The sequence below is a fragment of the Notothenia rossii genome (assembly GCF_949606895.1).
Source record: "Notothenia rossii genome assembly, chromosome: 4".
NCBI lineage: Eukaryota > Metazoa > Chordata > Actinopteri > Perciformes > Nototheniidae > Notothenia > Notothenia rossii.
This window is the reverse complement of record NC_136902.1, coordinates 17,551,424-17,695,602: the sequence shown is the minus strand read 5'-3', so window position 1 is coordinate 17,695,602 and position 144,179 is coordinate 17,551,424. Positions and strand designations below refer to the sequence as shown.

The 144,179-nt window shown below is 40.3% G+C and overlaps 2 protein-coding genes and 1 long non-coding RNA gene across 6 annotated transcripts in view; 2 read left to right on the top strand and 1 right to left on the bottom strand.

The window, feature by feature from the left end:
- spata2 (spermatogenesis associated 2) overlaps positions 1 to 1,948 on the top strand; it is a 7,331-nt gene extending 5,383 nt beyond the window's left edge. For all 3 annotated transcript variants that reach the window (XM_079676661.1, XM_079676663.1, XM_079676662.1), the window contains exon 3: positions 1 to 1,948. This exon is cut by the window's left edge and continues 3,091 nt beyond it. The gene's annotated coding sequence lies outside the window, so the exon portion shown is untranslated.
- A 30,905-nt stretch (positions 1,949 to 32,853) lies between these two features.
- On the bottom strand, positions 32,854 to 130,738 carry opn7b (opsin 7, group member b). 2 transcript variants are annotated; one of them, XM_079675804.1, is made up of 6 exons: positions 130,678 to 130,738; positions 47,019 to 47,106; positions 46,695 to 46,857; positions 45,917 to 46,044; positions 39,244 to 39,578; positions 32,854 to 38,374 (listed from the first exon to the last, which is right to left on the bottom strand). In XM_079675804.1, exons 2-6 carry the CDS (start codon positions 47,104 to 47,106, stop codon positions 37,877 to 37,879), a joined length of 1,212 nt encoding a protein of 403 aa, XP_079531930.1. In that variant the 5' UTR covers positions 130,678 to 130,738; the 3' UTR covers positions 32,854 to 37,876. The 2 variants fall into 2 exon arrangements, with proteins under 2 accessions (XP_079531930.1, XP_079531929.1); XM_079675803.1 differs by lacking the exon at positions 130,678 to 130,738 and adding an exon at positions 111,862 to 112,166.
- A 753-nt stretch (positions 130,739 to 131,491) lies between these two features.
- LOC307037271 lies at positions 131,492 to 132,444 on the top strand. The gene is made up of 2 exons (XR_013807646.1): positions 131,492 to 131,609; positions 132,132 to 132,444. It is a non-coding gene; the product is annotated as an uncharacterized lncRNA (long non-coding RNA).
- Positions 132,445 to 144,179: the final 11,735 nt, after the last annotated feature.

Below are 144,179 nucleotides of genomic sequence, written 5' to 3'. Positions count from 1 at the left end.
CTATTGAACTCAATCATTACAGGGATTTATGTTGTTGTGTCTTCCAGCCTGTACAGCATAGTGATGCCAACTTTTCTTATTTGAAGACCTTGAAAGCCCTCTCTTAGTACCTTGATTCGGTGAGTTTCCTTAAGCATGCTACTGCCATTTGCTGTGGACATTTACACAAAACTATTGACATAAGGGCTGGGGTCCTCAAGGCTGAACAAAACTGTGCTGACATGTAAACTGAGTGTCATACATGTATAAAGTCTAAATAGTGATGAGGTTTTGATTGTTAATGTAAAGGGATACTTTATGATGTATGTGGCAGAGGATAGTCATCCAAGGGCTAATTTTAAATCACATTTCTTTAAAAAAATGTAGGTTATCTTGACAGATCTTGTTCTGTCAGAAATAACCTTTAAACGCCTTAAAGCTCATTCAGCTGTCTTATCGAGTATTTGAAGTGTTATTGACATTTTGTTTTACCAGCTTGTAGGTTAAACATTAACATGGTTTTGCAAGGCTACATGAAGTTAATATAAAGCTTGATTTATGACAGCTACTGTAGGAATTCAGAGTTATTACAAAACACACAAGTATGGATTCACTACCATGCTTATACTGAACAATGCATTTTAACAGGAGCAACTTACAACTTGTAACCCAATATATGAACTATGTGCTTACAAGGGTTATTGCCCGTAATAATAACCATGTTTTGCCTGGAAGACATTTTGTTTTGCGTGAACACTGGTGTGGTTACAGGGAGTGATGTCTGATCTCTTCTGTTCATTCCTTCCCTTTAAAACTCAGTTGTTTTTCTTTATCATGTTAAACAACTTAAAGAAGGGAACTTTTGATACTGTTTGGATGTAGCTGAAGGGTTCTTTGAGAGATGCTTTTGGGTCAACGTTGGCTAACCTAGGTGTGACAAAAGTCTTCAGTGATCTGAGGGGAGGTGTGCAATCGTTTGCTTTTCATGTAAGGAAAGCCTTTCTACATATTTTAAAATATTTAGCATAGATATATTTTAGTTGCGCTTGTCCATTTATCGCAAATCATACCAGCAACAAAGCGACTTCAAGAAGTGTTGAGCCATGTTGAAAGAATGATCATATTGCCAAATGAAGAACAAATATATGGAGTGGAAAGTGAATTCCTGTTGCATGCCCAGATGTACAGTTATTGTTACATGAATCTGTGGTTTTGCTCAAGTTTAGCCTTGTGTCTTCAGATGTTGGCCTTTGTAAGATAAGAAGCTAGAAAGAGAATCACCAACAACTTACTTGCACACCATGGGACGAGGAGCGGACCCCAATCAGTGGACTGACACTTTGTGTAGGTCACTACAAAGGGCTTAACAGTCTTCAGCGCTGCTGCTAAGTTTGTGGGCACTGTTTTAATCTTTTAGTGGACAACTTGTCATTGGTGAATCTCTAATGTGGGGCTTACTTTACATGTTTCAGTGGATGTGAATTACTGATTTTGGAAAAAACAAGAGCTTTTTTTAATTTTATGTCATGGAATACATTGAGCCATTTGAACATAATTGGTTTTAACCCACACCGGACACACTCATTGTGGAAGTCAATACTCCCTTTACCTCCCTGTGTGGTTATCTTACTGATGTTAACAGTGGTGGTGTAGCTAGGCAGTCTCTTGAACCTTCCCTATTTCCCAACCCTCTCTTGGCATGCTCTGAACAAGGCCCAGACCCATACCTCTTTCCTCTCACCCTACATGGACCCTCACCCTCTGTCTCCCCTCTGTTCTCCCCTCCACCTTGGCACTGAAGATCATTGCACAATGTCTATATGAAGGGGTATGGACCTTACGATCAATATGTGGGCACGGGGGTGGAAAGGGAAAATAGCCAAAATTGTTAATCGGTGAAAATATATAAATGAGATTTTATAAAATAATTTAAAGAATAAAATTCTGAGAAAAAAGAAAAATGTTGCTTTGAGTTTTTGATGATTAACATTTTATATGTTACTGAACTGTTCAATGCATTGTGCACAAAGTTGGGTTTATTAATCACTAAAGGTAAGTGTTTACTCTACAGGATTAAAAATGCCTGTTTCAAATTAGGTTCAAGGTTATTAAAATATGACTGTTAAAACTGTTATCCTATCTGATATGTCTATGTAGTCAGTCACACAGATTTGCAACTCTTACTGTAACTTGTAAAGATAATTAACCATTTACTTCCTGTGGCTGGTATTTAATTTATCACCAGCCTGTTTCCCCTCGATGAAAGCGTTTAGTGTTTGTTGAAAATGTGTATCTCCCTTCTCACCCTGGCTCTGGTCTGCATGGGATGGCTTTTTCCTATACGACCAGAAGATGGCAATAAATACATTGAAAGAATCATGAGGCTGCAGCAAGTACACCAATCCTTTAAAAAAATACCAAACATTTTATGGAAAATATGTTTCATGGTAGGATTGAACTCTATTCAATTTATACATTAAAACTATCTCATTTTTGTTTTATAACAGCTGTTTGAGTTTGCTGCAACATCAATTAACCTTTGTGTTCATTTATTCCCTAATCAAGACGAACATGGACATCTAGACGAAGGCAACCTCCAATTAGAAAAGGCAAGAAGGAGATGAACGTGCAAAGGCCTTACTATATTTCTGTAAAGCAGAAAACCAGCTAAGGTTAGCCTTTATTTGACATGTATTATGTTCTATAACTTCTATGTGGAGAGGAAAAAATACCTCAAAATGTACTCCAATTGAACAGATAGCAGTCAGAGGAAATAGACTGATTGTATAATAAGTTATTAAAGAATCATCTCTGTTATTAAAAAAAATACAATGCAATGTAAGAGCCTTTTTAATCCAGACATTTTGACTTGTCACAGTAGGAAAAGTACAGCTGTTACTTAAAATACTAGCTCTGTTATGTTCATGTGTTCCAAGTGAAAGTGACAGAGAGCAAGCATGTAGTGCCTAGAAGCTGAAATCAAAGCAGCTTAATGCAATTCAGCCGTAATTGATTTGATTATACACCTGTGCTTACACAAAAAAAGGCCAATTACATAGAGAAGAACCAGAGTGCGAATGACATGGAACAATATCGGTAAATATATTCTAGAAGGGGTTATTTTAAACTTGAGCTGAATTTTAAATAACCAACCGGCATTGGTTTCGTCGTGATATTTTACAAAGAGGTGTGTGTGTGACTGTGTGTGTGAGACTGTGTGTGTGCATTTTTTCTTGCAGGTTGGCATGCTGCAGGGATCCCAAATTTAGTAGCATTTCTCATTTACACCTAGATAATCTAAGGTGGAATTACTAGAGAATGCAATTCCTGAAGAAATTGTTAGTGGGAATGAATTTGATGACATCCCATAATACGCTTAGATGCGTTGATGGCTGCATCGTTACCAATAAAGCACGATATCGCTGTAACTCCAATGGACACAGTCTGATCGTCCCCCAATCTTCACCTGTATATCACACCTCCATGCCTCAACAGCTCTACGTCAAATCTGACATCTCACCATATGCATCGTATGGAGCATTTTCACTGAAGTTATGAGAAAACCGTGTTTCATGGCGAGCATTGTGTTTTAACAACAACATTTAAAGAAATCTTCACGGCTGGACTGTTGGCACACATGTGAAGTTTGAGCACTAGCGACATAATCTTTTATGGCGAGGGATGCGTTTCCATGGAAACGGCATATGATGAAGCCCCATAATTGATGTAGAGCTGTTGAGGGCTGGACCGTTGACCATTATCTTAAGTGTGGTGCTGTTTTGACCCTTTTCATAGGCGTTACGACAACATCGTGTTTTATGGCGAGGGATGCGTTTCCATGGAAACGGCATATGGTGAGATGTCAGATTTGACGTAGAGCTGTTGAGGTATGGAGATGTGATATACAGGTGAAGATTGTGGGACGACCGGACCGTGTCCATTGGAGCTACAGCGACATCATGTTTTATGGTGAGGAGCCTATGGTGAGATCTCAGATTTGGCGTAAAGCTGTTGAGGCATGGACCGGTGATATACAAGCGGAGTTTGGGGGACGATCTGACCGTTTCCGTTGGAGTTACAGCGACATCATGTTTTATGGCGAGGGATGCGTTTCCATGGCAACGGCATATGATGACACCCCATAATTGACAGAGCTGTTGAGGGCAGGACCATTAACCATTATCTGAAGCCTGCTGCTCTGAGCATGTCAGTTGGAGTTATGACATCATCGTGTTCCATGACACAGGTGTTTATATTTGAGCTAACGATGTGTCCAGAGATCAAAGGTTTCCATGGTGATGTGCAGTAATCAGTGAGAGGAGAGCATTTTCATTGTTTGTTCATTTTTTCAAGCTACGAGATGTTTTCCTACGTTTCTCATGACAAATTATGTCTCAGGAATGTAGGGTTTGGGAATTATGGCAGGTTTAAAAGAAAATATGAAGGCAAAATTAAATCTGTCCTCCACTCTAGCTGTGACATCACGCACTCTAAAATCTGAAGAAGGCCTCTTTACCAAGGTCTGAACAATGTTTAATATCTCTAAAAGTACGAATCAGATTCAAAAGTTGTGTTACACGAATAATGTCAGAAAGATGTGTAACATTTTAAAGTTGGTATGAAGGAGCAGTTAGCAGTTGAAGTCGCATGAAGATTGTTCAAGTCTGAAGAGTTTCTCCATTGACTTCCATGTTTAAAATGTGATGAATTATGGGATGTATCTCTGGAATTATGAAAGTTATGAATAAGAAAAGTAATAGCCATCTATTCTTGACCGAGCTGAACTTTTTGATGTTTGAACGGAGTTTCTGCGATGTGGGAGAAGAAGAGGTGCAGAATAATAAAGAATTTTGTGCGTAGCATAACAGATAGCTGGAATGCTGTATCAGCTTTCCCACTAAATGAGAGCTTAGATGAAAAAACAATGCCAAAATTACAATCATTTTTTTTAAATGAACTCCTGCTTAGGATAAACTTGACTATTATCTCTGGGGCTTTAATCAATGAGATCTGGAGGCTGCCGCCTGTTACTATTCTAAATAAGCTTCCACATTTTGTTCTGTGTCTGGACCCGTCCCTGTCTCCAACAAATGAATGTTAGATATGGAATAGGTGTAACTGAGAGTACTCACAAAAGGAACAGGAGAGATGAACATCTGAAGGGACTGTGCAGTGGCCAAAATATTGAGTGAGAGTCCCTGTCCCCTGAACCATCCTCTTCTCTGGGACATGTCACCACTGTGCTGCTGACTGCAGCCTTTCACAGCCTTCAGGGGAGCCCATGACAAACCGAGTTCCGCACATTAATTTCTATCCAGAGAGAGATAATTACTGATGGCACACTGCCTAGCCTTTGATTACATCTACTTGCAGCCTTAGCATTTAAACCATCTCAGTTAATGGTCTCAATGAAGAGAGCAGAAAAACAGTTCTAGCAGAAGAAATAATAAAACTCTTCTCTAAACAGTTTAAATCCCACAGAGAATTTGCATGGGTGTTTTCAAAGGACAAAATACAACAAGAATGGTGCTTTTTAAATGTGTTGTATTCTCCAATGTATTAGTCCGGTTAGTTCCCCTAATAACCTCCAATATACAACTATTTTTGCCATTTCCATAGAGGCGTTCAACAATTACTGCTGGAGAAAGTCGAGAAATCTGAACCTTGTGGTTCAAGCAGCAGAGAATAAGTCAGAGGTAAGCACAAATCATTTTTTTTCTACATTTACCGAAAACATATCACGCCTAATCACAGATGCACACTGCATTATATTATTTACACTTTCTACCCACATATTGTGGCATGTTACCTAACACTGCATCAACACCCTGTTTAATTCATACATTGATGCATTCACACTTGCACAAACATGCAATTGTGGCAAGACACACATATTGTGTGAATGAGGTTACAATAGCTGGAGAACCGATTCATATAAAAGGAAGAAAGAGAGCGTGCATCAGAGAAGAGATTTTGTCTTGTGTAAGGCTTGGTTAACGGGTAATTACGTGTCAGAGGAGGGGCACAATGTGATGGTGTCTCTCCTGACATTTCACTTAAAGGGCTTCTCTCTCTCTCTCTCTCCCACTTTATATTCTGATGGAATTTATAGAAATGTCTTTCTCACACGGATGGAAAGTCACAATACATAAATACTCTCACTCTATTCAGTTGCTAAGATGCAAAGGCAAGAGATAAAAGAAAAGTGCAGGTTGCAACAAAAGGAGTGATTACAAGCAAATATCGAGTACATTCAGCTACCAAGTGCATACAACATAAACGTAGGCTCCAGTCTTTGAATTGACCCTCAAAAGAACAAGGAGAGCAGAAGTACTGTAGATTACCTGAGTTCTGGATCATAGTTTTGATCATAGCTTGCTTCGCTACGGGCAGTCTATTCAAATATAATCTTAGCAGAACATTTTGTTTAGTTGAACTGGTAGAACGCAACTTATATAAGCATCAATGCCTCCGGTAAAGTAAATGTTGCAAGTTCAGGTAATAGAAAACAGTTTATATATGATTTAAGATGTGTACATGAGAATTAAGCTCATATAAAGCTGTAGATTTAAGGATTAACAAAATATATAAACAAGATATACGATTCCAACATACAGTAAAAGGGCAGTTTCAATGTAAAACCGATGAAAGTGCAAACTATATGGAAGTGCATAAGAAAAAGAAGCAATTTTAATATATCAATGTATATACTGTAATGACAATGAAATTAAAAGGAAACACAACAAAATAACACTATAAAGAGGAAATAGTGATGCAATAGTGAGAAAAGAAAAACATCCTTAGTTTCGGGAGGTCTTTAAAAGCCGTTCCAGAGCCAAGGGGTCAAAGCAGAAAACATACGGTCAAAATTGGTTTTCAGTCTGGTCGATTTAAGGTTAAAAGGTTTCTATCAGCTGATCCTAGGGCCCCAGCTGGCCTGATTCAGGTTAAAGTTCCTTAATATAATCTGGATGCAGACCACAGAGGCCTTCTAGGTAGTTAATACATTTTTTAAATGTATTTGTAATGGAAAACCTGTGCAGCGAGGCTTACATTTCAGTCATATGACAAGACCTCATTGATTTAGGTAATAATCTGATGCTGAGTTCTGGATAAATTGCTTTTGTGCTACTGAGTGGGAATTAGGTACTGCATCTCTAGTTATTGAATGTCTTGGCCAAAGATGAAACCAATCAATTTGTAGGGTCGTAAACCAGCGCCTCTTAGATGTCTAGTCCTTGACTTTGTATAGACAGATTTATTTTCTGTTCAAGGGTAGAATTCCTTCTTCGCCCACATAAAGGATACCAAATTAAGTTAGAGCAATTTCTGAGAAATGTATTTCTTAACGTCAAACCCTTGATTGAATGAAACCTTATTAACTTGATTATTAAGTAAATCAAGTGACCTTGAACCATGGAAACGATGCCTTTCATTAATAACTTCTGGTAATTGGATTTAAAGTGTGCTTCTAAATACTTTCTTTTCCTGTCCGCACTCTGCTTATTCTTCTCCTTACACTGCCTTTCGAGGAAATTGTTTCAACTGTGTCATCCAATCAGCCGTGGCACTCCTCTTACCTTCCTACACTCCAACCGTCCCCATACCTTGGAAACAGCCTTGGGCCATTGTTACTGCAAATAAAGAGACTCCAATTTCAATCATCCATAGAGCAGAAAGAATTTTCCAACAATCGTCACATGCTCAATTGCCATGAGTTGTGTTAATTCAAATTCAAAGCATACACAGCATTAAAACACCTTTTGCTGATACATTTCACACAACCTTCACTCACTTAAAGCTAAGGAAAATATAAGAACAAATTCCTTTTTTTCCAAGCAATCCTACTTTGACAGCTACACATAAAACACTGTTAATTCTGTTAGTGTGCGGCTCTGAAAGGCAAGAATACAAATATGCCATGTGATTTGAATTGAAAAAATGTGCCAACACACATTATAGTGATGTATGAAACGGGGGGGATTTGAATTCAAACTGCTGACATTGCCGTCACCGCAGGATTTTGAGAAGAGATGCGGCTGCTAGAATAAAATGTCTGCAACACCATCTGATCTATGTAAACCCTATTTTCTCCCATAACTGTAAAGATGATTTCATCTAGTGGGAGTGGGAGAAGGAAAAAACCCTTCCACAACAACAATCTTTACATATGCGCTCTGTCATATTTCTTTGTGCTGTCAATACCTTTTATTGACATACTTAATGCTCTATGTGTGATTTGATATCAAAAGAGGAGTGCATTGTGCTAACAGTGGATTGTTTGAAAAGGATCAACTATTTACCATAATTACAGCCACAAATGAATCCTCCAAGTTTTTGGTAAATAACATTCTCATTTAAATGTTTTCTCAATCAGAAACTTTTCCTGATAATCTCTTATACATTCATTTGGACGCAACTAGTTTACCTCTCTATTGGCGGCGGTCCAGGGTCCTTCCTTGAGATGCTGTGGCTGCATGTGTTGTGATTTATTGTTGCTGTGTATACCTTCGTCCTCACCATTACCTTTTTCATATCACCATCATCCTTGGCTGCCTGTAGCATCTTGTACTGTATTCCAAACTCTGGCTGCATTTTCTCCCCTGCAATGACTGTGACGCTGTCATTAGATTGCGTCCAACTAAAGTAGAAGTTACATTTCATAAATTATTAATATTGGCTTAAATATAGTTAAATATGCATAGCGGTTTGCATTATGCCAATTATAATATTTGCATAAGATAATTAGTAAGATTGGTTTTTGATTTCTAAAACTAATATAATTAATTGTTTTCACTTTAAGGGTCATTACTTATTGAAAATACATTAGGGAGAAAATAATCAGGTTCACGTTGTATCAATAACATTTGTACTGCCATTCTCAGCTCTAGCCGGTGTGTTACTACTGTAGCCTACTTCAGAGAAAAACAGCTTGTTCAACTTATGTACAGTGTGTGCGCTATCAATAAAGAACATAAAAAACCTAGTTGCTTACATTGACAAATACCACTGTATAGGTGGCCCCTTTTAGTGTCATGTATAATGTCGAATCAATTTTTTCTTTCCTTTAGTATATTCATACGGAGCGTTTTGCCTGCCGGCTCGCGGTTTTTGTTGATTTGTGCATATTTCCTAGACAGGTTACTTTGTACTGACAAAGTTAATAATACTTGTAATATTCCAGTTATAAACGACATGAATCAAAGATGTTTTGCTGTATTTTAGTGGTAAAAAAATGCATTCATCATCATCATTATTCTATATATATAATTTACACAGTGCCTGTAAACCGGAGGAGAACGTTGGGATTTATTCTCCTACTTGAAAGACTACAGAGGGATAGGGTCTGCAAATTAGTTTATTTGGGGGATGGGCCGGATGCTGTCACCGGTCCACTTCCTGCCCGCCACCTTTGCAACGCGTCAGACTTATACTTAGAGTGTATTTTAAATTGCACATTAACCTATGAACTCTGGCAGAATGAGAATGAAATCCTCCTTGGATGTCAACTGTTGTAAAATCAATGTAAAGCAGCTCATTTACCTTTCCCCACATTGTTGCCTTCATGTCAGTGTCCACTTGAAGGCAGCATAACAAGCATGGGGACCTGAGGCTTGAACTGACAAAAGTTTTGGGATAAAAAGCTGCTTTAAAAGACAAAAAAACAAGGCCCTTTAAAAATAGGAAAAGTAGAACAGAACTTCAAACTTTTTTTATTTATGCTGCCACAACAAAAATACGTGCAAACCTGCAAAAGCGAACAGAAACAAGCACACAGGCACCTTCTTCTTTCCTCTTTTTATAATTCTTGCTGACATATTGATCTCCTGTTCTGTTTGACAGGCTGTGTCATCAGCTCATCTCCCTTAATGTACTTCAGCACCCCAAAGCTCACTGCTCAGAAAGAGAAAAGGCAACACATTTTCTGTATCAAGGTGCAGTGGGTCGTTTAGTTCCAGGAGGTTGAATCTGATTACATTTTTAGATTTGTTGCACTGGTATAAAAAAACATGTGCCCATGTGTCTGCCTATGTGCGCAAACACAATGTATACATATTATGTTATATTCCTGTTATGACAGGAAGATCAATATCTATACAATTCCTGTTCAATTCCCCCTTTTCCTCAGCTCAGTTAGGGGCCTTTCCACCAATGATCTAGGGAAGAAGTCACACAGCATATATCATGAAAAAAACCTTATAGAATATGGAATCAGCCATATTGTCAATACATTCATTTTGGCACTCTCTTAGTTGCACACAGTGGCACAGGCAGATAGAGGTTTTGATCTTTTGAACACTATACTAATTACGGTGACAGTTTTTTCTAAAGAAAAAATAAATGTTTGTAATTGGTTATATAAGATGTATGTTACATGTAAGTGCTGGGAGAAGTATGTGCTATGTTAGTTCTCTCCCCTCTGGGACACACCAGAGTGTAAAGCCTTGAAGTGTTAGGGGATCAGTGTGTGTGTGTGTGTGTGTGTGTGTGTGTGTGTGTGTGTGTGTGTGTGTGTGTGTGTGTGTGTGTGTGTGTGTGTGTGTGTGTGTGTGTGTGTGTGTGTGTGTGTGTGTGTGTGTGTGTGTGTGTGTGTGTGTGTGTGTGTGTGTGTGTGTGTGTGTGTGTGTGTGTGTGTGTGTGTGTGTGTGTGTGTGTGTGTGTGTGTGTGTGTGTGTGTGTGTGTGTGTGTGTGTGTGTGTGTGTGTGACTATAGGGAGAGCAAGACTAGTGGTTTGGTTTTGAGAAGTGCGAGAGATAGATTGATGAAATGAACTGAGGAAAAATGATGAGAAGGATGACATGCAGAGTGGAAATGCGATTTAAGGAAAATGGTGGGTAAGACGGGACAACGGGGGAACTGGGAGGAGTTGAAGATCAATGGAAGCAGTCAGCAATAGACCTAAGAAAGGCTGAGAGGACAGATGTGTGGACAGAGAGAGGGACATGCTGTGACAGCGAAAGGGGCCGAGATGGGAATAGAATGAGATAAGGGAGAGTCAGCTAAAGAGTAAGGGTAGCCAGGAAACAGTTTGGTTGGGTGAGCAAATCATGAAAGGTATAGGCAGGAGGAGGAGGGATAGGCCAGAATGTGGGACTCCAGTCTGTATCTGGAGTCATGGAGCATGAAAACAGATCAATGGTCGCCTGGATCTCTTACATCAGAAGCATTTCTTACATATTCTACAATGATTCCTTCTTGGACAAGATGTTAATCTAAAGTTTAAGATCAAGAATCAATATATTATTAGAAATCGCTTCAGCTGAAATCTTCCAAAGAATAACAGTATCTTATTCCATCAACAACTGACATTTAGGAGGATAGAATCACCCACAGTCAGATAACTTGGTTATTATTCATTTCAATTGTGTAGAATGTTTAATACAAAGATGTAGTGTTGCTTAACTTAACAAATGTTATCTGTGTTTGTGTATTTCCTCACCATCCAGAATTGCTTAAATGTGTGCCAACCAGTGCTTACTAGAAATTAAAATAGAAAGAACATGAGCAAAATAAATGTAGTGAAACAAATAACTAACACTTAATTTAACCCATCAAACATGATCATCAAGTAAAGGAGGAATAAGTAAAGACCAACGTTTTGCCTTTCAATGTACTGTATGTATGAAGGTATATTCATGGATTTTACATTTATAATTGGCTTATTGTGACCAAACCCGTTACTGAGAAACTAAATGTTGTTTTATCCTTTAATTCATCAAGCATATGTAAGTTATAACTTCACAATTCATTCTGTTGGGATATAACTAACTTTTTCTAACAAACAAACTGTACCAAACACCTGGGATATAGCAGATGAATATTTTACATCTCACCTTTATTTTTGATTGAACCATTTAATAGATGCAGATGAGACTTGTCAAACAGTCATGCAGTTTTAAATGTAGTAGTTTGCAGCTGTCTTGATTAACCTTTCTAAAAGGTGAGATAACAGATGGTGTCGCATCAGGCTTTGTTTGTTTTTAACTCTTTACATCTCCGCTCCCTTGGTGGGTTTTGAACATTTTACCAGCTTGGTGTTTAACCCAGCAACTTGGTTTGAGCTGAGGAATTGCAGTCTTGTGTGAACATGAAACTGCATTCAGAAGCTTACACCCATATGCAAACACTGTAGTGAACACAGGAGAATAACATCTATAAATTAGACATGGCTGTTCTAGTTCTGGCAATAATAAACAGTCCGGACCAGTGCTTGAATTGGAATAAAAAAGGTGCCAGTACTCTAAATCAGCAACAAGTATTTGGCACAAAGTCATAGTATATCATATAATGCTGGTGGGTTTGTCTCTTTACTGTATATTTTAGAAAGGCTCACTGTACTTAAACAAAATGACTCAGGGTGCATCTGAGATTAGAGGGGGTGCAGTGGTAAAGTGCTATTTTTATAAGTGGGGAGTGGACCTGACACCCTCTAGTCTAGGGGGGTCCGGGGGCATGCTCCCCCGGGAACATTTTTTTTTAAATATTGAAGTTAGATGCATCAATCTGGTGCACTTTGAGAGCAAAATGAAGAGATATATGGATACCTCTCAACATCCATAATGAAACAAGTGTAAACAGATTTACTTTTTCTTTATGGATATAAAAGAAAGTAAAGCTTGACTCCTACTGGCTGGTTAAGTGACTCCTCGTCCCTGAGGTCACTACCAGTTTTTTGTGCCATTTTGCTGGATTTATTTGTCAATAGCGTTGCTGCACAAAGTGATAGCCCTCTAGTTTAAATCTACTACCCAAAAAGAAACGTATGGAGATGGGTTACTATTTAAAAAAAATTGCAAATCTATTTGGGAACAGTGGGGCCGGGCCTCAAATCCTATAGGGTGGTCCGGGGGCATGCTCCCCCGGTAAGATTTTTTTTTAAATGTTGGACTTAAATGCATCAATCTGGTGCATTTTGAGGGGGAAATAAAGAGACTACACCCATATGAAACAAAAATGTATACATTTAAATAATCATAAAATCATAAGTACATGGCCATAACCAATAACATACAATATCCAATATGAAAAAACATTGAAACTTGTTTATTTATTTGTTTTTGGTTCATTTATAGTTGTGAGTGTCTGGGCTCCTGAATCGGCCTCTCCTGTCTCCCTCCTCTCCCCCCTGCTCCTCTTTGAGGCAACAGCAAAGACTAGTTTTAGCTCTCAACAAGTTTATCTTACCTTTTTTCACCTAGTTAACATTTTGTTTGTATTATTCATGCATATTTTACTAATCACTACCCCCTCAAATGGAAATATGTGTTTACATAAATGGTGACCGAACCGTTTGAGACCCACTGAGATAACTTAAACTAAGTGAACTATCTAAAGACTCAGAGAGTAATTTACCTCACCAGAGCTATAGTTATCAGCCTCTCAGTCTGACAGCAAAGGACTCTCCCTCCACCTTGTTGTTGAAACAGCTCCTTATATCCGTTAGCGCAGCTAGCTAGCACCAGATGCTAACAACAATACACGTAACCGGTGCGCGCGCTTTCTCGCTCGCTCGCGCCACACATACACCAACACACACCCTCCCGCGCTTGAATGACACACAGAGACCAATGGAGGGCATTAGTATGATCTGTATGAAAGTGGCAATGTCGGCAGGCCACGTCATGTAGACAGCCAGTCACCCTCTGTGAGGCAGAGTCAGACCCACATTTGCGCTACGTTGCGTTTACAATATATACGTATATTGCCGGCGGCTGAGTACCGGTGTTACAGTACAAGTTGAGTCATGACAACTGGCGACATTCTCTTATTTTCGTCATAGGAATCCGGGGCGTGTACATTGAGGACCCATTGTTGACTTACCAGAAAAGAAACATGCCGATCGCCTCGTTTGTCGTTTACGTTCATCTTTTGCTATATCCTCCTCCATAGGATCACTTTGATGCACATTCAGTATTCGTATGTGAGGTTGTGGGGGAGAGGTCGATATCGTGACGCTTACAGGGAGGTATCGAACATTACAAAGTAGGTGACTGTGTAGATGCCTGTTCAAAATATTGCAAACTTGAATAAATCATTTAAATTATATTATTTGTTTCCGACTTTCATTTGTACATCGTTCTTAATGTGATGTATAGTAGCTTTGATAGCTGTCCATACCTTCAGACAGCCTAAAAGTAAAACACAAGTTGTTTATTCACAAACGCTCATCGACATGACTGGATCACTCATGACAAGTTGTGATCAGCTCCGATTAAATTGTGATATCAATTCTTTAGCTATTCTCCAGGGAGCACGTTTTTTTGATGAAATACCTGTACAGTATCCCTCTCATCACAACAAGACTCTACACTGTGCAGGAAAAACAATTACATACATGAAAATAACCTTGATGCATGGGAATGAAACACACAAACTATCTTCCGTGGCTATGCTGATATGTCACAGTAACAGTCAACCACATAAAAGTAAGTCCAGCGGGGCACACGTTGAATACATATAAAACATTTGTACATCATTCTTAATGTGATGTATAGTAGCTTTGATAGCCTAAAAGTAAAACACAAGTTGTTTATTCACAGCCCGAAAGCAGCATCGAGATGACTGGATCATCTGCAGTGTTGGGCAAGTTACTTCCAAAATGTAAGACAGTACATTACTTATTAATGTCTTTTTTAAGTAATAGGCTACGTTACATTACAATATTACTGTCTCTGAAATGTAATGACTAACACTACTTTTATATTAGCCTATTTTTGAGTTACTCTACCAAAATAACCTTAAAAGAATGGCTAAGTATTTTAAATGCTAAAATGTAGTTAAGTGCAGCTCATTATACATCCAGTGAAGGACAATGTGGTATAGCATAACAACTGTGTAGGCCATTAAGGCTACTCACAACTTTTATTACACGGCTAAGTTGAATACTCGATTCTGATTCATTGAACATGTGACACGTTGTTAATACAGTAGTACAGACCACTGTTGATGACTACAATGAAGGTTGCTAAGGAGGATCAAGGAAGAGAAAGCAAAAGAGGTTAAAAGACGGAGCGCTGAACGTCAGATAAATCACCAGAAGAAGGCAGAGAGGAAGTAAATACTAGCAGGAACACGGAATGGGCTCTGTAGTGTGTTTAGTATGTAATAAGCGGGATATTTGTGCAGCGAGGCAGTCATTGGGAAAAGAACATCCGACAGCCTGGATCTTGATGAGCCTGAAGGGTAAACAATTTTTCTCTGGTGTCAGAATGTCTTGCGATGTTGGTAAATGGTTCAAAAACATAAAACCATTTAATTTCGGGTTAAAATGTGTTGTTACTGCGTTACTGAGAATTGTAATGGGCAATATATTACCCACATTTTATTAGTAATGCATTACATTACTTCGTTACAGCTAACAGTTATACATTACTGTAACTCCGTTACTTTTGTAACGCATTACACCCAACACTGTAACTGAAGCACGTGTTCATCACAGGATCGATCACAGCTGGCCACAGCTGACCATCTGGGACAAGCTGTGATCTGCTCCTTGATTGTCTCTAGTGCTATATAAACTGGTGGAAATGACACAAATGTATGACGATAGCGAGAGAGATATAGCGAGAGACATAGCGAGAGAGACATTTAGAGCGAGAGAGACATTTAGAGAGAGACATTTAGAGCGAGAGAGACATTTAGAGTTAGAGCGAGAGAGACATTTAGAGCGAGAGAGACATTTAGAGTTAGAGCGAGAGAGACATTTAGAGCGAGAGACAGATACATAGCGATAGAATAGTGAGATTCGACAGAGAAAGATCGATTGTGCGTGAGTACTGAATGTGATTGTTTGTTTGTCCTTGTGTGTTGTGTGGTAATTTAGTGAGTAGTTGTTTGCCTGTGTGTGTGTTGGAGGGACAGCATTTGTGTAGGGCTTAATATTAGAGAGGGCCAGCAAACCATGGATGCAAACATGGTGAAAGAACTGTTGGATTTCCATATCCGCCATATAAATCCTGAAGGCTTGACTAACAAACAGAGGTTTGCTCAGTGCTTGAATTGGAATAAAAAAGGTGCCAGTACTCTAAATCAGCAACAAGTATTTGGCACAAAGTCATAGTATATCATATAATGCTGGTGGGTTTGTCTCTTTACTGTATATTTTAGAAAGGCTCACTGTACTTAAACAAAATGACTCAGGGTGCATCTGAGATTAGAGGGGGTGCAGTGGTAAAGTGCTATTTTTATAAGTGGGGAGTGGACCTGACACCCTCTAGTCTAGGGGGGTCCGGGGGCATGCTCCCCCGGGAACATTTTTTTTTAAATATTGAAGTTAGATGCATCAATCTGGTGCAATTTGAGAGAAAAATGAAGAGATATATGGATACCTCTCAATATCCATAAGGAAACAACTGTAAACAGATTTACTTTTTCTTTATGGATATAAAAGAAAGTAAAGCTTGACTCCTACTGGCTGGTAAAATGACTCCTCGTCCCTGAGGCCACTACCAGTTTTTTGTGCCATTTTGTTGGATTTATTTGTCAATAGCATTGCTGCACAAAGTGATAGCCCTCTAGTTTAAATCTACTACCCAAAAAGAAACATATGGAGATGGGTTACTATTTAAAAAAAATTGCAAATCTATTTGGGAACAGTGGGGCCGGGCCTCAAATCCTATAGGGGGGTCCGGGGGCATGCTCCCCCGGTAAGATTTTTTTTTAAATGTTGGACTTAAATGCATCAATCTGGTGCATTTTGAGGGGGAAATAAAGACACTACACCCATATGAAACAAAAATTTATACATTTAAATAATCATAAAATCATAAGTACATGGCCATAACCAATAACATACAATATCCAATATGAAAAAACATTGAAACTTGTTTATTTATTTGTTTTTGGTTCATTTATAGTTGTGAGTGTGTCTGGGCTCCTGCATCAGCCTCTCCTGTCTCCCTCCTCTCCCCCCTGCTCCTCTTTGAGGCAACAGCAAAGACTAGTTTTAGCTCTCAACAAGTTTCTCTTACCTTTTTTCACCTAGTTAACATTTTGTTTGTATTATTCATGCATATTTTACTAATCACTACCCCCTCAAATGGAAATATGTGTTTACATAAATGGTGACCGAACCGTTTGAGACCCACTGAGATAACTTAAACTAAGTTAACTATCTAAAGACTCAGAGAGTAATTTACCTCACCAGAGCTATAGTTATCAGCCTCTCAATCTGACAGCAAGGGACTCTCCCTCCACCTTGTTGTTGAAAAAGCTCCTTATATCCGTTAGCGCAGCTAGCTAGCACCAGATGCTAACAACAATACACGTAACCGGTGCGCGCGCTTTCTCGCTCGCTCGCGCCACACATACACCAACACACATCCTCCCGAGCTTGAATGACACACAGAGACCAATCGAGGGCATTAGTATGATCTGTATGAAAGTGGCAATGTCGGCAGGCCACGTCATGTAGACAGCCAGTCACCCTCAGTGAGGCAGAGTCAGACCCACATTTGCGCTACGTTGCGTTAACAATATATACGTATATTGCCGGCGGCTGAGTACCGGCATTTTACTGAGTACCGGCAAGGTGCCGGGTAAAAATCAGAAGTGCCGGTACTGCGTACCGGTGAGTACCGGCCCAATTCAAGCACTGTCGTTTGCTATCAAAAGAAGAGCTGAGTCCTTCAGGATTAAAGGTAACCATTTCAGACATGTGGTCTTCAGAACATCATCTGCTTTGATAACACTGTTGATACATGTATAATTATGACATTTCAATACCAGACGGAGACCTGCACTATGCAGGCGGAAAAAAAACAGGACTGAGCACCTTGCAAAAGTGGTCTTATCAAGTGAAGAAGCCAACGAGCTCTTCATAGAGTTCCACTGCAGCCTAATTGGTGGACACGCTGGAATGGAGAAAACTCATCTGGCCATCATTCAGCGGTTCTATTGGCCTGGCATGACGGAGGACATCCGCAAGTGGGTGAGTTCAAAATAATGAGGTAAATTACACATTATGGTACAAAAGTGCAACACATAAAGGTTTATAGTGTGTTTTTTTGTTCAGATTGCTGCGTGTCCCCAGTGCCAACCCAAGAGGGCCACTATCAAGGAGAAGAAAGAGTACACTCCTATTGAAGTACAGGACACATTTGCAGACAGTTTCAGCTTTCAAACATGCCAACAGTAATGTACTGCAATGCTCATGTGTATTTTTTTCATCTCAGGTAACAGAGCCTCTGGAGCTTGTCGGCATGGACCTAGTGGGTAAACTCACAGTAACCGATGGTGGCAATCAGTACATTTGTGTAATGGTTGATTATTTCACCAAATGGGCAGAGGCATACCCACTTAAAAATAAAACAGCAGATGAGGTGACCAAGTGTATTCTTGATTTCTTTTACAAATTTGGTGCACCTAAAAGACTGCTAACAGATCAAGGCAGGGAATTTTGCAATAAGGTACTACTGTGAAGAATTATGACTCCCCATTATGTAACTGCTGTGCTAACAAATGTATTTCCTGTTTGTCCCAATGTTCACTTCAAGGTCAACTATAACCTTTGTGAGAAGCTGGCCATCAAAAGAAGCCTGTGCTCGCCGTACCACCCACAAACAAATGGTTTGGTGGAAAAACTAAATGGCACAATACAAAGGTATATTTGTTCATAGAATAACAAAGATTACTGTTCCTATATGAACTAATCAGAATTGATAGCTAAAAATACAACAAAAGTAAATAAATCAGCTGCTTTATCATATATTAGAAACCAATTTCTGTTCTACCTTCTTGTGTTTGTACTTGACCTGAATTTAGGTCCCTGAACAAACTGTTGGAGGGTGAGCCCAAACGGTGGGACCAACTCCTCCAAGGGTCGATGTTTGGTCTGAGAACGAAAACCCAGCTGACCACCAAGTTCAGTCCTTATTTTCTGATGTTTGGGAGGGAGGCGAGGTACCCGTCAGAGGTGCCCAAGGAGTATGAGGTAAGATCTGATAATGTCCTCATCCTTTTTAATTATTCATACTATTTCAAACATCAATGTTTTCTCAACATTCTGACGCTTTTCTGTGGCAGATAACGGAAGAGAAAGTGAGCAACTTGTTGCAAATGGAGGAGGTCTTCGAGGGACTCAAAAAACAGGAGGCAGTTTTCGCGAGGGTGAAAGGTAACATAGCAAAAAGCCAAGATAAGATCCGCAAGAGGAAAGAAGGTGGGCAAGTGGACAATTTTCAAGTGAGGGATTTCGTTTTAAAACGCAACAAAAGGTCGGAACAGAGGAAAGGAGGAAAGCTAGAGGCAGACATGTTGGGACCATTCAGGATCCTAAAAATTGAGGGGAAGGTAGCGGACCTTGCTACAAAAAAAGGAAAAAAGACAATGAGAGTGAACATTGATCATTTGAAACACTATGTCCAGCCAGAGGAGAGGATCCCTGCTAAATTACAAAAAGTGTTGGATCCTTCTCCTCTGGCTGCTCCACTGCCCTCCACACCCACACCCACCTCCACAACCACACCCACCTCCACCTCCACAACAGAGTGCCAGGCACGAGGAGCATCCTCTGATGTAGAGACTTGTAAGTAAACTGAAAAAAAGTACACCTTAAAGTATGCATTTCATTAATAACTAACATGCCTTTTTTTATAGTAATCCGAGACATATGGGCAGGGAGGAGACAAGAGACACTGTGGGCCAAGTATGGCCCATACAAAATATACAGTCAAAATCTGTTGGTCTTGGCCCCGGGAGAGGAGTTGGAGGGAGAGGTAAGCCTACTGTATATGAAAAATGTAAGTAGGCAAACTGATCATTCTGAAAATGGGTTCAAAAGATACTGGTGTATTCATAGATTGTGAATGCCTATCTGGCATGGGTTGGGGCCAAAGCTGGGGTCTTCATTGTGGACTCCTACCTAATGACTTCCTTCTGGCAGGGAACCCACAAGGGAAGCTTAAGAAAGGTGAGTAGAGTACTATAAATAAGTGTATATATGAACATATGTATGTACTGATGTATGTACAAATATTTTTCAGTTGGATTTGTCAAAACATGAGGTGGCAGCCGGAGCTGTCTGTGACGGGGCACTCTGGACCCTCATTGTAAGTAATCTAAAATGTTAATGGGTCAAGACATTTTTATTTATTCAACACTCAACACTTTAATAATTTCTTTGCACTTCCATAGATCATGTATCTGAATGAGAACAGGTCCCTGTTCTTGAACCCATTGGGGGCCACGGAAGAGCAATTAATCAGATGCAAAGATGTAACAAGGTGAATAAAATATAAGCTCTAATGTGTTTACTAGACATATTCAGGATTTTTGATTATATTAAGAGGGAGCAACACAAAGCCACATAAATCATGTTCCTGATTACTACTGTTTTACTTGAATACCATTAGATTGTCCTGTGTGAACATGCAGCTCTTCTTGACTTAAAAAAGGATCTGAATTGGGCTTATATACAAAACCCAATCTATCTGTTTCCTATGTAGATCACTGGTCCGGAAACACAGACCTTCAGTTGGGAGATGGGCCTGCACAACAATCGATCATCCCAAACAGATGGATTCTACGTCCTGCGGTGTGTTGGTTCTGAAGGTAACATTTAGTAATGTGTGTGTATATATAACCATCTGTAATTAACAAAAATTATGAAGATACTTATGACAGACCTTTTAAGCTTGCAGAGCAAATACTGCAAAAACAACAGGTCCAGTACCCAGTGGACCAGGAAGGAGTGGCCTCAATGAGGTTAAAGATGGCAATGGCTCTGGTGAACAACTCAGGTATACAGGACTAGACAGGGGAAACATAAATATTGTGTCTTATTTGGCATTTCAATACCTTAATGCCTGTATTTCTTAATATTTTTTTTACAGATGACCTATCCGAGCTGTGTCGGGCCTGTGGGGAACATAGCATAGGGCCTAAGGTTGATCTACACAGTCACCTACTTTGTAATGTTCGATACCTCCCTGTAAGCGTCACGATATCGACCTCTCCCCCACAACCTCACATACGAATACTAAATGTGCATCAAAGTGATCCTATGGAGGAGGATATAGCAAAAGATGAACGTAAACGACAAACGAGGCGATCGGCATGTTTCTTTCCTGGTAAGTCAACAATGGGTCCTCAATGTACACGCCCCGGATTCCTATGACGAAAATAATAGAAAGTCGCCAGTTGTCATGACTCAACTTGTACTGTAACACCGGTACCACATGGGTAAAAATCAGAACTGCCGGTACTGCGTACCGGTGAGTACCGGCCCAATTCAAGCACTGGTCCTGACACAAACACACAATCAGTTAATGTAAGCACTACACACACACACACACAGACATAGCTGCAGGCAAACTGTAAATTGAATGCCCTGATCAATAAGTCATTTTTAATTATAGTTCTAGTTGTTATTGTTGTTATGACTGTTTACAAATCAATAGGCCAGAGGCCTGGGGGGTATACTACGAAGCAGGATTTTCGTTTAGCAAGATAACTTCTGGGATTTCCTGATGCTGGTTCACTTTTTAGCAGGCTAGATCTCCATGGTGACTTATCCCGGAACCTAGTCTGTGCTCCGATAGGTTCCAGGATAAGAGATCAACTCAGCGAAAGCACCACGCCTGCTGACCAATCAGAGCTCAGTGTGCGGAGGAAATACAGTTTAAACTTCCGTTGCAGGAAAGACGGCCGGCCAAAATCACCGACTGTGTGAACGTGAAAATGAATAGAACATCACCTCCCATCTTCGGAGCAATCTGACTATTATAACTATTATACTATTATGTTAAGAAAGCTTAATTAAATATCTGCCACAACATAAGTAAACGGATCAAAGTAACATTACGTTGCCTACAGTCCGCAGCACTGTGAGTGCAGACACTTTGATGTGTCCCATTATCATTCATATCACATCATAATGTATCATATATCTCCTTATCTGAGTCAGCTGAGCCGTATCTGGCCGTGCAACACTCACAGTGTCACATACTTTAGAAGTATTATATTAAGGAACACATTAAGTTGACGAAACACTCGAGTCAAATGTAATTAAAGTCAGATCCACTCGTGTCTTATAGTGATATCATAAACCTGTTAATGTACGCATTCAAACACTTTTTCTTTTACCAGCTGTATTCACCTTGCAGGTGCAACTATGTTGCTTTTATCCTGGATAAAGTGTTTAAGTCAAGGATGTTTAAAGTTGAACTGATTCATATTTGTCTAATATTATAGTTGACTTTTCATTCAGGAAGTATAACGCTGCGCTGTCAGTACGCTTCTCCATGTTTGTGATTGGTCGAATTCTCCAAATACCACCCCTTTCATGTGAACGCGCACCTAACTAGATAGGACACGGCTGGCTTGAGCGAACGAGTTGATCGCCAGCGTTGTTGGACAGTTTAGCGAGAGCGGCTTTGTTTTGGATTAGGCCAACCGGCTAACTCAAACATATCCAGGTTAGGAAAATCCAGCTTCGTAGTACAGGCCTCTGTTCAAACTATGACTGATTGACTGCATTAAGTGTTAATATTATTATTATTGTTTTGCAATATGACTTTATTGGAATCTCTGGCCCATTCCCAAACCGCCCCCTACACCCTACCCCTACTCCCTACCCCTCCGTTTGCGCGTTCACCCGGAGGGTCCGCCATATTGAGGGCTGTTCCAAACTAACGAGTGTGGAGCGGTGTGGAGGGGGAGTGGGCTATCAAGCCCTCAAACAGCGAGTCTGCAGTGGTGCTGATTTCAGACCGGTCTCTACCTGACCGGAGTCAAGCTGTGTGTGTCCGTCAGGAAACACGCTGTTTACAAGTAGTTCCAGAAAACATCCACTGATAAACTGCGATGTTAACAACCTCATGATAACCTCATATATGTTTTAACTTAGGATCATTTCTGTGTTTAGTCTAGAAAAAGGTGAATGTGTGCATTTTATTATAAAGTTGTGTATATTTACAGAATGTTGCAAAAACTAAGAAGCTTATAAACATCAGGTTTAAAACTAAAAGAGCTTTACAAAAAAGTAATACAATGAAATATGTTTGGAGTTTTATTTGAGTTATTCATTTACATTTTTTGTCTAAGAGATGCTGATTTGAAACCGTTGTTACATACAGTTACGGCATTTCCTGTTTCTGCCTCGTTGAGCTGCAAGTGTGGCTACAGACGGAGTTCACTCCGTCACGGAGGGGTAGGGTCGAGGGAGTGGTTTGGGATTGGGCCTCTATGTTCTGTCCCTGCTGGTCTGCTTCACTCAACCCGGTATCACGGCAAGACGTGAACATTGGCCGATTTACCATGCTGGGAGACGTGAAGATGTCACGATTTCGTCCCTTCAAACGTGACAGTTACACAGTATTCTTAACCCATGTTGACCATGTTAACCAGTGGAGAAATACCCGGAAATGCCAAGCAAATGCCTTTGTACAACTTAATCTTCCTAGATTAATGTGTACATTTTGCATGTTTGTTCTACTGCTTTACTTTTTGAGTATAAAGGTTCATTATATTTATTGAACTTAACATTGATCTACAATTTCCTTTGTTTGCACCTTTTGTTCACTCCTCAGTCTGTACAGATGTAATCTATCACCATGATCACATGAACCAGCTGTCATGATGTTTATGCCTAATGAATATTAGAGGATCCCCATATCTATGACGTTATTTTATAGGAATGTATTGTTCTTATTGAATTGGACTCCTTTCTAATTAACAGGTCCAGTTGCATGGGGAATTATTTCCTCAAAGCAACGTTTTAACCTGGCCATGTAAGTGGTCACAAAAGCTTTTAGTAGAACATTAGACCTACAAAATAGCAGACAACACCAATTAATTGTATAAATCTAAATGGGGTTTCATAATAAGTAGGTACAACATATATTTATCCTATAGATCTAATGTCAAGGAGGAGGTCACAGCTCTTGAATCAGAAAGGAATATAATGTACCTTTCACATTTCCATTACATTACTTTACAGTTGCCAGATGGGGGAAACTGTAAAGCAAGGCAAAATTACATTATTTAATGTATGGCTTAATCCTTGCTATTTCAATACCAAATATGGTTAAGGAAACAAATGTAGTACAATTTTTAATTAAAATGTTTTTGTTCAATACTCACCAGGTTGAGTAAAAATTGTACAGAAGAAATTGAAAATGTTTATTTACAATGAGTACATATTCTATTCAGCAAGCAAAAGACAAAATGTATAGCCTATTCAGTGCTTCAGTCATGTGTGCACATTCTGCTAAATTAGACTGGATGTGTTTTTGTTGCGAAAAAGATTGCTCAACATGAGACATCTGTCTCTAGTGACCGGTGGACAATAAATCACTGAATAGGATTATAATATCTTCCAGTGTCTGCAGAATAGATGTGAGGTTATGATGCAAAACACGCTCTTCCTGGTTTTGTTCAGTCCTCTTGGTAGCTCGTCGCATTATTTAAAAATATTTCTGGTGCAATTGAAATTGAGTTAAAGGAATTTACATCAAAGATCAAGGGCTCACTATTTGGAAAATTAACATTAACAGTCACAAGAGTTGGAAGATGTAGCATTTTGAGTTTGAGGCCATGTTGTTTTCATCTTGACTGGAAAAATATGCCCTCTCGCTGGGACTGTTGTTATTGTCTCTCTGCACAGGATGCAGCAAATCCAGGCACATTCTTGAGGGAATATAAAAGGACATTTTGGGAAACACTGCTGCCAAAGTAGACAGTAATGAGATCCCTTGCCTAGAGGAACATAACAGTGCAAACTATAATAAAGGTACTTGCTTTTCAGATCACATACAATATTTCATTATAGTGTCAGGCGAATGCAGTTAGTGATGAGAGTCCTAAGTAACACAATCCGTAGATATCGACGTATGGCCACGTAAAACTAAATAAATCAAGCAATAGAAACAAAGTTGGTAACACATACAGTAGGTTACTGCCTGGCTGTTAGTGTTACCCCTTTTTCCTGCACATCATGTTTTGTTGTATCCTACCTACAGCTATTGGTACAAATGTACTGCTGTACATTTGAAAGTGTTTGATCTTTAATTGTTTAATGTAATCTAAAGTTTTATTAAGAAATAGAAGGCAGTCAATTTCAATGAAACAAAGTGAATGCAAAGTAGATATGTCGAGGAAATTTGGCTTATAACTGGATTAGGTTCAATTGAAACAAAACACGCATCTTTGAAAGTATGGGTCATAGAGAAAAATAACTACAAGTGCTCCATGCACGCACACACACAGTTACTGTCTGCTAAAGTCTCCAAAAGATGTTCCTGAGACTTACACATTTTATCCAGTTAAATGTGTACTTTACAAAGGATTAAATCCACCAAGAGGAATGTCAGCTGAGTCTACAAGGTCAGCTAAACTTATCATGTGATTTCTGGATGACAGTCACACAATTGTGCTCTTACTAACCTCAAGAAATTTATCAAAGCACAGACTTCTGTAACCAGTTTATTCTACTATCCCTTTGTGCATATCGTATTGAACAAAAACAGGATTGTTCAATCTTGATTTCCAAAAATAAAATGAGGCCAAACCACTAACTTGATGGTAAAATGCCAACACACTGCTGTGTTCTTTATTTGACATTGACAACATTGTATTACAAAAAATGTTTAGGTTCTTACAAATATATGTGAGAATAATTTGCCCGATCATTCAATTATATAGAGTGATGACTCAATATCCATGTGAATATTAATTCAGGAATACATTTAAAGTACAGGGTACATTTCTTACAGCTAAACATTATAAGAAAGCTTTACCTCCGGTGCAAAAATCTGAATATATTGACGCAGAGTAAAAAATTATAGCTGCACCCAGAAATGAAATATGGTTATGTGCTAAGGTCCCAATGAATTGAACCCACCTCTGCAAAGTGTCTTTGTTTATTTGAATATGTGTGATGCAGAAGTTGCACCAGCATTCATATGACATGTAGAGAAAATAATTGATCATTCTAATACAAACAATACCACTAAAGACATACCAGTGTGGAACATTTTCAAACCATGCTAGTTGCTCTTATTATGACAAAGTTGGTTGGTTGATTTACCACTATCGTCCAGACTGACTACTGTATTGACAGCGATTCATATTTGGTACAGATGTATTGGATTCAGATCATGGTACTCACTGGAAGTAGTGATGGGAATTACGGCTCTTTGGAGGGAGCCGGATCTTATGGCTCCGTTTCTTTCAGAGAGCCGTTCAAAAGAGCAGTTTTTTTTAAGGCGGTTACTAGGTTTATCTGCGAAATAATCACCAGAATAATGATTGACTGTATTGCCAGAAATCTACTTTTACTCACAGAAAAATGTATAACTTGCTACACCTCTCAGCCAGCCAAGTTACTACTCAAGCAGCATGTGTTATGCCATCATCTATGGCAAATTTGCCTTCTGGAAAGCAAGTTCCCGTAAAGGCGAGTGGATTTATGGAAGGCAGTGAACCAACGATAAAAATAATCGGATTGTTCTTCATTGAGTCTTTATGATGTTGGTGATATCTTTTTTCGGCCACCATGACGTAGATATGGAGCCACACTGGCTCCATATCAGATTACACATTCTAACAAATTTATCCCCAATTATCCAATACTTAAGTTACATCTCTAAATACCTTCAAAACGAATGGCTTACTTATCGAGATCTCAATATTAATCGCAATAATCATGATTTGGATTTTTGCCACAATCAAGCTGCCCTTTTATTTGGTTTAGACTAGAGCACCACATGGCATATAACAGCCTCACAAATTCACTATTACATCAACAGCATTTGTAACACACTCAGGTTACATCAGATCATTGATTGACCTGTATTTACTCTTTTTAAACAAAACAATGTTCTTTGTCTTGCTCAAACTCCCAATACTGAAGCCTTTGTAAAAAAAAGAATTAGAAAAAGCAGAATAATAAATCCAACCTGAGCCTTCACATCTAATACCGGTTTGCAGTAAAGCAATGATATGTTTAACAAAGCCTGTGTGGGTATTTTAATTGATTTGTTCTACAATAATCATATCAAATAACTTTTATTATTGGACAATGACGATCTAGAAGTATCTAACTTTGATATTCAAGAAACAACTTTCGTTCCAGCTACTCAGATAACCTTCTGTTTTGCACGCACTGTTCTTCATCAGAGTGATTTAAAATTAATTTGAAATCTACTCGGTGCTAATATTATTCCCTGCAGTTCTCCAGTCTGAAAGGCAACATTGTTTTTGCTCTGAAACCGCGAAAAGAAAACACAGCTTGTCTTTTCACAGCCTGAATAGGTATACTAAATTCCATTTGTCATGTGGCCACACTTATCAAAGTTTGTTTACTTTTTTCCCTTTAATCATTGAAATCACATGGTACAACAGTGTCATGTTCATTATGGTTACTGGGTTGTGGGGGGAAAAAAGTTCAAAAACAACAGTCACAGAAGTCATATTCGACCAAATTACACAGACTGTCAGGAAATTATAATATGTCTGTAAGTTGTAAAGAAACATAGGATATGATTACAGCCAAGAGAATAAAGAGAAGCTGTGCTCGAGGCCACATTAGAGACACAAAGGGCCGGCTTTGGCTCAGGGGATACAGCGGTCTTTGGGAAAGCTTGGCCAACAGTGTGTGAGTGTGTGTGAATGTTAGTTTCCCCTGAGCAGGCGGCACCTTTTATGGATTTATGTGAATGTGTAAATGGTGAGTTAGGAAATGTAATAATGCTTTGTGTGGTTGCGAAGACTTGAAAGGCTCTATACAAATGCAGTTCATTTACACAGACTTGAGAGAGGATGCCCAGGATTATAAACATTACGAGTAAACTGTTAGTGTTGGCTGAATAATAGACAAACCATTTATACAAGTGAGATTTCGAGTTGTTTTGAATGTATATTGCTATGGTGGTGGTTTTCAATGGCTTCTGTGTTCTTAATGTTGATCCATGAATAACTCTGTGTGTTATGTAATGTAAAAGGTCACAATAAAACACTCTGTTTCCCCCATTCACAATATCTATTATGAAAAGGCAATATTCAATATAGGCTCTATTTACCTACACAAATATACTATGAGCTGTGCTTGTCTTGTAATGTTACTCTTTGAATGTAATGTGCTTTGGTTCAATCTGCTTTTAATTTGAAAAGGAAGCCACTTTATTATACTTATAAGGCCTGTAATTAATCATCTTTATCATAAAATCGTAATGATTTTCTTCCAAGAGTTGAAACAGGGGCCTGCCGCTCTCATAGACAACAATTCAGCTCTTCTCAAGGTTCACTTATTATTTTACTTAACTGCCTTAAGCACTGGGTTGTTATAACAGCTGTATAGCTCTAGATCCACTTATCTGCAACATATTATCACATTTATGCTGGCAATGCATATTTGAACCCATTTAGTATAAATCACACACACTTAACATTACAACTGAACATATTTATAGCATACCATAATAACATATTTGACTCATCACTCAGTCCTCATTCCATCTTAAGTTATCATTTTTAAAGCAAGTGATTTAAAAAAGCTTGCTGCACTCACCGTCTACTGTGTCTTGCAAACAGAGCCGTAATTGAACACTTCAGGCAGAAATTAGGCCCTTATAACGCTGTGCTTATTGCATTTTGAGTTATCTATATGGTTCCCTTACATTTTCATCAAAACTTTCGGTTACCTGTGAAAACCGGATTTAATTTCCAATCATAATTTGTATGAACAGAGAGTATGTAGAGTTCAGTAAGAATTAGGTTTGGAGGTCATGCTGCTCTTTGTTCGGTGTGATTTTTAGTAAAAGCACAGCCAGGGATTTTAAAATGGGAGCAAATTATTCTTGGTCTCCTTATGTCAAGTGTGATAAGAGAGATACAAAAAAAAAAAGAAGAGAAATAATAGTGTCAAAGCTTTTGACTGGCAGTGTAAATATCAACTTGCTATCTCCAACATACCTTTCACAGGCTTCACACTTAATATGTTGTCCTAATGTCATGCAAAAGCATTCCAAGTGGTCCATTGCTGCGATGGTTTCCACGCCAGTCCACTCAATTACATCCAAATTATCTTTCAACATACTTTGTGTCCGATTTCCTCTAAGTCCGCAGATAGTTGCATTGCAAATACCCCAACACATATTCTTAGATATAAATACATAATTGTTTGTTATTTAGACACAATTAACACTTATAGTTTCATGTCTTGTTCCATAAGAATAGATCACATTTGTTAAGTGTTATTAGGGGAGAATTACTATTCTTGTGGTACTACTGCCTTATTAGGCCCATATTGGGCAGCGCATATTAAGACCAAAACTCATGTACAATAAGTTCCTTACTTGAAACAAATAAGCACTAATTAGAGGGTTATTGAGGAAAAAATCCACTAATGGCTTATTACTTGTAGAATATGGTCATGTAGAATAAGGCATTAATAAGTGTTTTATAATGGGAATAATAAAGAGCCAATATACTGCTAATATGCAGGTTAATGAACAACTAGTTGATGGTTAATTTGTGTACCTTAATATAAAGTGTTACCAAAAGAATAAATAGATTTGAACATGTTTAAGATATGGATGGTATCAGTTAGCTTACCCATAGTTTTCTGAAGAGGGGTTGTGAAGCTCACATTTATTGCCGTCGCCATCTTGGTAGGGAAAACTGCCTAATATTCCTGAATAACTTAAAAATGGGCTCTCTGCACGTACCATTTTCATGAATAGGAAGATTAAGAATAGAGCTCGATACCGTTTTTTATGCACCAGGCTGTAAACATGTATATTTTGATATTTTTGTTGTAAGTTGGGTATTTTAATTTGTGTTATGAGATGGACCCCACTTTGGAGTCAGCCTTGACTGGCCATTTAATGAACTGCAGTTTTTGCCACAAAACAGAGGCTTCCTTTCTCAGCCGCTTGGTTTTCACTTTTTTTTAGAAGTGCATTTTCATTGAAGATCCAGCAGTTGAAGCTTTTTCTTTCTTTTGCATTCTGGAAATAGTTGTAGCGTTGTTTAGTAATATGGTTGCATATTTAATTTCAGCCTGATCTAATTCATTACTCTTCTGCCAGACAAAGAATCAAATTAGACTATTTCTCTTGGTTGGTGGTTTGCACATTCAAATATGGGAGATAGGAACCCTGCTAACCTTGTTTTCTTAACCAGATTCTCTTATTCACGGACATACAAAACAGTCTCAAGTAAATATTTAACTATCTTTGTTATGAATACGATTTTAAAAAACTGGTTAAACAGCTTTTGCGGAAATCAGTTTTCATCATAGCATACTTTATTTAGTCTTCCGGCTTATTAGAATACTGTTTCTGCTATGTATATTGATATATTCATGAAGAAAAACAATAGTCCTAAGATTAACTAAATGTAGTATGATAACAAATGGCTGTATCTCTGAAACCACTAGTAGTTCCCAGGGTTGTGAAATGAATCTTGGTTCTGCTTATGGATTCCTACACAACTTCATGCCACTCTTTCTGGAATGGATCGCAGCTTAAAAAGAGGCACATGCTTTCTTATGTGCGTTTGCAACTGACCTAATTAGCCCCCCCCCCACCCCCCCCCCCCCCCCATTTTCTACCAGCTCTGACATCCCTACACGCTGTATGTTGTTATGTAAAACCTGTTAACATATGAACTGTAGTACTATGTAATGGAGACGAAATATGGTCACAAGTAGCAAATGCTCCACATCCCCTTTCTGGTTTTGACTTTAAAATACAAAAATAATAGTCGCAGCAATTACTAGTTGAACAACTAGGTAAAATACCCCTCATAATTACAATAATTTCTTGTTTTAATAAATCATATCTTATGCTTGGTCACAGTTTTAATTTTGGTTTTCCTTTAAAAACTGGCAATAAATGGTTACAAAATCAAGCCCCTTGTATAATTACCATATTTTCAAAGTTAAAAGACCAGTAATGCTTTATGTTAATCACACAAATCATGTGTGACATAAACTAATGCTTCACTGCTGCAGTGTAACCACAGGCATCCTCATCCTGAAATCCTGCTCTACTGCAGATCAGACAGAGCGTAGTAATTGAGGCAGATGGTGTTACACCCAACTCTGCAGGGTTGATGTGCTTGGCCAGGTGTGACAGAAAAGGTGTTGTGACAAAACAGAAACCATGCAGATAATTTTTCAGACATGATGTTGAATTGAGGATTCAAGAATTCAAAAATAAATCGTTTTATTTTTTTATTAAGGTCATATTGTTGCACTAAAACCTGTTATGGTTTAGCCTCATGGGAAATTATTAATTCAACCACCCAGGCACTAAACTGAAAACATTTGTGAGTAAACGTTACTCAATATGTCACACAGAACATAGTTGTGAGGTATATAGTAAAAGAAGCAGTCGAGTAACTTTATTTACAGGCATTTGGCTTCTCTAGCCATAGGAAACGCATACATATGATTTTAAATCAATAATCTTGTTTTTGAGATGGAAAAGAACGTGACGTCACAAATTAAAACTGAAATTCCTAAAGCCAAGCCTGTTAAGAGATTGCAGCGGGACTATCCGTGATGAGTGGAAAGAGGGTGTTGCTCACATGACATCCACAACAGCTGACGTGTGATTAACTGACCCCCACCCCAAGTCATACTCCCCTTCATGGCTTAATATACTTAAAGGACTTTTTTCAAATTGATTGAAAAAGGTTTTGCTGGGTGTAAACATTCCTCCTGTTCATACTGCCCAGTAAAATATACCTCTCTAGTAATGTTCAATGGAGCAATTGAGAACAAAATCTAACAGCCTTGTTAATGATAAAACAGTAACAGATTAAATAATTGATCAAAATCTAATTTGGATTCAGCTGTTAAAGTTAGATTTATTATATTCCTAAATAGGTTAAAATAGTCCAAAAATACTACTGCAAGGGAATACAAAAACTGTTTAATAGGAAACTTTAACTATTTTTCCCCCTACAATGAAAGCATATTAGGGGGATCTCTTAATACCAAGTATAAACAGGAGGATATTATTACACTTTTTTTGTGGTATTTGACAGTAGATGGTGGCTTATTGAGAAAAGGGGTGTATACTTTCCTCACAAAGTCCCTTCTCTGAAAAGAGGGAAAACTCTTTCAATATATGAATCCTTAATAAAGGAAATCATATGAATGATAGAATACGGGCCTTAAGGGATGGGCCGTGCAGGCCAAGTTTATTTAACGCTGTGACCATACTTTTATAGTTTGAAGAATTACTGGGTTATCAGCCTGCAGGCTGGATATTAGAGCTAGATCAGAAGTGGATTGAGAATATATAGGGCCATCTGAGACTCTGTCCTCCTCACTGAGATGCAAGCTGAAAGGTTTAAATGATTCTTAACCCACTCAATCAGCCTTTGAATATCACTGTCCATAGAAGTGGGATTGGTTGTGAAGAGCCGATCCCCAGCAATATTGAGCTTTTTCATAAATGTTTAATGAGTGTGTGCTCGTTGCTTATCATTCAAAATGAAAATGGAGCAACTTTTATCAAGTCGGGAGAAAACCCTCGAAGGGATAACAATTGGGACCTTCTAAAAACATATTATGATTAGGACAAATAATCCCAAAGACGGTTAAATCCAACACATTGGTTGAATAAATGTAATCCCCTGCCCCAGGTGTAACACACACACACACACACACACACACATACACACACACACACACACACACACACACACACACACACACACACACACACACACACACACACACACAAACATAAAACACACACACACACACACACACACACACACACACACACACACACACGCACACGCACACGCACACACAGAAATACACACGATGCACTGCACACTCCGACATTTAGCTACCACTATCTGCAATTGAAGTTTGCAAACAAAAGGGAAAACAAAGTGAGTTGTATTCTCACTCATGGATTCATGAGTTATATTTATTTATCATTCTAGTTTTCTCCAGAATATTTTTTATACAATCCTCAATATATTTTAGACAAAATATGTAAACATGTTTCACAATGCATCTGAAACGTCACTGACAACAGTAATAATGTCAATCATTATAATGTTATGATAATATTTCAAAATCTATATTGATCCATTATTTTCAATATATCATCATACACATACAGTAGGTACAGCACATCACATTCAGCCTTGTTTGTGACCTAGAAACCAGTTGGCTGCAAAACCTCTGCCATCTTTCTATTTGCATTAATACAGTATATACCAGCGTAATACAGTACAGCCTGAGATGCTAATCTCTGAGGACAGTGTTTGCTTTGCAGAAGACAAAGGGGAAATTGGGGTTTCCTACAAAGACTTTGTTGTCCAGCTGCAGTTGGCTGATTCAGATTCTTGTAGCATCCTCCTGATCACATTCAGCTTTATTTACAGCGGATTAGCACAGACATATAAAGAGTAAGTATAGGATATCACATCGTTCAGACCCAGCGTAGGCTTGGAGAATTCAAGAAGTGCATTATAAACACTTCCTACATAATATTCCTGCTGATGCAGTCTCATGATAGAATTCTTGTTTCAAGGACGCTCCTTGCCATGGTAGATTAACAAAGTAAAGAGAGCTCCGATAAACATGTTTATTTTTTTAAAGTGTTGATTCTTGACACTGTTATAATGACAACAAGGATTTCTTTGTGCCAGGGCAAATGATAATTGCATCCAGCTAAAGCCGTTTCATGCACAATTCCAACATATCAGCACTTTCATTTCTCTGTAATTATGCATGCTTGCGGTAAACTACTTATCCAAGTGGCTGTAATCACATCAAACACTTCTTGTACTTGGATTTCTCAAAATAAAGTGTCAAGCATATTAAGTTCTGCATATCTCTAATTCAAATTCAGAGAGCCACAAATACATTCCATGATTATTTGGGAGGTAGATACAGTCACCTTCGTAGAGGCTGCATATGCAATGTATACCAATATACAGTATATATGTAATGGCTCCGTTGTACATATAAATAACAGATTATAATTCCCACTTGGATCATTGTGTCCCAACACGCCATGGTGGTGAAAAAGAGCCTAACTTATAGTGGTCAAATACAATGGCCATTATGGCTGTGTTATATAAGTCTACAGCTAACCTGTTCTCAGCAGCCTATTAAAGGAGCTAAAGGAACTAGATCTCACACACCTGGAAGCTGTTTTTCACTAAATCTTTATAATATGAAAGATTTATGGAAACGCTTTAAAGTCAGTCAGAAGCTGAAATAACAGAACATTTAAACGAAGCCCTCGCAGCCTTCTCAAAGATAAGCCGGTATAGCTGATGGAAGAATTGATGGGCCCCAATTTCAAAACACTGCAAGGGATTTCTTCATCCCATATTCAAACATTTAGGCTTGTATTCATGATAATATATTAATTCAATGCATCTGTACATACACATATTTTATACATACATGTAAACGGATATCTACATGCAATCCCTGACATCTGATATGCACATTGTTTCATAAGAGTAAAACCAGTGGAGATGACAAAGGTGGGAATGGTTAGTGAATCAGAATATACACTGAGGTACTTAAAGTGTTTGTACTCGAGTAGAACAGAATAGAAAAAAGAGACATCAGTTTTAGATTTTCACAGTTATGTTTCCTGGTTTGTTCCACTATGTTTGCCCCAGAGTGTGAAGCACAGTCTTTGATATGTATGTTCCTAAAATGGTTACCTGCATATTGATAGAAAAATACAATTGAGCACAACAACATTTTGGCTTTGACAGTAAGTGTACTGTAAAGGTGACTGTTACATTTGGTTGTAGTGATCCTTCAGCTTTGACACCATTGTCTCCTAAATCCTGTAAAGCCAACATGAAACTTTCAAAGGTCAGAGTAGTAAGTACAATCCTGGGAAAGAATTGTACCGTGCACAGTTAGTAATCTATTTTTCACTTATGTGTTGATCCTGGAGATTATATAGTAAGAACTAGAAATAAGCTGATACCCTGTACGTCCATGCATTTGTATACAATAGACCAGGGGTTCTCAAACTTTTTGTTTATGCGGACCACGATTTAGTATCAAGGATTTTCGCGGACCACATATGCAAACCGTAAAAAGAAGTACATATATAAACGTAGTGTTAAAACGCAGATATCTGCCTTGTAGATTCCTCCGACTCACTCTCATTATCTTCATTAACGGTAACGGTGGCCTCTTTTCTCTTCAGAGAACCTGATGCTAGCCTCCAATCCATGTTTGTGGTTTTGCACACGCACACGTAACCATGGGTAACCTGTGGTGAAATGAAGTGTTGTCCATAATTAACAATAACAAATATCTGTGTTTTTAACACTACGTTTATGTATGTACTCATTTTTACAGTTTGCATATATGAGGTGGTCCGCAAAAATCCTTGATAATAAAAAGTGAATTTTATTTAGCTTTTTTCCACGGACCACAGTTTGAGAACCGCTGCAATAGACAATAGTTGTTAGTCACATAGAATGAAAATTAATATTGTGTGTATCATCCTGACTCTATAACTTATATTGCCTATGCTAGAGCTTTCACAGCATATGATTTGTTTGATAAGACAATGAACACAAATAAATCTTCCTGTCCAGTGCCAAGACTGGAGATAGTGTGCATGTTTTTTTTTATTGTTTACTACCCATAACATAAGCTTATCTTATTGTTTACTTTGCCTCAATCTATATACTGTATAGCTTAACCACTATTGATTTGCTATAATAATGATCTTTCTATAACTTTACCAGCTATCTTGAAATTAAAACATGGCCATTGAACAGATACAATGTCTAGGATTTGGCAGAATTGTTCAATATTGCAAAATTCCTTGATATACGGCGTTGAAATAATATCTAGCAAGGCTGGTTTGAGTAATAAATCCATGAGTTCACAGATGGAAAAGTGCACAGAAATGTAAGAATGAGAAAGGAAATATATCACAGCAGAAATATTTTCTTTCTTCTATCTCAACATGATATGAACTTGTTAATATAGTGTTTTGTACATATTAAAACAAAAAAGGATTGACTTTTTTTTTTTTTTAAAGCTCTTCGTGTCAATGCTCTGAGCTCATTGTTATTTATAAAAAAGATTTAAAGTCAATTATTATTTCATAACAGAAAAAATAAACGCAATGGGAGCTGCTTTTATACTCAGGTATTCTGTAAAAACTGTAAGTCCTGCAGTTATCCAATTAGTTAAGAAAGACATGGTATGAAAGTCACGGCCGTCGATAGCTACATGCACCCCAGCAGATCTAATGAATCCTTTCCATGGCAGGTCTTTTTGTTCTTCCATTTGATGACGTACACTGCCAGGGAAAAAGAACAACATCGCTCGTTGATCAAACCCTGCTGTTAAGATGAACTCTGCGCGCTGAGCATTTTATTTATTGGAATACTGTTGAAAGGTGCAGAAGTATAGTTTAGTTTCTCTTGTTAACAATCCTTTTTATAGAACAACCTGCCCCCCTTTCCATGAGACAACATAACACTGAACACTAAAGGCAAGTGGCCCATATCCTTGCATGGACCTAAAGTTAGTATCGGTCTATGTTGTAATGGCTTGTGGAACATGTTTAATATGCCCATTTGAGTGTTCTTTTGTGTTATGTTTTCAGCCTCAGAGCCAAAGGAGTTATTTTCTTCTCTCAGGAAATGAACCCACACCCTCAGAGGCACATTATAAAAATACACTCCCACTCACACAAACACATATTATACATATCCACACACACAATATAATAAACCACTTTCATACACACGGATACATACACGCTTGCTTTACTAAGAGTGACTACTTTGTAGAGTTGAACTCAACCCAGTTTTGAACAAAGGCCCAGGTTTGCTACGAAGCATCATCACAGTTTACGCTTTCTCCTTGCAAATTGACCTGCGATATTTGCAGTAATTGTGCGAACACACAGTTTTCCTTTTGCAAATAAGGATTTGAACTTAAATCATTCTTGAACTTTAAGTTTCACAACAAGTGACTCAGATAATCTGGGTAAATTGTTGGCTTGTTGACAATCTGTCTGATCATTGAACTGCTAATGTCTTGCCCTGTCGGACTTTGTATTGGTAATCATTCAAAGTATTTACATATAGCTTATTTCAGATGATTGTCTTCAGAAACTACATTTTGTATAATCGATAATGCAGATAAGATCTTTCCTATCTTTTGTAACGTAGAGTATATTGAAGAAAATAGCGTTTATTGAGCGTTTTAAGATTTGGTTATTTTAAGTCCTTCGCCCAATTCTTCTGCGTTTATTATTCAGTCCTTTCTTCTGACATGGACAAAGCTGATTAGACTGAATTGACATTTTCAACATTATAGGACGTCCATGGTAATTTTCTACACATGTTAAAGTAGGCCATTTAGACTTTAATGTTTACTTCGAAAAGAGGAAACTGATTTTTTTTTAAATATATATATCACCAGCAACCCTTTTGTATTTTTCAATATTAGGCATGCGCTGATAAATACTTATCAAATCAAACACATGAAATACAGTACTCGTAATATATACATGAAAGTAGGAAGTAGACATTTTAATGTCCCACTAAATCCAGCTTGAATTGATTTGTAATGTGAGTCCATAGGTTCTCAGTTTGTTAGCTTAATGTTGATCAAAGTGATCAAATAGACATGCGTTGATTTGAACAGATAACAAATTGTGATGTACACATTTGTGGTTGCATGTTGGCTGTCTGGCCTCCTATAGCTTCTCAGTTTTGGCAGTATCACATATTTGAGGCATGAGAAAAGTCCTTTGTTTTCATACTTTGGCATTTATAAATCATAATGTGTTTTGCTTCCATCAATTGTTATGTTGTTGTCTTCCCTCACTGTTTCCTTACTGCAGTTAGTGTCTTTCAACCTTCATTCTTGCTGTCTTTTTTTCAGCTTTTTTCCTATGTTGCTTTTTTTCTCTAAAGGAAGTCACTCTGCATGTCAATGGAAAGCTGACTCTCTGCCACCTCACTATGTATTGATCCTTTAAGTATCCTGAAAGTCTGCTGGGGGATGTATTCTGTTAAGTTTTCTCTGGCGCCAGTGACTGCTTCAGGGCAAGCACAGTGTCTGCAGGTGGTCCCGTGGTTCTCCGGTAGTCCATTGGAGAACTGTGTGGAGTTGCATTCTTCTTTGTGAGTGAATTGACTGCACGTTCCTTTTGATGGGGAGCTGTGCTGACATCCACAGAGTGTGCTTCTGCACAGCTCCACATCTCGACAAAGGGACCTGCGGAAGTTGGGCTTGAAGACCAGATAAACAATAGGGTTGTAAAGAGTTGAGGACTTGGCAAAGATAGCTGCCCAAGCGAAAGCAATGGCTGGAACCTCGAGTGCGTCACCGAATGCAGCCCACATGGCCACAATGGCATATGGACTCCATGCTGTCAGGAAACCGATGCAAACGGCCACTGAGAGCTGAAAAGAGACACAATAAACAACATAAATGGGTCGTGTGGATATTAGGGGTGTAACAGTATACATATTCGTACCGAAAATATTCGGTATGGGCCCTAAAGTGTACCGAACGAATATAACGCTAAACGTAAAACATTGAGAACGTGAAAAACTTTCTGGAAGTAATCTCAGGTGCTGCGTCGCAGCGTTCAGTGTAATTTGCTCAGATTGGGTTCAAAGCGTCATAGAGCGACCAAGTCATTTCATTGGACGAGAGGCATACTAAGAGAGCTGGTCACAGGGATGCGTTTCAATTTAGTCAGTAGTTTGGGGAACTGTCGAAATGGCGAACGCAGATAAAATTGAGCTAGAAAATCCTCCAGCATCACTGAAGTCTCCGGTTTGGGAACATTTTGGTTTTGGAGTTACGTACAAGGATGACGGACAAAGACAGGTGGACCGAACCAAAGCTTTTTGTCGGCTTTGTGTTGTCAACTAAAATTGGTTACGCGGCTGGCAATACTTCAAACTTGCACTCATTTGAAAAGGCATCACCAACGTGAATATCACCGGTACCAAAATAAAAAAGACTGAAGTGCAAACCCAACTCCCACTAGCATTTAAGCCTCCACCACTCGCAAAAAGTTCAGTGCCATGTTAGCAAAGCGCTACCTGGCTGTATCTGCTACCTCTGTCCCTAGCGAGAGGGTGTTCTCCACAGCAGGAGACATTGTTAGTGCCAGCAGATCTGCCCTTTCTTTTGTACCGAAAACGTAATGAACCGTGACCTAAAAACCGAGGTACGTACCGAACCGAAATGTTTGTGAACCGTTACACCCCTAGTGGATATGTATTTAAATAAGTTGAAGTATGTTGGAAATTGTACTTACCTTGATTATAAGTGTTTGTGCATTGCTGATCTTATTCTGCGGGGGCATGTGCTGCTGCACAGCCTGGCGGGAGCCCCGGACGGTCATTAGTATGAATGTGTATGATAGGAAAATGACAGTGCTGGGCACAATGTAGCAGAAGAAGAAAAGGCATATGATGTAGCTCATAGCTGCAGAGCTTCTGCCTGGAGCTTCCCAGTTGATGCAGCATGCTGTACCGTAAGGCTCGGGCCCGTATTCTCCCCAGCCCGACAGGGGACCGACAGCAAACACTCCAGCGTAGCACCAGACCCCAGCAACCAGCATGGAGGCATGGCAGTAGGAGAACTTATTACCTGAGGAATACAATAGCAGGGTAGAGATAGAGGTATAGGAGGGAGAGTTTGGGGAGTGATTACTGACAGATGAGGACATAAAGGAAGGATACAGAAACAACAGCATAGCAACCATATGCTATTAAAGCATATTAGGCCTGGTTACCTGATGCTGACAACAGGCAATGAGCGAGGAGGAAAAGGGGAAGAGGAAATGGGATCATATTGTACAAAAGTTGATAGGGATTTCCTAGAATGGATATTATTCATTTATTCATTCATTATTAATATTAAGTTAATTTGACAAGACAAATTAACTACTGTTTTATACTGTAGACAACATGGATAACAGTTGAGATACATTAATTGAATCCTGTTCAGATAAGATATCACATGGCCAACAGGAATGCACATGTGAGGTTGGCAATTTCCATAATGCCAGAGGGGGACCCAAACACAGACGGTTCTGTGTGTATGGATAGTTGCGAGACAGCATATTTATTAAGAGGCCAAAGAAAAGACATTTGAAAATTTAGACTGTATTTCCCTATGCACGCTATAACTCGTATATATTAGCAAACGTTGTCAGAACTTGCTGATTTATTCTCATGCATACAGAGATCTCGCGAGATTTTGACTAGTGGTTGAGCACCTGATTGCCTTTTCTCTCGTGCCAGAATGTGTACAAGCGATCCATGGAAAACACTAAACTGTCTACTTTGATTGAGTCAGACAAGGATTTCTTCAGTGTGGAATCAATAAGGAGAACACAGAAAGCCTTATCTACGGTACCACACAGCCTCTTCAGTTGGATGTCAGCCCTTCTTACCCTTCAAGCTAAGGGTGAGGGCTGGTGATTAAGCCTTGTGGCTCTCACTGAACAGTATGGCTCTAGGGAAGGTGGCTGGTTAGCCATTACAGACAGCTTGTATCTAATGTGAAGCATCCATTCATTGATCAGACTCTCCAGTTATTCGGGTGAAACAAGTTGTATTCAACTTTTGAGTCTTTTCATGTACTGTATGGCTGAACTCAATATCGAACAAAAGCCTTCAAACTAGTGTGAGTAGGTTTTCACAAGGGATGTAACAGGTATCAGTATCAGGAGGTTTTTCAAACGACACCAATGTATGTGATGATACAACTACTGACCCGACACCAGCTGTCCTATTTTCCCCAAACTTGTAATGCCTTTAGGTGTGAATTCACATGAGGTCAGGGTTCGCTGTGGCACAACACATGTGGAGTTTGGAGCCAACTGTAAACTAGTGAACTAGTGAACTAGTAAACTAGATTACTAGTGAAACGTAATCCTATTTTTGGAACAATTTTACTTGGAATTATCCCTGCATTACCCATGTTGAAATAAATTCATAGTTTTGTACTTTTATGTTATTTTTATGGTTAGTGCCAGATAATGCCATTTCTGCACTGGTTTGAGAACTCAGACAATTATACATGAGTGTTATTCAGTTTTTATCTCATCGATGGCTCGCTCTCTTTTCACTGTAAAAGGGCAGAGTTATGTAACTGCTAATGCAGATGGAAATATTTAATGTTCATGCTTTACAACTGAATTGTTTAACTGACAAAACAATTTTTTTTAAATTATAAAATGGATTTAGCCAAGTCAACCGGGACTGAAATGTTTAGATTACAACTTTACAGTAATAAGGTCAATTTCAAACCTGATAAAAACCCAGTATATAGGATTTGTGTGTCCTCGAAGATGTATTTGGAGATAGTTACTGTATACATGTTTTATAGCTCCCCCCCCCTCCTCTTTTGGGCTGTATTGAGTATTCATTGATTAATCCTGTTTCTATTGCACAAGGAGAAACCGGTCAGTCTATGAATTTGAATTAAATGGAATTGCTGACACCGGCTTTTACCTTTTTAGTGAACCATGCTCACTTTCACTGTATGTACCATTTCATATTCTTCCTTCATTTTGTGAGAGATGTCAGTTTTGATAGTGATTTGAAATTGAATTAAACTAAAATGTCAATGTTCACAGGCAACATCACTTAAGGTCAGAACAGGTGACACACATTGCTGCCAGTTAACTCTTTGTCAGTCCTTTTTAACTGCGCATTTTCCCAGATACCCTCTTCATTCTTCACCTCTCTTTTGTCATTAGACCCACTTATTTTGAGTACGAGAATGTGTCAGTCACATCCTTAGCTCTTTGTGTGATGGACTTCGATCCAGTGCTGACAAGTTCATTAGCATTCATTGGTGGCTTCAATTTAAACCCAATACCTTAATATTGCTGTTGGATCCCCAAGTGGGGGCTTAATTGTTTGTCTTCAGGAGCTCTAAAGGAATAGTAATACTCATAAAAGGTAAGCCGTGACAACAAATTATACAAGATAGGACCCTTCTACTGAATGCTTAATCTCTTCTGCCAAGTGTTTGTTTCTTCAGCTGCACCTTGGAGCATGTTCTTTAGTGCTTTGGTAAAAAATATTTCCGCAATATCACATACGGTTTTAGTTGCACGACTATTTCATTTTTCCAAAAATGTCAGCGTTTCTACATACAAAATTCAGAAGACCCAAACATTCAATCCAAGTTAACCACAGTTTATTGTCCTTTGACAACTGATACGGTTGCCCGTGTTGAATTTGACGGAATAAGCTCGACATAATAACTCCAGATGTGGAAACTGAACCTTGTGTCAACAGCCCATAACGGTTATCATGATTTTTACTCTCCTCACCCTCAGTAACTCAATCTTCTAACATACTTTTTTGTTCTCCAAAAACACAGTCCCTCCACCACATGTTTATTATCTTATAATTATTAAGATAGTAAACACTACAATACCGGTGTTGTCCTCATGAACCAACTCTTTTAATTTTGGAAGATTATGCTTTGACTTTGTTGCGCTCCTAACTTGATAGTTTTTTTTGTTCAAGGCTTTACACTTTACACATGATTCAGCTTTTGCTTCAAAAGCAATACAAATTAATTTATTCTAGTTTTCAAGAGAGTATACGCTAATTTAGAAACATGAGGACGGAATGTTTTATTGGTGTGTATGTAATGTTCATACATTACTGCAAGGGAAGCCTCATGAAGGCTTAATTATGTATTCTACTTTGCATATCAAACACTTTTATTTGTGAGGCTTATAGTCCCTTGGGTTTTATGCTTCGTATCTGGAAAAAAGAGAAGAGAAGCACTTTAAAAACAAAACCTTAACTTCAATTGTATTGGTCCTATTACCAGCATTTGTTAAAACCTCTGGAATAAACCTCTTGTTCTAGTCAGAAGCGGCTGGGTGGTGGGTTACATTCTCGAGCATCAGATCTGTTTAATATCCAGCTAAGTTTGACTAGTACCACAGCGCCAATGTTGTATTTATTATGCCTTCAGCGCATTCAATTAAAGTGAATCAATTATCATAATAGCATTGTAATTTCCCTACTTCTAGCTTGCACTAATTTGGTCAAATTCAATAATACCATTTTAGACAAGAGAGATAAACAGTGCTACTTCCTGACAATAAATAGATCCAGCCTACGTTCTGAAAATTACTTTCATGTTGTTAGAACTCGATGAATGCATTTTCCAAACTGTCATTAAGTCAGACTGACGCTGTGAAAATATAAAAATGTAACTGTGATTGGGTGCCTCTTTTCTTTTAATATACCCCTTTGCAATCTAATGGCTCTTTTTGTTGTTTTTTGTGTACTCCACAGTTTGTGCCCTGGTCAAATATTACATAACATTTATGGTGGATAAGTTAGGTCGATATCATGTAGATGAGCCTTTTTAAATAAACAACAGTTGTCATGGCATAACATCAAATGTCTTCTGTTGATCTTGAGGAATGAAGACTTTAAGGGTATAGCTTTCGGTGCAGGGATTATAAAGAAAAAAAGAAAATAAATCAAACAAAAAATTCAATTGAAAGTCAATTCAACACCCCTACAGTTTTAATGATGCTTTGTTCATGCATCTTTTATCGTCTCAGGCATTATAAATCCGATTGAAACAGTATGTGTCAGATTGACTCCAGTCTTTGTAGCCTACCCCTGCAGTGTGTATGGGCGAGTGTGAATGTGTGAAGCATATAAATGGGAACATCCCTGGATTTCTGCACTCCAGGTGGAAGATTTCTGGAGTGAAGCATCTGTAGTTCAGCAGCGCATCCATTCCCAGAACATGGTCATAAAGAGAATTAATTATGTTGTTTCTGTGTGAAATGTAATTATATTATATACAGTCTACTGTTGATAATAATTTGGTTATACTGCATTTTCCATGTTCTTTAATTCATTTTTAATTAGGAATAGGAATTGTGGCCAAATGTGAGAAATGATCACATTTCCACAGAAAGAAAACAATGGAATTCTGCTTTAATTTGCAAATAGTAAAAAAAAAAAGAATTACATTTAAATGTTTATAGCAACCAATAGTAAATGGTAAAGATTCCATTGCAAATCAGAGGTTTTATATATTTTCAAAAACGGTATAAAAAAAGATAAGGATCCTTAATCAACTGTCTCAATGAAAGTTAAATAGATTTAGACACAGGCAATCATGTGAATAAATGCTCAATGGCTTGAGCGGAAACATATTAATTATGTCCATTACCAATGAGCTGCTTGAGAATGTTGCAATCATCTGTATATTCAGTTGAAGAAATTCACAGTACAGTATCCATGTGACAATTAGCAAGCGCAGTATGCGTCATCAAGCTAAACACTAATTCGCTGCCTGCTTAATCAATTCTGTATAGCATAAATTATAATTCAAGTCACACACAATGTTGCTTGCTACTGAATGTAAATCTCCCCTTCACTTAGTCTATCATTCACCCACTAACCAGGGGTGGCAAGATTATCCAAATCGACTGTTGGATTTCACTTTCTATTTTAAGGTCATTATTGGATTAGATTTTCAATTTGAACATTATTTCCTAGCACCGACGGCTCTGCTGTTCAAACTGCACTGCATTGTCTTTGAGCTCCCACCTCCAGTAAGATACATTGTGTGGTTGTAGTTTTTGTTGGATGTGAGCGAGTATGCAAAGATGTAGTGAACAAATATACTTGGTAAAATTGCTTAAGCTTCTTTTGATTTCAATGATCAACTTGAAAGCTTAAAACGGAGATTGTGACATGCAGACCTTTTTCTGACTTTCATTAGATAAAGTAAAGAGAAATTATGAACTCACAAATTCTAATGAATAAACACTGACCAAATGGGCATAGCCAAAACATGCAGCCAGGAATTCATGCAAGACCAATAATTGGAAGATAAGACTCAGTAGTGGAATACATTAAAAGGGGAAGGGGAAACATTAGTAGGCCTTGTACACATCCCTATCTACATAATGCCGCTGTTTCAAGAGTTTAAGCAATGGCCTTGAACATTAACATTATTGCAGCATGGACACTTTACTTAACAACAAACAAGCCCTTGAGTCTCCTGCCTCTCTATATTAACATTTCCCTCTTAAAGGTCTCCTATTATGATATTTCTATGCATATATTATGGGATATATAAAAATATATAAAAACATGTCTTTGATGTGTTTTGTTCAAAATACAAACAGATCATGCATTTTAGACATCCCTCATATCCCTCTATTTCAGCCCTGTTAGAGAAACTCTGATTTTGGGTCCTTAGCTTGAAAAAAAAAAGAAGAAAAATGGAGGAGAAGGAGGGGGAGCTAATGCCCGGCAAATACAGTTAAATTCTGCCGTGATTAAACGTCATCATGTTCCAAACCACATCAATGATTATTTCTGAAACAGTATGGAGCTCAAATGTTTTTTCTCTGGCGGGTTAATCACAAGGTGAGTTCCTTTTTTTATTTCCTGCTTTTTTACACATACTCTCTCCAGTACAGGTTAGCTCTGAATGTTAGCGATGCTTGCTAATGTAAACAAAGACCATATTACGTCCAAAACACGTTGTGCATTGTTTCTGATAGCAACTTTCTGATAGTGCCGTGGGTCTGCATGTCTAATATGATTAATTTACATCATCAAATCATATGGGACGCAAATCTGGATCAGCTCCGTTGTAGCCCTGTTTTTAGAGATTTGGGTACGAGGAAAAGAGAGAGGGTTTTATTTTCTGACACTTTGTGAGTTCCCTGACACACCGGGGACACATATTTATGTATGAAAGACATCAAAAAGTGCATTTTGCACGATAGGTCCCCTTTAAGATTCAATATGTTTGGCTTCAGTGGAGAACTAGAATCAACTCATGACAGTATGTCTAAAGTACTTTTAGCACATTCCTCTGCTTTGAAATGGTATGTTGTTTTTACTAAATTAAGGATTCTACTTTTTACATAGAATAATGAATTAAAGCAAAAAGAGTGGTGGTCTTACCATAGTTTGGGCAGCAGACCTTGAGCCAGCAGACGCTGGAGAGCACTGTGAGGTTGGTCAGACTGCACAGGCCAAACAAAACGCCACAGAAGGCATAGCCAGTGCAGATCGTCTTATTGAACAGCCACCTGGATGGAGAGAACAGTTGTTACTGAAGGATCTTTTTTTAGCAACATTCTTATTGTGAAGAGAAAAAGCAGGTGCTCCATTTTCTTCATAGTGTATTTAATCTCACTGTGTTTTTAGCTGTTTTCAGTCAAACAAATTAAAGTCAAAACTCAATGTGTGAACTTGATAGTAAACGGATACAGTTTGCGACTACCTTGTAAATAGGTTGTTGTGAATTAACGGTAACATGTCATCCAACTCTTTGAAGTTTTAACCTTTTATATAATTATTTATTTTATCTCCATGAGTGAAAGTGTTACATATTTTGCAAATACCTCCACCTGCTCCCCACATTTTTTATTTAAATAAAAAACAAGAATCTTTTATAGATGTACTAGTTATTTCCCCCGTATAATATTAAAATCTAGATTGAATACAGATATATTCAGTGTAAACAAAATCAACCTTAAGAAATCTGTAATTAAAATGTGCATATTGCAAATGTAGATTTCTGCAGTTCTTCAGATACAAAGAGGCACAACACATCAGTGTCCTCGAAGGCAGCTCAAGCATCTGCTGGTCCCTCGAGGAAACATTTAACTGTGAAGATTACAGAGTCACATGATATATGAAAGGATAGAAGGTGGTGGAAACTTGAATGGCCACTCACATGTGAGTGAATGCAGAGGGGATGGAGAGTGGGAACAGGGATATTGTCATGCCGAGGTCACTAATGGCCAGGTTAACCACAAAGAACTCTGCAGGCTTCAGGGTGGACTTCTTTCTATAGGCCACAAACAGCAGGATCCCATTTCCTAGCATCGACAGTACACCTAGGAGACAGAGTGTAGGATGTGTTGGTGCTGTTGCATATAAATCATCATCAGCTTTATTGAAGAGACTCAAGGTCCATTCTTAAAAGACATACAACACTCAAATATATATATAAACACACACATTTACACAAATGAAGGCTTTATGGAATATCACTTACCCATAATGATGTATATAGTTCCCATGAGGATGTCACTGTCTTTCGATATTTTCGAAATGAGCAGAAATGTTTCAGAGGCATTTCCCATCTTGACCAAACATCAACACAGAGAAAAAGGGAGGGGGGAAAACAATTGTTAGTTTGTTTGTTTCCACTTTAAGGCAATTTAAAAACAAACAAAAGCAAACCTCAGAGAGGACAGACCACAAAGTCATTTTGTAGATCATCAGCCAAAAGCTATTGTTACAGTGCCTGAAAACCAATTAGCAACAATAAACACTGTGAAGCGTCATTAGCACAGTTTTTAATAAGACAACTGAAAAGCACACTTTGGCTGTTTGCCTTTCCATCTCTGATTGTATTATTTTTCTGGTGCACTCTTACAATCAAATGTATTTCTCACTACCAGTTAATTTGTGAGAACATGCATATATCCTTATTCGTCTGTTATTTGGTAATTTTTTCAACATCTTGTTCAGTGATGGCAAAACAAACCATACTGTTAACAACATGTCTCCATGTTTTATAATTTGGAAGCTTTACACAGTCTCCAAGATCACACGCTGCTTCCATGAACAAATTAAATACCATCTTTCACTTCAAAATGTATTTACATACACAGCATGAACCGCTGCCAAAACATATTCATTGCAGTTCAGGCAAGTCGCTGAGGCAATCTTTTTTAAAGGAATTTGTGAGAAGATATCGAGAAAATGTATTCATAGCCTTTCTATTTCCTCAACGACTTCACCTACTTACATATTGAAGGGAGCCAACAAAGGGAAGAAACATGTTTAATCACCCTGGGTTAAGAGTGATGCTGCTTGTATAGAAATCCTTATTACCGTAAACCCAGGAGATTATTTTGAAAGAGAACTAGAGGTGAGGAAGACACTTTGTTATGCTTTTCGTCATGGACTTTCTATTAGAAATTAAATGTGGCTGAGGAGCCTGTAACACAGCTTGTTAGAGAATACAGCCCTGCACAGGTTTGTGTGCAAATGTACTTGCTTCATTTGCATAAGTGTATACAGTATAGGGACTTGTATAAGAATGTGTGTGACTGTGTTGTGTTTACGGGTGTGGAGGTTTCAGATGTACTACAATCATCTGTGACAGTGGAGTCTTAAAGTGCATGAGTGATCTTGTTTTGTAATATTACAATATGCTAATTCTGTTACCTTTTTGAATGTTCCCACATATACTCATTGACTGTGGAGAAAACGAAATGTCGATGCTTTATGAGGCCCAGAGGGGGGCTTAAGACGTCCTACCACCAGATGAGTACACAGTGTACATACGTGTAAGTAGTAGTGCTGTATGTGTGAATTTGATGAAGAATGCAGACATTTTGTGCAAGTGTAACCTAAATACACATTTGTACCACTGAATTAATTTATACACTAATGGTGTGCAATTTTGGTCAATACACATGTGTAACAGAATATTTTATAACTACATGGTGTAATGTGAATTGTATACACTTAAATGTATACAATTATCGAAAGGTCCGGGCAGTAAATCATGCCACATTCTGAAATCGAGTCACCAGAAGCTGTATGTGTGAAATTGATGTATAGTGCAGGACAACATACATTTGCATCTGAAATGAAGTGCATTAGATGTTTAAATTAGCATAACATGGAAATACTCTATTCAAATACAAGTACTTCTAGATTAGACTCAAGTACAGTATTCGTGTTATTTCCCCCACAGCTGGGACCATAGCTGCCATCAAATAAACAAACACTAATATATTACACAAGAGTTATTACGTTACATTGATAGTGGTCTCCATTAGCTGAAAATAACCGTAATCAGCAAGTCCTTCTGATGCTGTACACAATACAATTTCCACAATTATTATGTACTTGTAGAATAACACATATTGCAAATACGAATGCACAAACGGCATTATACTTCTCCCTCCTGTGCTTTGTGTGGATGCCTCCGGTCTTTACCTTCTTACTGCTCTTATGACTACAGAAAATTCCCCTTACTTCCATATTTCCATAATAATATTTTCACTTATTATCCAGTCTGTGTCTGAAAGACACATTCATTCAATTCCCTAATATGGAAAATTGTCATTTGTTGTGGTGCATTTATGCAGTTTGGCACAAGCACAGGGTCAAACTGATCCAAGATAAATGACCTTGAGGGTTTTTATACGCCTTAATGAGACTAAACATTTTCATTCACTTCACATCACAGTTTGACTTTCAGCTATTTCTGCATCTTCTTTCTACAAATGCTTGAACCACTTACCAACAACAGTTCTCAGACCTGCAGCATGTCTCTAATGTGTCTTTGGACACACATGTATTGTCATGCAACAGGAGGTGCTGTAAAGTTCCATAATAGCATATTTTGTATTGCATTCAGAGACTCATCTTACTTGAGCATCATGGTATTACATCTGTTTTCCCTTCACATCCCAGTTCTTAACTTGAAACTTAGTCAGACACAGGGTATTTTACACTCTGTTTGATTCTCGAAACACATTACCTTCTGGGCTTATGAAACTATTTTAAATCAATATCACTGACTTAAAATGGATGGTCACAAATTGTGAAAACTAGATTGTACCGCTCAAATAATCCTAAATAAAGTATCTGTCTAAAGCGGAGAGATTTATACTGCACCTACAAAGCCTACCTGCCTGGCTATTTATTTATATTATTGCCCATTTTCCCTTGTCCTCCGTGCTCTCCTCTCAGCAGTGTCAGGGTTACAAGGGGAAAGTCTAGATTAACAGCCCCGCTGAGAGGATGAAGTGAAGAGAGAGACATTGAAAGTGAGCGACTGGCAGTTTAGGGAGGAACCCTTGCTCACCCCCATCAGTGTGAGAGTGGGAGAAAAGAAAGGGCGAGTAGAGGAAAGCCATAAAGTGACTGTCAGTAGCTGAATGCTGGAATTGAGGGTAATCATTCTAAAGGACATCTTTGACAATTTAAGCCTTGCTGTCATACAAAATGAATTTACAGCCTACACACAGAAACACATACCAAACAGAAAAAGAGGGAAAGATTGTCAAGGACAGCGAGGACAAGTAAAGAATGAGAAAAATCCCGTTTTGATTGGGTCGCCAGTTAAATACATTGCTACACACACACAGCGTCAGAGATCTGATGGCTGCGTTGCAAATACATTTTTTAAAATAATTTTTGTATTTTATTTTTTATTTTGAAAATGAAATTATGCAATATAGCATTGTATATTGAATGATTTAATTTTCTAAATACAAATAAACTAAAAATAAAAGATTGTATTTGTATCAGCTCTGACGCGTCCCCTGTGAAAGTTTTCGCGCTGTCTGTTTATTGTTTATTGTCTGTTGATTAATCCCGATCGTACATGATGGCAAAAAGACGATACAAAGAGGAGTTTTTAAACGTTGGCTTCACAAAAGCTGTTAGAAATGGAGAGGAGCGGCCTCAGTGTGTTCTATGTGGAGAGGTGCTCAGTAACGAAAGCTTGAAAATGATTAAATTGGACCGGCATCTCCAAACAAAATATCCTCTGCATCGGGACAAATCGAATGATTTTTTCATCTGCAAAGAAGAGTCTTTCAAGAAGCAGTGTTTTGACGGCGGAAAAGTAAGTCACTAATTTTAATCATTTGATTTGTGTGTTTGTGAGTTTGTCAGGGTCTGTTGTGAAATTGTTTCGTTAATGCAAAGTTGAATGAAATGCAGACTGAGCCCCGGAGCGGACCGCCAGCTGCGCGCTCTCACGCGTCCTCTACTCGCTCCCGCGAGTCCACTACATTCTGCAGCGGCACAGAGCGGTGTTTCAACTTTTACTAGCCTGAAATATTTTTAAAACGGCCGGGAGAAAAACAGAGAAACAATAACCACAGGAAGATTAGAGGGAAAGTGACAGGCAGTATGAAAAGGAAAGTATCAGCCACACGGACGTGACTGCTGCAGTGTGATGCACATAGGAATACATATGGGGGTTATTCCTTATCTTTATTCAAGAGCGTGGTCTTTAAATTTGAGAGCATACTTTATTGATTTCACTTAATATGTATTTATTTCCCTCAAACCCTGTCCTCACACTCAAATAGTGCCTGCTTGCGATTAGATTTGCTCTGCTTCTGCTCAAACTGTACGCTTGCAGTCAGATATATTTCTGCTTACAGATTTCCTGTGTTCCAGCCAAAACCTTCTCCTCGCACTCAGGCTGTTTCTGTGCGCTCGTGAAATGTCTGCTCTCAGATTTCTTCTGTGCGCGCTTGGATCTTTTGTGAAACAACCCTGTCAAAATCCCTCTGTGGGGATTCCCCACAGTATTGAGTATGTAAATCGCTTTGGATAAAAGCGTATAACAAGTAACATGTAATGTAATGCGCTATAAATGCGGTTGCCAGGTCCACATTGGGTATACAGCGTATGCCGGCTGGTATTAAAAATCACCCAATAACCCAGCAATGTTAATGATAATATCTTCTCTGTTATTTTCAGGCATTCAAAGGGAACAGAGGGGCACTGAGGGCATCCTATCAAGTCAGCCTCCACAAAAAAAAAGTTAATCAGTTGCCAAGTGTTGGAGTTTATTTGTCTCTCAGGGTGTTTTAAAACAGCTCTGTTCTTTTAAAAGTGTTTAAAAAATGTGTGTGCATAGTTTTTGATCTAGTGACAAACTTAATGTTGCACTTCTGATAATTTAAATGTGGTTTCACCTGTGATGTACTGTATACACTTGACTGCACTTCCTAGTTAGTGTTTTGTCCATTTCTGTTGGCAACATTTTTGTTCTTTGTTCATTTAAAATAGTTTAAAATGGTGTACTGTGTACATAGTTTTTGAGCTAGTGACAAACTTAATATTGCACTTTTGATAATTGTATAATTGAAATTTGATTTTTACTGTATATACTTGACTGCACGTCCCATGTTTCGTCTTTCTGCTTTGATCCTTATTTTTTCTGGGCAAGCTCAAAGGGAAGGTTGTTATGGTGAGAAACCTAATTGCTGCAATGCACTTTTAAAATTAAATAAATATTTTCATTTACATTTTAAATTCATGGTGTTTTGCATTCTTTGTTTATAACTGTAGATATTATGGAAAATCATGACATTTTTTGAGCTTGGGTCCCTTAGGACCACAACATTTCTGTTTTGGGTCTCATGCTGAAAAAGTTTGGGAACCCCTGATGTAGATTATTCACAAAATGAATGAGAAAGAGGGACACAATTCAGTGAGCCTGATTACATCCACTCTGTAAACAGTAATCATTGCATACTCTGCTTATGAGTAATGGGATTCACTGAGCAGAATACAGTGAAGAGTCGGTTTAGCTTTTCCTTAACATACAATATAAGGTATGGGAAGTAGGCTAGTGTATTGTTAATAACACACACATGCACTGATCCCTTGACTGTCCAATACTGCGGTACATGTGTTTAAATATGAATTATTACAACTAGACACCAACGTAGGTGTCAGGCTGATCTTATTTAACAACAAATGCAGTTTCCTTCTTATTTTCACATCCTCCTCCTCCTCTTTTCCTTATATTATAAGTCTCCAGTTTCAGTGTTTAGCAGCAGTGTTTGACTGAATAATTGAGGAAAAGATAATGATTTGGGTAGCTTGTAAGACCATTTGATATCTGATATCAATGACTCCTCGTAAAGTCCGATTCACTTCAAAACATTACATCATATCGGATGTTTATTTTTATTACAATTGGGATCCTTAAGAAATCACATTTAGTCTAAGCTAAATACAACGTTAACAAAGAACAGAGGGTCACACCAATATTAAACTAAACCACTAATTTGTTTCTCAAGTGCCTTATTTAGCTAAGTATATTATAAATGCATACATCATGTGGAATCCCTTTTATAGATAATGACATTTCCTGTCGTAAAGATCTGGTCAAAGATCAAGCGCTATTTTCATAGCACACACGCAACATGCAACCCTGTTTCCTTTAAAATACATTGACAGTTACTACTAGTAAAAAGCACAGGGCTTTATGCCCTCATGAGGACTTTTTCAATATATAACAAACAACATCGTCTTTTCTTAACTCGATTTCCAAAACAAAACGTCTCAGTTGAGATGAGCAGATATTATAAGGAAAAAATGAAACGATTTGCCAGTTGAGGATTGTTCAGTAATAACATTTTTTGATTGGAATTTGAAGATACTGTATGTATATGAAAGGCTCAGGATCACTACCATATTTAGACCTGTTCATTTTTTAGGCACATGGCACATTTTCAACAAAAACATAAAAAATATGTGTAGCATACTGTGTGTTGTTATCAGGCAAGTAGCAAATGTCTGAGTTCAGTCAGGAGTAACCATACATTATTATTTCCATTATATAGACCCTCCAGAAAAACGCGATCCTGCGATCGCAGAATCTACCGCATAATCAGCAAAATGGCAGATTTTTAAAAGGCCGCATATTTATCAAAAGTCCGCATAATCCCCGCATTTTTCCACACAAAGTTGAGAAGCGTGCGTGCGTGCGTGCGTGCGTGCGTGGCCCCATTGCTTTTACAATAAATAAACATTGAATGTGTTTAATTGAATAGGAAAGGGGTTTAACGTTAGTGGCAGGTTGTGTGTGAAAGAGAATAAATAAGACAGCCCAATATTAAAAAAAAAATCTATTCTTTTTCGCAACTTTCCGCATATTTTGCAACTTACTGCAATTTCACCGCATAAAATCACATAAAACCCCCGCATGTTTAATCGCATAATCAAGGATTTTAGCCCACATAATCAAGGATTTTTGCCCGCGTTTTTCTGGAGGGTCTAATTATCACTTGGAATAAGGAGGAGGGCAAACCCCTTTAACTTCTGTTTGCCCACTCATCTGTGGAATAGCGTTTACTCTTGTCTTCACGCTGTAATACATCTGTAATGCATAGTTTCTATTGCACATTTCAGTGGCGAGCCGTGACTTTTATACCTAGGCCCTAGAGTTATTACGTCACAGCGTATACTTCAGCGGAATATCAAAACAACGGCCCGGGGTGCAAAACGCATCAATGAAAACGACCACAAAACAACACCTGTAAATAACCCAATTTGTGTTCTTTGAAATTTAAAAGGATATTGTATTGTGTTTCGTTGCAGTTGTATGTCTTAAGTGTGATTTTGGCATGCTTTTATTTTGAAGGTGAGTTTACGCTGTTGATAGGAAGTTGTTGTTGCTATGGAAACAAAAAAAGTTTCACAGCGGGCGGAACTTGTCATAAAGTCCGCGATAATAAAACCCACCCATTTAGAGGGAAGATATGATTGGTCAATTGTACTGTCATTTGACATTACTCTCTCATTGAGTTACTATAGCGGGCCCTCTGTGAATTTATAGCTGGACGTCCAACAGCTCCTGTTTTCACAGTACCTCGCAGAGACGAGCTTCTTCTTCTTCATTTAACCCTTCATAGAAACTGAATAGGCAGATTTCGAAGGATTTATTTATTTGGAAATGTTATTTTAAATACAATTAAATCAAGTTATTTTGGTAAAACTATTGAAAAATATAACTAAAAACATAAATAAATAAAAACGTTTTAAATATTATTTTGTAAAATATCTTAGGCCCTCAGAGAGAGGCTAGAGGGCCCTGACGGCTCGCCACTGTCACATTTAAATAAGTCATCTGTAAAATGTAGGTTACAGTACATGAATATATTGTCTTCCATTGTGTTATGGAAAAAACAACAACATATTTTCACATCAATACACTACTTTTGTTTTGGACTATGACGGGAAATTGCAGTGAGAGACACAGACAGTAAAGACTTATCAATGGAATTATAAAGTCTGTTTTAGGAACAACCAGTAGGGTCTAACCAGAGGCTCTAATGCTTATTAAAAAAAATAACAAATCCAAATCTTTACCTGACCTCCAAATGCTTTGAAATCCTTAAATCTATTTAGGCATAAGAGGAATGGATTATGACACAATTATGACTGTTGGATCTTGTTGGATTTTCATATTGTATCCGAAATGGTTTTCTAAATCCTGAGTTAAGGTGTTTTATTATTCCAGCTGGGATGAAATAAAGACCTGGATTAACTTTCCAAGGTCGAGAAAAGATAGAAAAGACAGAGTTTTGTCTTACTAGACGGAAACATGACTGCAAAACTCTAGTCAACCGAATGAAAAGTGTTACATATTAACACAAGCACATACATACTGTGCAATCTAATGTAGCTGTGTGAAGTTGTCATCCTATTTACTCGGAGCTTGGAGCTTAGTGAGCCATTACCAGCCTTGTTAGACTCATGAATAACGGCCCGTGCACACGGCGGTGTGCGTTGAAGCTTCAACGCTTCTGCCCGTTCACTTTCAATGGGGTGATGTCACGCTTCGCCGAACTGCATTGTGGGAGCGTCGGTACGCGTTGCTCGCTGCAAAAGTTGAGCAATATTCAACTTTTGAAGCTTTGACGGAAGCGTCAGGCAATCGAATCATATGCCAGTACAAGCTCTAGCCAATCAAACCGCGTGCTTGTGTGTCCGGGGCGGGAGGTTCATGTGATTGGTTGTTGGTCGAGTTTCAGACACGCCCACCGGCAAGCTTCAACGCACGCCGCCGTGTGGACGCTGCGTAATGACTAAAAAATCTCGCAGCAGTGACCTAAACTGTGCATGGTATAAAATCTAGCCCTCTGGAGGGGTGGTGCATACATATTAACCCCCAAATCACCCGGTCCACCCAGGCAAAAAAAGCAAACAAAGAGCTAGAAAAGCAGGCATCTGAAAGAGCTGAGATCATAATAGAGTGAGCCACTTATAATAAATATGCATGATTATGTAAACAGGACATGAGTGATTATCCTGTCCCCCCCAGATTTTTCTGATGAGAGGGATTCAGGAAAGGAACATCTCTCTTTTTCTCACCCTTTTTTATTCTTCTCCTCAATCTTGTGAGTCTTAGCCTTCTACGACCTGAACCCATCACTCATCCTTTACTGCGTGATCAAATTATAAACGAGGATGCATGTTTTTGCCGTCCTGTAACAGAAACACGTTTCCACATCTTAGCACACCTAACCAGTAGAACATAAATATAGTACCCTTCCCAGGAAGTCCCCTGAGTTTTGAAGGGTGACCTGAGATCACGTTTACAATGTAACCCTAAAGGCACAGACACACCAGGCCGATTATCGGCGTTGGTGGGCGTCAGGCCGACGATGAGCGTCAACACGCCCTACTCAGATTTATTTTCAGCCGGGCCGACGCCTTTTCGGCCAAAGGGAGTCGGCAAAATGAATCACTCTGATTGGCTGTTCAGCTAGTGAATCAGTGCATGAGAAGCGAAAGGGAATTGAGGAACCCAAACAAACTATTAAGAAGGCAAATCTGAGATTTCATTTAACTCCAGCTCTCGACACAGGTTCGGGAAAGCCCCATGAGCTTCTCGCTGTAGAGAGAAAGTGGAACGCACACACTATTTGTTGTTTGTTTATATCACGTAGTCTGTTCTTCTTCTCTCGGTTATCACGCAGTCTGTCTTCCGGTTGTTGCCTCTTTTGAATGCCGACTACACACTACCGCCGGCTGCTGGTAAGGAGAGTTATTGCCACTCACGCATGCGCAGTTCGTACGTGCTTCTTGGCCGTCGGCCGAAGTCTTTGCGGTGTGTTCCAGTGTGACACATGGCCAAAACGCAGAGACTCGACGCGACGCAACAGTCGGGGTCCGTCTGTGTCAGTTCTTTGTTGTCAGATTGGTGTGTCCGGGCCTTAAGGTTGATAGCAGAAAATGTTGCCGATCAATCTTCCTTAACTATTAGTGATCAATTCCCAACCTTATTTATTCAAAATCAATACCTAACCCATTAACATGTGTGGTGGGTGCCTTACTTTAATCAGTTCCTTGTATTACCTTATAGACACGACTTTACAGCACATCACGGAAATAATCAAGAAAGCAGTTGAGTCAGAAACTCCAGCAGTATGTCAAATATCATAACTCACAGGGTTATAGTCACAAACACTTGCCAGTAAGCGTCAGCAGGTGTTCATGGATTCTGCATTAGCCACAATTTCACTTTCACTTCATCAGAAACACATATCCATTTTTAATGATGGAACGGAATATAAATTGCTCCAAATGGCCTTCATAATCGCTCGCTCATTTCATCCTCAACTCTGATCCTTATGTCACTTCCAGTGATTTGTTATTTGGTTAGCGAGGGAACGACACCAGGAAAAGTAAAAAATGCTTTTACATCCACCCCATATCTCTACTTGCCTTTGACCGTCTCATATTTCATTGTTTTTGTGTTCCCTGTAAAGGTATTCATTCATCTAGCCCCCTCATAAAACCTTGCCTCTCTGTTTTCATTTCCCTCGTATCATTTGTTTGGCTGTGAAAGCATAGTACCTCTTTTTGCTTCTTCCAAAGATGTACATGTCGATCCATCTGCCTTTTCCTAAAGGAGGCCAACTGTTAACATTCACTCACAGATGGTAAAACCGAACAAACACAGACGCTTAACTACCGTTCCCCAGACGACTGAGTGTGAGAGTATTTTAGGGATTGCGAATCTGTTCACAGGCCACGCAAAAGCATCAGCGATTTGGAGCCATGTGTTAATATTTGCTTTCGTAAAGCATTGATTAACACACATATCACGTACAACCTTGGTTCCATGAACATTTTAATTTATAAATCAATGTATAATATAATATAAACACATAATTTTTTCAAGGCTTAAAAGACTTCGGCCAAAGATACAGGATTAAGACATTCCTCATCTATAAGCTACTAAAAAGAATCTTCCATTAAGCAACGTTTTTCAAAAGGGCCAATCGACATGTCTCTTGAATCAATTTAAAGATGACTCTCCTTCTAATTTACCTCAAGAGAATGAAAGAGGGGGCAATACCCTGCAACTCAACCTCATGAATGCTAATGAAGGGAAATAAATCATTACAAGAGAGGTTCAAGGTAGAAAATGACGGGACTAAATGGGCCATTCATTATTGAAGAGCATGGTGTCACTGTGTTTTCTCTCATTTGACATACATAGAGATGGAGATGATAGAGATTATATAACAAGCTTTTAACTGTGTGTGATTTCAAGGCCAGGACATTATGGATAGTGCTGTTTATTGACATGCACTCAATTTCAAGCCTTAAATAACTATGCTACAGCATATAAATGTTGCATAATATAAAAAACAAATATACACAAGAATCATCCCGTCATATAAAATGACACAAGCCACCGAAAGGTGCATTTTGTGCATGTCCTGCAACCAAACATCATTTTTTAGCACGCAAAGTGTTTGTGCATAACAGCTATCTGTCGGTGTGTGACTTGAACTTCTTATCAGCCAGATAGAAGATTGTTTTGGCTCCTATTCTTAAACTGTGTATCTTCCCTTCATGTATCCCTCCTGCAAACACTCTTCTCTATCCTTCAGTCATCTATCCATTTAGCCAACAGCTCTTCTTTGAATTTCAACCCAAGTTTATGCAAATGACATGTGTTGCAGTTGTCTCTTGCACTTGAAATGCCCTGTCCATTCATAATTTTCACCCATCTGTCCACAAATGGCTCTCAAACTGCACAATTCTCAAACATTGAAATTCTCCCATTAGTCTAGCAGGAAGGGCCCTCAGAGTTTGAGATACCCCTACCCGAGGTAGAACAAATGACAACAATTATTTTTCTTATCTTTAGGGTCTCCCATTAATGAAATTGATTGTTGTCAAATTTTATTTTGGGGGAAAAAATGTTTTTTGGGTTGTTCTTTAGAACTACCCAAATCCCTGAAAAAGAGCCAAATTAGACTAGGCTGAATGTGGGAAAGGTGACAAAAAAGGCCATAACTTCAGAATGACCTCTCTTATCCTCTTTAGATTTGCTGAGGTATGAACCAGGTGGCTGTCCTACATCACCAAATAGTCAGACAATTATTTAACAAAAAAAATACTGAATTATAGTCCTGTAAACTTAGCTTTAGTTTAGACGGAAATTGTACTTTTTGGTGATAGGAACATAGGACTCCATCACTTTTCTCTCATTTATCAGAAAAACTGAAATCCCTAAACAATATGCCATTACTGAATTGTCTAGGGTGCTATTGAACACTAACTAGTAGTTGTATGGAAATATCTGGAACAGTTCTATTGCAAATGAGATTTCTTTAGACATAGGCCTACCTCTTCTCTGATACAGTCAAACTCAGAATGGGGGATAAGTGGCATAATAGCCTACAAGTTAAGAATGCTCACTCTGATGGTCATCATATTTGGAGAGGGAAATACCAGGAGGCTGAACTACATCACCAAATAGTCAGAATAAGAGTAACCCAATACAATAAAGTGTATTAGTTCTAAATGGCAAGCCTCTAAAACAGACCTGGGCACTGTACGGCCCCCGGGCCACATACGGCCCTTTGGTTGACTCTGAACGGCCCGTGTAAGGTTAATTGGAAATTACAAAATAAACATTTTCTAATTTTACCTCATGCATGGACTAAAGCTGCAATGCTTTTATTTTGAAGTTGTTTTTTATTCACGTACATAATGACGCAATACGTCAAATCAAGACGTGCGCGTTATTGGATAATTGTCACAAGACGACTTTAGCGCTCAAAAATGTCAGCTGATGCTAAAAAAAGAAAGGTAGATGCCGAATGTAGGGTTTTCAACAAAAATTGGACTTCTAAGTATTTATTTACTGAAGTCGGAGGTAAAGCCGTGTGTTTAGTTTGCGGGGAGCAGATCACCGTGTTCAAGGACTACAATTTGAGTCGGCATTACGAGACGAAACACACGGAGAAATACAAAAACTTGACTGATGCTGAAAGGGCGCGCACATCGAACGCTTTGCTAGCTAAGCTGCAAAAGCAGCAAGGCTTTTTTACCAAGCTTCACACATCCAAGGATGCAGCAACCAAGACCAGCTTCGTGATATCCCACAAAATAGCTAAACACAGTAAGCCATTCTCAGAGGGGGAGTTTGTCAAAGAGTGCTTAGTGGACTCTGCAGCACTAATATGCCCTGAAAAAAAAGAAGCCTTTGAGCAAGTCCCGCTGTCCAGGCGAACCGTGACGAGAAGGATCGAGGACATTGCGGGGAATCTGGAGCTTCAGCTGCAACATGAAGTGGCAAGTTTTGACTTTATCTCCTTGGCTTTGGACGAGAGCTGTGATGTCCGCGACACAGCGCAGTTACTCGTATTTGTCCGTGGGATAACGCCGGACTTCAAGATTACGGAGGAGCTGGCAGCAATGCGGCCGATGAAAGGGACGACGACAGGGAGCGATCTGTTCACGGAGGTAAATGCGTGCATGGACACGCTGGGACTGAAATGGGACAGACTGGCAGGTGTCACAACAGACGGTTGTCCAAATCTTACAGGTAAAAATGTTGGGACTTTTGAAACGTATGCAAGATAAAGTGACTGAAATCGACGCAGATCAGAAATTGGTATTTTTGCATTGTATTATACACCAACATGTGTTGTGCAAGTCAGTGCTAAAAATTCACCATGTTATTGATGTTGTTACTAAAATAGTAAACTTCATCAGGGCACGGGCATTGAATCACAGACAGTTTGTTGCACTTTTGGAGGAGCATGAGACTGAGCATAGTGACATCGGCTACCACACAGCTGTCAGATGGCTCAGCCTGGGCAAAGTGCTAAAAAGAGTTTGGGACCTGAAAGCAGAGATTCAAGAGTTTTGTGAGAAGAAAGGCAAAGACATCCCAGAGCTCTCAGACGAGGACTGGATGGCAGATTTTGCATTTGCTGTTGATGTGACTGCACTGATGAATGAACTGAACACCAAACTGCAAGGCAAGGGCCTTTTTGTTCATGAAATGCACAGCCTGGTGAAGGCTTTCATGAGAAAGATGCAGTTTCTTTCAAGCCAACTGGAGAGCAACACTCTCACTCACATGCAAACCCTGAAAGAAGTCACACCATCAGCTGATCACCTCCGCAGGTACTCATCCATGTTAGGAGCATTGCATGGTGAGTTTTCAATGCGATTTGAAGATCTCCGAACAATCGAGGATGAAATGCTCATGATTTCCTCTCCCTTTACCTGCAGTATGGATAATGCACCCAGTGATGTTCAGCTGGAACTCATTGACCTGCAGTCTGATGCAGTACTGGCAGAGCGCTTTAAGTCAGGATCTCTGCTGGATTTCTACTCTTCTCTCGAGGAGGAGAACTTTCCAAACATGAGGAGACATGCTCAGAAGATGTTGGTTCTCTTTGGCTCTACCTACATATGTGAACAAACATTTTCAAAGATGAAGTTTATGAAATCCAGGTATAGATCCTCTCTCACTGATGATCATCTGTCAGCTGTGCTTCGCATCTCCACCTCAGACATTCAACCTGACTTCGATGCACTCGTTAAAGCCCAGCAGAGACTAGATTTCTCTCACTGAACAAGAAAAAAGAACTTAAAAACACCAAATGAGGTGGTTAGACTACAAATGTAGGCATGTAAAGGAACCAACTAGCAGTGAACTGGGACACTTTCTTTGGAAGCCTTTTCTCAAAATCACAGTTCAGTGATGTTCAGTGACAGTTCAATATGATGTATCTTGCTGAATGTTTGGAGCACAAAGACAATGTTGTGATGTCTTAAGAATGCTAAGAACCTTTACACAACTTTCCAACAGTATATGAAACTCAAAATGTGTTTTGTAGTGAATGCGACTGAAAATGTTCACTAATATGAGTCAGAAATGGTGAAAAACGTTCACATTTTGTTTACCATTGTTTTGGGAAATTTGATTGAATAAATTACATTTTTTGTAAGGCAACCTCACTTTTTCATTGCTCAACTATAACATATACTCTTACCAGCTTGTCAAAACAATGCTATTTACTGCTTTTTATAAAGAAATACAATTAATATTATGCAGAATTGAGTTCAGCCTTTTGGCCCGGCCCTCCACAATATTTTTTGTTTCTCATGTGGCCCCATGGAAAAAATAATTGCCCACCCCTGCTCTAAAACATAGGTGTAAATAGTACATGTTGTATTGAAACTGGAACCTTAATTCAAAGTACAATATACAATTCATCAAATAATTCTGTGAGATGTCAAGTATATAGATACTAGAATATAATGTTAAATGTCAGGTTCCTCAGAAACGTTGAATGGCCCCATCTCCGACAATCCACCCCCTGCCAACAGGAATCCATAACAAGGGTTTGGGTTCGGCTGTGACACCATCGCTGTCTGAAACATTGCTCTTTACATGTTGTTGAAATGCATCCTCTGTTGGTGGCAGATTTTCCGAGGCTGCATCTGTTGTTGATGCAATTATGAACCTCAGTTCATCCAAGTTTGTGCACATCAGTCCAATTTCCTTTTATTCATATAGCAGAAGCGCAAAATGGGCCAGATCTTTGAGCTCGCTGAGATGGGTCTTGAGTTTGGTGACTGCTGTTGTCTTTCCTATTCTGTACAAACTACTTGTTGTGCCACAGCCAGTGAGTGCATGACATGCTGGTAGACATCATTGTAGTTGCCGCCCATCTTCAGGACCATCTCCAACTAAACGGTCTCTTTGAGAAATTCCAGTCCAGTTTCCGTTCCGCCCACAGCACTGAAACAGCTCTGGTCAGGATCACAAACGACCTGCTGATGGCATCTGAACCTGGTTCCCCATCTCTCCTCATCCTCCTAGATCTGACAGCAGCATTCGACACTGTCGGCCATAACATCCTCCTTCAGCGCCTCCAATACACCATCGGACTCTGTGACTCCGCCCTGAGCTGGTTCCAGTCCTACCTGTCTGGAAGAATAGAGTACGTCTCCTTGGGAGTTGCGAGGTCCCAGACACACCCTGTCACCCGTGGTGTCCCTCAAGGGTCTGTCCTCGGGCCCACTCTGTTCACCCTGTACATTCTGCCCCTTGGCCGTGTCATCAGCCAGCATGGAATATCATTCCATGCTGGCTGATGACATGCAGCTATAAATAAAGACAGACCCTATCCCACATGCTTCCTCACTGTCACCATCATCATCACCGTTCCCATCAACATCCTTTAACACCTGCATTGAGGAGATAAAGGCTTGGATGCAACAAAACTTCCTGCAGCTAAATAGCTCCAAAACAGAAGCTATTTTAGTTGGCACACCAAACCAGGTCCAGTCATCCCCCATAACCAACATCACCTTTTCTGGCCAAAACATACCCCTCTCCACATCAGTTACCAACCTGGGTGTAAGATTTGACCGACATCTGACCTTTGACACCCACATCAAACACCTGTGCAAATCCTCCTACTACCACCTCAGGAACATTGCAAAACTCCTGTCAGATGCTGAACAACTAGTCCATGCCTTCGTTTCCTCAAGGCTTGACTATTGTAACGCTCTCCTCATCGGGACTCCTAGGGGGAGCCTTCAGAAGCTCCAATACGTACAGAACAGTGCCGCTAGGATCCTGATGAGGGTGAGAAAGTACAACCACATCACACCCGTCCTTCATTCCCTCCACTGGCTTCCTGTCTCATTCATGATTGAATACAAGATCTCACTGCTCGCCCATCAGTGCATCCACAGGAACGCTCCTTCATACCTGAAGGAACTTATCACAACACAAACCTCCACACGCAACCTCCGCTTCACAACAAACCATCTGCTTCGCCCCCCCAGGACCAAACTCCGCACAATGGGGGATCGGGTTTTCTGTGCAGCTGCTCCTCACCTGTGGAGTTCCCTCCCAGACCACTTGAGGACTCGACAGACCACTGAAGCCTTTAAGAAAGGCCTAAAAACAAATGTTTTGGCAAAAGTGCAGATCTGTAATGAGGAACCATCTCTGAAGAATAACACAAGTGTTATAACCTAAAGCAAAAGAAATGTCTCAAACTACAGGAAGTACTTGAGGAGTAGTGGAAACAAGACTGCACTCTGCATGTTTGTGAGCAACTACATTGCCACTGCTGCCCCACAGAGACTACACTCAGGATTTGACGAAGGGGAGGAGGTGAAGAGCATCAGGAGTCAGCAGTTTGACATCAGATCAGGAGGAGGCAGACACAAGGATGGTGCTCCATGCCATACATCTTGCAGAGTCATATTCCAGCATCATTGTGAGGTCTGATGACACAGGTGTGGAAGTACTGCTCATATATTATGCAAGCAAAGAAATGTTTGGTTCATCTCTAGTGTACATGCATGCAGGCAATGGAATGAGAGAGAGATATGTCCCCATCAACATCATATGTGAGAAAATTGGAAAAGACATGTCTAACTGTCTACCAGCATGTCTTGCACTCACTGGCTGTGGCACAACAAGTACTACAGAATAGGAAAGACAACAGCATCAGCAGGTCGTTTGTGACCCTGACCAGAGCTGTTTCAGTGCTGTGGGCGGAACGGAAACCGGACTGGAATTTCTCAAAGAGACCGTTTAGTTGGAGATGGTCCTGAAGCTGGGCGGCAACTACAATGATGTCTACCAGCATGTCATGCACTCACTGGCTGTGGCACAACAAGTAGTTTGTACAGAATAGGAAAGACAACGGCATTCACCAAACTCAAGACCCATCTCAGCGAGCTCAAAGATCTGGCCCATTGTGGACTCTCTGCCAGCTTGGAAGAGTCTTTGCCAGTCGCTAGAGAATTTGGGAAAAAAGGAAATTGGACTCATGTGCACAAACTTAGATGAACTGAGGTTCATAATTGCATCAACAACAGATGCAGCCTCGGAAAATCTGCCGCCAACAGAGGATGCATTTCAACAACATGTAAAGAGCAATGTTTCAGACAGCGATATGGTGTCACAGCCCGAACCCAAACCCTTGTTATGGAGTCCTATTGGCAAGGTGTGGATTGTCAGAGATGGGGCCATTCAACCACTGCTATTTACAAAAACCCCAGCACCTACAGAAGTGAGAGACATTACTCACTTGTATTGCAAAGATGCAAAGTGTGGAGAGAGTGGAAAGTGCCAGTGCCTCTCTGTTGGCCTTCCCTGTACGGAGTTCTAAATCTGCTGTGCAGAAAGTCAAAATGTGTCCGCTAACGTTTCTGAGGAACCTGACATTTAACATTATGTTCTAGTATCTATATACTTGACCTCTCACAGAATTATTTGATGATTTATATACTGTACTTTGAATTAAGGTCCCAGTTTCAACAAAAGCTGTACTATTTGCACCTATGTTTTAGAGGCTTGCAATTTAGAACTAATACACTTGATTGTATTGGGTTACTCTTATTCTGACTATTTGGTGATGTAGTTCAGCCACCTGGTATTTCCCTCTCCAAATATAATGACCATCAGAGTGAGCATTCTTAACTTATAGGCCATTGTGCCACTTATACCCCATTCGAAATGTGACTGTCTCAGAGAAGAGGTAGGCCTATGTCTAAAGAAACCTCATTTGCAATAGAACTGTACCAGAAACATTTCCATACAACCACTGGTTAGTGTTGTGAGATATTTATTTTAATGCCACCTTATATATTCGGGTGTGTTAAATTTGAAGGCACAAAGTATATTTTTCCTCCCCAATATAGAGAGGTGAAGTCTTTGTGTTTAGATTGGGATGTGAGCAGGGGACATCCTTATTTGGGCAGAGCTCCAAATCCATGGAATGTTCCCATCGTAAAAAAGAGGGTGCGTTACACATGGTTAGGGCAGATGTGTGTGTGTTTTCATTGCAGTAAATATATGTGCTGCGTGATTACTGTTCAACTATACCTCTGTTTTTATTCTTTCATGTGTGGGTACTAAATGGCTACAAAAATTGTGGAGAAATTAGCTTAAACATGTTTTATTACTCTACATGAAATGGAAGCAGCTTTTATGACAGGGACGAGAGAGCTGGGGGAGGGGACATTCTTCTTAAGATTTTCAGCATGTCAATTATCAGGGAAATCTACTTGTTTTAAATAGATGTGTGTAGTTAATTACTTTGTATTAATAATAACAGTATGTGTAAAGGAAGCTGGAAATATGCAATGTGAGACTTTTTATTTGAAGTAAAGATGTGAAAAATAGCTCAAATGGCTGGAAAGGCTGCAGGACAAATGAGTGTGTTCTCTATATTGGGCCTGTGTGAAGTTTGACTATTTGAAAAGCATCTCTAATACTGCTTAAGAGCATAGGTAATGTGTTCCTCGTTATTATTGATATGAAAGTGATTTACATGTATTACGTATATTTAGCCAACTATAACAACTATATCTTAAAACATATTTTTAACTTGTGTGTGGTAACCTGAGGGGGGGGGGGGAAGATGGCCACAGAGACAAAGAGCCATAAAGGGGATGTGTGTGTGCTGGCTGCAAGATGTGAAATAAGATAAGGAAACTTGTTATTTAGAGCAGGTTCGTTCCAGACACCAAAAGGTATCTGGTTTTCGTCAAACTGAAAGAGACTTTTTGTTTCCGGGTTTCTTCTGCTGTGTCGCGCTGATTGGGTATGACAGGCCATGTGTTGGTCTCTCCCAATGAGATGACCTCTGGGGGAAAGTATCCACACACCTCCTCCTGTGTTTTTAGTATGAAAGCCTGTGTTTTCCTTTGGTTCGCTCTCTTTTCTTCAGGCTGACCAGAGAGTAAGACAGGAGAAAGAGCAGGAAGTACTTCCTTTGTATTTGTATTGTTACTTTTTATCATTAAAACAAGATTATTGTTTAACTTGCATTCTGGTGTTTCTTAATCCCTTCCTTTTTACGAATTTACCCAGCTTACCAAACGACACGCGGAGACGAGGTTGGTTTTAAACATCCTCCAATCTCCAACAGTGTTCAATAGCACCCTAGACAATTCAGTAATGGTATATATTTTTAGGGATTTCTGTTTTCCAAAAAGTACAATTTCCGTCTAAATAATAAACTAAAGCTAAGTTTACAGGACTATAATTCAGTATTGTCTTACTTAAATAATTGTCTGACTATTTGGTGATGTAGGACAGCCACCTGGTTCATACCTCAGCAAATCTGAAGAGGAAAATACTTGTCATTCTCAAGTTATGGGCTTTTTTGTCACCTTTCCCATATTCGGCCTGGTCTAATTTGGCTCTTTTTCAGGGATTGGTTAGTTCTAAAGAACAACCTTAACACATTTTTTTCTCCCAAAACAAAATTTGACAACAATCAATTTCATGAATGGGAGACCCTAAAGATAAGAAAAATCATTGTTGTCATTTGTTCTACCTCGGGTAGGGGTATCTCGAAAACTAAAGCCTTTTTTGAGGACTTGCTGCTGGACTACATCGGTTCATCCTAAATTGACCCGGTGCCCTTTGCAAACTCAAGTCTTAGACATTTCCATATCTCAGAGCAAGATTTGTGTCTTTGTGATAAACAAAACGATGACACGTAGATATGTGCATGTCAAAAGAAAAAGGTTACACTCGGGTTGTATTGCTCAGAGGATTAAGAATACGTTGTTTAAAGTATTTTTTTGTCATTTAATGTCTTTCAACAATAGTAACAGTAGAAATAAAAACCTAGCTATTTGACTATTGCCATCAGCAAAGTTATTGATTGTTTACTTTGAAAAGTTTTCAGGGTTCAAGACAAGTTACATCTCTGTTATGTTTGCTAAAGAGTTTTGGGCCAAAGGACAACAAACATTCCTCCTCCTCCATATATCACCTTCTACATTGTCTTGTCTCTGCCTTATCCTTCCCATTTGCTCTTTCAAGCCCTTTTTTATTTTCAATCTTATGTCTTAATGGGAGCTGTTAGAAGCGCCATGTGCATTAACAAATGGAAAACTCCTTCTGTTGACATTTTGATATGGCAATCTAGTATGGTGACAGCTTGGTATACGAATGAAGAAAAACATGTCGCTTTTACGGGCACATTTTCAAACAAACAAGCAGGTGTTTGATAAATAGCAAACTTCAAACCTGAATCTCATTACATGCAGGGATAAGCGCATACATAGAAAACAGATGGGAAACAAACACATCTCTCAAAGATAATGAATAGACACATATGCTTGTTTCATTATGTCTCAAAAGTATTTTTACTGTTGAAATGTCTAATTGCGTTACTGTTATTACAAACATCAAAACAAAACAAATTCTGAAAAACAATCTTAAACATGATTTGTAAGAGCATGAATGTTTATAATGCCATGTGGGAAGTGCACAGGGAGTATTTTACCAAACATCATTTAGGCTGTAGGGTCAAGAACATTACTGTTTCCTCAAAGCAATGTTCAGGTTGTTGGGTATCTCTTTGGTTTCAAGTCCCCTAATTAAAGTGCAGAATTTGTTATGTTTTGTTGCTAATCATCAAATCTTGCCTGAAGTCTTCACTGCTCAGCCTTTGTGCACAATGCTCTCAGCTCTGCAAACCGGTAGTTGCAAACCATAATAAGCATTCTGGGTTTATCTGATTATGTACTGAAGATAAGCATTAATAACATCACACTTTCCTCATTCTTAACAACAAAGTCTTAAATAGGCTGCAGATTAAGTACTCTGTTGTGCCCTCTGTGGGGTAACTCTTTCTTCTAGTAATGGAATTTATTAATAGCTTATTTGTTTTGCCTAATAAGTTTTGAGACTAATTTAAATGCTACAATGTTACTTGAAAAATGGTTTCTGTGTGAAGGAAGTGCTACTTTTTAGCTACATGCAAACCTAGGTAGTGGATCAGAGGTGAATGGTGGGAGAACAAGTCTAGTTAAACGTTTTTAATAAAACATCTTTTGAAGTAAATAGTCCCCTTTTAAAAAAATGTATTCTTTTGCATATTCATAGTTTGCGTTTTTTCCAATGTATGATTCCGTTCAAGGCCTCACTGTCAGGGTTGAGTGAAGCAGGCAGGACCCAAATGCAGATTACACAGAAAATACCTTTATTTCAAGGTTTACACAGTGACAAACAGAACACTACTCCGTGAACACAGTCACAGACAAACAAGGAACTAACAATGAATGATAGGAAAAGCAGAACTTAAATACAAGACTAATCAAAGAAACAAGAGACAGGTGAGGAGGGAGGAGAAAACACAGGGGCACAAGGTGAACACAATTGGGTAATCAGACAGGAGGGACAACAGACATAAAAAAACAGGCAAGACAGGGGCCGTTTCTCAATCTCGAGGATACTGGCTTACAAGCCAATATTTCAAGGATGCTACGTCATCAAGTGGCGCAGCAGGACCGTTCCAATGTCCAGCATGCTTGGAATTCCACCGAGGCCACGTCCTTGGTTTGGGGGAAATTTCGAGGCTGCACATGGGTAGACTTTGCGTTCTTAAAATCCCCACAATGCTTTGCGTACGGACTAATTTCAAAAACCCTTGCGGAGAATGGCTGAACCGAACGCAGCACATATTTAAATGTAAGTATGTAGTGGCGTAGAACATGTAAATATGTTACTTTGTTACATTTGTTATCACCGAAAATGTGTTCCGTCATCCTCGGGATTGAGAAACGGCAAGTGGGTGAACACTTTTCAAAAATAAAACAGGAAACCAAAGACAGAAAAAGACAAAACAAAACACAGACAGATCGTGACACTCACCTTTGAATGTAATTTAAAAAATGTTAAACTAATTAACCTATCTTAAAGGACGACACATATCAGACCTTATTATTCAAGACAGGTTTTAAATTAATGTATTCAAACAGTTATTTTCCATTATTAAGTTGGATAAAAAAAAGTCACTTGTATTGAGAAACAGTATCCCACAAATATCTGCACTCTTTTTTCTCGGAGGGCTTTACAATCTGAACAACAAACAACAACCTCTTAATTTACCTCTGTGATCCAGCTAATAGTGGAGAAACCAGGTGCTGCCATATTTACAGCCATATTATATTTGCCATTAGCAGACTTATTATACTACCTAAGCACTATTTAAAGTTTAGTATATTTTGCTCACTGTTCTCTCACTCTCGTGTCATGGCCACCTGTATCCCCGCCAGAAGGGCAATCATCTATCAAATTGTACTTGAAAGCGTTTGGCAACAAACAACATTTTTTGGCTGCCAATCCTCTCAGATCATATATCAAGTTTGGAGTAGAGAAACCACAGTATAGCGGTGAATAAAGGAGAAGTGAGTTCAGCTACCTGATTTGGAAATAAAGCGGGCTCCATCAGCTTATTTGTTTTGTTTTGTAAATCACATTTGTCCTTTAACCATTGCTTCCATTCATACAGCAGGAACATGGTTACACAATCTCAGATGGGCTTTCCACTGTCACTGCAACTATAGGATAAAGCCACCATAGACAATTAGTGCTGTTGGGGATTCAATAATATACTGTCCATATACACTAATCTCTCACTTGTCAGAATCAAAGTAGCCCCACAATGAGAGAAACAGAGGGAGATAAAAAATACTATACAAAAATGAATAGACCAGAAGGTTATGTATAACATCTTGGTTTCTGGCATGTGGCTGCCAGCCTAAGCCCAGTCAAGGCTCTTATCCTCCTAGCTGGCATGCTGAGATCTCAGAGGGAACAAAGCTTTTGGAACGGGATTCCACTACTGACCAGTAGCGTGGCGTGGGAAAAAAATTAGGGGAAGCCAATAATACGTCCTTTCTTTAGGGGTGTGGTGGTCAATGTAATAACGTAACCAGATGAGTGATTACAGCGCCCGGTATCATTTTAGACACATTTGTATCATACAGATGCAGGACTTACACACGCCTGTTATCTGACCGACAGGTCCGCACGCACTCTCCAGCCGAAACTCTAATAAGCATTCATTCACAAACTAAATCATGAGACCTTTAACGTTTTACGTCCGGTTCGTTCCTTTGTTCCTCGCTGTACACAGCTCCAGTTTGGGCATTGGCCTGTCATCAGATTGTATTTGTTGTTGCTGCTGCAGCGGAAGTTTAGTACAATTATTTTTGATTAAATACTCCAAATCTCCACCCTCCATAATTGCATTTGCTTCAGTTGCTTGCTACTTTCTAACGGCGGTGAGAGTGGGGCACAGTGACGCTATCTATCTTCTATCGATTAGATTTATGATTCGAAAATTATAAAAGTAGGGTAGACATGTGGATATTATCCGACTGAACAAAACGTGCATTTACCTAACAGGTTCGTTTTCCACTGACCTTTTTTCGAGCTATTTTCCAAAATCCTATGGAGAAATCCCATTGCTATTTTGTCGAGGGAAACCGAGGGCAGCTTACTTCCGCTATTTGGGACGCGTCACTGCACCACTAAGTTGATGCGATTTGATTGGATTGTGAGGCAAGGGAAGCCAGCCGCCTCTGGCTTCCCTTGGCATGGCCCTGAACAATCACAGGTTGGCAGGGGCATGACGTGAGCCTCATCTGATTGGTCAACCCCTCCATTTTTTTTCACCAAGGGAAGCAAATTTCGGCTGGCCTCCTCTTGCAACAGAGAGTGCAATCTACTGTTTCACCATAACATCTAGAGGGGCACTGTTTCACTCTTTGTAAAATACTCAATGAGAATGGGGGAGAGACAGCAACACAGGCAGCAACACAGGCAGCAACACACAACAAAGAATCTCCGAAACTAAACGAAGTGTTTTTATTTATTTATTAAAATTATAACTACAATCCGAAAAAACAGGGGAAGCCTGGCTTCCCTTGGCCTCCAGGAGAAAACGCCACTGCTACTGACAGCATATAAACAACAGCCACGAAGCAACTTGCCAGGCCAAGATTAGCTTGGCAAGTTCAGCAGTTAGACTAGAGTGAGCCAAGTGAAGAGACAGGTGCAGGACCTTATAGGGCAGGCAGCGAAGGGACCGACACACACTCGCATATACACTGTCAGACAGGAGACGTGTGCAATAATGTTTTTCAAAAGTCATTAGCTCCTTAGGCCGTGTTTGAAATTGTGTATCGAGCATGTCTCATTACTTATCAGATATGTGAAAATGACATTTTAAGAAATAAGATTGATAAAAACTCTTCTTTGTATACATCTCATGATGCAGCTCTGTGTTTAGCGGGTGTTTTACTGCTAATTATAGCCTAGCTAAATGTGGATGTACTTTGCTATTTGCAAATATACTGCTCGCACAGTATGGTAATCTATAATATCATTATTAGATTTGATGAGATGTGCATTAGCTTGGATGGAAGAGATATAAAAAGCTAATTACATTTCTGAAATGTCGCTCATAACTCCTCTGAAGATGATTAGATCGTCATCAAGCTGGAGTTATTATCTTGTCTCAAATGATGTTTCTCAATAACTCAAGTAAGAGAAAAGCCAATCAGAAATCACACAGCTGAAACCTTTACGTGTACTCCAGGGCATACTCTGGTGAAGTGGTTGGGTAGTAGGAACTAATAGATTGATTTAGTAATCTCTTGATCTTCATCAAATATTATGACGGAGATCATCAGACAGATATTGACCCGTATGATAGATTGTAGAAGTAAAAATGTTAATCCAATGTTGTCCTATCTCCAAATGCATACACACACACACACACACACACACACACACGCACACGCACACGCACACGCACACGCACACGCACACGCACACGCACACGCACACGCACACACAGACACACCCACACAGACACACCCACACAGAAACACCCCTAAGCCTTGATCTTACTTGATCTTTGTGACTTTATTTAGGCTTGGAACAAGATACCTAAATGTCATGTCATTCAAAACAAGTCTTTCTATTGAAAGAAAACCTTTGGTATTGACTCTCTAAAGACTTTTCTGAACTTCACATCGATTGAACTTACTTATAGCAATATTTCTACCTCTTTAAAAGCTGTATGCCTGTACATATGCTATAGTAAGGGCTGCACATAACTGGTGCGCAGGTGCGCATGCGCACCCCCCGCCAAAAAAGGAGCACCGATCATTTGAAAAGAGACGCATTTGCGCACCAACATTGAGAGAGAGAGGGGTTTCCCACACATAGACTTTACTTGGGCGGGCCGCCCAGGTATATTAACGGCCGCCAAAGTATAATTCGCGAGCCATTTAGGTTTAATTGTTTTAATCCGTCCGCGAGCACGATGGCATCTGCGATCCCTCGATCTACCCCTCGCTATCGCGTGAAGTGTCTGCTTTATGCGCTCTGCACAACCCCTGCTGCGAGGCACGGGCGAACAGTTCTATGTAGTTTTGACATAAGTCCCCCTTTTTGTTAGAAGCTATTTGATTCATTACAAATAGTGTGCAAGTCTGCATTGGCTTTTGCAACCCCTGACACTATCCCGCTCCGAGCGCAGGTCTCAGTTTGCTGGGTCACTAAGATGATGCTGAGCCACAGGGGAGCCACAGGCTTGAGCACAGCACTAAGTCTGTCAGCTTTAATTAGTAGAGGGTTACTTAGATTACTGCTCATATGTGCGTCGTCCTCCATTTGTATTTTGTCCATCTTTCTGCATTCCTACTTCCATACACTTCCTCATTATTCTGATTATCTGAAAAATGTTCTTGCTTTGTGGCCCACACAGATTCTAGATTGTTTCTCTTGTATGAGTTCTGTAGTGTGTTTCAAAGTACACTACATTGTTTAGAAAAGAGGGACAGGGACAGATGAGTCTTTTAATGTTCTGTTCACAGAACTGCCTGTTCTCCTTTCAGTTACTCCATTTTGAAAAAGAAATGTGAATCAGATTTCACTGAATCACATCTATTTCACTGTGATATAATTGTGTGTTACCTCTCAAAAGTGGGATCAGAAGAAGAAGTTGTAAGCAAATAGAGATGAACCTATATTTCAGCACACCACAAATACCTCTGGATATGCGTTTAACACTCACATTACCATTGTAACACACTGACTGTGTCTAACTGTCAGTGTCAAGGTAAAACAACACAGAAGAAGCATATATCAGTGTACACTTATTATGGTCAAATTTGACCTTGAAGTCCATACAACAAATATTAACATCTCTATCAAACAAAGCGTGTTTGATACAGCACATACAATGTGTACCATCTTTGTGTTTTAGCAAATTATTAACGCTCACCATAAAACATAGCTGAGGCTGATTTAGATGTCATTAGTTTTGCAGGTTTTTTGTAATAAACCAAACTGTTGCACAGAAAGGATGTGACAGAAATGTTCACTAGCTACTGGTGCGAGTTGGAAGGTGGAAGAGTGACCATGATTTAGCAGGATTCATTATTGGTTTGACCTAAGTTTTTAAATTGTGTGGGTTCCATGCATACCTGTACAAAAATGTATGCATGCCAAAATCCCAGATCTAATGCATGGCATGTGAAGTATAAAGCTATAAAGCCAAAGATATCTGTTAAGCTCTTGCACAGACCCAGCTCCTCTGCATTAACTCACTATAACACTGAATACTTCTACAGTGCTAGCTTTTCAATTATTAAAACTAGGATCTAAGGCCTGGAGTAGAGAAATCTAATGTATTAAAGATGGGCTTTGAATACTCACATAAACTGTTTGTTCAAGCTTTTGCACCTAAAGGAGATAAATGTGATCCCTTTACTTCTGAAGCAAAAGCCAACTAATTGTGCACTGAAACGCTTGAACTTCTTCCTATTGTTCTAAATTGAGTCTAGCACATTCCCATTAAGATGACAAATGATTAAACACTGTTTAAATGAAATGTATTGAGCCTAATTTAAGGGAGAACATTTATGTGAGGGCATTAACTATTTAAAATAAGCTTTAATAGGACACATCCACACCTGACTCTTTTAAAGTTACATTTTTGATGATTTAGCAGCTGAATGAAAAATATTTTGACTTTACTTAGAGGAGAGAGGTTAACAGGGGGACACATGAGAGTTTAATCCAAAGCATTTATCTTTGCTTCCCGTTTGTGGGAGATAGAAACGTGCAAAACTGAGACCTTGTGAAACAATCCCTATTTCTGGTTGAAAGCATCCAATGTATTCTGTCCTTGCTTTTTCTCTTCCACACTTGTTCTACATTGACAAATCTGTCCCTGAACATTCTCTAAGGTTTATTCTTTGGAAGTGGTGTTGCGGTTGTATATTTTCAATGAAGACGCCACATGCCGTCTATTCATGCCTTCAAGTGCTTCAACTCTTGTACAGTCCATTGCACATGAAGACAGTTCAAGGTAACTAAGGAAGCATGAACCAAGTTTTTGTTGTTGTTGCTTTGGCTGCACAAATACTATATGCAGTAATGTTCTTGGGGGAATGTATATATCTTATTTACTAGATCAGCTCCACAGTATGTATGGCCCTCATACTATATTTTTCTAGAAAAACCCTTGATATGAATACTTTAAAGTGATAGAGGTTTCACTCGAGATTACCGTTTAAAAGTGCTAATAGTGAAGAAATGTGTGTGCACTTTACTGTGGTTTATCCCCTTTTCTAGGTGTACTAGTTTGCTACACAAACTAAAAAAGCCTGCAATGCATACCCTAATATTATGATTTTAAAGAATAATTAAATTGACAGCCAATAGAACATTCTTTTAGAAATGTAAATTAAATTCTACATCAATCAGAAACACATTCAGTATATGATAGACTGCCTGCTGATGCCTTTCACTTAAAATTACAGAAAAATAATTAACTATAAATAATAAAACTAATTTGAGACACCTTTTGAGCTGAAGATGGTACATAGCCTCAGGACATGAGAAGATGAATAACACATTTGAAAGCTCACGTGTACGAGGTTACCGTGCTTTTGATTGAATCATTATTATGGTTTTACTGTTATGTGTATTTATCCATGATGTTCAGATTCATCTGGTTCTATGTATGTGTCCGCTTGTTGCATGTGTCTTTTCTTTGTTGCTTTGCTTTGTAGCAGGTGTTTTGGGATTTCAGATATCTGCCATGAAATGTTGTTGTTGCACGGAAGAAAAGAAAGCCGTGACATTTGGAGCAGAGAGAAGTCTCAGGTGATGTTTTATTCAGGCAGGGAACAGAGTGCGTGAAGGGAAGAACGGCAACACAATAAAATGGGGATGACAGAGAAGCTCAAGGTGTGATTTTTAACCACGAGTGATGGTCAGGCATAGTGTCTGTCACCTGCTGCCATCACTTCAAAGTTTCATGACCCCATTTTACTGTTGAGTAAATCATAAGAGGAAGATTCCTATAGGCATGTAATGGTGGCAGCTTTATGACATTTTCCCTCATTAAAACTACATCAGCAAAGGTAGGTTAGATCAACTCTAGCTAATCAAAGTTAAAAGCGTAACGGCTGAACGGCTGATATGAAAAGATTGGCTGTTGTTGTTAGATGTGCTCTTTGCAGCTGTCATCTGTATTTAACCTACGATTATTGCGCTCAAAAAACAATACCGTACAACGGCAAATTATCAGTGATGTCTTGTCATTTAAATGGAATAAACAGAATTTCATCAGATCATCTTACGTTGATTTATAAATCACTCAGTTAAACTTTGATTAATTTGAAAAATGTTCAGTAATTGATCAATATTATAAAGTCGTTTTGAACCTCTAGTAAATGGAGGTAGTCTCTTGAAAAGCACACTTAATGTATCACATTCATTTTCTTACCTAAAACATATTGATACATGGTTTTCATCTCATGTTCTGCTTATCCAGCCAACAAAAAGGGATTAGACATCCTTGAATTGTAGTTATTTATTTTATTGTAACCTTTAGTTCCTTGTAGACCTCATTCAATTGGATTCAACACTGGATCTGAACTTGATAAAAGTGTATACTACCTAATGATTACTTTATTTGGGCAATAATGATGGTAGCCCATGAAAAACGATATCAAATGACATGCATGGCCACCTCACTGTATCATACACCTGTATTACAGTCAAGTGTTGCAGCCTGGGCCAATATAATGACTAATTCTGAGCTAACCTTAACATTAAAACAAGCCGTTAGTCACTGTGTGTCCGTACGTGGTATTACTAAGCATACAAGTCCCAGGAGGCACATAGAGAAGACTATTACTCACTTCCTGTTGATGCCACTGTCAGACATTCATTCACACTTGGCTCTCAAGGTCGTTGTCTCTGGAGACGCATCTGCCACCCTTGTTAAAGGTCGCGCCATTCCTCCCCAGTTTTTTCTCCTTGTTATCACGTTTGATCTCCCTTTCTATTTTTTTATGTCAAGAAAAAATAAATCATTTCAGGAAGTAGAATACAATGGTTGAATATAAATAGCATTTAATAATTAAGGAGACTTAAAAATAAAATAAAACTGTCTCAGAAGTATAGGAAGTTCGGAACATGCCTGTATTTGATATAGTATATCTTTGTAAGTGAACAGAAGTCAATATATTCAACCACCTCACTGTCATTCTGAGGATTAGAGAAAGCCCTTTACCTTCCTTTATCTTTTTTGACTTATTGTAAAAAATACAGCGATAAAGGAAAGATCACAGTCACACAACAGACTCAAAGCATATCCTGACAAAACTGTCAGCAACTGAAATGCAGAAAATAAAACTCTTCACTACGCTCTTTGAGAATGTGATACTGCCTAAATGCAATGTTTGTCCATATTTTGAGGGGTAAGTAAGGTTATTGATAGAATAGGAAATTACCCTTTGAGTCTATGACGCTGGTGGTAATGGCGCTTAGATGAAGAAAAGACAGATGGGGTCAGGGTTATTGACATCCGGTCAGATGATTAAATAATTCAGATACTATTGATGCAATCGTTAAAACATATGATTTTCAAAACAATGTAAGTATTTGTTCTGTCTCCCCTCACAATGACATCTTTGTTAGAGAATACAAAAACAATACAAGGGAGCTTTTGTTTCTGTTTCAACTGTGTACTGCTGATCTGCTAAAGAAAAAGCAAAAGCAAAATGATAACATCACTGCTGAACTGTTTCACTTGACTCATTATTATTGACTCATTTTTTAAAGGTCTCCTATCATGCAAAATGCACTTTTTAATGTCCTGTATACATAAATATGTGTCCCCGGTGAGTCAGGGAACTCACAAAGTGTCAGAAAACAAAACCCTCTCTCTTTCCTCCGTACCCAAATCTCTAAAAACGGGGGTACAACGGAGCTGATCCAGATTTGCGTCCGATATGACGTAATTTCGGAAATGTGGACCCACGGCACTATCAAAAACAATGCTATCAGAAACAATGCTATCAGAAACAATGCACAACGTGTTTTGGACGTAATATGGTCTTTGTTTACATTAGCAAGCATCGCTAACACTCAGAGCTAACCTGTACTGGAGAGAGCATGTGTAAGAAAAGCAGGAAATAAAAAAAGTAACTCAACTTGTCGCAAGAGAAAAAGCATTTGAGCTCCTTACTGTTTCAGAAATAAATCCTTGATTTGGTTTAGAACATGATATGGCATTTAATCTCGGCAGCATTTAGCTGTATCTGCCGGTATAATTCTGAGCAAGCACAGGGTCCCCCTCATCTTTTTTTTTTTTTCAAGCTAAGGACCAAGAATCCACGTTTCTCTAACATGGCTGAAATAGAGGGATATGAGGGATGTCTAAAATGCATGATCTGTTTGTATTTTGAGCAAAACACATCATAGACATGTTTTTGAAATATTTGTATATATCTGAGAACCATAATATATGTCTAAAAATAGCATGGTAGGAGATCTTTAAGAGCGCATTTTTTAGATTGTTGATGCTTGTCGTGAAGATGAAGAAACTAAGCACTATAATATGAGTACACTACACTACAATACTCACACATGTTGATTATTTTCTCTGAACTAGCTAAATACATGGGTCTGGGGTAGAGTTCTTCAGATTTGACGTGGCAACTCTACCGTGAAGTCAGAACCTCTGGCTCTTGGACTTGTCATGTGAATTCTCCGACCGAAGCTCCTAAATAAACCATCAGTGTTTGACATCAAAGCTCCTACTCACCCCGTGTCTCCCTCCTGAATCGGTGACTCCCACTGCATTGCTACACAGAAGTTTCCCCCACAACTACTACTACTGTCCACTCAGCAGAGACGATCTTTGATCTTTGCTCCGCACTACGGAGGCCGAGAGTCACAGTTATCAACAAACATGGAACTCGAAGAGAAAGAGAAACACAGCGCACCGAAAAATACCTGCAAATCAAACGTTTGGCAACACTTCGGATTTTTCAAGAAAGGCAGACAACTTGAAAATTCGCAAGCAAATTGTAAACGATGCCGTGCCGCTTTAAAGTACACAAGTAGTACGAGGAACTTAGCGATGCACATAAAGAGGCGACATGGGGTCTGCGGCTGAAAAGTAAAACCTGAAAGTAAGACATTACATGTTATTTGTAACATCCAAAGCGACTTACATACTCAATACTGTGGACAATCCCCACAGGAGCAATTTGGGGTGAAGTGTCTTACCCAGGGACACGACATGCTGACTACAGTGGGGTTTGAACCTTTGCCCCCCTGATCCAAACACCAACGCACTAGTCCACTGCGCCACAGCCTCACTGAGGCATGAGTTCAATCACTCAGTGAGGTGTTATTTCAGTGAGAGTGGTGTTTAGTATACAGCAGACTGTTATAGTTTACATAATAGTTTAAATGTCTTCCTTACTGTAAGCAGTTATGAAATACCTGTTTGTGAAAGGTTTTTTTTTTTTTTTATTGTTCATATGGAAACCACTGCTTTCTGCTCACTGGTGAGTTAGCCTATGAATGAGTGTTAATCACATCAGTCTGGCAGTTGTATTTTCATTTCATTTCATTTCAAACCTTTATTTAACCAGATTGGTCCCATTGAGATCATAGATCTCTTTTTAAAAGGAGACCTGCAGCATATAGGTTCCACATGAAACATAAAACAATAAAGGACATCATACATTATATTTACAGGATACATTTACATAGTTATAGACATTTACAAGGGCCCATAGTATCAAAGAGCATTTCACTTAGCCTAGCTTTAAAAACATGCAGAGGAATGAGATTGCTCAGTTTCAATTCTTGCTGAAGATTGTTCCAAGCAAGTGGAGCTGCGCACATAAAAGCTGTCTTACCTAAGACAGTCCCTACTCTTGGCACATGTAACATCACTACATCATGTGATCTCAGACAATAGCTGCTTGCAACTCTCTGTGTTATCAGAGAGAAGATATAATACGGGAGCTTACCCAACAAAGCTTTATAAATAAACGTGTACCAATGACTAAGCCTCTTTACAGTAAGTGATGGCAAACCTGCCTTGGCATACAGGGTACAGTGATGAGTAAGTGCTTTACAATTTGTGACAAATCTCAGTGCACTTTGATAGGCGGCATCTAACTTGTTCAGGCAATATAGGCAGGTGCATTCATATACAACAAATCACCATAGCCCAGCTCAGGTAAAAAGGTCACAGTGACTAGCCTTTTCCTGGCCTCAAGCGAGAAACAGGACTTTTTTCTGAAAAAGAAATCTAGACTAACCCTCAGCTTTTTAAGCAGGTTATTGACATGAAGTTTAAAAGTAAGACAATCATCAAGCCAGATACCAAGGTATTTGTAACAGGTAACCACTTCAATTACTTGTCCTTGCATAGTAACAATATCTAAAACAGGCTCTGGTGTCTTTTTAGCTTTTGAAAAGAGCATTACCTTGGTTTTCTCAACATTTAAAAGAAGCTTAAACTCAGAGAGCTGAGTCTGAATAATGTTAAAAACAGCCTGTAATTTAACACCAGCCTCCTGAATGGAGGGACCTGCACAGTACATCACGGTATCGTCCGCATAGAAATGGAAAGTAGCTTCATTCACATTTTCACCTAAACTGTTGACATATATGGAGAATAAAAGTGGACCTAAAACAGAACCTTGAGGAACACCATTAGCAATGTTTAACCATCCAGAAGTGAGCCCATCAAAGTGAACACATTGGGACCTTTCAGAGAGGTAGTTCACAAACCACCCCACTGCATGGCTGGATATGCCAATACTGAGTAGCCTCTGCTTCAAAATGCGATGATCAACGATATCAAACGCTTTGGAAAGGTCAATAAATAGAGCTGCACAACTCTGTTTATTATATAAGATACTCGTAATGTCATTCACCACTTTCATTGTCGCAGTGATGGTGCTATGTTGCTTTCTGAAGCCTCACTGATGTTTAGACAGGATATTATTTTTACATAAAAACTCCTTTACTTGTGCACTAGCGTTCGAGCACCTTCGCCAGAACTGACAATTTAGAGATTGGCCTATAGCTATTTAAAATAGTTGCCTCCCCTGCTTTTAGTAAAGGCAAGACATAAGCTGACTTCCATACTTTTGGAATTGCATTTGTGATGAGGGAGAGGTTAAAAAGAGTAGTGAGAGGAAGAGCAATAAAATCTGCAGCTATCTTTAAAAGAAAGGTTCTACGTTGTCCGGGCCAGCCGGTTTCTTAGGATCTAACTTATATAATGCTTCATGAACAACATTAACAGTAAAAGGAGTAAAACTGAAAGGGTTTTCCAGACCACATTGTTCAGAGTCACACATTGGGGTGTTCACAGCAGCAGAGTTAGAAACAGAATCAAACAGAGAGCCACAGGACACAAAATGCTTATTAAAGCAATTTAACATAGTGGCCCTGTCCGATATAGTGCCAGATGCTGTGGTAAGGCAAGGAGGTAGCTCATTACGGATATCACCGGTGGATATCGATTTCATGGCTTTCCAAAATTTCCTAGGATTATTTAGGTTTTCTGTGGTAACTGACAAATAGTACTTCGACTTAGCACTTTTGACATGTGAAGTGAAGCTATTTCATATGCCTAAAACGCAGCAATTCTACCTCTGAGCCTGATTGCCTAGCCTTTGCCCAGGCCTTATTTCTCTCATGAAGGAGACTAGACAGTTCAGCAGAAAACCAAGGATTGTCTCGTCCCTTTACTCTAAATGTACGCAGGGGTGCATGTCTATCAATGATCTCCATAAAACCAAGATAAAAATAAGACCATGCAGTTTCTACATCAGCACACAGATCGATTTTTCCCCAATCAAACCCAAACAGATCATGAACAAAACCCTGCTCCACAAAATGTTTTATGTCTCTCTTACTGATAATGCGAGGTTTACCCTTTAGGACTTTTGTGTCCCTAATTGTGGCTACAGCACAGTGGTCACTCACATCATTCGCAAATACTCCCACAGATGAGTATTTATAGGGAACATTAGTTAGAATGAGATCAATTAGGGAGGATTTATTAGGGGACTTAATGTTAGCGCGAGTAGGACTGTCAACAATCTGAGTAACATTTAAAGAGATACAAAGGTTTTTTAAATCCTCTGATACTGCAGTTAACCAGTCCCAGTTCAAATCTCCAAGTAGCACTATTTCCTTGTAGTCTAGCTGCGATAAAAGATTTGCTAGCGAAGACAAGGAGTCCTTGACAGCTGAGGGGGGTCTGTAAAAGCCCACCACCATGACCAGTTGCCCCTTTGCCACTTCTATATTTAAGGCTAACATTTTTAATTGCTTACTGATAGATTTGGTAGACACTGATAGACACTGAACTTATTCTTAAAGAGCAACTTGCAGGTTTTTTTTTTTACTACATTTATGCTCAACCTTGCCTGAAAATTACAATTAAAAATGTTAATGCAGGATTTTATATGTTTTATAAGGGCAGGAATTCAGAGGAAAAGGAGCCGTTTTGAGCTCTGCTACTAAAAACTGCTTTTTTTTAACGTCATACGTCAAACGCATCATATTACGTCACATGGGGGAGCAACTTTCTCGGACTCGTTCTCTGCCCAATCCGCGGTAGTAGTTTGTAGTTGGTTTGAGCGGTTGTGATTTAGTGAGCTGATATTTTTTCGGTAATTTTACATTGCATTTCACCATTTGTAATCATGGTGAGCTGGAGTGTGTGCAGGTTGCACAAACTCCAGCCTGTCAGGACATCGAGTCCACAGTTTCCCTTACGGGAAAAGGACCGGAGCTAGCTTTCGTTCCTGGGTGCGTTGTGCATCCACCTCCCTGCAGTAAGACGTAGTGTGGAGTTGCATTAGGTAACGCGAGATACGGCTGATACTTGCGCATTAGTTTCTGTTATGGATCAGTATCAACAGTCCTGACAGTAACGTTACTATATTATCAATACTACTTTAGTTATAGCCTGATATATGATAGCTAACTTTACAATGTTGTGATGTGACGTTAGCTAACATGAAATGTAGCTAACGCCGGTCACTCACCCAGACAGCTGCTCTGTTCTCCACTGGTTCTCCACACACCAAAGCTCCATTTCTCTCCGATGGCCGTTATTTGTTCTAATCCTTGGCTGCTCCTGGTCTCTTGGACGCATAGCAGGCTCATAATTATAATCATATGCATTTGAATATATATTTTCAACCTCTTCTGTGTCAAAACTAGCATTGTGATCCATGTTTATTCATACGTTAGACCGGCCGCTCTCCCCCATGTTACGTCACACGCGGGAGGTCACGTGCGGTGGCTTTTTTATACGGAAGTGAAAATGTCTTACTAAAACGACGCCAGATGTCACTGTAGTGTATATTTCTGTATATTTTTGGGGAAATCTAGTGTATTCATCATTTTCCTACACATTAATTCACTGGTGTCTCTAACCCGCAAGTTGCTCTTTAACATAAATGGAAACGCCACCACCTTTATTAGGCAGGTCGGAACGATACACATTATAACCATTTGAAGCACCTGGCGATACATTGTATGTATGGGCATTGCACTATGGTAGTTGTTATTTGCACATTGTTAATCCTGGGTAATGCATCCTTAAATTGTTTAACTGTGAGGTGTTATAAAATTGTACTGTACTCTGGAGACAGAGGAGACTACTAAAAAGGTCTTGTGAAAAGGCCAGTTTGTGAAAGGTCCAAGTGGGTTTTTTTAAGGTAAAAAAGAAACGGCATAATGGGATGTGCAGTACTAGTAGAGAGAACCAAATGTGTGAAGCACTTTTTTATAAATTCATGATTTGCTGCATTTAAGGAATAAAACTAAATCCTCTGTCGTACCATATTGAATTTTATCATTATTTTGCATTGTGTTGAATCGCATCGTAACGCCCGAATCACATAATGTTGAATCAAATCGTATCAAACTGTATCACAAAAGGGGTGAATCGTATCGTATCGCATCGCCAGGTGCTTCAAATGTATCTTTAATGTATCGTATCGTTGGCAACGTATCGAGATGCGCATCGCATCGGCCTCAGTGATGGAGATGCATATCCCTAGTGCACACTAATTTGATCTACATTTAACCAGAGGGTAGGGGAAACAACTCCAAGAAATGTTTTGTATTAATGTTGCTCTCCTTTTTTCTAGTTGTTGCCAATCTTTAGTTTTCTAGCATGCAGTATGTGGTTTGTAGCTGCAGGTCAGTCCAGGCGAGAAAGTGAGGTATTTTTGAACATATTTTACTTTTCTGGACTGGAATTGGCGAAGAGTTGGCCTGATAGGCCCATATATCCAGGATCAATACAACAGGAATTGAAGTTATTGTTGAATGTTTTAGGAAGATAAGCGAGAGTAAAACACAATTATTTGTTTGACCACAGGCTAAGAGCAAAGACATGTATTGGATGTCAGGTTGGGCTAGGGTTGTAGGGAAATCTTTCCTACACATGCAACTAGGCAAATTGAATTAAGGTTGCACAGTGTGGTGTTGTAAAAGTCTTTGATCAATAATCAAATTTGGACACAATATTTTCATCCAGACTAAAATTGGCTCGTACAGCCCGTATACCAGCCTTTATACAACAACAACAAGATCACAGAAAACAGATTCACTGGTAACTGTCTTGGAGAAAAACATCACTTAAAAGATTTAATGGATGTTCTCTCAAGATGTTATTTCCTGTTGAGGGTGAGTTTCAAAGCATTTCCACTTCAAAGGACTGTTGGAAGAGATATATTTGTCTACCATAATGAAAAGAAATCCTCCAACTAAGGTCTTCCATCACACTACCGTAACTCCGGTTTACAAATTCAGTGACAGGACAGCACTGAAAAAAGCACAAGAACAGGACGTGCATAACCAATATGAGCCTCACAGGTACTTTTACAAGACTAAGAGCCTACAGCCACACTCATGGCACTGCGAGACTGTACTGAGCTGAATGATAACGCCATGCTCTGGGGAACACGAATGTATACACCATAGTATTTTAATTCAGGAGTGGTTTACTGACCGACAGAGCAGTAAAATAACACTGCCATCCCTAAAGCCATAGCACTAGATACATTGAGTTATCTGAAAACGCTGACCGTTCACCAATGATGAAGGTAGGGTTCGAGAGGGGTTTTGAAAATCAGCAAAACTGAATTTGCAAACTTCACACACATTACCAGATGCGTATTTGATTTATACAGCATTACTGTTCTTCTTCTTCTCTTTCTTCATCTTATGGTGTTTCTTCTGCCTCTCCCTCAGTTTTTCAGTTTTTTCTCCTCCTTCACATAATGTAATTAAGTACTCACTACACCTATTGAAAGAAAGTAACCCATTCCAGTCAATACATAAAGACTCATGACTTACTTCACATAATCACGCTCTACCTATGACTTTGTTCTTCAATTTGTTGACTTTGAAATGATGTTGTTTTTTCATCTATGCTTTCTCAATCTGAGTTTTTTATTGCCCAATGACATTCCAGTTTTAAAAAAACAACATTGTAGGCAGTTTTTGGAAGGGCTAGGCTGGCCTCTGCTTTGTTAATGTGCCCTCAAGCCCCTCTGCACGTCCTCAGTGCTTCATTCATCAACCGATGTCTCCGACGTCTGCCTTTGCATCTTTCACCACGACCTCTTACTGTCTTTTTTATTGATATTCCTACACATATTTCGTCCTTTGCAGATCCCTTGCAGATTTTGTAAGTTTGCCCACTTACAAAGAAATGAACAGCCTATAATTTTAATGGTAGGTTTATTTTAACAGTGAGAGTAAGAATATCAAAAATAAAATCCAGAAATTGACATTATATAAAAGATAAGCATTTATTTGCATTTGACTGTGGGAAATAAGTATTTGATCCCCTTGCAACAAACAAGAATTCTGGCTCCCACAGACCGGTTACATAAGTCCTATTCCTTTTTAAAAAGTACCGTACTCCTAATATCAACTTGTTACCTCTATAAAAGACAACTGTCCACATAATCAATCAATCAGATTCCAACCTCTCCACCATGGGCAAGACTGAAGAGCTGTCTAAGGACCTCAGAGATATGATTGTAGACAAGACCATCAGAAAGCAGCTTGGTGAGAACAAGACAACTGTTTCTGCGATTATTCGTAAATAGAAGAAAGACAAAATGAGCATCAGTCAGCAATCAATCTCCCTCGATCTGGGGCTCCACACAAGATCTCGCCCCGCGGGGTATTGATGATCATGAGAAAGGTGAGGTAGCAGCCAATAACTACACAGGAGGAATGTGTTAATGATTTCAAGGCAGCTGGGACCACAGTCACCGAGAAAACTATTGTTAACATACTACACCATAATGGATCAAATCCTGCAGCGCCCTCAAGGCCCCCTGCACAAGAAGAACATGAACGGCCCATCTGGAATTTGCAAATGGACATCTGAATGATTCAGAGAAGGCTTGGGAGAAGACGATGTGGTCAGATGAGACCGAAATGTAGATCTTTGGCATCAACTCGATACGCTGTGTTTGGAGGAAGAGAGATGCTGACTGAAGATGCAAACCAAGCATGGAGGTGGAAACATTATGCTTTGGGAGTGTTTCTCTGCTAAGGGGACAGGACGACTTCCCTGCATCGAGGTTGCCAAGGCAACACGGGAGTGACTAAAGAAGAAGCACATTTAGGTGTTGGAGTGGCCTAGCCAGTCTCCGGACCTTAATCCCATAGAAAATCTGTGGAGGGAGCTGAAGCTTCGAGATGGCAAGCATCAGCCTCAAAACCTTAAGGATTTGGAGAGGATCTTGGAGACCAACAACAAAAAGCACCTGACCTCTCTGCTGTCCATCAAGGGTTTCTCCACCAAGTACTGAGACATGTTTTGCAAGGGGTTCAAATGCTTATTTCCCACAGTTAAATGCAAATCAATTGTTTTCTTTTATATACCTGTAATGTCCATTTCTGGATTTTCTTACTCTCACTGTTAAAATAAAACTACCATAACAAATATAGACTGTTATTTTCTTTGTAACTGGGCACACTTACACAATCTGCAAGGGATCAAATTATGATTTCCTCTACTTTATATAAATGACTGCCCTTCACATATCTCTAGAACTGTTCATGCAATCAACCTCACGCTTGACCAGAGCATTGCTGAGGAAGTGTGGTGTCAAGTTTATATTCATTCATGCGTTCTGAAAGGCAGCGTCACTACAAGGCAAGACACAATAACTATACAAGCATTATGATATCAAGCTACAGTCACTAGTGATGGCAAGAGTAATGTCAGGAGATTACCAAAGTGGATAAGATGTATCCTCTGGGAACCATGAATGCCAATCGATCCAGCAGTAAAGATCTTTCAGTCTGGTCCAAAGTGGTGGAATGATGTATTGACATTACCATAGAGAGATGACATTTGCATTGCTAAAACCCAAATCAGTATTCAATTACTTTCTTACAATGTCCCTTAGATGCTAAAAATGTAGGATTTACTGTTCCTCAGTCAGTTTCTTTCCTACATGATTGTGACGTTTAAGATCGGAAAGGAAAGAGGCCCAGGCTATCATGAGGTTTAATAAACAAACAGCCCCAAGAACATAATACTAAGTGAACCATCAGGCTACAGAGTTCTCCATAAATATTCACAAGAGATGTCAAAGGTTAATCGACTTCATAAACAACCACTCAGCCCCTTTTAATATTGAGTTTATTTAAGTATAGCCTTTCAAGTCATTAACTTCCTCTTTTAAAACGAGGATGTGAACAAAGAAAACTGACATCTTTTGAGATCCACTTTGCAGGTTTAAGTGCTTCTTTCTATACATTTCTGAAATGTATTTTCCTGTAAGCACCTACAGTGATGACATTTATTTAATTTTTCTGAGCATCATAATTAATGATTGCTGCCCTCAGAACTGATTTGTCAAAAATTCAGCATACACGTTTTAATAATGGATGACAAACACTCTGCAGGCACCGGTAGCACTCTTGTGTCTTAAGGCTACACTATGTCATTGAGGCTTTAAACTACTATTTGGACTTTTACAAAGCTATAACACCTCTTCCCTTGGACATATTCCTTCACCATTGTATTTCCCTGCAGGACATGCTCCTCTTACCATCCATCATTCGTACTCATCCTCTCGTGATTGTACCCTTACATTTCATTTTACCCAATTCAAAATTCATTTAATGAGCTGAAAGTGTTTTTTTTTTTACTGCACTTCAATGACTCATTCTATCAATTAGATTGTTTCCTCCTAAAACCTGACAGAGTGTAATTTAGAGTCTGTGTCAGACAAACACGAGAGGCTGAGGTACAGAGGGAGAGTAACACAGAGAGGAAAACTGTGATGTAACTAAAAAAAGAAAGTCATATAAGAGATGAGGAGAAGAGACAGGAAGCGATGTGGAGTTTTCAGTATGCAGTGTTTATTGAAATGTGTATGAATGTGGGAAGGTTTACTTGGTCTGTTTTCGATTATCCAAATGTGGTTGCACTAAAGGTAAAGTTGTCTGTAATGTTTGTATTAGAAAGCTTTTAAATGATTTTGTTGCCATGCATGCAACTTGACTTGCATTAGAGTTACATGTGTTACATTTGAGGATGGCAAAGCATCTGGTATAATGCTGATAGGGAAGCAGTTATACAATCATACGTGTACAGTAGTACAGGATGGCCGAAATCACACAACACAAATAAGGAAAGTAAGAATCACAAATATCTCATGCGAAAATTCCCTGTCTATAACTCTTACATATGCATTTAAGAGCCTTCAAATTCATTTTAAGGCCACATGTGAGCAGAAGAACAAGCTGTACTTTGACATACAATCACCTTCGAATTAATGTGACAAACATTTAAAAACATTTACACATACAGCAGACACAAAGAAACCATGCAATGTATCTGGGTTTGTGTGTTTCGCTATCAGACAAGTTATAGTTCAATATTCTCTCTCCTTCTGGTCTGTTAAGGAGCAACAAAATACCTGTGTATGTTCACCAGATAGATACTACTTCTAAATAGTCATGTTATTATTTTCCAGGTAAAAGTTGGTGTGAATAAATGCATGTTTGTGAGTGCATCAGACATGTAGTGTTCAAGTGTTGATATACATGCCCCATAATCCCCACAACAGGAGATACATTTTAAACTCAAGAATATCAGTCCTCCCTCCCCCCCTTAGCTGCTATTTCTGTGTGTGCGTTACTCCTAATACAACCAGACAACTCTGCATAATAAATATTTATAATGGTAATTAAAGTATATTTTATGGCTTGTACTTTTGTGGTGAACTTTAATTATGTTGGGTATTTCAGGTCTTTTTTTATAACCGAATAGTGTTACACTAGATTATTACTACTTTTAACTTAATTAAAAACCTTGATACTTTCACAACGGCCTGCAGAATGCATATAGGCACATTTCAATTTGAAAACTGAATTGCATGACCTTTTACAAGAAATATTGCCATTACATTCTCAGTTTGCTAGGCCTTATAATGGCTTGCTTTGTTATGAAATAAAGTAAGCTTTGATTTAAAAACCATGGGAAGAACACATTGGTAACAGTAAACGCATTGTATTAAGTCGGCCTAGAGGATTTTGTTTTGCATGCATTAATGTGCTGTTGTCTTTCCGTTAAGAATGTTTTTTTATGTAGTTCTTACAGTCTAAGCTGTGAGTGACGGCCTCATACATATTGCATGCGGTACATGAGGATAAGGACAGCTGACATGTGGTTGCTTGTCATTCAGGATATGTCTACCCTGGGGGAATGAGCAGATAATCACACACACACACACACACACACACACACACACACACACACACACACACACACACACACACACACACACACACACACACACACACACACACACACACACACACACACACACACACACACACACACACACACACACACACACACACACACACACACACACACACACACACACACACACACACACACACACACACACACACACACACACTGTACACAAACCAAAATGTATTTGTCTTTAGGGTACTGTAAATAGCAAATGTCCCTGTTAGACTCTATTCAGCTTTGAGGCAAATCATCCAATCTCTGTGTAACTTCATTAAACAATTTTTCAGCTACACATTCTCAGTATGTTACACAACTCATAGTATACTGTGTTCAGGGAGATTTCAAAGATTTATTACATGCTGTTAAAATGTTAATTTCACTGTGAAATATCTGATGTTTAATCCAGAAGTTTTTCAAACTATATGTCATTAGAGGAACGCATGGATGTCAGGGCATAAATAATTGAATAGTGTATTTACTAAAACAGCATGACAACACTTAATTACTCCCATTATTGCACACGCAACCAGTTGATGTTTGAAACACACACAGCATACAGTAGCATAGACACAAACATAACACTCACACATAGTCATCGAGCAAGCAGTTGCTCAGCTGTTGGAATACAACTTTTATTTTTAAACTGGCTGCTCAGTGAGGGGATACCAAACGACGGGAATTATGTGACCTTGTGCCAAATAATTTAAACTGCTGCTTATTAATCATCTGTTTATGTTTGTTAATCATTTTTCGATTCTTAATTTATCTGAAAATTAATTGTCCTAATTACACTCTCTGTGTGGACCCATTTTTTAGAGTTTTGTGAATGGGGTGGTGAGAGGGTTGAGTTTTTTTCTGGGGAAACTCTTTTCACAGGGTATTCAGCAGCACCTATGGATATCCTGTCACTGCGGACAGTGTTGCTATTGCAAAGTACTTCAGATGTCAACCCCTCATTTTAATCAAATTATGATACATAATTATGTGTTAGTATGACTAGGAAAAGCTGCTGATTGTCAATGCATAGAGAGCTAGTGGGTTCAGAAGTGCAATGTCAGTGCAATGCAGTTTTTGTCATGCAATTATTTTGGAGAATAACATTTGGAAATCGCTCCTGTATTCAGGAATGCCTAAGGATTAAGAGAAATTCTTCCAAGTCATGAGCTTTAGACTTAGAGGCCAAAGCTCTAATTGGGATGTAACGATACCAAAAACTCACGGTACGATAATATCGCAATAACAAGTCCACGGTACGGTATTTATCGCGATATTGAATAATAAAAATTAAAAAATGAATTTTTTTTGGAATTTAAAAATGTTCTTTATTAAATAACAAATCTGATTTTTACAGCATTTTAGTAGGATAGCAGTATTTTTAAAATGTCAAAAACAAAGTGACATTAACAGACTGGAACAAGAAAACCAGTGTTTTTGTACTAGTACGACTGAAAAAAGTAGGCATTTTCTTTGTGCCACTGCACCTCACAAATAAACAAGGACATTTAATAATCAGACCCCGCAATAAAATAAATCAAGTTTCACTTTAGTTTTTCAAGTACCTCAAACTCACTAAGTCACTCACTCTGCATCATCAGACAGGTTTTTAAGAATATGAGCATGTCCATATTTCCAGGCAGAAGCTGGGATGTTTGGGCGTTTACAATATCCCCTGCTGTGGGAAAAACTCGACAGCAGTGTTCGCGTTAACCGAATATTTTTTTTAACAATGACGGAAAAATCTGAAAGCAGTCTGTCATTTTGACAGATTAGAACAAACTCGGAAAAGCGCCAAAGTTTCCTCGCAGCGAGGCTCTGGTGTTATGCCGTGTTATGCATGCCCTCCAAAAGGAAATGATATAGTTTCCAAACCGTACTTTGCCGTACAGATCATTGACATGTCTGGGAGTTCTCATTCATAACACTCCGTTCGATGTCTCACTATGGGATGCGCCTCAACGCATATGCACCAGAAGCATCAATCTCATTACGCCAATCCTGATTGGCTGGTGATCTTGACGCCAACGTCAGGGAATCCACCAACCCTATAAGTAGCTTGCGCCACGACGCAGGCGTCATTCAAACACCTCTTCTCGCTTCGGAGCACATCTCGAGAAAGATCAGTAGCTAGCTAGCTTAACGGTCCACAGACTGATATACGAAGCTAACCTTCGGTCGACGGGCGCTCGCCAGCTACTTTTGCTTCGCACGGGAATTTACTGTATTAACACTCCAGTTAATATCAGAATCTACCCTGCCGTTTTTTTCCAACGGATAACGGTAAGGTTTTTGGATTTTTTCCCGCAAACGGTAACACGCCTGTTGCTCGTTTGTCCTTTCTACGCCGCACCAAGGCTAGCTAAGATGGACTCTTCCCTCCCTCACACCAGAGGAAACGGAGTGTCGGAGGCTCGGCTCTGCGGCTGCGGGCTAAAGATATCGAGTACTGACTCACACCAGGTCTGCTCGTCTTGCCTCGGGCTGCAACATGCCCAGGAGGCTATCGACACCCCCGGCGCGTGCGGGCATTGTTCCCGTTTTACCGCCAAAAGCCGCCGCCGGCGGCTAGCGCGCCAAGCTAGCATGCCGGTCCGAGACCTCCCCATGCCTGTAGACTCGCCGGCCGGCGGGTGCCGGGTCCCGCGCTGTGTCAAGCTGGGACTCGGTGGCGGCGACAGCCGCGGGAAGGGGGCCCCGTGCTGTGTCAAGCTGGGGCTCCCAACTGGACCTCACCATGGCCTCACCCGCGGAGGATGTCCTGGAGCTGGACTATGAGGAGGAGGAAGAAGAATACGCCTCGGAGTTTCTTCTTTCCGACTCAGACGAAGGCGAAGATGACATCTTCGTCTCGTCTGCCCAGGCTGCCAAGCCTGAGGCCATGTCTACCTCCCCGGGCGGGGACGAGCCACCGCTCCCCCGCCTCAGCATGGACCTGCAGGCCGTGTGTCAACGCGCTGCATCTAAGCTGGACATCCCCTGGCCTGAAGCGGCCAGAGAGCCCTCCAGGTCTAGATACGAGGGAAAGAACTTGCCCCAAGCCGCAAGGCTGACCAGGCAACTTCTCCCCGTATTTCCGGAGCTGCTGGATGAGGTGTCGGTCTCCTGGAGAGACCGCCCCTTCAGCAGCAAGGCCCCAATCCAGGGAGCCTCCTCTCTGGACTGTGAGGGCATGGAGAAGCTCGGGTTACTCCGCATGCCTCCTATGGAGCCGCTTGTGGCAGCCCACCTCCAACCGCGGGTGTCGGCGGCCCCGAGCAGGAACCCCACACTGCCGACAAAGGCGGACCGGTTCCAGTCCGCAATGACTGAACGGGCCTACAAAGCGGCTGCTTTGTCCGCCAGGGCGCTAAATGTCTCCTCCATGCTAACCGCGTACCAAGCGGAGCTGTGCGCGGACATGACGGTGAAGCCTGAACCGGCCGTGTGGGAGGAGATCATGGCGATCACGGATATTTGCCTCCGCGTGCAGCGCTGTGCAGTACAGGCCACAGGAAAATCGCTGGGGATGATGGTGGTGCAGGAGAGAGCCAGATGGCTGAACCTGACAAACCTCCCCGACCGGGAAAAGGAGGACGTGTTGGACATGCCAATCGTCCCTGAGGGCATATTCGGCTCAGCTCTTGCCTCCATGCAACAGCGGTGTGAGGCCAAGAAGAAGGAGGATGAAGCTCTCCAGCTTTGCCTCCCTCGGAAAGCCCAGCCGCCGCCCCCAACGGTCCTGCGACGGACCTTCCCCCAGGCTACCCCGCACTCGGCCCTGTTCAAGGTCCCGAGATGGCAGAAGCCACAGCCCGCCCCCGGTCTCCCACCGAGACGCGAGGCGCGGACGAATTGGCCGAGAAAGTCCCCGGTCCCGGCAGCAGCCACACAGGCACCGCCGACCCAGACTTTCAGTCACCAGGCGAGGAAGAAGAAGAGGGCAGCCTGACAGCCTTCCCTCCCCCCCTCGGGGAAAGGGCTGGAGGTTTCCTGTTCTCTTTCAGCCCTGGATCGTGTTCCACACGTATCCAGCACCCATGTGTTTCCGGGGGACAACCACGCTCCCGCCTTCCCGCCGCCTCGGGTGATGACTGCACGTCATCCTCCAGTTCGCGCCATGAGGGAAGCAGACTTCACAGCACTGGCAGCAGTTCCTGCCAGTCGTTCAAGTCACACAAACACACACAAGGGTCTAAAAATAAAATGTTTGCCACTGTTGCTTCCAGGCTTAAAGCCAAGGGCACAGTCGAAAATATTAAAAAGACAAATAATAATGTCAATTATTGTCCGCTTCTGAGAGTGGCTATGAACGCCTCTCTCGGAATGCGGACGGTGGCCGGGCCTGTGAACGCACCATCACCGCGCGCATGCGCAGTGTCAACCGAGGTTGTCACCCTAGAGCGCCACCGTGTTCAGACACTAGAGGGCGCCATAACACAACCAATGCGGTCACAGGGTGCAGACAACAGAGATATGGTGACATCCCCGCTCGCTCTGAGGAGCGAAAGGTGGAAAATGCTCACATGCTCTGCTTGGGTTTTCAAAACGATATCACGGGGCTACAGACTCCAATTCGCTGTCACCCCCCCTCGCTTCTCGGGCATTGTGCAATCACATGCCCGGGGAGCGTCGGCTCACATTCTAGAGCAGGAGATTCTCTCGCTACTAGAAAAGAAAGCCATATCCATCGTACCCTCCAAACGGAGTCAGAGCGGCTTCTATTCCAAATATTTCCTCGTTCCCAAACGGGGAGGGAATGGAATTCGCCCCATCCTAGATTTAAGGGCTCTGAACGGGTATCTCAGAAAATACAAATTCCGGATGCTCACTCACACATCCCTACTGCGTCTCGTGCGTCAGGACGATTGGTTCACATCAATCGACCTGAAAGACGCGTATTTTCACATCCCAGTATATTATCCACACAGGAAATATCTGAGGTTCGCTTTTCAGGGTGTCTGTTACGAGTACAGAGTGCTTCCCTTCGGTCTGTCTCTCAGCCCACGGGTGTTTGTGCGATGTACGGAGGCAGCGATAGCCCCGTTAAGACAACAGGGGATTCGCCTGGCAACCTATTTAGACGACTGGCTCCTTCTGGCACAGTCGGAGCAGGAGGCTATTATGCAGACGAATATCCTCATGAAACACCTGCTCGACCTGGGTTTTGTAATAAACACAGAAAAGAGCATGTTGTCCCCAGCCCAGTCGGTGCTCTTCCTGGGCTTACGCCTGAGCTCGGTGCCCTTCACAGCCCGCCTGTCAGCGGAGAGAGTGAGAGCCTTCAGGGCTTGCCTCGCTCGTTTCCAGCCACGCAAATATGTTCTCTTCAGATCGTGTCTGCGGTTACTGGGGCTCATGGCGTCAGCCATCCTAGTAGTACGTCTGGGCCGCTTACACATGAGGGAATTTCAGCGCTGGGTAGCTGCCCTCAGACTAAACCCCACGCGTCATGGCGCGCGGAGAGTGATGGTCACTGTGCACTGCGTAACGGCGCTACGCCACTGGCTGCACCCGACTTTCCTGGTGCGAGGCGTGCCTATGGGTGCTGTCTTATCGCGGAAGGTGGTCACCACGGACGCATGTCTGACGGGCTGGGGGGGCATATACGAAGGTCGACCTGTGAGGGGTCTCTGGAGCAGAGACCTCCAACGGTCACACATAAATTATCTGGAGCTCTTAGCGGTGTTTCTAACCCTAAGACGCTTTCTGCCTTCTCTCAGGGGACATCATGTCCTCGTGAGGACAGACAACACGACCACGATATCGTATATAAACCGCCAAGGGGGTTTGCGTTCTCTACAGTTACACAGGCTGGCACGCAAACTGATCTTATGGAGCTGCGGACGTCTCCTCTCTCTGAGAGCGACACACGTACCGGGAGTGATGAACCTCGGGGCAGATCTGCTGTCCAGAGGTGCACCACTGTACGCAGACTGGACTCTACATCCAACGATTGTGAGTCAGCTGTGGGTGCGTTACGGCCGGGCCGCGGTAGATCTGTTCGCATCAAAAGAAAATGCTCAATGTCAGCTGTTCTTTTCAATGCGCGATCTAAATGCACCGTTAGGCGTGGACGCGCTCGCGCACGTTTGGCCCCCGGTCCTTCTATACGCGTTCCCACCCCTGGCTCTAATTCCTCCAACTCTGGCCAGAGTGAGAGAACAACGCCACACACTGATCCTGATAGCTCCACACTGGCCTGCAATGTACTGGCTGGCGGAGATATATCAGCTGCTGTGCGGACAGCCATGGCAGCTCCCGCTACACAGGGACATTCTATCTCAGGCGGGGGGAATGATTTTTCACCCTCACCCGGAGCACCTGGCGCTATGGGCCTGGCCCGTGAGTGGTATAACCTGAGTACAGTGGGGCTCCCTCAGAAAGTGATAAACACTATTCAGAGTGCAAGGGCTTCCTCCACCAGGTCTCTCTATGACTGTAAGTGGAGGGTGTTTGAGGAGTGGTGTCTTCAAAAGAAACACATCTCTTTTCAATGCCCTGTCGGTGTGATTCTATCATTTCTACAGGATCTGATTGATAAACACAGAGCTTTCTCCACGATCAAAGTGTACCTGGCTGCTATTGCCGCATGCCATGTGGGCTTTGGGGGAAAGACGGCTAGTCAACATCCCTTGGTCTGCCGTTTTATGAAAGGGGCTCGCCGGCTCCTCCCCGTTTCCAGGTCATTGGTGCCCTTGTGGGACTTGACGGTGGTTTTAGATGGGCTCGCTCGAGCTCCATTTGAACCCCTGGAAGACGCTGACATGAAGCACTTGTCACTGAAGACAGTGTTGTTACTGGCTCTGGCATCTGCCAAACGAGTCAGTGATATTCACGCGCTCTCTGTGCATCCTTCGTGTACTCAGTTTGCCCCGGGGCAAACGAGAGTATTGCTGAAGCCCAACCCGGCCTTTGTGCCTAAGGTGGTTGGCTCATGCACTCCCATTGACCTTGAGGCATTTCCTTCACCGCTAGGTTCCTCTGGGGAACAGCGGCCGAATTTGCTTTGCCCGGTTCGTGCTTTGCGCACTTATATGGACAGGTCGAAAGAGTTTCGGTGCAATGACCAACTCTTTGTATCTTGGGCTAACCCTCATAAGGGCAAGCCCGTTACCAGGCAACGGCTCTCCCACTGGATTGTGGAGACGATTGCTCTGGCTTATACGAGTCAGGGTTTGCAGGCACCAACGGGCCTGCGCGCTCATTCTACTCTTGGATTGGCTACATCCTGGGCTTTGTTCAAGGGTGTTTCCATTCAAGACATTTGTGCAGCAGCGAGCTGGTCCTCGCCGCTCACTTTTGTCCGCTTTTACAGGCTAGATGTTTCTGCTCCAAGTGTGGCCCGCGCAGTGCTGGGCCCCGTATTGGGACAGGGTTCTACCTGTTAAGTTCTGTTTTTGTGTTGGTGATTTTCGAGATAAGCATGTCTGGCAATGCGGGAGTCTCAATATCCCATAGTGAGACATCGAACGGAGTGTTATGAATGAGAACTATAGGTTACTTACGTAACCCCAGTTCTCAGAGTAACATGAAGTGAGATGTCTCACCTGACGGCCCTTCTTGCTGAGGCGAAGCGAGAAGAGGTGCTTATTTTGAATGACGCCTGCGTCGTGGCGCAAGCTACTTATAGGGTTGGTGGATTCCCTGACGTTGGCGTCAAGATCACCAGCCAATCAGGATTGGCGTAATGAGATTGATGCTTCTGGTGCATATGCGTTGAGGCGCATCCCATAGTGAGACATCTCACTTCATGTTACTCTGAGAACTGGGGTTACGTAAGTAACCTATAGTTTTTGCTTTACGCTGTGCGCGCCCGTGCATATCTCGGTGGGCATGCATAACACAGCATAACACCCCCCCCCCCCCCCCCCCCGTGTCAGCGTGACACGTTAGTGGCGAGTTCAGACACGTGAATTGTTGTTACGGAAACAGAGGGGTTTTAGGTTGCCATAAGGCTGTTGACGGTCTTATTATAGGCTACATCCATTGGTTGGTTTTGTGGCACATTTGTAACGCTGTGCCAACTTAGGCAAGCACGCAGGCAAACTTGAGGAGCGCACACAGTGAGGTTGAGCGATGGAGAGAAAGGGAGAGAGAGAGAGAGATTGAATCTTGCATCTGGCGCTGAGTTGCCATATTCCTTTCATGAACCACTTCCTGATTTCCATTGTTGCAGATAAATATAAATGATAATAGCCAAACTAACCTAGCAAGAGTAAACTGACAGGCTGCTGTGCCGCATCTCACCCAAACACCCACATGACTCAACCCAGCGAAAAACCAGTCTCGCGCGCAGCCTTTCATTCAGAATTTCATTCAGAATTTCATAGCAAAATAAAAAAATGATATTAAACTAATCTAATCTTTCTTGGGGCCCGCCCATGACGCCGGGTCTGTTACTTATCAATGTCTCTCTAGGTATGTAAATGTAGCCCTGTAAATACGATGTCCTTTTGTGTTCTGTTGTTGTATGTTCATGTTGTAACCTACTTGATGAGAAATTAACGTTCAGTGTGATTTATTAAACGTTTGTTTCCACAGACCATTTATTGTTGGCGTCGGCTACGGTCACAGCTGTCGACAATGTCTCAGCTTTCTTTCAGCCGGCTGTTAATACACCGCACAAAGGCCAACCCAGTAGGAGCCAGTGTAAGTTACTTCTTAGAATTATAAACATTAAGCCAAACAGCATGCAGTAAGACAATTTCATGGATGACTGCAAGTAATGTAATCCTGATATTGTGACGTTTAAAGTAATATTTAATGTTGTTACAGTTCAGATACTGTCTCTTTAAAGAGCATCTTGCAGGTTTTTATTTTTTCTACATTTATGCTTAAACTTGCTTGAAAATTACAATTAAAAAAGTGAATGCAGGATTTGATATGTTTTACGAGACATAAGGGCAGGAATTCAGAGGGAAAGGAGCGATTTTGAGCTCTGCTCTTAAAAACGGCCTTTTTTAAGGTCATACGTCAAACGCGTCATATTACATCACACAGGGGACACATCTCCGCTCTCTGACCGCGGGTATAGTAGAGTTGCGTTGAGTAGAGCGGTTGTGTTTTAAGGAGCTGGTATTTTTCGGTAGTTTTACATTGTATTTCACCATTTGTAATCATGGTGAAGTATTGTGTTTGTGCAGGTTGCAAAAATACCAGCCTGTCAGGACATCGAGTCCACAGTAAAAAGGACCGGAGCTAGCGTTCGTTCCTGGGTGCGTTGTGCATCCACCTCCCTGCAGCACATACTCTCCACAGCTTTATCAGGAAACCGTATTACTTCTCTCTCCCCCCCCCTTCGCTGCTCTCTCTCTCTCCCCTCCGGTACACGGCACCGTAAGACATTGCATTAGGTAACGCTGTGGTGGCTGTACTGCTCCAGCCGTCTCCTTTGTGTTTGTTTGTTTCCCCCTGTCTGTGTTCGTTTGTGTGGGCGTGGTGGCTGTCACTCCTGGCTCCCGGCTCAACCTCCACTCACCTGCTGCAATCAGCTGTGCACCCTCCCCGACTACACACCTGCTTTCCATCAAGCCATTTACAACGGCATATCAACGGAGGCTCCACAACCTTTCTCGGCCAGATCGTCAAGTATCAGCCGTATCTCCTCCGGTACACAGCACCGTAGTGTTGAGTTGCATTAGGTAACGCGAGATACGGCTGATACTTGCGCATTAGTTTCTGTTATGGATCAGTATCAACAGTCCAGCCAGTAACGTTACTATATTATCAATGTTACTTTAGTTATAGCCTGATATATGATAGCTAACTTTACAATGTTGTGATGTGACGTTAGCTAACATTCTGTAGCTAACGCCGGTCACTCACCAAGATAGCTGCCCAGTTCTCCACTGGTTCTCCTCACACCGCAGCTCAATTTCTCTCCGATGGCCGTTATTTCTTCTAATCCTTGGCTGCTCCTGGTCTCTTGGACGCCTAGCAGGCTCATAATTATAAGGTTGTGGTCCGTCATATGCATTCGAATATTCATGTTCAACTTCTTCTGTGTCTTCTGTGTCGAAACTAGCATTGGGATCCATGTTTATTAATACGTTACACCGGCCGCTCTCCCCCTTGTGTCCCCCGTGTTACGTCACATGCGGGAGGTCACGTGCCGAGGCTTTTTTATGCGGAAGTGAACATTTCTTACAAAAACGACGCCAGATGTCACCGTAGTGTATATCTTTGTATATTTTTTTGAAAATCTAGTGTCTTCATCATTTTCCTACACATTTATTCACAGGTGTCTTTAACCTGGAAGTTGCTCTTTAAGGCATGGCAATCAGAATTTTCTTTGACCAACTTTGAACAAATGTTGTCACATGCCATTTTCCGTGAATAAATATCAATATGTATATTGCCTTTAATATATTGTATAGACCCAATGACATTTGCACCCTGCTTCCCCGACTTTACATTCATTGACCAAAGCAAGACTTACAATAATAATTCAGTGCATTAAAACATTGATTTACTATATGTATTATATACGTTATGGTTCTACCTTTAGTCAAAGAGGATACCTCAAATATATCGACAAGTTGTTTTATTTGCTGCTGAACAGCTGGGTTGCTAAGACTTGGGGATGTTGGAAAAGATGTCAATCAGTTTAGTCATTTCCGATATCACATCAAGGCATTTATTTGATCAATATGTTTATGTGAGTAAGTACCAATTATTACTGACTACTAGGGGTGTAACGGTATCCGTATTTGTCCCGTACCGTCACGGTTCGGACGTCACGGTTCGGCACATGCAGTCACACGACGAATACGCCTTTTTTTTTACGAGTGGGTAAAAGGTCTGTCATTCAGGGCAGTATCCATTACACCAGGGGTTCCCAAAGTGTGGGAAGGTGAGCCTCCCTATAGTTGTTGCTATAATGCAGGGGTATTCAATTGCATTTGAAAGAGGTCCAGTAAGAGAAAATGTCATAAAATGCTCGGTTTTTGCTACCTTTCTCTTTTTTGATTGGCTGAGCGTCACCTCCTTAAAACATTAAACAATAGCATTTTTAAACCTCTTTATCTTTATGTTTTAAACATGTTGAGGTTAAGGATGGCAGCTTCCTCATACGTTGCACTCGGAGAGAAATAGTTGAGACGGAGATGTCTTTAGCAGCAGGGAGGAGTAACGTTTCACCAATGTTGTGAGGGTTACCTGCCTTAGCTATCCGTAACGCCACTCGGTATGATGCTTCGGTTGTCTTTGTATTCACAGTGCTAAATGTGTCAATGACATTTTTCTGTGACTGCAATTCCTTGAGCTTCCGGTCAAAAAACTCCTGTGGCTTGGTCGCTAAACATGGGTGTTTCGCCTCAATATGACGCCGGGGTTTACATGGTCTCATACTGTCATTAGCTAGCACCACGTTGCAGATAACACAGTGTGGCAGTGGAGTGTCATCAGGACCGGTCCATGAAAATCCTAGCTTCAGATAATCATTGTCATACTTTTTTTGACAGACGCTGTCTCCTCTCTCACTTTAGGTAACTTCACTACAAATCTATCCATATTTTGCCGGTCGCATACATTTAGCTGAAGTTAACTAACTAGATTTCACTGTTTCTCTTTATTTTTTTCTGGCGGCGGCGCCTCCCTTGAAGCTCTCTGGCGCCCCCCAGGGGAGGCGGGCCTCACACTTTGGGAACCACTGCATTACACTATTTATAATCCAGGGGGCGGTTTTAAACAACAAATGAAGAACAAGAAGAAACACAACAACACGAACAAAATACAGGAAGAAGAAAAGTTAGTATTTCATAGTGATTTCAGATAACACACAGGAGCTAGAACCCACCTGCATCTTTTAAAGTGTGAGTGGTGGAACGGACGAGGACGGTGTGTCGGCGTTGTTAGACATGGTAACACAACACACACGCCAAACATGCTAAATCATATCAGAAGGCATCAACCAGATTTGGCAATCACCGGAGCCCGGCAAAAGACAACAGCAGTTCAACAGCTTATCCCCGCTGTTTTTAAGAAGCCAATAGACATGGCCGTGAGACCAAAAGAAATAACGGAAGCTATTGGCATATATATTTCAACGGCTATGCGCTCTTGAAACACTTTCGTATTATTTATGATGTAATATTTTCAAGACATTCTTTTTAGTTTTACAGTTTATTGAACCTTTTTATTCAGCCATTATAGATCATCTGGGCATCTGAGTGTGTGTGCTACTGTTTGTGGTTGGTTTTTAACAGTTTAATACAGTTAATTATTCAAAATGTTAGAGTTCCTTATTTTTAAACTGAAACTTGCACTACTGTTCAAAAATAAATAACAACAAACCTGGAATTATGCATTTGGGACTTTTTTTTTGCTTTTTCTTGTTGTACCGAACCCGTACCGAACCGTGACCCCCAAACTGAGGTACATACCGAACCGTGAATTCTGTGAACCGTACTGACTACTAACACTTAGAAGTGTAGAAGAAGTCTGAATGCAAACCTATAGGAATGACAGGAAAGATGATCTTCAAACTTGATTAAAAAAGTAAACAGCACTTTCCAGCAACAAGGCCTTTCTCAAAAGGAAGCGCAATGTTGATTGAGCAAGACAAATATTTTTAATGGCTTCCCTGTTTGTTTGTTCTCATGCTTTCACAAGAAGAGAATACAAAGACGTTGAGTATGGATAGTGGCTTGTTCATGGCCTTCCTGAGGAACAGGAATAATGAGAGCTGTAAATGGTACATTTTTCATCTTCAAATGGAGGACAAATTGGTTTTCCAATGTCAAGACTCTTTTGTCAAACACATATTTTGTGCTGTCTGTCAGGGTGCTCAAAGGCTCTTTTTTTAATCCTTTGTTCATGTATAACACTTTTGCCTAGTTTAGATATACGTATGTGCTCAAAGAAGCAACCAAAGTTACACAGAGTTCTTCAGCTGTAAAATGACTTTGTTTCTTCAAGTTCAGTGTTACAGCATCCCTGAGGCATGTCTTGTGACTCCTATTGATTTATAACGGGAAGGAGATTTGTGGTTCCAACGAACCCGGTTCCAACTAACCCGGTTCCAACTAAAATGTTCTGATAAAGTGGAAGTCAATGAAGGCTCTGTTTAAACATCAGAGCACTTATTGTCTTCATTATTATGCGGGGTCATCATACGGTTCTAAATCAATATCCATCTAAACTAATCTATTTGATGGAAAGTCAGGTCTACACTTGCTTTTACTGTCATAAATCCAAAATCTGGAGTCTGTAATTGATTATAAATATGCATCACCTTACTGTAGCTACATTTCAATTTTTAACAATCCTAATTTATTAATGCACAAACCATTCTATCTCTCTGAGATAGAAATAACAAAATAATGCTAAGAATTAAATCAGTAGTTATAGATGGAGTACACATAATACTAGAAACATCCGTCAGTTCAAAAGCTCTACAAACTGCGGCCTCCAAAATGAAAATAACATTGAATCATCAAATCTCAAAGTGTGACAATGAACATTATAATCTTAACCGTTTGATCAGACTGCATTAAATGGCATCCTTTCAATTGGTGTTTTCTCTTGCATTGTATTCTATCTTTTTTACGGACACATTTGTGGAGTCAGTACACGCGTGCAATAATTATTTTGCATTGAAGATTTGTTGAATCATTTCTTATGATCAGTTTGGATTACTCGAAGCAGATAAAAGCAAGAGGCCCAAGTTATTTTCAATTAACTCAAAAAGAAGCCAAGGCATACCAGCTTGTGCATTGACAAATCATTATGATTAGGGGTGTAACGGTACACGTACGGCCCTTCGGTTCGAACCTTGAGAACGTGAACAACTTTTTGGAAGTAATCTCAGGTGCTGCGTCGCAGCATTCAGAGTAATTTGCTCACATTGAGTTCAACGCGTCATAGAGCGAGCAAGTCATTTCATTGGACAAGAGGCATACTATGAGAGCTGGTCACAGGGATGCGTTCAAATTTAGTCAGTAATTTGAGGAACTGTCGAAATGGCGAATGCAGATAAAGTTGAGCTCGAAAATCCTCCAGCATCCTTGAAGTCTCCGGTTTGGGAACATTTTGGTTTCGCAGTTACGTACAAGGATGACGGACAAAGACAGGTGGACCGAACCAAAGCTGTTTGTCGGCATTGTTAAACTAAAATTGGTTACGCGGCTGGCAATACATCAAACTTGCACACTCATTTGAAAAGGCATCACCCGAACGTGAATATCACCGGCGGTACAAAAAGAAAAAAGACTGAAATGCAAACCCAACTCCCACTAGCATTTAAGCCTCCACCACTCGCAAAAAGTTCAGACCGAGCCAAAGCTATTACAAACGCCAAATATTCTTATGTTGCCATGTTAGCAAAGCGCTACCTGGCTGTATCTGCTACCTCTGTCCCTAGCAAGAGGGTGTTCTCCGCAGCAGGAGACATTGTCAGTGCCAGCAGATCTGCCATTTCGGCAAGCAATGTGGACAAGTTCATTTTTCTTTAAAAAAACATGAAAATACAATGACAAGCAAGTCATAATGTCAAACTGGCTGCTTAGGTACTAGTACAGTACATACTTAATGTTTATTTTATTATATTTTGTATTTATTTGAGTGAATATTCACAGTTTAATAATAATTAAAAACCCAAAACTAATAGTTTATGTTTTGTGAGTATTAGTACAGTAAAGTTCAAATACACATTATTTCAGTTCATCGAAATGCTGTCACCTTAATGTTTATTTTTTTATATTTTGTATTTATTTGAGTGAATACATTATTCAGAGTTTAATAATAATAATAAAAAAAAAAAAATGTTTTATGTTTGTGATCATTTTTTCTGCTGTACCGAAAACGTACCGAACCGAAACGTGACCTAAAAACCGAGGTACGTACCGAACCGAAATGTTTGTGAACCGTTACACCCCTAATTATAATACATCCAGCTGAGCTTCATATAATTGGTGAATCCTAATCCTGTTTAATCAAAATGGCCAAATATTTCTACAATTCTGAAAGTGCTATCACTTTCCTTTTTGCACATTTCACAGCCTAGTGTTTTTTTGTTAGACACAGGCAGTATTTGTATCCAACTTGGTAGACGAGAGACAACAAGCTCCAGTTTTGCTGGCCTTCAAACAAGAGATCTCATTTGAGGTTTTCTCATTAATTTAACATTCTCCCACTTGGGATCAAACTCATTTCTTTCTTCAAATTCTACAGTAAGTTTAACGATATCATGAGCTGAACTTCTTATGCAGAAACACACAGACACACACATGCACACAGTTAGGGTCCCAAACTCTGCAATTCTGTTTGAATGGAGAACGTTTTTTTTCTAACCCTATTAAGAGTGCCACAATCTTCCTCTTTGGGCTTGTGTTGTCTTTTGAGGCGTCATTTTAGTCTTCAAAAGTGCTTATTCACGGATCACGTCATCCAAAGTTTGCGTTATGACAAAATGGAGGCACATTCTATCATTCGAGTACATCAAATAAGTATTTGGTTGAATACAGTTGCATTTTACAGTTTTCCCATCTTTAGAAACATTCAGTATTCTTCATTTACTTTTTCAGTTTTCCTATAGAAAGCTGGAAAGGATGGAGATCAGATGGTTGATATGTCAATTTAAGTGAATGAACCAGAACTTAAACCAGATTGACAATGTGGGGGATGGTTTGTTTGATAAATAAACCAAACAATGACCTTCGTTGGATGGTGTTATAAAAGATGTTGTCTGTGAAGGTAACAGGTGCATTTATGGCTTTCTGCCCACACTGAAACTATAATGAAGGTTAATTAATTATGCACTCCTACACACTATGGCAGTGACCTCTGCCATTCATGTCTGTGTACAATGAGAACAAGGAGGCCTCTTCTGAGAGTGTGTAACCAAGATAAATGATGTATCTATTTATACAATCTTTTTATTCAAGAATGTAATAATCCTATAATAATATGTAGTAGTATTATTTAAATGAATGTGTTTCTACAACACAACTCTCTTTAACCGCCTTTTCAAGTACACATGAAGGAAAACATTCTCGATTAAGCCCCTGTCACACTGTCCCGAAATTGACACCCGATGGACACACGATTAAGGAAATGTTCAAATTCGGCTCTGATCGTAACAACATCGTGCCATTCGTGAGGGCATCTTAAGCCATCGTATGGCCGCCGGTGGAGTTTCTCAGGCTCCGGCAGCAACTTCGGGAGCGGTTGCAACATCTTTGGCATCACAAAGCATTGCCGAAGGACCTTGTGAAGGTTCAGTTTCGTGTTGACTTTGTGTGTCCATTTTGCCCTTCTTAAGGCATTCGTGAGGGCATCTTAAGCCATCGTATGACTGCCGGTGGAATTTATCAGGCTCCGGCAGCAACTTCGGGAGCGGTGGCAAAATCTTTGGCATGCCAAAGATGGCTTAAGATGCCCTCACGAATGGCCCGATGTTGCTACGATCAGAGCCGAATTTGAACATTTCCTTTATCGTGTGTCCATCTGGTTGTTTTATTGCACAACAAAATCATGTAAACATATTATGTAAATAACCCAATTTGTGTTCTGTGAAACTAAAAAGGATATAATATATTATTTTGAAGGCGAGGAAGTTGTTGTTGCTATGGAAACAACATGACGGAGAAAACTTAATATCTTCTACATATAAAGACGGAGAAAGTAAAGAACAAAGTCGGAAAATATCAGTACAGTATCATAATACTTTAACATAATTGTTTGTGTTACTTTCGTTGCAGTTGTATGTCTTAAATGTAATGTAAATGTTGCCTTCGTGTGTGGTTCGGGGCCATCTTCGTGCGAAATTCACAATTCCATATTCGTGTATCCATCGGGTGTCAATTTCGGGACAGTGTGACAGGGGCTTAAGCAAAGGCAGGAACCAGGGTAATGTCTGGAACAGCATGTCACACACATGATGTAACCGTCACAGAGCTAGAACACACACACACACACACACACACACACACACACACACACACACACACACACACACACACACACACACACACACACACACACACACACACACACACACACACACACACACACACACACACACACTGGTCTTATAAAACATCACCTTCCTTGCTCAAAGCTACATTGGAGTGTTCCTTTATCTGTTCCATGAACCTGATAATTGTGGATTCACCCCCAATGGCACGTCACTGCAAATTGCTCCCCCCCCCCCCCCCTCAACACTGAGTAGCTAACAGCTACTTACAAAAACACCTTCTTACTGGGTTATATCACCACCACATCAGAGCATCAAGTGACACTAAGGGGTCACAGCCTGGCATTCATACAGCTGCACCAAACATACGCCACACACCGATGCATGATTACATAATACTGTATGAAAAGCACCAACACTCCTTGCTTTTATTGTCAATTAATCTGACATTTGTAATTCATTAATTAATAACTAGTTTGCCCGGAAAAGCCCAGATCAGTGTTTCCCCAGATAGATGATAATTAATTAAATCGTCTTTTTTTGTACAATCAACAGTGTATAATCCATACTGCAAAATATTAAAAAAATATAAATCAACAAAAAATATCCATACATACAGTATGAAGAGCTGTGAGGAAATAGCAGGCATTCCTGCTTGTAAAATGACTTGAGAGATTTTTCAGTTGAATAACAGTTGCTGATAAATGTTCTGTTGATCGACTGCATATAATCCTCATGATACTGGATTATGCAAATATATGGCAATTTCGATTTATCGATTATTTGATCATTTCTGCACTAAATATATGTGTATGTGTTGAACCCGGTGATGGGGTGTCCTGGGATAGAAATTGTACAAATTGTACAAATCATACAAACGATCTCCTTTGCAACGACCTCTCTTACATGACATCCACTATCGGTGTTCCCATTGTCCTTATGGTTTTGATTTGACTGCAAACACACAAGACACAATCTAGGAAAAATAATGTACGTCCACAAAAGTGTTCGTGTATCCTCCTGAGCATCATGTGAATCCACTATAAATGTAAGTGTGAGCCTTACAGACTTCCTCCAGCAATGCTGGCATCAGGGCTTCACCAAGCTTTGTGGATGATGATACTGGATGTGGGCTGCTCCTTAATATCAAGGCTCGCAGAGGCAGTGTATAATATCAGCAGCAAAGGATGTTTGGATGTCTGGGACTTTACCTAAAAAGGGTACATACTATATATCCTCTCCTAATAATCTCATCTCCTTGTGGAAGGCGGATGTCAGGCAGGTCAAGTTGTTCTTGCTGTAGCTCTTAACTTTGCAATCACACAAGTGGTTTCTTTTGTCAGTCTGAATGTTCCGTTTTTGTACCAAACTGAACACTAAGTACCTTGTATAATGATGTATTGAATAAAACAACAAAAAACCCTTGAAAGCAATTCAATTGGATTATGTGTATTCTGCACTAAGACACAACATGCTGCAGCTGTTCACCATGACCACTAAGCAGAATCAATTACATAAATAAAATCTATTCAGTTGAGCCAGAAATTCAGTTATCGAATACATACATTTCCAGAATCAAATAATTACATTTGTGAATAAATCACAAAAATTCTTTGAAAAACATATTAATTGTGTTGATTATTATCTTGATGGGTAATGACCTATTAGGGAGCTACTGTATATGCTTTTGTGAAAGGTCCTTGGCTAGGTATGCGATGCTGGTTTAAAATATCTGAATATAATATAAGGCAAGCTTCAGGTACTTATGGATCATATTTTAAGTCACATTCACACCAGCCTTGTATAGTCCCGTTTAATCGAACCCTGGTGCGTTTACCCGCTTGGTGCGGTTCGTCTGGGTTGGTGTGAACGCAGTCCGAGACCTCTTAAGTGAACTAAAGTTGGGTTTCCCAAACTTTTCAGCCCGCGACCCCCAAAAAATTTCAGTTTTCCGCACTCTCGGAAATTATACAGATGGCTAGTCCGCACCTGAAAATGTCTATTCAAACGTTATTATTAATAATGATTTAAAAAAAAAAATTATACAAAAAAAAAAACCTTTTTTTTTTTAAAAATTTCCATTTTTATTTTGTAATCATCTTGCGACCCCCACTCGGGGTCTCGCAACCCCCTTAGGGATCGCGACCCCCACTTTGGGAACCCCTGAACTAAACAACCGGACTCTGGTCCGCCTAAAAGACGTGATCTCGAACCACTTGCAAGTGAACTCCGGAGCGGTTCATCGCTGGTGTGAACGCAGTCCGCACCATAGGAAGCGCAGTATTTACGAGTCACAAGAACGCGGATATCTTCAAAATCTTTAGCGAAAGAGTCTTTCAAGATATCCACGGTTGTTTAGTTAAAGAGTGAAGGAGAATGAAGTGTTGAACAGTGTCGTGTAAAGTAAAAATGCTCCGTCAACTACATAAAACACCTGTCGTCGGTGAAACGCCCCTCCTTACTGCAGAATCTCTCTCATTATGTGTGTTATAATGTTTTTTGACGAACGTTGTCTGATTACATAATCATATGCGCGGGCCGCTAGAGTCTGTTGATCTCCACATTAACAGCAGCATGAGAATAACCTGACGAAAGTACAGATGCTCCATGGCGGAGGTTCCGGTAGAAATTACCAGGATTTGCGGTTTTACCCCCTTAATGTCTGACCAATGGTTGAACAGCATTTCCGTGCACATGACTTGTGTTTAAAGTGTATAGTCCGTTTGAGTGTTGCCCGTGTGAACGCAAACCGAACCTTCTGAAAAATGAAACAATGTAACAAACTGTCGTCTGGTGCGCACCAGGGGCCTCATTTATAACGACGTGCATAGTATTCACGTGGGAAGGTTGCTTACGTAGTAGAAATCCAAAAGATAGGTATAGAAATGTTCCGACATTTTCAGAAATGATCGGGGAATCCCTCCGGAGTGGAGTCATGACGACTGGATCTGAATTATTTGTTTGTATTTGGTGGTTTTTGTTCCAGCTGTTGATCAGTAACTATATATCCATAATCCACCAGTTAAAGGAAATACAACTAATGTGTTGTTTTATATTAGCTGTACAATTTACCACATACTGTATGGTGCTCTTAGTTTCCATACCTCCTGTGTTTTACGAGCGACTTGTCAAGTCTTGGCAAACGGCATAAAACATGATTAAACATGATAGTATATAAAACCATGCTCGTATCTACAACCTATAGAAATGCAAAACGGCGTCAGTTTAGACGTAATTCTATCCTCCTGCTTACCGCATCATTTATGAGAAAACTTTTCATAACATTAACACAACATATTCGAGGTGGTTTTAAATAACATATCCGTATTTATTTATTTCTCCCAGTTATGTTTTTGTGTGCACTGAGGAGTCTCAAACAGGCGTTTGTTTAATCATTTTAAGATTGGCTTTAATCAATTTGTGAAAATGAATTCTTCATAGATGATAAATGAGAGGTAACATTTTATTGATGGTATTATTTCCACATATTTCTCTCCATTCTTCATTCTGCCCACGGTGTCGCAGTTTCTCGTCTCTCCCATTTTTGTGCTTAGTGCGTACGCATTGGTTAGAGTTTGCGTGGAGGACCGCACATTTTTCCGTCAAGTTAGTATTTTATAAATCGCAAACATTGCGTAGAAACTGGCGTACGCCATTTTTGGAGCGTCTATCCCTTTATAAATGAGGCCCCAGAGAAGCGGACTATTAGGTGTGAATGCGAACAACTAAACATCCTGTTAAAGTTGCTGGGAGAGACATTTGATTATCACTTTGTCTCGAGTCAATAACAAACACTTTCATTGAAACCTCCCCCAGCGCTGGAGTGACAGGCATGAGCTCGTTGCATGTGTGACTGGGATCCACTTTGTTGCCTGTTAATACATTTGTTTATATATGTTTGAAAACCACTTACACTCACACAGATGTATAAAAGTCAAAGAAGTGGTTTAACTTTGAGAAGGAAATCAAATTGTGGAATACACAAACAAGATTATTAACAAATAAACGGAGTGCTCGTGTATAAAGAAATGATCTGGGATGTTTAAGGTCTGTTTAATCCACATATACTTAATTTTGTTGGTTTCTTTCCTTATTAGTGTATACATTTAATGAGAAATGTACAATTAATCCATGTAAAAAGCTAGAAAGAAGGCATGACAAAACATATTTTTATAATTTCTTATGTTTAAATTGTATACGTTGAAAACTATTGAAATGAACTAAACTAAACGTTTGACTCTTACCACTTTATCTATGAAAAGTTATAAACGTACACAAAGGTAGTTTGTTTTTGTTTCTTGATGTACAGTAAGAGGACTGTTATATCATGGATAACTCAATCCACATGACAAATTCACACACTTTTATTTAATATACTGTACTGTACACATATGTCTGTTAACCATCAGCTCATGTGTGCGTAACGGCCCGTCCACACTACAGCTTCGACAGCTTCAAAAACGGTTTCAACGCGTCTGCCCATTCACTTTGAATGGGGTGACGTCACGTTGCCTCGCTTTTCGCCGAACTGAATTGTGGGTAGCAGAGCGGAGCTTTCCTGGCGTTTCAGGCTGCAAAAGTTGAGCAATGTTCAACTTTTGAAGCTTCCGAAGCTTTCGGTGGAAGCGTCAGCCAATCAAATCATATGCCAGTACACGCTCTAGCCAATCAAACAGCTGCTTGTGTGTCAGGGGCGGGAGATTCATGTGATTGGTTGTTGGTCGAGCTTCAGACACGCCCGCCGGCAAGCTTTTTTTGAAGCTGTAGTGTGGACGGGCCGTAATAGAGGTTAAAGTATGTAGACTATTAAAAACGTAACAAAGCAGTCCGGTTAAGTCACAGGAAAACAATCAGCCCTCTTCCTTTGATAATTACAATTATCATATTTTCTCTAGAGCCGGGATAAAATAGCATAGAGGTCAGCCCTCGATAAAGCCATTTTGACGATTGTACACACAAAGCCGGTCAGAGCAACAATAAACAGTGAAACCAAAGTAACCGACAAATCACCGCAAGTCTGGACTTCAGTTTCAAGCTTGTTATTCTAAATTAACAGCCTGCTTATATAATAAAACTCTCATTTGGGTTAGAGTAAATTATCCTCTGAGAATAAAAGTATTTTGAGTAAGGACCACACTGAAGACAGTAAAGAGAAATTCAAATCTGCTTACCTTAAGTAGAGGGTATGCTGACTGGGGATCATTGGTGTTGAGTCTCGTCCTGAGCAAAAATGGTCAAACCTTCCACCATGTGTGGTAACACCATAACCAGAACAGTTGAACACAGACTTGTGCGTAGCCACTGGTAAACTCTGGAGTTCGCTTGCTCTCAGGCACTCCCTCACACTCAGTCAGTGAGCTAGAGGACACTGTCAGTCAGCAGCAGCTGTGTTAAGGGAGATCCAAGAGAAGACAGATAGAGACAGACGAGCGGCTGCCTTGTGCTGCTGGTCTCTCCTCCCCTCTCTCACACGCTCTACTCTCTCTCCCTCTCCTCCTCTCTCTTTCTCACTCTCTCTTCCTCTCCCTTTCCTTCTCACTCTCTGCCTGCAGCTACCACTGTCTCCCCCAGTCTCTGTTGCTCTGCTCTCCCTCTCCACTAAAATCTCTCCACTACACACCCCCTTCTCTCTCTCACACACACACAAACCACTGTCAGTGTCAGCCTTTTATGTTTGTTTTTGTTCTTCACAAAGCATGCTGTCATTGTAGATAATGCCTTCCAAAGGGCTTTAATATCTCAATCAGTCTGTATTTTATGGTCTCTTTTTTCTTTTTTCCCATTTATCTCACATTTAATTTAATCAACCCCTGGACCTACTACTACTAGTCAAGCACTCTCATGACAGTGCTTCTCCCCCGGCACACCTAAGCAAACCCTTTAATTAGGGGTGCACCGAATGGGAAATTCTTGGCCGAAACCGATACCGAAAATAGGAAACAGTTGGCCCGAAAACCGAATGCCGAAAGGCTGAAAATGATTAATAGAAATATATATATATATATAAAATCTATACATTTTTTACCAATGTTGTTCAGCTACCTGATTATGGAAAAAGACATGATTATGGCAAAACTTAACTTAAATAATAATCACTATTATGGGTCCATAAAACATTTATTCAGCACTTTTGAATGCATACAGTACATTAATTCCAAGTCAAGTGCATTTTCTTTTCTCTGTAGGATAACTACAACAAAGTGCATTCAGAACAAATCCAAGGTGCTTTAAAACTGCATAAACATCTAGGCCAGTAGGCCTACAACAAAATAGTGTAAATAAAGACTGTAACAGCCAGGCCTTCAACAACAACAAATGCACCTATAAGTGCATGCATACAAATGTGCAAACTGGATAAATCCACATGAATGTAACTATTTACAAATGAAATTACAATTGAATTTCAAGAATCTGTCAATAAGGCTGTCTGTCCTCATAAACAAAGTAGTAAACATTGTATAAAGATACATAAAGTGAAAACTGGATACAAAATCCACAATCAATTACAAATTAAATTACAATTTCAAGAATCTGCAAATAAGGTGGTCTGTCCTCATGAGCAATGTAAACAACATTGTATCATTTAGATACCGAAAGTACAATATATTGAACACTGTGCTGCTGTCATTTCCCCCTAATGATAACCTGAGATGGTGAATTATAACTCACAATGAAAATTGTTCAGGAAAGTGGGTATAGAGTAGACATGTAGAACTAGATAAGCTTATGATAAGCCAGCCTTGTCTACTTATTAAGGAAAAGTGGGAGGTTCTTTTGAATGAACAGTAGCTTCTCTGCTTTATCAGCCATAAGTCTGTTCCTCTTTTCATCAAGCACATGAGAGGCAGCGCTGAACAGTCTCTCGCTGTCAGTGCTTGTGATTTGATCTTATTCCGCATATTTGTCCGGGTGTTTTGATTTCAAGTGGTGGAGTAATCCCGAAGTGGTGAAAGTCTTTGCAGTTACACCCCTTCGAGAAATGTCAGCTGAACACGTTTTACAAATCGCAATCCGCGCCTCTTTCTCTGATATTTTTAAATACCTCCAAGCGCCAGACATGTTGGCTTTGAGCCAGCCGCGAGCATGGTCGCGCGCCGTGCTTGTCGCCGCGTTTTGATTACGTCATCACAACAACATGTTAGCTTACCAACGTAACCCTGTTCCCTGACATTCGGTGATAAGCCGAAAGGGCCTTTTTAACCATTTTCGGCCGAATATTCGGTGCATCCCTACCTTTAATATTTATTTTTGAATGTACTGTACAGTATGCACTATGTTCAGAGCACAGGAGAAAGACAGAGGCGTGGCTCTTAACACTAGAACCGCCAATGGGTAAATTTTACCCGCAGCTGTTTTTTTATTGTATGTAACTTTTTTTCAATAAAAATATTAACGTCTCCCAGTCCGTGACGTTTCCTGAAAGTGTGTTATGTAACACCCTGTGTTGTTAATTGTCGATATGAAGTCAGATTGAAAAAATCGCCCCAAAAATTGCTATTTATACCTATTTCCGCCAGCGGGTAATATTTACCCCATAAAAATGCAGCGCTCCTCGCGCTATTGATTTCGCGCGTAAACATAAACATGACGTGTTGCTATAGCAACGCCCTTTGTCTACTGCTGTAGATAGAGAGAGAGGGAGATAGATAGATATATTGATAGAGAGCTAGAGAGATATATAGATTAATAGATAGATAGATAGATAGAGAGAGAGATAGATAGAGAGAGCCGGTTATATTTCCAAAATGGACAAAAGGAAGAGACTCATGAACGTACAGGAGGCACTAGCGTTGCTAAACCGTCTGAGCGAAGCAGAATCTGATGGTGGGGAAGTATCAGGACTGAGTGATGTGTCCTGGGTTTGTTCTGCCTCTGATGGGTCATCTGACAGCGATCCTGAGCCTCCGCGGAACGTGAGGCCGTCCCATCCTGATCCCCCGCTTGCAGATGGGCCTACTGTACCAGCCCATGCAGAAGGTATGATGATTCTTGTTTTTTATTTCCTACTTTTCTACAAATCGTAGGCTATAAGATATCAAGGCATATAGATAATGCCTTTTCTTTTTACAAATGATCTTTTCATTGCCTTTCGAGGATTTAATATTATCAAATAAACATTTATGAAATATACTTTTTCCTATTTAGTGTGCGCCACCGAGCCGTCACCAGCCCAAGAGATCGGGAAAGATGGCACAGTGTGGACGGTCATGGAGCCTTGCGGAGGCGCAGGGAGACGGCAGATACAGAACATCCTCACGGAGTCTTCTGGCCCCACACCACACGCACGTCACAACATTACTGACAAACTCACAGCATTTATGTGTCTGTGTGATAATGTAATGTTGGAGGAAATCCGTGATTGCACAATTGCTGAAGCGCGGAGAGACATTGCCACCTGGATGTCTCTATTATGGAGCTGAAGGCCTTTCTTGCGCTTCTCTATGTGAGAGGTTCATATTGTGGGAAGAACATTGAGATGGAGAGTTTCTGGTCCGAGCAGTGGGGCAACGCGTTCTTCAACGCAACACTGTCGAGGAACAGGTTTCGGGAAATCATGCGCTACCTGCACTTTGATAAAAAGGAGACCCGCCGGTGCCGGTTGACCACCGACAAGTTTACGCACGTGAGGAAGGTGTGGGATCGTTTTGTCGAAAATGCAATCGCGTCCTACAGGCCAGGGTCCGACATCACTGTGGATGAACAGCTATTCCCGACCAAATCAAGATGTCTATTCAGACAGTACATGCCCAACAAGCCGGACAAATTTGGCATCAAGTTTTGGTTGGCAGCTGACGTTGACAGCAAATACATGCTGAATGGCTTCCCTTACCTGGGAAAAGATGCCAGCAGGCCAGCAACACAACGGCTAGGAGAGAACGATGTGCTGAGGCTGGTGGAGCCCTTTGTTGGTAAGGGAAGAAATATAACCACAGACAATTTCTTTACCTCCCTCCCTCTCGCCAAAGCGCTTCTCGCCAAAAATACCAGCCTAGTGGGAACCATCAAGCGCAACAAGCGGGAGCTCCCACCCTCTGTGCAAGGGAGATCTGAGCTGTTCAGCACCAAGGTGCTAACACAACAAAACGACAAAATGGTGCTCTCAGTCTACCAGTGCAAGCCGAGGAGAAACGTGACAATACTCAGCACGCAACACCAGCATGTGGCCATCTCCACAGAAAGAAAGAAAAAGCCAGAGACTGTGGAATACTACAACCACTCAAAAGTGGGGGTTGACGTGCTCGATCAAATGGCTCGCCAATATTCGGTGAAAGGTAGGCTATTATTGTTATTATTATTATTATTATTATTATTATTATTATTATTATTATTATTATTTTAGGCCTATAGAAAACACTGCATTGGTCAATCGTTTACTAAATCCTATGTTTCTCTCAGGTGGCACGCGTAGATGGCCCGTTGCTGTCTTTTATAATGTGCTGGACCTCGCTGCCATCAATGCCTGGGTGCTGTACAGGAGCTGCATGAGCCAGGAGAACATACCGAGAAGGGTCTTCATCCTCCAGCTGGCACACGAGCTGTGCGCTGAGTGGATGGCATCAAAAGCGCCACCACTTGCGGACCTGCCCTTCAGCGGTGCTGGTGCAGAAGAGCGCAGGAGAATGACTTGCATGGTGAAGGCGCACTGCATGCAGAATAAAACGTTCTGCAAATGTGTCAAGTGTGGAGATGCTGTGTGTGGCAAATGCACAGCCAAGGTGCTCAGTGTTTGCAACAATTGTGTTTGAGTGTTTGTGAAGCGTTGTGATCGATGTGTTCGTTCTTATTGTTCTTCTTCTCTGATGTTTTTTGTTATTTGTATACGTTCTGTGTTATCTGCTGTTCAATTATATAACAAATACATTATTATATTAATTTATATTATTGTCATGTTGTTGTTTTTTTATGAGTAGAAGGCTATCAGACGATATGAAGCATTTTTACCTTTACGAAACACAAGCCTAACATCAAGCGTTTATTAGCGAGAGTGGGTAATATTTCTACCATAGAATATGCAGCGATCCTCGCGCTGTTGATTTCGCGCGTAAACATAAACATGACGTGTTGCTATAGCAACACCTTCTACTGTTAGATAGATAGATAGATAGATAGATAGATAGATAGATAGATGGATAGATGGATAGATAGATAGATAGATAGATAGACATATAGATAGAGAGATAGACAGATAGATAGTTATAGATAGATAGAGAGAGAGATAGAGATATATACCTAAACAAAACACAAGTCTAACACCAAGCATTTAAATCAGCACTGTAGCAATATTTTATACTTCATGCTATCTGTACAAACTATATAATATGAAAAGCTGAAAGTCCACAGATTATATTGGTATACATGTTATCCCTGTGCGATCAAAACTCACTGTTCTGTATGGTACATTGTACCTTGGAAATCAATAGCGGGTAAACTTTACCCGTTGGCGGTTTTAGGTATACAGCGACCTCTGGCGGTTCTAGTGGGAGCAAGACCAGAAAGATAGCAGTGGCGAGTCAAAGGGAAAATGAGATGATACAAAATGGAAATCTGGAGAGTTCTGCCGGGTGGGGTTAAGACTTATGCACGGATCTGGCTTTGAAGTGCAAATTAAAGCAAAATGTAAGGGTTAATCTTTGCTAGTGCGCACAATTGCTAACAGCAAAGGCACTCTTGTGTTTGTGTGTACACCCTTGCTCCCTAGTCTGTCAGAATGCAATTTAACAATTCATCTACTGGGAGTACCAAAACAGAATAAAAAAACATTCAAATCAGAGTGACCTTAGAAATGCAATTTATATGCTGTATAATGAATATTATAGTACTTTTGCATTCATTCATGAATATATTTGAATGACAATATATGCTTTCATTCATTGAAGAGCTATGTAAGTGGCATAAATCAGATGGAGAGACAAAACAGGACATGAGGCAAAGCTGCAGCATGTATATTGTGTGACAATCCTGTGGTTGTCCACCAGGTGGTGCTGCTGTAACCTGTGTGTTTACTGTAATCAGCAGTGATGGGACCCACCTGTGGACTTCATTCCGGGATATAAGAGGGCTGCAGAGCCAGCTTGTAACATATGGGGGCTCGTCCGGGATCCAAGAACCAGGTGATAGTTGTTTACTTGATTTGTTTGCCTTGATTGTGTAGACAGTTTGTTCCTAATGTGGGGCATTAAGGAGTAGCTTTGGAATTACCTTTCCTGATAGGCATAAGCAACATCTCCTTTAGGGGAGCTTGTTGGTTTGTTATTTTTGTTTGTTATTTTTGTGCATAAACATGATTCGAATTTCTTTTGTCATGGGTACATGTCCGTGGCTGTCTTGGTGAGTAACAGCTTCACTGGGGCTTTACCGGGTCATTGGGTAAGTGTTTAAAACACATTTCGTGGCATGCATGAAGACTAGGGTGAAACAAGATAGCTAGTATTGGGTAGGCAGTTAGCTAGGGGAGAGGTATTCCAGAGTAAAAATAAAATATATATATGTTTTTTTTTTTTTTAAGGTGTCTGTGCACCAGGTTCAAGGGGGTTTGAATAATCATGGCTACATTGACAGATTTTGTTAAGTGTCCCAGTGTGGAACTGCTGGAAAAATGTACTAAAGACCAACTGTTAAAAATTGCAGAGCATTTTGAAGTAGACGTTCCAAAGCAGGGTCGTAAAGACACCATAGTGACTATGTTACAGGCCCAGTTGGTAGTGCAAGAAGTTCTGCCAGCAGTGGCTGTCGATGATGGTTCCGAGGAGGAGTTGATTGAGAAGGCAGCTATAAATCCAGAGCGGCAGAGAAGTGCAGGTTTTTCTTTGTTTGACTTTGGTGAAATGACATTTGAACAGAGAAAGGAAATAATGCTGCTGCAGTACCAACAAGACAGTGAACGTGAGGACCGGGCTAGAGCTTGTGAACAGGAAACTGAGATGGAGCGTTTAAGGTTAACTACAGTGGTGCGGGAAGCTGAATTGCAACAAGAGCGTTACAAGTTGGACCTCATCCAAGAGGGTAAGCTTTCTTCTGGGGTGTCCCCAGCTACTTTTGATGTAGCTTATAACTTGAGGTTGTTACTGAAATTTGAGGAGAAGACTGTAGATTCGTTTTTTTGACTTTTTGAGCGACTTAGCCAAAGATGACAGTGGTCGGATTCAGAGAAAACATTTCTGTTACAGTGTGTGTGTTAACTGGTAGGGCTCAAGAAGCATTTTCTGCATTAAGTATGGCTGACAGTGAAGATTAGTTAAGGGTAAAGACTGCAGTGCTAAAAGCTTATGAGTTGGTGTCTGAGGCCTACCGTCAGCAGTTCCGGAAACTAAGGAAGTCAGAAGGACAGACCTATGTGGAACTTGTTCGGGAGCTGACGATGAAATTCAATCGGTGGGTCACGGCTTCTGAAGTAGTAAAGCTTAATGATTTGACGGAATTGTTCCTTCTTGAACAATTCAAAGATATCCTTCCAGAACGCGTTGCTACGTACCTGAATGAGCATAAGGTTAAAAAGGTAATAGACGCCGGGGTGTTAGCTGATGAATACACGTTAACACACAAGATTCATTCAGGGGAGAGATTTAACTGGGGGAGCAGAAATAACTGGTCTGGTGACCCCAGAGGTAAAGTAGGTCTAGGTACTTGCTACTTTTGTTTGGGTAAAGGACACCAGAAAAAGGAATGCCCAGTACTTGCAAAAACTAAGGGACTCCAAGATGTCCAGTTTCCCCAGGCCTGTTGCCCTTGCAGCTTCTCCCCACAAGGTTGCTAGGGATGAGGCAATAGATGCGGTTAAACTCCATACTACCCCGCAACCAGTTGTTGCTGCGGTTTCTAACTTCGGACCAGCCCTGCAAGAGGTGAAGCCTCACCCCTCCCAGTTGGCTGATGAAATTGATCCAGGGTATGCCCCTTTCATACGAGAGGGTTATGTGTCTTTGCAAGGAAGTGAAAAAAAATTCCTTGTAAAGATACTGAGAGACACATGTGCTATCGATTCATACATAACTGAGGGTGTTCTTCCATTTTCCTCGGTAACTGACACTGGAAGTTGTGTATTGTTCAAGGGAATGGGGATGCAGTTGGTGTCTGCTCCACAGCATCGGTTGGTGTTGTCCTGTGATTTAGGGCAGGGCGAGGTTGCCATGGGAGTCCGGCCATCTTTGCCTGTTCCGGGAGTGGCAGTGATCCTCGGAAATGATCTGGCTGGCAGCAGAGTGTGGCCTGAAGTGCCTCTTTCATCAGTGGTGTTCTCTAAGCCAGTGAGGGGCGAGCTTGCTGACCCTGAGAACAAGCTGACAAAGGTAGTTCCAGCTTGTGCAGTAACACGAGCCCAGAACTATAAAGCACAAGATAAAAAAGGCATTTCTGAGAATATTGTTTTGGCGCTACCTGTTGTTCCATTGTCTGTCTCCCGTAGTGAATTGGCGAAGCAGCAGCAGGAAGATCCAACTTTGCAGGAGCTCTTGTCCCAGGTTCGCCCCGTTGAGGAAATGATCAGTGCAGCCCATGGGTATTTCTTACAAGAGGGGGTATTGGTAAGGAAATGGTCGCCTCACGGTGAGGGTTTTGTTGGGGAAGCAATATTTCAATTTGTCATACCAGAAAAGCTGAGAGAAGGGGTATTGAAAACAGCTCATGATGATGTTGCGGGTCACTTAGGAGTGCAGAAGACATACAAAAGAGTGCTGCGGTATTTCTACTGGCCCAGGTTGAAGAAGACTGTTTCTGTCTTTATTAAGACTTGTCATACTTGTCAGTTAACGGGTAAACCTAACCAAACTATTAAACCGGTGCCTCTGTCTCCTATTCCGGCAGTGTCCTCCCCTTTTGATCGTTTGCTGATTGACTGTGTTGGCCCATTGCCCAAGTCTAAGGCTGGAAGTTCATATCTGCTGACGGTGATGTGTCAGTCCACACGTTATCCTGCGTTTTATCCATCTGGTGGAACATGACATTGATGTGGGAGAGGTTGCGCCCATAAAACAGCGGTTTTACAGAAACTCCCCTGAAAAACGTGAGCAGTTAGAGTCAGAGGTTGCATACATGCTAGATAATGGCATTGCAGAGCCCTCACATTCTAGCTGGGCCTCACCATGTTTGTTAGTGGCTAAACCTGACAGAACTTTTAGACCCTGTACTGATTTTCGCATGGTAAATGCTGTAACCAAGCCAGATAGTTTTCCCCTGCCTCGGATGGAGGATTGTGTGGATCAAGTTGGCGCAGCTAAGTTTGTAAGCAAGTTTGATCTTCTTAAAGGTTACTGGCAAGTACCACACTGACCCCACGGGCCAGGGAAATTGCATCCTTTATAATGCCTACAGGGTTATACTCCTACACGGTCATGCCATTTGGTCTGAGAAATGCACCGGCTACATTCCAGCGCTTGATGAACCGCGTGGTTTCTGGGTTACATGGGTGTGCCGTGTATTTAGATGATTTGGTGGTGTACAGTGACACATGGTCAGGGCACCTACAGCGCATCCAGGCCTTGTTTGATCGCCTGGTCTTGGCAAATCTCACTGTGAACTTGGCCAAGTGTGAGTTTGCTTAGGCCACAGTGACATATCTGGGTAAGGTCGTTGGTCAGGGTACTGTGCGTCCAGTAAGGGCAAAAGTGGAAGCCGTTGAGAGGCTTCCTCCGCCTACTACCAGGAAGGAGTTGGCTCGTTTTATTGGCATGGTCGGTTATTACCGTTGTTTTTGTGAAAACTTCTCCTCGGTTGTTGCTCCCTTGACTGACCTGATAAGTCCAAAGATTAAGTTTAACTGGTCAGTTCAGTTTCAGAAGGCTTTCAAGGACGTTAAGGATCTTCTAATTGGCGCTCCAGTGCTGAGAGCCCCGCGTCTTGAGGAACCTTTTCATCTTAAAGTGGATGCCTGTAACACGGGTGCCGGTGCCGTGTTATTACAGCAGGATGCCTCTGGTATGGAGCTCCCGGTCAGTTACTTCTCACGCAAGTTTAACTCCTACCAGTTGAACTACTCGATTGTAGAGAAGGAGGCACTGGCATTGATCTGGGCATTGCAGCACTTCGAAGTGTATATAGGAAGTGGTTATAGGCCAATAGTGATATACTAAGATCACAATCCCCTGACCTTTCTACAGTCTTTGCAGAACCCAAACCAGCGGTTATTGAGATGGTCCCTGTTTCTACAGCCTTTCCATTTGGACATCCGACATCTCAAAGGCTCCGAAAATGGGATGGCTGATGCTTTGTCGAGAGCAGTACCTTAAGGGGGTTTTGTTCTTGTTTTCACATCTTTTTTCCAGCGTTCTTCTGCTCTTTAATTGCTTCTAGGGTAACATTTACACCCGGGTAAGCTTTGTTTCATGTATTAGCTGTAAGTATAAGCTCTGTTATTGGTTTGTATGTTTCAGTGTCTTGGGGACACTTCTTTTATGGGGGGGGTGTGACAATCCTGTGGTTGTCCACCAGGTGGTGCTGCTGTAACCTGTGTGTTTACTGTAATCAGCAGTGATGGGACCCACCTGTCGACTTGATTCCAGGATATAAGAGGGCTGCAGAACAGGCTCTCGGTCTCTCTCAGCTGCCCTGCTCGGCGCAGCAGGACACCGCTCTTCTGTGTTTTATTGTTGGTTGTAGACACAGTTAGGTATAATAAATGATTGTTTTGGGCAACTCCTGTGTGGAACTATTGTCCTTGTGTTACAAGCAGAGCCAGCTTGTAACAATTGTATAATCTTGATATTGTGACATTATATATTTATACAGATAAAAGGTACTACATAAGTAGATTTACATTTTCATATATTTTAGTAAGATTTAAAATCGACGTTATCATATTGTATCATATATAAATCAGGTTAAAACTGACAATATATAATATAATATCCTGTTTTTTGATATTGTTTTATTTTTCTATTTCTGCGTTGCCTTTGTAAAGCTTCATTCTGCTGCAGCGCAATCTTTGCAGTCTCCAATTTTACTAGGGACATAATAATAATAACATGGGATTTATTTAGCGCTTTTGGATTTTTAAATTATTGGACAGCCTTCTGGGGAAAACCTGGTCTGATTAAGAGAGACGGCATTCATCCTACTTTGGAAGGTGCAAATCTCATTTCGGCAAACCTTTCAGGGCTTTGTGGACGTAATCCATGATAAACTGGAGTTGAGACCAGGAGGCAGAGTCGTAGTCTTACACGCTTCTCTGCGCTCTCTCCTAGGCAGTCATCCATAGGAATCCCGAACCCAATAAAATACCCAATATTAACGGTGTGTGTGTCTGCCCAAGGACAATTTAAGGTAAAACCTAATAGAGGTGTCATACATAATAACCGAATAAAAGTAAATGTAACAACTACTATAGTGCAACAAAACAGGAAGATTAAATGTGGTCTCTTAAACATAAGATCTCTAGCATCTAAAGCAATATTGGTAAATGATTTAATATCAGATTATAATATTGATATATCGTGTCTCACTGAAACTTGGTTGAAACATGAAGAATATGCCAGCATAAATGAGGCCACTCCACCCAGCCATATCAATACTAATATTGCCCGAGGCACAGGCCGAGGAGGTGGAGTTGCAGCCATCTTTGACTCAAATGTACTTATCAATACTAAACAAATTAAATTATACCTCCTTTAAAAGTCTTGTTTTTAGTCTTACGCATCCGACCTGGAAAACTTTGCAGCCAATCTTATTTGTTAGTGTACCGCGCACCAGGTCCTTATTCAGAATTCTTATCAGAATTCTCTGAGTTTTTATCAGCTTTGGTGCTTAAAACAGATAAAGTAATTACCGTAGGTGACTTTAATATTCATGTTGACGACGATAAAATAGCCTTACTGTTGCATTTAACTCTGTTTTAGATGATGTTGGTTTCCGTCAGAGTGTAAATAAACCAACCCACTGCTATAATCACACTCTCGACCTTTTTCTGACTTATGGTATTGAAATTGAGCAACTATTAGTCGAACCGCATAATCCTGCTTTATCTGACCATTTCTTAGTATCTTTTGAAGTACTGTTACTAGACTACAAACCATTAGACCTGTTAGTGCTATAGCCACATTTAAGGAAGAGATTCCACCAAAACTTAACTCGATAGCATGTCTATATGTAAGGGAGGAAACTCATACAAAATGTACACCACCCCAAATTGATAATGTTGTTGATAGTGCTACAGATGTGTTGCGAATCAAATTAGACTCTGTTGCTCCTTTGAAAAAGAAGAAAATAAAACAACATAGATCAGCTCCATGGCATAATGCCGAAACCCCCAAAATACAGCATAAGTCGAGACAACTTGAAAGGATATGGCGTTCCACTAAACTTGAAGAATCTCGTTTAATTTGGCATATTACTCTAAATGAATATAAGAAAGCACTGCGTAAAGCGAGAGCAGCCTACTACTCTCCATTAATAGATGAGAATAAGAATAATGCAATATTTCTTTTCAGCACTGTAGACAGGCTGACAGAGAGCCACAGCTCGATTGAGCCTTCTATTCCCATAGCACTCAGTAATGATTTTATGTGCTTTTTTAACGATAAAATTGTTACTCTTAGAAACAAAATCAATGACCTCTTGCCTTTGACCAGTATAGTATTATCAACAGCTCCCGGAAACGTAAGTTCTAATATTACACTAGATAGTAAATTAGAATGCTTTTCAGCCATAAACCTTGAACAATTCAATTCAATGATTCACTCTTCTAAACCATCAACGTGTATCTTAGACCTGATTCCAACTAAGCTGTTAAAAGAAGTTTTTCCATTAATTAGCACTTCTTTATTAAATATTATGAATATGTCTTTATTATCAGGCTATGTTCCACAATCATTCAAAGTAGCAGTGATAGGTTCCGGTTATGGCGTTGGAGTGATCGGTCGCATTGGCGTTTGCTCCCTAATCCTTTTTCGCTTTTACACATATACACCCAGACGTCTGTTACTTTTCTTACTTGATTAGTCATTAGGAGTGCCTCAGTAATTTTTTCGTTGTTGAAATGAGTAAAACTCAAGGCAGTCGTGGCAAAAGTCAGCAACAAACTAAACTCTTCAGCTCGCAAGATAAAGAGGCTAACAAGATGGCTACCAGTGCTTCGGAAGCTAGCGTGCAGCCGCTAACACTCGGTATGCTAGTCGGAGAGCTTGAGAAACTGCGTAAAGACGTAACAGGGGAAATTACCGCTTCCATGAACACCGCCTTGGCCCCAATCCAAGGCTCTCTTCAAAAGATCACCGACACCGTGGCTACAGATACTGCCACCATCACCGTATGGAAACGGCTCTCAGCGCTCATTCAGATGGAATCACTACTCTGGAGCGAGAGGTGGCCGGATTGAAATCCAAGTTGGAGACTACTAATCAGGTGAATGACAGATTGCAGCTGGCGGTGGAAGACCTGGTTTCACGTTCCAAACGACAGAATCTCCGTGTGATTGGCATTCCAGAAGGAATGGAGGGTGATGATGCTCGTCTCTTCATGACTACACTGTTCAAGAAGATGGTCGGAGACCCTCAGCTGGATACCTTGGAGCTAGACCGTGCACATCGCAGTCTGGCTCCGAAACCGCCGCAAGGTTCCCGGCCCCTCATTGTCCGCTTCCATAAATATGCCCAGAAGGAACGTGTGCTGCTGTGGGCTAGGAAATCCCGGGATGTCTCGTACCAAGGTCATCCCATCAGGATCTTTGAAGATTTCAGCGCCACACTCGCCAAGAAGCGGGCCGCCTTTAACAAAGTGAAGTCGCAGCTCTACAAGGAGGGAATACGCTTCGGCTTACTCTACCCAGCCCGCCTGCGTGTTACTATTAACGGACAGACTTGCATTTTTGACTCCGCGGAAGAGGCAGAACGTTTCTATCAGGTCCATAGCAGTAAGTGAATGATCAGGACTCTGTCCACATACCCCCTCTGAATCTTGTTTTTCACTTATGTTATTTTTATTTCTATAACCAAGCTGAAGCTGAACGTTAAATTAGACATTGCTTGCAGCTCCCTGCTAGGCCAATAGAGGTCACTGCCGTCTCGTTTATGGGGGTGTGGACTGGGGAATGACTGCAATTCAGCTGGGTTGTATATGTGATAATTATACATTTTGAAGGGAAGCCAACTACACCGTAGTTAACCGGAGGTGTGCAGAACATTTCCTGCGTGCTCATCTATGTTACAGGATGAGTTTAGGACAAGGTTGTAGGGATTTGTTAGAGATTCAGACATCTGATCTTGTTGGGTTGTGTTTTTTGTGTGTTTTTTTCTTTCTCTTTCTTTCTCTTTTTTCTCAATACGGGAGTAACTTTTTTCTTTGGTGCCCATCTTTATAACACATTTGAAGTTGTTACCTTGCTCTGTGTTGTAGCCTACTGGCTAATTCATAATTTCATATTATTATTCCAAAGGCTGATATTGTGGCTCATGCATGGCTGATATGAGACAGAGGGCTACGCAAGGATCAATCAGGTTTACAAGCTGGAATGTCAGAGGACTTGGCGGGCCTACTAAAAGAGCCAGAGTATTCTCACATCTTAAGGATATGACGACGGACATTGCTTTTGTGCAGGAGACACACCTGCGTGTCTGTGACCGCACCAGGCTGCGGAAGCCCTGGGTCGGACAAGTGTTCCACTCCAGCTTCAATAGCCGTTCCAGAGGTACAGCAATTTTACTACACAAACGACTGCAGTTCTCTTTAGAAAAGTGTATTTCTGATACAAATGGGCGTTACATTATAGTCGTGGGTGTATTGCTCCAAACTCCTGTTATTATGGTTTGCGTCTATGCCCCTAATTGGAGTTGTCCTAATTTGATGACGTCCTTATTCTCATTAATCCCATGCCTGGATTCACACCACCTTATTTTGGGGGGAGATCTTAACTTGGTTGTTAATCCTGCCCTTGATTTATCCAAGCCAAAAAACCTAACCCCATCTAGTACGGCTAGAGCTCTTATGACTAGAGATGTCCCGATCCGATCACGTGATCGGGGATCGGAGCCGATCACGTGATTTTCAAAAGATCGGAATCGGGAGGAAAAAAATCGGGGATCGGGATTTTTTTTTTTTGTATTCAATGTTACAAAACAAAAATGACCATGTTCAAGTCTTAAAGTCATCCTGAGGCCTTAGTTTTGGTTTCAAATGACAGAACATCATGTATGTGTTGCTTCTTTGGGGCTTGTTTTCATAGACCTGGTTGCTTATTTCTCTCAAATCTGGCAACAGAGTGGGCGCAGTGTCTAATTGTAGCAGTAAGTTAACGAGTACTGAAAGCTTTATTTTGTTTTGATCCAATGCTGCACAACTGAACTGATCCAATGCTGCTGTGAAAGAAAGAAGCTATATCCGTGTTGGATAGAATATCCAATTTAAATAAAAAAATAACCTTAAGGGACAACTTGAATGCTTTTTTTTCTCTTAATGCATTGCATAAAGATCGGATCGGGAAAAATCGGTATCGGCAAATTGTCAAAATCAAAAGATCGGAATCGGATCGGGAGCAAAAAAAGTTGATCGGGACATCCCTACTTATGACACTTGTGGACCAAATCGGTTGTGCGGATATGTGGCGATTCAGCCACCCAACAGCAAAAGAGTTTTCATTCTATTCCCATGTTCATCAAACATATTCTCGCATTGATTTTTTTTTTTAGACAAAATACTCCTTCCTTCAGTGAAATTATGTGAATACTCAGCAATAGTCATATCAGACCATGCCCCCCTTTTATTAGACTTGGAATTGCTTCCTAAAAGTGGACAGCGCTCAAATTGGAGATTGAATACAGGGTTATTATCTTCTAATAAATTCTGCGAATTTATTTCTGAGAAAATTAGGCTCTTTATCCTAAATAACAAATCTGACTCGACTTCTCCTTCCCTCCTGTGGGAAACTTGTAAAGCGGTGAAATTATCTCTTACAGTGCCAGGGAACATAAGCAGCGAATACAGAGACTTGAGCTGATGGAAGCAATTCTACAAATTGACAGACAGAACCCCTCTTCTCCTAGTCCCGCTCTTCAGATGGAGAGACTCAAGCTCCAAACTGAATTTGATCTTATTTCCACAAACAAAGCAGAGTTTGTTTTAAGGCGCACAAAGAGTACCTATTATGAATATGGGGACAAGGCCAGCTGACTGCTAGCGTTACAACTAAAGCATCAATCTGCCTCACGTTTTATTACACAAATTCGCAAATCCCCCCATACAATAGTTACAGACCCAAAGGAGATAAATAATGTTTTCGCTTCGTACTATTCTAATCTTTACCAATCAGAGGCTCCACCTGACAACATCTTAATGAAACCATTTTTGGATAATTTGGACTTCCCTATGATCAACGAAACAAGTAAAAGGAATCTAGATGGTCCACTCAGTTTAAAGGAGGTTACAGGCAGTTTCAGATTAATACAGAATGGCAAGGCACCGGGCCCGGACGGCTTCCCAGCTGACTTTTTAAAGAAATTCTCTGATCAACTGGCTCCCTTGCTATTGGATATGTTCAACGACTCCTTAGGGCGTGGTTCCCTTCCTCCATCCGTATCGCAAGCATCAATTTCACTCATTCCAAAGAAAAACAAAGATCCAGCAGAATGTAGCAGCTGGAGACCTGTTCGTTTGCTCAACTCTGACATAAAGCTATTAGCTAAGATCCTGGCTAGCCGTCTGGACCCCTGTCTACCAAACATTATTTCGGGTAATCAAACTGGCTTCATAAGGGGTAGACAGTTGTCCTCAAATATTCGTCGCCTCCTTAATATTATAATGTCTAAGTCTAGCACACAAGAGGCTGAAATGGTAATCTCTATGGATGCGGAGAAGGCTTTTGACCGAGTGGAGTGGGGTTATTTATTTTCAGCTCTTGACAAATTTGGTTTTGGTCAAAGACATATTTCTTGGATTCAATTGTTGTATAGTGCTCCTACAGCTAGTGTGACTACCAACTCCACTCAATCTAAATGTTTCCCTTTACAACGCGGTTGCCGCCATGGCTGTCCCCTTTCCCCTTTACTGTTTGCAATTGCAATCGAGCCACTTTCCATCGTTCTTAGAAACTCACCAGCTTTTACAGGTATCTATAGGAATGGGGTTGAACACAGGGTTTCGCTGTACGCGGATGATTTGCTGCTCTATGTCTCGAACCCTACGGCCAGTATTAATGGGATTCTTGACGTTTTACAAACGTTTGGTTCCTTTTCGGGATACAAGTTGAACATCAGTAAGAGCGAATGCTTCCCTCTTACGGCAAAACAGATTCCGGCCCAGAGTCTGCCTTTTCATTTGGCCTCCTCTAGTTTCCGGTACCTAGGAATTAATATTTCGCATAGTCTCCCCTCACTTCATAAGCATAACGTTTTGAAGTTGGTGAAGGAGGTTAAATCTGAACTACAGCGCTGGAACTTTCTCCCTCTGTCGATTGTAGGTAGAATCAATTAAATCAAAAATGAATGTGCTTCCCAGATTCTCATTCCTTTTTCCATGTTTACCATTATTCCTCCCCAAATCTTTTTTTAAGGACTTAGACAAGTCTATTTCATCTTTTATTTGGGCAGGAAAGACCCCAAGGGTAAAATATTCTCTCCTACAAAGGGCTAAAGAAGATGGTGGCCTTGCCTATACCTAACCTTCTGGCATACTATTGGGCGGCCAATATTCAAAAGATTCACACTTGGCACAACTCCCCCATTACAGACTGGTGCCAGATGGAAGCGCGGTCTTGTGGCTCTATCTCTTTATCGTCGTTAATTTGTGCCCCCTTAAAATCATATCCTGCTAAATGCGTATCCAACCCAATTGTACAATCTACTGTAAAGATTTGGAGGCAATTTAGACGCCATTTTTAAATAGTTTCCCTTTCCCTGCTAATGCCCATTTGTAATAATCATATTTTTCTTCCTTCATCTCTTGACCCAGTTTTCTCTTTGTGGAAGGAGAAAGGGTTGGTTTATTTCAAACAACTTTTTGTTAACATTTTTGTCTCCTTTGATATTCTCAAGACCAAATTTGACCTTCCAAACTCTGTTATTTAGATATTTTCAAATCCGAGACTTTGCTCGTTGTAACTTCCCCAATTTTCCTCATCAACCACCTAATTCTCTCGTTGATACAATTCTATTGTCCCCTGTAGTCCGTGGAGTCATTTCAGCCGTGGGGAAGTTAATCTTATCAGCATTATCATCTCCTTTAGCGACGAGGAACACCTGGGAGAAGGACCTTGGGGTTACCTTTTCAGATGAATGGTGGCAGGGGGCCCTAGACAGAGTCAACTCTACTTCATCTTGCGCCAGACTTACACTGATACAGTTTAAGGTCCTACACAGATCACACCTGACCAAAGTTAGACTTAGCAAACTGTTTGGCACAAGTGAGATGTGTGATGGATGCTCTCTCTCTCCGGCCAACAACACACACACGTTTTTCTCCTGTCCAAAGCTGGGTTCATTCTGGTCCTCATTTTATGATACACTCTCGAAGGCCTTCAATAAGCCGGTGGTTCCTAGCCCTTCAATTTCTATTTTTGGTGTCCCTGAGGAATTCTCTAGTTTCACTAACAAGGAGAGCAATGTTATTGCTTTTGCTTCACTTGTAGCCCGCAGACGTATTTTACTGCAGTGGAAGGACCAGAAACCTCCATCTTCTCAGTCGTGGTTGAAAGACTTAACCTGTTAAGCCCCAAGGTCCCCGTTTTTTCTTTTTCACGACACTGTGTCTCAGGGGATCTTAATATTTAAGAACCTATTAATGGGTTATACCAGATTAACGGAAATAATCTCAGCTAATTGACGATATAAACAATTTTTACCAAAACAAAACACAAGTCTCATAAGAAGCATCTGAATGACCCCTTAGCGAAAAATGCTAACCGACATTGGCAGAGAACTCAAAATAAAAGTACCCTTATTACTTATCGTAGCTGCACATACAAGATATCCGATTAAAGCTGAGGTTCCACAGATTATTTAGGTATATAGTATCATCCCTGAGTGATCCGAACTTGCGACAGGGGAAGCAAACACAGACATCACAACACGTACCTTTACGGAGCTTCTAGGGAGATTGTCTCACCGTAGCTGTCAATCTGATCAAAATACGTGTTCAATGGCATTAAAACGAGAAAAAACGCAGCTGAATTGGTTAATCCATAGGTTGATAAAGTTTCTGGGCAATAATTTGTCTCATTTATAATCCATAATTCCATTTTTATGTAAAAATCGCAGAGCAAATGTTAGCTGCTAATGGTAGCCACCAGAGTGGCTGCTGCTTCTGGTCTTGGCTATGCGGCAGTCTAACACACACACATGACCAAATAAGGACTATGTGGGAGTTCCCGTCGATTCCATTTGCATCAATCTTGATACAGGGTACTTATTATATGTTGTACTTTGGATTCCTAAAGATTTTAGTCTACTAACCCATCATCCAAGGTTAGTTTGCACTATAAGTACAAAATATCTTTTTGGACGGACACTATAATTTACAGTTTTTTACCATGTTCAATCTGAATTTTCTTTAAAATAAAAAACATATATATTGAATCTGACTTTTCTACATCCAACTGACAGGTTTATCATTACTTTGAGAAAAAATATTATTAATTTAACACTTTTAGAAGGGAAGATATGGTCATTTGTTCTGGGAATGTCATTTTCGAGCCTGAAACCTGAAAAACAGGCTCGGGGTTTAACCATAGATTGTATAAATGGACGTAGGGTCCGTGACGTCACCCATAGGATTCTGCAGAGTTGCCGAGAAGCCCTTAGTAGGCGGAGTCGGCCACTAACGGCTCGACACTGACGTCAGAGTTCAACTCCTGCATTCTCCAGCCTGCTCCAAATAAGGGCAAAGAGGCGGAGCCGAGGCGGGACTAGCTGCCACCGAGCTGAAAGTTCCAGAGCTAGCTGAAGCTACCAAGCTAAGCTAACATGCTCCCCATCTGCACACTGCCGAGGCATTTTACGTTTCTAAGGTAAGCGGACATGAAACTATTCAGCAAAACTATAAATAATAATCTAAGTTATTGAGTTTTTAGCATAATACTTCAGAATATTAAAATCCCTTAACGTTTGTATGCAATTGTGCTAAATTCAACACTGGAATCAAGCAGATATTAATATGTTTGCATGACATAAGTTATTTATATTTTGATATCACTTAATTATACGTTTAATACATTTAAGTCAAGCTAAGGTACATGTGATGGTAGCTAGTTAGTGCTCTTACCTGTGAGGCCTCCTCCAAACAGCATAATAACCAGACTGTATCATTAAAACTAAGTACCAGTTCTAGATCCTTGACTTTAGACAAACAATTCAAAAGACAACATGTATTTAAAGACCAATCTTTATTTGAATGTGCCTCTTAACCTGATACATTAGTTATACAGTAATAGTATTGACAATCTAAAAAAATTGAGCAACTCAACAGTCAACTTTATGTTTCTTATTGTCTAAAGCATTTGTTATTTTCATTTCCCCCCCCTCATATTCAGTGTGGACGGATTGAGACAGCGTGGTGTCCAGAAAGCTGCAGAGACTTCAGGGAGAAACCTCCGTGTGATGGACGTCCTGTCTGTTGGTTTGGAGAGGACTGAGGGTCTTTCCTCTGTGAGGAGGTCCAGGCCTGATGGAGGAGCCCATGCTGGGCAAAGCTGATACCAACTGCACAGGCCTAGTCTTTCACTTTATTTGACTAAATGTGTTTACTTTAATAGTTTTACACCTTCTGTCCATATGTGCTTTTTATTTAAAACATGTTTGATTAAGTTTTGGTTCACATTTCAATAAATTGTATTTATATTTGCACTCCTTTTGTCCATTATTCTTACTGAAGATTGGCCCCATTTATTTGTGACGTTGTAAACTCTGCGGTACAAGGCACAAGTGATGTGAAGCTCATAAAGCGAGGCAAATAGAAATAATCAGCTGATGGAGTGTAGATGTGGAAATAGGTGCATTCGATCAGCTGACTGTTTTTACAATAAAAGTAGTGTACTGGTCTTAAAATCTCATAGCATCAGCTTTTAATTTTCCTCTTGGATGTTCTTCTTGACCCTCAGAGAAGGAGTAAATGTGTCTTTCAGGCATGTCCTTTCCTAACAAAAATGACAGGAAACATAAAACATATTATTGCTGAACAAATGTGTTATTTATGAAAGCGGTGTGTTTGTGTGTTTAGGGGCTGTAGATATAATTATTTTGTAATTGTAATGTTTTTTGTTTTATTTCAACAGTGAGCTACAAAGACAATCAGATTATGAATGAAAAGTATGAAGTTCGTCAACATTGAAATATATGTTATTATCAAAATAATATTGAACTGTTATCAAAACGTAGTGCAACTGTAGAAGCTTGCTCTGTTGTCTCACTGAAAGAATAACTTTTACCACGTTTTTTAAAGACAATATTGAGAGATAAATAGTAGCAGTTCTCACTATGTGTTAAATATCTTTGCCTTTAATACATTAAATTAGAAAGCTGACAAAATCATATTGCTTGTTAACATCTAAATGTAACCTTTTGCACAGAAAAACCCCTCAACTTCACTGGTGTGTAGGTGATCTAGTATTGTTTAATGGAATGTATATCAGTGTATTAAAGTCAATACTTTCTTGATTCTTTGTACAGTATGAAAAAAATAGTATTTGTACCTGTGCTGAAGTTCACTGCTGTGAGGAGTCCAGTTCTGTCTCTCACTCTCTGGTCCAGCCTGTCTGCATCACCTAGACACTTTAAACAAACAAATATATGTAAAGTACCATGTGTACAAACAATAGAACTGATTCTCTTCGGTTGAACATGTTGGATTGTGTATTGTCCGAGTCAGGGTCCTTTTTATTTTACTGTAACTTTGGAAGTTGTGTTACCAATGCTTGCTGTTTAGTTGATACCAATTTGGTAATGCAATTCATAAAAACAACAAGGTTTGGGTTTGTTCTTCAGATGACTGTGATGTTAACGTGTAAGCTCAATAATGAACTCCAGCTCAACCAACCATATTGTAATATCTAAGTAATCATCTTGAAATATGACATTAATAATTGTAATATACACACATCTTGTTGTGAGGTTGATTTCACATACTACTTCGACATTAGCTTGTCTACATACTTGAGCATAGCCAATTTAAATTAACCTTAGCGATGCATACAGTTCCTACCTACATAATAATCATCTCTCTAAGTTACAAGGATGACCTTATTTTATCAACCTCAAACAGAAGCCGTTTGTTGTACAGTATTATCCCACTTAACACTTGTCTATTTCGTTTTAACCTTTATAAATATAGTCTATGATTTTAACTTGGAGGCTACTATTAGCATTGTTAGCACCGATGTAGCTACCACTCGCTTACACGCTAACCCAAGCCGTAACATTAATTACTATTAATTAGCTGATTAAAATCATTAACATATAAATAAGTACTCAAATTTCACTTACCGCAAAACCGCATTCATGCACCGTCTGTTTCAACTGCAGAGCGAGCCACAATAGTCCGATATAAGCATGAAGAACAAACAAACACGGCCGGGGGCAAGTTGTGTTCCCTGGATGAGCTGAACAGGCAGAGTGCTTGTAGCTTCACGGAGCAGCTAGCAGAGAGACAAGAAGCTAATAGCAGCTGTCACTTCACAGAGCCGTCACTCAATGTGACCACGCCCTAATTTATGCAAAAACTTTAAGACCTAATATAAATAAAAGGGTCGTGTTAGAAAACAATTCACTCACAGATCCATAATCATGAAGGTGGAATCTAACTATATTCATAATAATATTTATTGCATCCATGGGTAGAAACCATAGACTGTATATATTAATGGACGTAGTGTCCGTGACGTCACCCATAGGATTCTGCAGAGTTGCCGAGAAGCCCTTAGTAGGCGGAGTGGGCCACTAACGGCTTGACAGCGACGTCAGAGTCTAATCCCGCCTGCTCCAAATAAGGGCAAAGAGGCGGAGCCGAGGCGGGACCTGCTGCCTCCGAACTGGAAGTAATCAGAGCTAGCTCAGGCTAAGAAGCTAAGCTAACATGAAATACATGCATACCAAGTTACTGCTAACAGTGTAGTTCCCCTATATAAACGTTACATTCATAATCAAATGAGACAATCTGCAAGAGTATTAGCTATATTTTGTTATTCTTAATGCTTGTTATTCACACGTTCAGAAAAGATGGACTCCACCGCCCGGACCTAACGGAGCCGTAGTGGGCTAGCTCCGGGACGCCGGCTGGAGCTAGCCCCCTGCGGCTCCGTTAGCTCCGGCGGCCACCACTGGGATAATTGGGTCCCCTATTAACATTTGCTCCCGTTTAGCATTATGGGCGTCATAGCCATAGACTATAAAAGTCTTACCCAAGGCTGAATCATAAACTAAAATGTATATGTATAAAGGATTACGTCCTTAGCTGGCTAATAAGTAACAAGCTAAGCTACCAGGCACACAAACACCTGTGAACGGGACATGTATAATATTATCATTTTAGACTTCTTGGAAGTTCTGTTAGTACATTCAAGTGCACAGCACAACATTTTAATTGTCTGGTATTTGTAACAATATTCCCTAAAAGGCACAATCACCAGGAACACAGCTAAAGCTAAAGGGTCAAGGACAGTAACTATAACTAACTAACGTTGTAGCCTCTATGGTTGTAGCCTAGCAGAGTGGACAAGTTGCTGTTAGCTGACAGTGAGGCATTTACATATCCATCAAAGTGACCACGCCCTAATTTATGCAAAGGCTTAATATTAATTAAACAGATGAGTTGAGAAAAAATTCACCCCCCCAATCCATATTCATGAAGGGGGGATCTAACTATACAGAGAATGTGGTTTTTTGAACCACGATGTAAACATGTTTAATTCTGCTCTAAAGTTGGGCATTTTAACATTGGGGTCTATGGAAATTGCTCCCTTCTGCAGACTGCTCCTACTGGCCACTAGATGAACTGCAGTTTGAGGCACTTCCGCATTGGCGTCCCGGCTCTTCCCCAGAGTTTGCCGCTTGGTAGAAACATGTTTTTTTCTGCTGTAAAGTTGGGCATTTTAACATGGGGGTCTATGGAAATTGCTCCTTTCTGCAGTCAGTCCCTATCGGCCAATATATGAACTGCAGTGTGTGCCACTTCCGTATTGGCGTCCCGGCTCTTCCACAGAGTTTGCCGCTTGGGTTTAAAAGGTTAATGTCTTTCTTATACTTAGAGAAGATTAAGTATAGTATAAGGGGATGCTCTGATAAATTTAGCAAAACCTGGGATCCTATTCTCTCTTTTGTTAATTCTATTCCTTCTTTAGGGGATTAGATAATCCTATTACTCATTAATGTACGCCGTAGCTACTATTTTGAGACTAGACGGTTATAATGCAATGATAAGTGATTGTCTCCTTTGGCGTGTGAATGGTCATGCAGCCCAATGTGCATTGTGCAAAACAGTGTTTCTTTGTATTTCTGTGCTTTTATGATATCCTCTTGTATTTTTTATTTACTTGTTTTTGCCCCTCTTTTATATCGTATTGTGAAGCTTTTCGGTTTTGTTTTGTAGGGGGGTGGGGGATGGTTATTATGCCATGTTTGTTGTAAAAAATAAATAAAATCGGGTGATCTTCTGTCAACAGTTTGTATGTTTAAGATTGATGGCCCAATAATAAAAAAAAAGCAATGTTAGGCAATGTTATAAGGAATCATTCTGTACATTTTCATTGTTATGCGGATGATACTCAACTATATTTATCAATCAAGCCTGATGAAATGAATCATAAATAAAATGCAAGACTGCCTCAAGGACTTAAAAAATGTGGATGACCTTAAACTTTTTTTTGATGTTAAACACGACCAAAACTGAAGTTATTGTACTCGGCCCAAAGAATCTACTAAACAAATTATCTAAAGATATATTAACTATGGATGGCATTAATTTGGCCTCCAGTGAGACTGTAAGGAATCTTGGTGTTATATTTGATCAGGATTTCACATGCATTTCCAAAACATTTGGACTACCTATGTTGCAAATGTATTATCTTTTCAATTTACACACGGCATCTATTGCACGTCCGTCCGTCCTGGGAGAGGGATCTCTCCTCTGTTGCTCCCCCTGAGGTTTCTCCCATTTTCCCCTTTAAACTGTGGGTTTTTCTCCGGAAGTTTTTCCTTGTACGATGTGAGGGTCTAAGGACGGAGGGTGTCATATTGCCATACTGATATTCTGTACAAACTGTGAAGTGGGTTGTGCGTTGGTGTTCGGATCAGGGCTCAAACCCCACTGCAGTCAGCATGTCGTTGTGTCCCTGGGCAAGACACTTCACCCCAAATTGCTCCTGTGGGGATTGCCCACAGTATTGAGTATGTAGGTCGCTTTGGATAAAAGTGTCTAACAAGTGACATGTAATGTAATGTAATGAAAGGAAAAGGCTATTTGATAAAAAGCACAACTCTATGTTCAAAGTGCATGTAAAAGGAGGTGCAAAAGCTTGATTGCCGCCTCGTGTAGTTGTAGTTACATTCTAGATGAAAAGCAGCATCAGGTCTCGAATATCAGCCATATATTGACCATCAAGCCTAATCAGAATTCAGCCATAAACAGTATCTCCTATTGGCCCAATTTTCGTAGCAGTGTGACTGTGAACATGTTGTGGTTGAGCTTTGGTTTTGAATTGGACCAGAACGGTTTTCATCCCCAAATGCAAGCCAGAGCTTGGCTGTTTATAAAGCCTATACAGTACGTTGTCCTTTTTGAAACTGTTTTTCAATATTGTTACCTTCAGTGGCGAGCCGTGACTTTTATACCTAGGCCGTCTGACCACCCCCCCTTCCCTCGAAAAAAAAGAAGAGTTATTACGTCTCAGCGTATACTTCAGCGGAATATCAAAAACAACGGCCCGGGGTGCAAAACGCATCAATGACAGCGACCCTCTACCACACAAAACAACACCATGTATATAAACACCTATCATGACAGGGCACCCACAGCCAAGTAACAATTACAAATGAATTAAGTTGGCACGGCGGCCCACATTGAAAATGACTTAGGCCTACCTTTGATGATCAAATCACTTAAACACAAAGTCCATCCTCCTGTCCTTTTGGATGAGTCACTTGATGGCGGGTCATTCAGCTGATCCTTTACCACTCCAGTTTATCATTGTAACTCAATCTTGAAAATTACTCGGTTAATAATTTTGCAACGATGTCATCACTATCACTTAAGTGAGCCATCATGAACGAATTTATGCTAATCATAAATCTATCGACTATAAATCTATCGATTCGATTTATGATTCAAAAATAATAAAAGTAGGGTAGACATGTGGATATTAAGTCCGCGAAAATAAAGCCCACCCATTTAGAGGGAAGATATGATTGGTAAATTGTACTGTCATTTGACATTACTCTCTCATTACTCTGGGCCCTCTGTGACTGTACAGAGGGACCAACAAGCTTTCCCCTCTTCACATAACTCGCAGAGACGGCATGTAACCGCATGTAACTCTTCACATTCCAACAGAAACTGAACAGGCAGATTCTAAGGATTTATTTCTTTGGAAATGTTATTTTGAATACAATTAAATCAAGTTATTTAGGTAAAACTAATACAAATGTAACAACCAAAAAATATAAAAAATTATATAAAAAATAAAAAAATTATTTTAATGTTTTCAAATATTATTATTTTTAGAATATCTTAGGCCCTCACAGAGGGCCTAGAGGGCCCTGACGGCTCGCCACTGCTTACCTTTTTATCCTTGAAGAATTCTAACTCCAACTAAACGTTAATACACAGTCAGTGCTTGTGGTACACATTTCCTATAATTTCTTCCTTAGATGTAGATTGCTGTTCCTTTTCAGACCAGAGCTCCATTGTGTGGAAAGTACCCCGACCCAGGAAACCTTTTAAACAAACCTACCAGTGGAATACTCAACTTCTACTTGACAAGTAGACAAGTTGACAAGGGGATCGTGAATGCATGAGCAGTAACCTAAAACTTTTGGTGGACACTAACTTCCTGCAAAAAAAAAGAAGCTTTTAAGGATGTTTCATTGAAAATATGCTCTAGAGGAGTTACTATATGTATGCATGTGTTTTACAATTTATAATATTAGAAATGCAAATAAAAAAGGATGTGTTTTAAACAATAAAAAGGTCGTTTTCAGTCACCTGGTAAAAGAAAGTCTTAAAAAAAGTAAGTTTGGGCAGTTATCATAAACTACTCTAATGGGAATAATGATTATCAGATACTTGAATGCTATGATTTTATATTTAACATGTAAATAATACAATTATGTAAGCCTTACATGTCAAGTGACAGTAGATCTCAGCACTCGGGAAGGTGATCAGTCACAAGGTGCCATGTGACCCCACAGTGGGTGATCAGTGATCTGGGGATGAGTCTATTGTACTGTAATAGGGTCATGGGTCAGTTATCTCATGACTAAGCATGTATTCATTGTAACTGTCTAAAAGCTCTCTCTTCAGTTTGAGTAGTTGCTCTCGGCTGTGGAGACATTGCTCTTCATGTTGTTTGCCTCTTTTGCAAAATACTAAAGAACCAGAAAGACATCTCTTTGACTAGTTCATATCAAGAATTTCCACCACACTACAGTCACCATTTTTTACTTGATCATGGCAAATGATTGTGTTTTTGAAGGCTGCACAAATGGCAGCCTGTCAGCATTGAGTCCACAATGTTCCTGAATGGCAAAGGAACCGCTGGCTGTGTATGTTTTTATGCAGGTGCAGGTGTGTCTCTTAGCACCATTACTAAATGTCTCTCTGCTGACCGTTACTTGTCATTATTTCCTTTTCCTTTTTGCCTTTTCCCAGTCTCCTAATGCCTGGTGAACTTCATATAAGACTATGGTCAATCATACAGTACATATGTATTTTTAAGAATCATCATAGTCAAATCTAGGATTATGATGCATGATGAGCTTGGGCACATCCACAATTTATATTCAGAAATGTTTGGTTACTTAGTTTAGTGACATTCTTTTGTGTATCTGTGGTTAAAAGATATAGCTGCTTAAGAGCTTCACGTTGCAAGGATTTGAATTCCACTGTTTGCTATTTCTCTCTGTATAGTGTCAGAGATATTTAAGTCAATTATTTAATGTGAACCTACTCCCAGGTCTGTATGGTTTTCTCAGTAGAGACACATTAGACCACGAAGCCTTATAGGGCTTTTTCTGCATTTACAGATCTTTAGTTATGATACAGATTCTCATCATCTTCACTGTCTTATTATTCCTGGATGTATAACTTTTCTCATTCTCTGACTCTCACTTTGTCCCTTTCTCCGTCTTGTATTTTCCTATTTTTAGTTAGTAATGGCAACTTTTCCGACCTGCATGTATAACAGGAGGGAGAATTGTTCTTTGTGGAACAATGACTGGAAGAGCTCCAGACTGTAGCTAATCAATCATCCTTTTTCCTCTCATAGCTGGTCCGGCAGGCACACATGCACTTTCTGTGATGTTTTCATTACGAGGTTTTTTGAAAACTCATGAGATTTGAAATGGTTTTATGGTTTTTTAGGGATTTATGTGGGAGCATGACAACATGTTGAACATACAGTCTGTGAGCATCCTGATTGTCAAACTTTGATGCTTTCTTCAGAAAATTACCAAAGCGCATTTATTAAAGAGCCTGTGACAGCCTCCCAACAACTGTTGTGCAATGAAATATTGGGCTACTAGTAATCGCAAACCGTCAGCATAAAAAAGAACGTGCAATACCGTTCCGATAAATATCAATAATTTCAAACATCGCGGGGAAATTCCTTCGACTCATTTTGAAGTTTTGGGGGAAGCCGGAAGTGACCACAATGTTGGGGAAATTAATGGATAAAATGCACAGATTATGATCATGATTATTATTATTATTCCCACTCCGATTGGGTCACTAGGTCCACCGTTTCCCCGCGGCGAGGCTCCCCCCGTTGACTGTTTACGTGGGCTGGGCTGGGTGCAGTGGCGGACTGGCCATCGGGACGAATCCCGATGGGCCGGTACCGAAGTGGGCCGGTCGGATAAGTCCCTAGCACATCCCCCACTCCCCCCGTTGACAACTTACTAGCGGTACCGAAGTGGGCCAGTCGAGAGTCCCGGGATGATTTTTAGTCCCAGTCCGCCACTGGCTACATGACCGTATTATCGCCCATATTGACGCACCTAATTCCTAAACTTCTAACAGATAAAACATAAACTGATTAGTGTCCACTGCCATTATTTTAAAACAGAATCGTTATTTAGTCAAACTCCGTAAATAAAATAGTTTACGAACCATTCCACATTGTTCAAGCGTTGTAGATCGAGAGGTATCTCACGATCGTCGGGCGGGTTGTCGTCGCCATGTCCGACTCAGAGTTTGTTTCATCCGATTCAGACTCAGAGGCATATCGTTCGAATCTGTAGGTAGGGCATATAGCCAATATCGTCTACGATGTCATGACTATCACTTGCTGATCCTTCAGCCTCATATGAGCTCTCAGACACGTTCAAAATTAAACTGTTATCGCTGTCTGAGCTTGCTGCTGTGTGCGCCATCGTGTGTTTGCATGCAGATGCTGGGATCCGGAACGGTGCAGCTGGAGCTCTTGGCCCGCAATTACGTCACACATAATTTGGCGGGATTTGAAGAATCCCCGAGAAGATCCAGAATATGGTAAACATTGAAGGGGAGATTAATGGTTATCAAAGTACAAATATTCCAAATCAATTCAGTAACGGTTTCAAGGGGACAATATTTACTAAAATTGATGGGTTTGGAGGATGGGGGAAACCCGTGTCACAGGCTCTTTAAGTAAGGATCTTTTCACTATAATTGCATTTTATGTTGAGATATTTCACTTGATAAAGGGACACTCTGACTGGTGGTGCCACAGGATAAGTGAGGTGATACGTCCTCTGGGGAACAAGAACATCAGAACATGCCGTGACAATTAAGGAAAGAGTTGTCGACAAATCTCAGCCTGAGCTTTGAAATCACTTTGAATTTAAAATGTGTCCCACGTGCCACACACTTTAGTCGTGGCGGTGATGGTTTGAGTGTCAGTTTGAGTCAGATCCCACAGAGGCAGTTTATCTACTCAGCCGACTGAAACAAGTGATTCATTACTAATTGAGTTTTACAACGTAACAATACGATAAGAGTGACCTTGGGCTGTGGTAAATAAGCAGTGAAGGGAAATAACTCTGGTACAAACAAGCTCACTAACAATGTTTCATGTGTTGCAGTCCATACATGAGCTTCATCCACAAATACTACAAAGTCTGTAGGGCTACTCACCAAACATACTGCTAATTTAGGATTGTAATGATCCTACTATTATAGTCCTTCACAAATATAAACTTAAATTCTAAATGCCCTTAGACGTATGTCTTGCTTGGCAGGATAGTTTACTGTATGTGGTTTGATAGTTGAAGTGCGTGCTGTCTCTTCAAACATAAATCCTCCAAGCCCCAGGGCAACATTAAGTTTGTACACATCAAGGACATTCCCTGTAGTTAACGGCTTTGAATGGAAAGTGGTTTGGTCGCATGCTTTATTCAAACAGCATACAATGTTTTCATCTATATTCCAATGGGGTGACCAATACATTGACTGAAGCCTTGGAAGATGTGAGCCTAAAGTATTTATTTCTGGGTAAGTCTGGCTTTTATGGATGATTTCCTATCAAAGCGAGCAACATAAGAACAGAGGATAAAGGAGATGTTCATGATTTTGTATGGATTAGTGCAGGATACATTGAGATATATGAGTACAGCGCCTGTGGCAGGCTATGTTTCTACTTATAACTCAGATGAGACATAGTTTAACAGCTGGGTGCCTTTTATAACTTTTTTTGATGTTTTTATCTATTTTCATTTGACCCTCTATCACGTTGAAGGGCTAGGGACTATCTCTCATTTTCATGCCTGCTGACCTGGAGAGTTTTTTGCCCATCAAGCAGAAACACTGTATTATGACCCCCACTACTGCTCTGCTTATTAATCCTTTCTCCTCTCCCCCACATGGTACAATCTTATGCCTCAAGACACTTGTTTTATACATCCTGGGTCTTCCCTTGCCTTGTGCTAATGCTCACTATATCATTCAATGCTAGCCCATGAAATTCAAGCTAGTTGTGTTTATTCAGCTCGCATCATGTTTAAACACGTTCTGGAAATCAGATGAAAAGTTGTGTCATTATGGCAGGTTATCGAGTTGCAGTTAGATTACAAATTTGGCATAAAAAACAACTGTACTGTAGGTACTGCAAAATCACGACTACAGATATTGATCCTTCCATATAGTGATACCGCTTGCAAGTAAAACCTAACAGCTTGTTAAACAGCGGGTTATATATTATATTATATATGTAGATAGAAATGCCCAAACAAAGGGCTGTAAGCATATTTTTAGATACTGAAGTGTTAAAATGAAATGGTGTTCACTGTTAATTTAATTTAACTTGCTTGCCTGTGTGACCTAGAGAAAATGTCAAGAGGGAATTCAAGTGGGACATGTTGGCAGGTTTTCCAGGAACTTAATGTTAAAAAGATTTATATTGGGTTCTACAAAACCACAGAATGAAAAAAATGTATTTTTTATCTCAAACCAACCACACATAATTAATAAAAAGAGAAAGAGTAAAATATATCTAATGGTTAATGGAAGAATAATTACATTACGTGTCACTTGTTAGACGCTTTTATCCATAGCGACTTACATACTCAATACTGTGGGCAATCCCCACAGGAGGAATTTGGAGTGGAGTGTCCAGGGACACAACGACATGCTGACTGCAGTGGGGTTTGAACCTGTGAACCCCTGATCCGAACACCAACGCTCAACCCACTGCACAACACACCTCCCCACTAATGAAAAGGAGTGTGTTGTAATAACAAGTGACACAAGAACAAAGCAGCAAGTCGAGTTTCCATCCCAATGTAGCGCTTATTGTTACTGACTGATTCCAAAAAATCTGAAACACAATTTACGCAAGCTACCACCCACAGCTTTAATGTGATATTAGAAAGCAGTTGGTGATGAAACTGTAGTAATTTAAAAGAAGAAGCAAGAAGAGGGCGCCGTATAAAGTGATAAAAGAGCACTGTTTTTATTTTTTACAATCAATTTGAGAAATGTGTCAAAATGTATTATTTACTGCTACTGCTACCCTATTTTCAGCCTTTTCTACTCAGAGCTCTATAAGTCATCCACTCAGCCACACACTCAATCACCCCGAGAGCAGCTTCTGCAGTCAACAAGCTGGCTCATCTTCCAGTTTATTTGTCACCCTTTTTTCTCATTATGTAGCCTCTCTGCTCCTCTGTCGCTCTTTCTCTTCTCCTCTTCCTCACAGCCTGAGTATGCTAATCTCTTTGTTTCCTAGGTCTCACACTGCTTCTTCTCAATCAGCCAGACCCTCTGCTTGATGACTTCTTTCAACACTTTATCAATCCCCTAGCTCATCCTTACAGTAGTTGCTCTCCCCATGTAGTCAATATTCAGTACCTTTGTCCACATCATTGGTATGTCTGTTTCTTTGTAATGAGCCAGAAGG

Excerpts from the sequence above, each read along its gene's own strand:
- opn7b (XM_079675804.1), bottom strand. The coding sequence starts at position 47,106 with ATGGGAAATGCCTCTGAAACATTTCTGCTCATTTCGAAAATATCGAAA. Across the intron at positions 46,858-47,018 it reads AACTATATACATCATTATGG|GTGTACTGTCGATGCTAGGA; the intron begins GTAAGTGATATT and ends TCTGTCTCCTAG. Across the intron at positions 39,579-45,916 it reads GGTCTGCTGCCCAAACTATG|GTAATAAGTTCTCCTACTGC; the intron begins GTAAGACCACCA and ends TGTATTCCTCAG.